The following is a 144,179-nucleotide window of genomic DNA, read 5'->3' as shown; positions in this document are numbered from 1 at the left end:
TTTATTTAGCTAGTAAGCAAAGTGAGTACATATTAAAAATATACAATAAAAATGTTTCTAACCACTACAGTGAGAGTCAGGCTCGTGTACGGTGTGATCTTACTAAATAATATAACATAAAATTTACAAAAATAGTTTACTAAATTCAGTAATTAACTTAATTCAAACTGACAACTAACACAATAAGTAGTTATGAAAAAGAAAAGAATAGAAAAAGCGAGAGCACCAAATTTCAGCACTTAAGGTAGGGCCTACATAATTTTTACTCGATTTTGTTGAGAAATACTGTAAAGGAAAAACTTAATAGAAAATAAAAAATGATGGCCTGACAATGAAAGAAAAAGTGTATTGCTGGAAGAATGTGTCGCTTAAATTTTACTGTATGCCAGGTAAGTTAATTTCAAATAACTTAAGTACAATTTTCTCTTATATTTTTTACATGATATAGCAACATTTTTATACTATTGCTTTTGTCTGACTATTCCTCGGGCGTTTACAGAAAGAACCCACAAAAATAAAAAAAAAGGGCATAAAACTGCTGTCTTGAATAAAATCTGTACTGTCTGAAGTCCACTCCTCGGTGACACAAGTTTATTTCTGTTCCTAGGACACTCCAGTCTATCACCAAAATATTTATAAACGTATGTTAGGAGCCTATTGCTTTTTTTTTTAGCCGAAACGTTCTTTGAAAAAGATTTTCGTTGAGATCTTGAAACGGATTGTTTTATAATATTAAACTTTCCTTAGTCCGCTCAGATCTTTTAAGATATCGCAGATAAAGTATGTAATTAGTGAGATTTCGCCCAGCGTGCTAGTATTTACGCTAAACGCTGTCAGCTGAATGATGTTCTACGCATGTGTCACTTTCTCATAACGACAAACTAATAAGTTGGTGCGCTAATCCGATTCATTTAAGGTGAAGCTGTACGGTAGACGAAATGATACTACAGGCAGCGTTTCCAACTGAAGTGTAACTTACGGAAAGTCGCCAAACCGTAGTTAAAATGTCCCTAGTTTCCTTGCCATCAATGGGTAACATTTTATCTTTGTCGTTACAGAGTCCTGTAAAAACGCTAAATCCCTATTGGAGCAATAGAAAACGTCGCCAAAATATAGTTAATAGTTGCTAAATTTTGCAACGCTAACTATAGATCTAAGCATGGGCGTACTAAATGTTTGAGTTAGTGTGAACATAACATCAAATGCTAGGCCTGTATTATGTCGACAGTCTTCATCATTTAATTGCTTTAAATCAAATTTAAACTTCGCCAAACCTCGTTCCTGGATGTTTCTTCATCTGTGTGTGCGCTTCCACATAAAGGAAAAGGTATTATTTTATTTCAAGAATATACGCCCGAAAATAAATGGATTTTTTTCTGAGGGTCTGTCTTCCTCTGAATGGCGGGACGCAATTAAGATGAATGCTAACGTAGCACCAGTGAGAAATCTTCATGGGAGATCCTTGGACGGTTTCCGTTGCAGATACTGCAACGAGATTGAAACCTTAGCACACGTCCTAGGATCCTGTCAGCATGGAGAACTCCTGAGAAATTCACGCCATCATAACATCCGAAAACTAATAGCACAAGCCCTTAGAAAAAGATCCTTCGAGGTCCATTAAGAGGTGCACTGCATTGCGTCTGCAGGCGGCAGAATTAGAAGAGCGGACATCGTGGCTCTAGACAAGACTAATAGTAAAGGCTTTATACAGGACCCAACTGTTAGATTTAAGATGAGTCAGACCCAACCATCTGAGGTCAACAAAGAGAAACAACAAATTTATTAGCCCACTATTCCGTATTTTCGAGAAAAATATCAGGTGGAAGGCACCTGGGAAGTACATGGTTTAATGATCGGAGCGAGGGGCACCATCCCACGATCAACTGTAAACACTATCAAAACATTTGGAGTCCATGACATCATTCCAAAAATAATTACTTCTAGCATTAAAGGGTCTGTGGCGATTCTGAAAAATCATTTATACGGAATATCATAATCCCCCCCTTTCTATCCGTTAGTGTGTGATTGTTACAATATATGTACCAATTTATTATTTCTTAAATTTCAATTTGACTCATTTATTTTACTGTAATCGTTATTATTCTTATATGTGTGTTATTCTGTGTTTCTGGCAACCCAGGATGCCTAGGCAGACTATTTCTTGGAAATAAATTATATATAATATCATATAAGTACTCAAATAAATCATCTTCATTGCCTCGAAATTTTATGACCTATCGCCGTTGCATAGAGTGTTTGTTGTTGAAGGAAAGAGTGAGCGTAGCTAGCAATGCAGGTGCATGAGTACCTGTTAGGGAACTCTGCCGTGGTATAAGCAGGGTGAGATTTTAGCTTTATGTGATTAACCAATCAACGAATCGCAGTGCAATTTAAACAAACCAATTGCCGGAGCACAATTTTGAATCCCACACACGACAAACTTATCTCCATTCAATTGCTGCGATACATAACACATTTCAGTTGTAACCTGGCCATACCTCTGGCTTCACGTCATTCATGACGTAACGACAGTCTAATCACAGCTAACCTAATATTCTCGTGTTTTGGTATAAATTCCTACCTTTACCAATCACTCATAAATGGGTAAAAACTCTCTCGTACTGCATACCGCTATTGTAGTCACCGTATTCTGTCACGTGACATTAAAGTACACCATATCAAGAAACACATTGTTGCAAGAACTCTCCTTTATACTTCATCTGGATTCACTGCCACGGTTAACTGCTTAACCGTTCGCACACGGCCGGTTAGTAAATTCTCATAGTTAGGGTGGTTTAACGTATAACCGAACTTGGTGACACAGAAATATAACATAATGCGTGGTTAACTAATATCTATTACTTAAACGTTTCTAACCGAGATTGATGCACTCGGCCATATATCTAACAACTATTCTAGGGCCATTGACAAAATAATCAATTTCATTTTCAGAAATTACGATTGGGATGTAGGCCCTAATTTCCACCGGTATGATTTAGCACCACATTATAATTTGTGTTATGTGCACAATGACGCATCGATTCAAACTGTATGTCATCCTTCTAACTGGAATATCCTGGGTTCCGTGCCAGGTGGTGACGAAATATTTTCGTTGCCAAACTTCCAGAGTGGCTCCGAGATTCGCTCAGTCTCCTATCAAATTGAGTACCGGGTCTTTCCTGGGGGTAAAGCGATCGGAGCGTTGTGCCGACCACACCACCTCATTCTAGTACCGAGGTCAATAAGGCATGAAGCTTTATCTCCATGCACCCCAAGCGCCTTCATGTCAAGTAGTGTGATATCTTGAACTTTAAAATATATACCGAAGGAAGATTGGCGACCTTTTTCGTTTTTACAAACGCTTTACTTTATCGAAATTGATGACATATTTAAATTCGTCTTATCGTTCCATATGTTCTAAATGTCCTCTCCTAAAATCACGTTAAATAAATTGAAATTAGTTGTGTAGTTCGACGTCGTTTGTAGAAAAGCGCTTTGGGTGTTATCCCAGTCTAGTATATACAGTCACGAAGCTTGAGTTGTGAGGGTGCTAGGAGCAATAGACTGTGCCGGTACTATTTCGTATTGTCTGTAATGAGGCGATATTAACGATCCTAGTGGTTAGCAACTATCTGTGGATGCATATTTACTACGTATTGAATAATAAATAATAAATATGTTTTATTTAACGACGCTACTACGTATTGAGCTTCGTGAATGTATATACTAGACAGTGATGTTATTATGACACTGCGAAAACTGAATCTGTTCCATTAGAAACTATATTCATTCATTTCTATAATAGCCTCATGTTTCTATAAAAGCTATCCATACTCGTACATTAAGAGGTCTTGGTTTATTCAGTTTATAATCGAAATGAATTCTGTATCTTTTACGCAGAATATATTAATATTTCTCTTTATGAAAATTGCGGAATACTGAATGACTTTTTCTTCTGTTACCAGTAAAATATTAAAGGTCATAAATGTGTTGAAATACTATTTCATATATTTGCAAGCAGAAAAACAGAAATTGCGTCGCTAAAAATACATGAATCATTCCAAGCAAACTCATATCGTTCTTTCGTATTTTATTTAACAAGAAATGAGATGCGGTAATTATTTGTATGTATATTGATGGAATTACACTTCTGGATCACAAGAGGAACGAGGGTATACTGCAGGAACTCAACATGCAACCATTAGAAGAAAAAAATACAGAATACAGGAACAGATGGCTTGAACACATTTCTCATATGGAAGCTGGCCGGACACCCCTAGAAATGCTAAAATACCACCCTCAAGGACGACGACGACGACCTGGACGTCCACAGAAACGTCTATTGGATCCTGTATAGCTGGAACCGAAACAGGCCAACAATGGCCTAATTTCGTGCCTGGAATATGATGATGATGATGATGATGATGATGATGATCTAAGTAAATCTGGTTCCTTTAGAAAGTGGCATTATTAATATTAAATTATTATACTATTTACAAAATAAGATTACTATATTCTTTCGTTTTCTACGTGTTAATGAGTATACACAGGACACAGAAATGAAATATTATGTATATATATATATATATATATATATATATATATATATATAAGAAGAGTGAAGAGGTGGATATAAATGAAGAGAAAAGTATAAAATTGAATTAAGAATTAGGCCTATATAGTGAAATAAAATAAACGTCGTTAAACAAGTTGATACTCGTATTTTATTATGAAATGTATTATGAAATGTTATATCGTAACAACGATAGCCAATGTTTTAAGTAAATGAAGAAATTGTCGAAGTCCAGACCTTTCATATAGCTTTCTCCTTTCTGTTCCACCAACCTTTATAAGAGCTTATAGGGCGGGACATGGAGCATTCCTTAAGTCCTTCAAACCAGGGAAGTCTTTTGTGCACCCGTGACGGAAAGCGTTATGTGCCTATTGTGCTGCTCAGTTAGACCTACTCTACCATCCGCACACTACGTATTCCTCTCCAGCCATCAAATCTTTATGCCGTACCTCTTATGGTGGTCTGTCCCCGTCAGGTCGATACAACCTGGAGGTGTCCGGTACGTATTTTGCAGATCTATGAGAAACTACGAAGGACATCTTCCGTGAAGGACGATCAGTTCTGCGTCACACTAATAAAAATTCCTTACTTTTCATGACGGAGATGGTAATGAAAGAAGACTTCTGAAGTGTGTTGGGCAAATAACGAGGGAAAAGCAGAAGCATCTCAAGGAAAAATTCACACAAACTTGTCTTTGTCAAAAAAAAAAAAAAAAATGATAATAAAATAAACTCCGATATCTCGAGAAGGGAAATGTCCAGAAAATTCAGCTTTAGAATTTGAAGCAACCGTATTAGAAAATGAAAAAGGATTTACTATTCTTAGAGTACGTAAAAGACGAAGCCTATCTGATAGCTGTTAGCGTCACTGGTTACCTTGCTGGAAGAAATGCCTTAACGGTACACAATGGAAACGTGCAAGACGAAGATTGCTACCTTGCCTGTTAGCCCGCTGTTACCTGGTAGAATTTTCCCCCTCATTTTTCCCAGCTATTAACGTTCTAAATGCCTTTACTGCGCATGCGTCCTGAGAGTCTGTACAAATTCCCCACTTGCTAAACGCCTACTGCTTTTCATTTCGACGTCATTTCTTGACCTCTGCTCTAGAATGAGGTTTTGTGAAATGAATACCAATAATAAGTAAATTTCTGAATGAAAAATTGGTGTTTTACTGAAAGTGACGATTTTAGAATCTTGAGATAAATCTCGGTACTGACCTTTTGGCAATTAATACATACTAAATGATAAAATACACGTTCTTGGTCAATTTTATAACAGTGTTCGTTGAAATTGATAAAATACATAACAGTTGTATGAGCACTATGTCTGTGGAGCTTATTTATTTATCATATATGTTTGGAGGATTGCATCCGCATTATTAGTGATGCCAAGACTGTAACGGAAACATTCACAATTACTAACTGAAGTAGTTACTAATCACATGTTAAAATTTGAGAGATTTTGAAAGAGTTTAAAAAACAATAAATTGTATTAAATTGCAGTAATATTAAAATATGATTTGATTTAAAAATAAAAATGAGAATGTATTAAGTTCAAACAACAACAATTATATTATTTCATTGTTTGAATATGCCAAAATGTTAAAAGAATTTTTTTAAATAAAATACATTAATTATATAATTTAATTAGTTTGAACTTGAAGATACGGAAGTTTAAGATTTACATATAAAAATTGTTGACTAAAATAACAACATTGTAATGTGTATTAATTATCTTACAATTTGAAAAAGACAATTTGACAAAGAGAAGAAGAAATGAAGAGTAGACAAGAGTGCAATTTAATACATAATACATATTAGTTTATCAATTCGTGACAGCACTGAAACGACATGGCGTACAAACTTTTCTGCCTCCTCAAAGACTGAAAGAATTAGTACTGACTTTTTACTATTGCCATTTTTTATAGTCGCCAGTAAGAGAATTGGGTTATTAATTGTAATGTTAAACACACACGTTGAATCTCTCATGCTGTAATTCTCACTGCTGGGTCGCACATGACTCATTTAAAAATTAAAGAAGTTTGAACCAGTTTATTTTTATTCCTTTCGCTTTTCATTAATTAAAGTGATAATAATTATGCTTTGTGACACATCATGTATCACGGTGGTGCAGTGACTAGCAGTCTTGCTTTGTTTACTGGAGGTCCTAGACTCGATCATACAGGCCGGATATTCTTTTTCTAGTGGGTTATTTTACAACGCTGTATCAACACCTCAGGTTATTTAGCGTCTGAATGGAATGAAGGTGATAATGCCGTGAAATGAGTCCGGGGTCCAGAACCGATAGTTATCCAGCATTTGCTCATATTGGGTTGAGGGAAAATCCCCGGAAAAAAACCTCAACCAGGTAACTTGCCCCAACCGGAATTCGAACCTCGGCCATCTGGTTTCGCGGTCAGACGCCCTAACCGTTACTCTACAAGTGTAGACCCGGCTATTCTGACTTGGTATTTTTCTTAGTTTCATAAGTTTCTCTAACAAGGTACAGAGGTGTGAAAATTATTAGAATAATCTTAATTTTAAAGGTTTTTTAATAGTTCCTTCACCAATATTAATTGAATTGATGAATATTGGTATACATTACTATACTGATGTAGGATATATTTACTACTAACAATGCCGGAAAGCATTGTTGTACATTGGTATTTTTCTTATTTTACAATTGTTATGGGAATTCAGAAATTATTATATTATGTTGGCGGAATTGGAAACATAAAAAATTATATGCACAAAACAGATGTATACGTTCATTTGAACCTTCACAACAATGTAAACGCAAAGAACAATTTGTTTAAAGCATTTCTTAATTAATTTTTTATGTTTCCAATTCCGCCAACATAATATAATAATTTCTGAATTCCCATAACAATTGTAAAATAAGAAAAATACCAATGTACAACAATGCTTTCCGGCATTGTTAGTAGTAAATATATCCTACATCAGTATAGTAATATTATATACCAATATTCATCAATTGAATGAATATTTATGAAGGAACTATTAAAAAACCTTTAAAATTAAGATTATTCTAATAATTTTCACATCTCTGTACTACCAATTAGAAAAAGTCCACTGCCCACTTCCCACTCGATTCATGGTTAGGAAATGGTTGGGTAAATAGTTGGAAATTACAAGCATGTCGTTGTACAAATAAAGAGGCTTGCAGCTTATTAACAATTACATTTTGAGTGTTGCAGCTTCCTGTGTAAAAATGGTAACACAGCTATCCTTGATAACAAATTATTTCTTTAAATTTACTTAAGAACAAAAGCGTATTTACGTTAGTATTATAGTAGAACTGTTAGTACAAGGAGTTTCAAGAAGAATGGTGCAAAATAAACCTGAATTATTCGTGACTGAACGAACTTAACACAACTCTACTAACATGGAAATACGCATTAACTTCCAAGTTTTACCTGTGTATCACAAAGCTTGATCTGAGCCCTATTGATAGCACGGCAAATGTCGAGACGGTACTCCAGTTCTGTCCAGACTCATGCCCGTGCTTTTGTGGTGCGTCGTCTCCAGCCCTTCAGGTTCTGTAGCATGGGGGTGACAGACACGAAGTCTTTGATATACCAGCACAAAAAGAAAACGCAGGTTATGTCTGGCGATCTCACCATCTCTTAATAATGAACAGATACACTGAAACTAAAATACCGGAGAAAATTGCTAAAATGAAAGGAAGGAATTATTAAGTGAAAGTATAGTTTCTTAGTAAACAAGTAAATTCAATTTTGGCACGTATGCATTTTCTAGACTCTTCGATAATAACATTTTTGACTTGGTTAGAAACTAATTACTTATATTTTTTATTTCTAAATTTAATAGTTTTGAAGGTACGGCAAAAGAATACTATGAAATCAAATTAAGAAATTAAGGCTTATACGAACTATATAAGTATTTCTGTAGCGAAAGAGGAATGGAAGATACTAGAATAATGGAGGATTTATACAGGGACATCATTTTATTTTTACTTTAATTTTTATTGTACCTGCGTTTCTAACTGTACTTGACTCCCACCTCTTTCACTAATGTCCTTGCTAACGTCAGTCACACAAACTTACGGCCGCTGTTGCTAGCAGTGAAATAAACAGTACAGACTACAGTGTGTTTCAGAAATATGTTGCATTTTCTATAGAAGAAAGAGCTTATATTATTGAAGTTTATTTTCAGACAAGTATGGTGTGTAGCATAACTGAATTTATCTGTGTGGACAGAGCACAAGTGAAGATTAGAGTTACCGAAAGTACGGCACCCTATAATATGGTACGGCACTTAACAGCATTATTTAAACAAGAGCTTTGTGTTACTGTTTGTAGGTATGAAGGACGATGATGGAAACTGCAATTACAATGTAACCGAATGTGAACAACAGTTTTTTTTTTCACAATTTCCTGATTATATCATTATGGAATATTTTCGTAGAAATGTCATTAATCTGGTAGATAAATTTAGAGCAACAGAAAAGAAGAAAAGTGTAACATGGCCAACAAAGGTGACAGACGATGCTGTAGAAGATGCTAGAGAAAGGATGCAGCGAGGTCCTAATAAGTCAGTCAAGAAGTTAGCTGTAGAAATTGGGGTTTCTTACGGAAGTGCTCACAAAATTCTCAGGAATAAATTAGATTAGTAAGTAATATGCTGAATAAAGCAGACATTACATAATATATACAGTATAACCACCTGAAGACTTGAGTTTGTGAAAAAAAATTGTTACTATTCTACTGTTTTTTGATAAAATACTGTAAAGTAATGACCAAACTAAAAAACGTAATACTATATTTCCCTGTAACATAAATGGATACACTACTTTTCTCTCCTCCTATAGCTATTAAAATGATTTGTTTACATATTGCACTAGCAACTCCAAATTCCTGTAATGGAAGGGGGGTAACAGTGTTTCCGAGTATAGCCAGGTTAATGTTAAAAATGTTAGTAAAAATAAAGTGATGTCCCTGTATATACTAGCCGTACATTGCAGATTGAAACGTGAAGTATATCTTAGCCAAGTGAACAAAGACTAATTGTAACAACATACTAAAATGAGTTGAATCTTGCACAAAACTAGACGCAATTGCAAGACAAAACAAAAAAACATCTTATATTAAACATTTAAATAGTAGAAATTGTATTAAAATGGTATATCTATGTGTAAAATTATAAATGTAAGAGTCCACACCTGTGGAGTAACGGTCAGCACGTCTTGCCGCGAAACCAGGTGGCCCGGGTTCGAATCCCGGTCGGGGCAAGTTACCTGGTTGAGGTTTTTTCTGGGGTTTTCTCTCAACCCAATACGAGAAAATGCTGGGTAACTTTCGGTGCTGGACCCCGGACTCATTTCACGGGCATTATCACCTTCATTTCATTCAGACGCTAAATAACCTAGATGTTGATACAGCGTTGTAAAATAACCCAACAAAATAAATAAATAAATGTAAGGTTTCAAATGATTATATGTATGTACTATTTATCTGAACTATAATGTAATAAATAACCATAAGTCTGGGGATCGCGGAGGCCAGATTGACATTGGTGACTCCTGCATGGTCTATCCAACGTTCTGGTATTATTATGCTTCCGCCTGTGGACGGACCGAAGATTTCCTAGAACATAAACAGCCACTAGTTTCGAATTACCTCACCCAGCGCGCAGTGCAGTTTCTATGTGGTTCATTCTTATCAAATTAAATTCTAAAGTTTCATTGTACTGTCACAACACCCTCTTGTTCGTGCGAATTCCATGACGCAAAACTCCTCTTGCTTGCTTCGGTGTAGCTGTCTTGTGTGGGGAGCTGACGAGAGGTGTCGTTTAATTAGGTGCGATGCATCGCTCTCCCTAGAACCGACCAGATATAAGATAAGTTGTTATGAGTTTGACCCTTGTGACACTAAACAGATGACATCACTGTCGCCACATGGTGTTTAATTATACTGTGGCTGAAAATATCAACTAGTTTCAGACTAGCCCTGTGTCGGTGTGTTGTATAAGTTGAAACAGTTTATATTTGGTTAGTTACTGTAATGTAGTTAGTAGTGTGCCATTATGTCCTTTTCTGCGAGCAAGAGTGGCGATACACTGGATGTAGCCTGCGTGCAGGATTGACATTACTCCACATTCCTATCAGGGCTAATCTCGTGAGCCTCCCATAGTACATTTAGTCTCCGGTGGTGATGACATGAACTAGCAAAAATAAACGTACAATAACTTGAGACTTGTCGCTTTCACTCTTTTGAATAATTCATCTTTTACCATTTTGTCACCCTTGCTAGAGGTCTTTACTTTTGCAAAATCCTTTTTGAATCACAGTGTATGGCTGCTACTTTATGTTCGGATTTCAAAAGCCATTGAAATTGTAAAGTTAATTTGAATCGCCGTATATCTATTAGACACGTTATGGAAAGTTCTTCTCAGGCCAACATCTATGAAAAAATAAAATAAATCTCTTGGTAATGGATCAAACATATTGCATTCCCTTTCCTTTTCTCCTTTGAAGACGAACCTGATATGTAGATCCGAAGCTTTTGATGTGTCTGCATCTATGACACTGTATAAAACCCAAAATGATAATACCATATTTAAGTATTGTTTATATTACTTTCTGAACACACCGTACTAACTAATATACAGTATAATGAAGAAACCTTAAATAATATAAATATGGCAACAAGAGAACAGTGACAATTCTTACTAGAATGATTACGATTGGCGTTTTCGTAGAAATAGGAGATATGTGTATTAATTTAGGTAGTTAATTGTTTCTCCGTAGTTCATAAATTTTGCACTGAACAGAAAATTAAATGAACAACTTTATTCAATTTATTCAATTTCCTCTCCATTTGCTTTGATCTTTCAGGCAGACTTGAACGGCTTCTTACCAATCTCTTAGCTATTTCCTGTTCATTGATAAGAAACCATTTCTGCACTTACATTAACTGCCTTCTGAGATATTGCATATTCAATTCAATATTTAACTACATTAATTTAATCATAACAAAGAACGTAGTTGGTAGAAAAGTGAATGTTTGACTTTCTGCTCCATTGATTTGAATCAAGGCGAGTCGATGTGCAGTTTTAAACTTTCTAATGTTCGATGAAGGTACATTTTGCTTTAAAGGAGCTGTGTGACCGATTTATAATTTTTTTTGTTTAATTCAGTTTATTAAACATTTATACTTAATTATTTTCTAATTTACCCGAATGGCTATGGAGGATAGCGTGTATATTTCGAAACGAATGTTCCTAAGTTCGATTCCCGGCGTGGTAGATGAAATTTATCTTCCGACCACGGGACTGAGTGTTCTTGTGATTGCTTTAAGATGTCTCTGCCATGGCCTGCATCATGTTGGTCCCATTACCACTCAGATGTAGTAGTAGTATATACAGGAATATCATTTTATTTTTACTTCAATTTTTATTGTACTTGAATTTTTTAATGTACTTCACTCCCATCCCCTCTGCTAGTAAACTTCCAACCGTTCTCCACACAGAACTAAGGCCGCGTATGCGGTCATAGTAAGCAGTACTGAGTTAGTGAGTATAGTACGTTCCAGAAATATGTTTGCGTTTTCCAGTGACGAGCTTTCAATATTAAATCATATTTTCGCAAAGGTACTGTCGCCCATTTGCTTACGCAGCATCCTGGTTTCCCCCACTCGCTTCTACTCGCCCCTCTGTAAAGGCTAGTGGCTGAGCTCTCTTAGCTCTTTTCTGAAAACATTAATTTCTGTAAGGAATTGGACATCTACGTAATATTATACAAGTGTTTAAAACAACTTAAATAAAAGGACCTCGTTAAGTAATTAACTGTCACGTGATTTTCCCCCCTTTCTACGACCATGCTACATAACCACTTGGACGGACAGTAGATAGCATGTCTGAGTAATTTTACCTTTCGGATCGGGCAGAAGTGAAGATTGAATTTACAGTACGTAAGGTACTCTTTTATAGAGTAGGTACAGAATTATTTCAACATGAGTTACTAAGTATGAAGGACGAAACTGGTAATTGGAATTAGATGCAATAGTCTATAGTGCGATAACATGCACAAAAGAACTGAAGCTTGTATCGGAATGAACGGCCACCATTTAAAAAAATGTGTTTAAATATCCATATTATGATTATTTTTTATTTTAACTTCATTCTCTATATTGCACGCTAATGTGCTGTAGACAGTATAATATACACTTCATAATGAATACTTTCGCATGGATAACTTAGTTCTTGAGTAAAAACACTTATTTTTAACATTGTACTATAACTATTTTGATTAAATAAAATCTAATGAAAATTATCAAACTCAAAATCGCGATATTTCCTAGTTTAAGTAAATGGATGAACTACCTTTCTTCCCTCCTATAACTAGTAAAGTGACTTGTTTGCATTTTACGCCAGTATCATCGAGCTCCAGTCGTGGAAGGGGGTAGCAAACGGTGTTTCCGTTTCTCAACCGTTAGTCCAAAGATATAGCCAGGTGAATATTAGAAATGTTAGTAAAAATAAAATGATGTCCCTATATATTTATTTAACCTGATAGAGATAAGGCCATTAAGCCTTCTCTTCCCTTCTACCAGGAGATTATAACTATAATATTAAGAATACAATTACAATTATAATTACAATTAATATTAAATTTACAAATACAATAAAAATGAAACTACTAAAAGATTAACTGATTACTAAAGGCTAGACAGTTTATTGTGGAAGTTAAGAACAAAGAAAGATTTTTTTTTTTTACTTAAGTAAAAATTAAACCTAGAATAAAATTATATAGTGATGAAATTACCGGATATTGAAATATTTTGTGCTAGAATAAGAGAACTATTCACAAGAAGCCATGTCTGAATGAGTCTCAATTACTGACCAAGTGCCTGGTAAGTTTGTGTTTGAATTAAATTTTATTTCGACAGTCCCTGATGCTATTTCAGAGTCTTGGCAGGGCTATTGCGAAAGAGATTAGTATAAGAAAGTGCGATGGGATGGTATTGTTACTATTGTTGCATGGCGTGTGTTCAGATTATGGTGGGAAGAAAGGTAAGTGAAGCGAGACGACAGGTACGAAGAAATAGAAGGGTTCAATATTTCGAAGAGAAGGAGAAGTGAATGTAAATTTCTTTTCTTACCTAGTTTAAGCCAACCTGTTGCTTCCAGGGATGAGGTAATATGATCATATTTGCGAGCATTTGCTTACAAAACAGACACACAAATTACGAGCACGATGAGGTTTAGTTTTGTTGTTGCTGGAGAAGTCAGTGAGTAAAATTTCGACATAGTCCAAATAGAGCAATACAAGAGTCTGCACAAAGGACTTTTCTAAGCAAGAGGTAAGATGAACATTTATCCTTTTTAGCACATGGATAACAGAATATACTTTTCTGCAGGTTTCCGTGATTTCCATTTCCCAGTTTAGATTATTATCCATGTGAATGCCAAGATTTTTTACTGAAGAGCTGGAAGGAATATGCCCTGTAGTTACTTTAACATCTAATCAGATGTGTAATGTAAGATGAAATGAATTTTCATCTTCTACCTGAAGTGGTTTATAAATCTGATAAACCAATGGTTAAGCAGAGTAAGAAAGAAAGGAGTACGAATTTTCATGAAAAAATAATTTCGTGATTCTTGAAGTGGATTTCCATTGTGCCTTTGATTTCAGAAAAGTATTCATTCAATTTTTTTTTAATAAATTGTTATATTTCATGTTTATAATTCCTTAAGGGGAAAGGATAGTTAAGTGTAGTGCAAAACCAGTAAAATTTCATTTTTTTTCTTTTAAAATACTCTTTGATAATTGACATATACATCCAATTAAAATTATGTGTGCATTTTTGGTTTGTCAACTGCTTTGATGCTATTTTTAAAACTGTGGTACCTCTTGACTTGTTGCACATCTTAAAGCTCCAATTTTGATGTAATATATATGAATGGTGAATTTGCAAAACGACTTAAGTCCCTAGTAGTAGTTTTGAGAAAATTAAAGGAAACTGTTTTTAGCCTCGCTGAACCATATATTGTTACAATATATTTTTTATATGTAAGAGATATGCAAGAGAAATAGTTTTATTATAAAAATTCATACTTTTGTATTCTTCTTAGAGTCGTAAAAAATTTAATTATCTTCAGGATTTAAGTTGTTCTGCAAATTAACTTCAATCCTGCATCATAATTATTAGGTTACTGACACATAAACATGTTTAACTAAATATATTTATACCAAAATCACAAAATAACCTTATTGAAATTGTTGAACTACATTATTTCGAACAATTTGTTAATCACAAGAGCACAGACAAGTCTTAGGAGTGTTTTAACGAGACCACAGCTTAGTTTCATCTTTCAATTCTTTGTTGTCTCCCATGCTATATTGTTTTCGTAAAATGTATGCACATCTTCTTCATCACGAATGTACTTAATCATTTTACGAATATCTTGAATTTTGGTTTCATTGATCGGAGATAAACCACTGTGGTGGAAAGTGTGGAGAAAGAATGATGCTGAAAATGATCAAGAAGTAGAAAGGGAATTGGTTGTGTCACTGGCTGAATAGAACTGCCTACTTAAGGGTGCACTGGAAGAAATGGTAAACGTGAGATAAGTTCGGAAAGGATTACCAATGACAACAGACAAAAAACAATTTGTCATTGAGTGTATGATTAAAATTACATAATATATACGTTTCTTCAGTACTTGATACGAAAAACAACTTTAGTCCAGGACTAAAATCATTTTATCCCTTAACCAAATATTCTGATGCTAATTAAAACTATACAAAAGTCGTGGATTAAAGTCATTCTGCTACTAAACGATATCCCTTGCACACAGTAACATAATCATGCTCTCAACTCAAAACCCCCAGAATTTAGACTTAAGTCGTATTGCAAATTCACCATTCATATGTAGAATAATTACAGTAAATAAAATTAAAATTAAATATAATGATATGAAGTGACGTTGAAAGTATCAAAAGACGTCTTTTAATATAGTTTTACGTACCAAAGCAGTAATCTGTATTATGTCTGTACACAACATCTACTGTACCATTCTTGTGTATGTAAAGTTCGTAACCGTGAAATTTATGCATTGTACTTGCCAGCGTGACAGCCCATAACAGCACGTGCGTCCCTTTAACATGTGAGTTGTGAGGTTTTAAAATAAAGCGGTCCTGGCTCGCATCCAGCCTTGTTCTAGTTTCGGCGTGGTCTCCATATATTCTGTTTACAAGCCTCCTCATTCATCTATTTTACTTGACAGATTCTCTACTTTTCCATCGAAAACCGAGATAACGCTATGTCAAATTGCTTCTCTAGCAATTCATTCCAATCCAAGTACAGAAAGAATGTGTCTAAGGTTCGGATAAAGAGAGAAACTGCAGTAGAAAGCCGTTTCACATCTTAAGATATAGGAGCAGATTTACGAACAGTGCAATGTAAACTGTACATATATTTTCTCATTACATTTTACTTTCAGTAAATAGCCTCTATAGGATTAGCGTTTCGCTATGGCAGTGAATATAGGTCAGGGACTTGGCTGAATTATTAAAATGACTTTCACACATTAACACTTAAAAGTTTTGCACGTGGGCTCGTGGAGATCAAGTTACGCTGTAAATTTTCTTTCACTAGAGTTGAAATCTTATTGTCTAGCAGAGCAAAATATGAATTTCACTTATCTATAAAACTGCCATTTTCATCAACAGAGGTTCAAACTTAACCCAACCGAGCGAGATGGCTCATGCTTTAAGCACGGGACTCTCATTCGACAGGTCCGCGGTTCAAATCTCCGGACCGCCCAAACTGACTGTGGTTTTTCCGAGGTTTTCCACAGTTATTTAGGCAAATACCGGTTTCGAAATTTAATTGCCACGGTCCATTTTCCTTTCTCTTCCCTGTAGAAAATGAATTTACATTTCATGTCATATCATTTATCTTCAGCGTCTCATTCCATAGGCGTATTCAGGTCATGACGAATATCTTCGTCTCCTTTCAGGAGGGGCGTCCTTTTCCAAACCGTCTCTGGGTTCTGAGTATTTCGCAATATCTCTGCCAGAATTCATTCCTTAAGAGCACTTCCGAGGGCGCTTCGACACCTTAGAAGGACTGTTGGAATGGATCCTGTGCTGCTTGGTTACCTTGGCGATATGAACTTAAGGCGGGAGAGTGTAAGGGATCCATTGGGCGAGGGAGTGAGAGGTCTCATGCGGCCAGTGGACTGGTATACCTCATTCTCAATCATCCCATAATCCGGGATCTACAATAGGTCACTGTCGAGCCGACGCACAGTGTGCAAAAACGCAAATCTATATGGACAAAATTCATAAATTCTCTGGATTTTAACGGATTATTATGAAACTTTGTACAGATCTTATAGGTAGCACATATTTTTTGTGTACAAACTCTGATTACGTTAGAGTAAGAGGAACCACTCCTTTATAGGAGGTGATTTTAGACAAAATTAATAACTTCTCTCCTAACAGATTTTTATGAAACATGGTACGGATTTTACAGATAGTTTAGGCTATATTTTTTGTGTACAAACTATATTTACGGTTCCCCTTTATAGGGCGTGCATTTACACAAAATTAACTTCTCTCCTACTTAACAGATTTTTATGAAACTTTGTACACGAGTTACAGGTAGCATGTATTTTTTGTGTACAAACTCTGATTGCATCTGTATGTTATTTGTAGGCCTAATTGTTGTAGAAAGTTTCATAAAAATATATTGTATAGGAGAGAAGTTATTAATATTGTCTAAATTCAACACTATATACGATTGACCTGGTTGGCGGGGTTGGCCTTCTATGCCCGAGGTTGCGGGTTCGATCCCGGACCAGGTCGATGGCATTAAGGTGTGCTTAAATGCGACAGGCTCATGTCAGTAGATTTACTGTCATGTAAATGAACCCCGCGCTACAAAATTCCGGCACACTGGCGACGCTGATATAACCTCTGCAATTGCGAGCGTCGTTAAATAAAATATAACATTTTGATCATCATTATATAGGGGCAGTTCCTCATATAGAAACATAATCAGACTTCGTAGACAAAATATGTATGCTACGTCTAACTTCTGTATAGAGGTTCATAACATTCTGTTAGATAGGAGAGAAGTTATTAATTTTGTTCAACTACTAGATTTGCATTCTGATTCACGGTGAGTTTGTTAAGGGTAGATAAAAATGTGTCGAATGTGTTTTAACCTGATGTTCGATGCCATGTGAATAATGTTGCAGGTTTAAACACTCACAAGTGATTAAAAACTTCCTTATTCCGTTATTCTTTTCTGCTGTTAAGCAAAACGTGAAACGGGTGCCGCCGCGTTACCGTATGCCCCATCACTGGGAAAAATTAATTACTGAAAAATGCGCAAAAACGCGGAAACATTGAAACAAGGATTCAACACTCCAAATGATGCTGTATTAAATGGTAAAAGAATTGTTGCAACTTGGCGTGACCGACTATATTAAAACTCACATTATATTTGGTGAACTTTAAGAAAAATATATTTTTCAATTGTAATATTTAAACCTTATTGTAAGAGAAAAATACTTTGCAAAACTGAAATTGAAGTTACATTAGCAAAAACGCACCTATCTGAACACACTACATGTCTAACAACATAATATCACTAACAATTGGTACTTATTCACCCACACAGTAAGGCTCTCTGTCTACGACTAATCTAACTTCATACCAAATTTCACAAAAATAATAAAAATAAAATAAATGTAAGATATAGAAGGAAAAAAACACACACACAGACACAGTGAAACATACATATATATATATATATATATATATATATATATATATATATATATATATATATATATACAATTCAATTCCTTATTGAAACTGTAAGAAATAATCCAAATAATAAATATAAAGATAATACACAAAAAACATACCCACGCAAAACAAGAAATAAAAAAGACAATAAATACAAAAAGAATATTATCTTCTAATTACCTCATTCGCTCAGTGTTCATACTACTCATCACAAAACTAATAAATAACTCTTTCCCTCGTTTCTTCGGCTCCCTCCCTCTCGGCCAGTTCCATCCTCAACTGTCGAACTTTTGCCATAAATTTTCCCACACTGTCACAGAATTTAGCGTTATTTAACACAATAAAATAGGAAAAATGTGCTTAAAGAATATGCGCCGCGGGTTGCTTACGCCAGGGGTTACCTCTTGGACATCTACGTATGATATACTCGGTAACACATTCCTAGCCACCGTTGTAGCTCAGCGTTAGCGCGTTTGACTGCGATCCAGAGTTGGGTTCGATTTCTACAAATTTGCAGCTTAAGAGGTTTCCAGGTTTCCGCGCATAGAGGCTACAGACTCATTTTATGTCAATCCCTCATTCCCAGTCATTGAGTTGAAGGAACTTAGAGCTTCCCTTTTTTATACTTGTCTTCATCGTACACTCAGATTTGCAGATTTATCAATTTATTGTAATGCGTTCAATAAAACTTGTTTCAATAGTTTCCTTTAGTCTGGAGAAAGTGCCACGGCATTTTTTTTTTTTTTTTTTGTACATCGTATCAAATCAAATATCATCTCATGACAGTTCGATTTAACTATTGCTACGCAATTCTCAGATCCCAAGTCTAATTCAGAATTCCATCTCTCCATTTTAATACTGTACCCGGATTCCCAGGACATAGCTTTCTATCTTTTTCTTCACATGGCCGCACTTTTGACTTATTTCTTCTTAGTCGATAGAGTAACAGCCTAGGACCTGGGAACCTACAAATTGCAACCCAAGGGCTTCACCGTTCGTTCAGTGACTTCTTTTGCGTTTTCTTACCAAATGACATAAGGTTTGAAGACCAGGAGATTCTATATGATTCTTTATAAAGAAAATAAATTTCTGACTGTCAGTTTGTGAATACTATTTGGGAACTCGCGATCGCGTAGTCGTTAAGGCGTTGCGCTGCAAGCTGAAGGTCGTGGATTCAGTTCCCGATAGGATCATGGATTTTCTTCATTTATCTAATCTTTCTAACTGCACTATATCCCTGGAGTTCATTCAACCTCTAACAGAAATGAATGCCAGAGTTATTTATTGGAGGTTAAGGGAGTAAGTACATAGAACTGGCAACCCTGCTACTACTAATGCAGATTGTCTGCAAAGATGGAAGCTTTCACCTTCCGCTACTCTGTGGCATGTAATATGAATAACTTTACCTTACCGATAGTAAATATTTCGTTCACATTCTGATTCTATGTTCACTTATTTCTATGTACTCTTATTATTACTTATCATTAGGGCTAAGAATTGTATGCCGTTACATTGCACTTCATGCGCCTCTGACTTTAGGTACCAGTAGACCTACGTAATTGCGTTGGGGTGGGGGATTTCAGTGTGTTTCGTTCAGCAGTGAACTTCAGTTGATCGGTTACATTACGACCGAATACTGCTATTCGTAACAGGCAACATTCAACGTCCTGTAAAGAAGAATAATAGCAAGATGCCGAGGACGAAATTTGTGACTTACTTTCAAATCAGGTAATCTATAATAATGATACTGATTTTGAGATAAATAATGCTTGTGTAAAATATTTCAAATATGCCCCCATTGTTTCTGCATAAGTGGAACGAAGTTTCCCTAGATATAAGGCTGTGTTTTCTAGCAACAGGCAATCATTCTCCTTTGAAAATTTGAAAATGTGGTTTGTTATTCAATGCAACTTTATATGAAAAATTCTGTAAAACAGAAACGTAATACACTATCATATTAACATATTGAAATAATAAGGCTGATATTTGTCAGTGTTATATTCGGTGTATTTTCTATACACAGAAAATAACATGTAGTCAGTGATATTGTGACGAAACTGAATAGTTTGAACACGAAATAGGAAAAAAATGTAACAAACAAGATGAAAAAAATACTGAATAAACATGATGTATATTTAGCTCTGTGTAAAATTTGCGACTTAATTTCAAATGAGGAAATATATTAATAATGATAGAGATTTTGAGATAGATAATACTTATGTAAATTATTTCAAATATGTCTTTATTATTTCTGCAGAAGTGGAACGAAGTTTTTCTAGATGTAAGGCTGTGTTTTCTAGCAGCAGGTAATCATTCTCCTTTGAAAATTTTAAAATGTTCTTTATTATTCACTGCAACAATATATGAACTGAAAAATTATATGAAACGGAAACGTATTATACCATCATATTAACATAGTGAAATAAAAGGGCTGATACTTGTCAATGTGATATTAGGTGTATTTTCTACAGACAGTAGACAAAATGTCTTTAAAATAGTGTAATTTTTTTAAACAAAGAAAATGATGTCTTTAAATTTTTCTTTAGCAGCTAGTTGTGTTTCGAAGTCAAAGGAGTGGCTTTCAACCACCCAAATGCTGAGGACTAACTTACCGTGACGATAAGCATGAGTTCAAACGAACGAAAGACACTGCGTTAACTCACCCCAACTCTGAGACGTACTCAAAGTCAGAGGCGCACGAAGCGCACTGGTAGTATAACGGAATATATTTCTCAGACCTACTTATCATATTTCAATAAAACCGGCCGTCGATAACGTGCGTCAAATTATCCCATCATCATAATTATAAAAACAAGAATATGATAGTACACATCTTGCTGTATACCTTGAACGAAACCACTGTTAGATTGGGAAGTGTGGTACCTACCGCGTATGCATTACACTGATTTCTACACTGTGCTACAACATATCAGTCATATCAGATGAGGTATGTGGTCAATTATAAATGAATGATTTTATTTCTTTTGTTTGAATTACAATTTTGTTTTAAGGAATACACATTCTGAATTATCATATTTGAGGTTCGATATGACCGCCATGGTTGTTAAAGCATCTTTGAGCTCTGTCTATAAGAAGTTTATCACTCTCATTACAAAACCGCCATCATTTCTCAAGTCTCCACCGCACTCCATTATTTCCACGAGAAGTTCGATCCTTGTGTTCGATCGAACAGTCCCCAAAGAAAGTAATGTAATGAAAACCGATCTGGTGATCTTGGTGGCAAGGATGAATAAACAAGTGAGCTCGAATGGATGTATTTATTTATTTTATTGGGTTATTTTACGACGCTGTATCAACATCTAGGTTATTTAGCGTCTGAATGATATGAAGGTGATAATGCCGGTGAAATGAGTCTGGGGTCCAGCACCGAAAGTTACCCAGCTTTTGCTCGTATTGGGTTGAGGGAAAACCCCGGAAAAAACCTCAACCAGGTAACTTGCTCCGACCGGGATTCGAACCTGGGCCACCTGGTTTCGCAGCCAGACGCGCTGACCGTTACTCCACAGGTGTGGACGAATGGATGTATGTACTAGCCCAGATCACATATAGATTACTCATTCCAACGTTGAAGTCGGTTACACTTTGAAGAGAAAAACCGCCAAGATCGCCACCCGTCCGCCGTAAACGAGCACGAGATTGCAGTACAGTCGCTAATGCAACTCAAATGGGAGTTATGACGTGACTCCATATGTAACAACTAGATGGCAGCATAGTAAACCTGACAAAAGTTGTTACCGTCAAAACCTATAACGCCGAGCAATCTGGGTATATAATATGATCTAGGATAGTAGTGACATCGATGTACATAGCTAATCGATGTGCGCGCATTTTGTTGAGTTAACTGAACTACACCCTTACGACGAGTTGTATACTGTTGTAAGTACAATTATTAATTTAGAATTGTGTTTTCTGTAGATACCGTTGCAATTCGGACCCATGTTGATTAGAATGTTTTCACTCAAAATAATCCCAGGAACACGCAGGTAAGCTATGGACATCCCGCTGCGGGACACCCATATAAAATGTAGCATTCGTTCTTGGTTTTATGAAACCTTCTATGTGACAATACAGAGCATAATTTTTTTCAGGGGGAAGGAAAAAGTAATTAAGCCTAAATATCAATAGGCCTACATAAGAATATTAAATGTAGTAGTAGGCCTATATCATCCTTGGTTTTATGAACCCTCATATGTGACAATACAGAGCATAATTTTTTCAGGGGGAAGGAAAAAGTAATTAAGCCTAAATATCAATAGGCCTACATAAGAATATAAAATGTAATAGTACGCCTATATCGTTCCTGGTTTTATGAAACCTCCTATGTGACAATACAGAGCATAATTTTTTCAGGGGGAAGGAAAAAGTAATTAAGCCTAAATATCAATAGGCCTACATAAGAATATTAAATGTAGTAGTAGGCCTATATCATCCTTGGTTGTATGAAACCTCATATGTGACAATACAGAGCATAATTTTTTCAGGGGGAAGGAAAAAGTAATTAAGCCTAAATATCAATAGGCCTACATAAGAATATAAAATGTAATAGTACGCCTATATCGTTCCTGGTTTTATGAAACCTCCTATGTGACAATACAGAGCATAATTTTTTCAAGGGGAAGGAAAAAGTAATTAAGCCTAAATATCAATAGGCCTACATAAGAATATAAAATGTAGTAGTAGGCCTATATCGTTCTTGGGTTTTTAATGAAACCTCCTATGTGACAATACAGAGCATATTTCTTTTTTTCAGGAGGAAGGAAAAAGTAATTAAATATCAGTAGACCTACACAAGAATATAAAATGTAGTAGTATATCGTTCCTGGTAAGTAGTTTAGAACTAAATTGATTATGGCAAGAAATTGGGGAAATTAATATAAATTTGATAGGTATAATTATAATGAGGAGGTGTAACGAGATAGTGAGACAGGAAATGTTTAGCAATTTAAATAGTTTAAAATCATTAATAAATTATAAAGAAATGAAAATCACATGGGGACAGGAAGAACATATAGAAGTTAACAAGAGGGAAGAAAGGATGGGACTAGCGTGGTGGAGATTGGGAATTTGAAATCTAAAAATAGAAGAGGAGACGTAGAAAAGACATATGTCCTTTATGTAATAGAAAAGAAGACGCATTACACATTCTGATAGCTTGTCCAGGAAATGAAGGAACAAGAAAAATTGTTATTCAGGAAGCATTACTAAAACTAAATGTAGAAATAGCATATTTATTTATTTATTTATTTATTTATTTATTTATTTATTTATGTATTTATTTATTTATTTACTCATTAATTCATTCATTTATTATTTTTATTTATTTATTTATTTATTTATTTATTCTGGTGTAGTTAAGGCCATCAGGCCTTCTCTTCCACAACACCAGGAATACAAATACAATAATAGGAAATTGTTTAGAACAGTAAACAGGAGAAAATTAAGGGAACTCAGAAAATTTTTGTATATAGTAAAGAAAAAAATGGGAAGGGAAAACTAAAATATAAACATATGTGTATAAGAAATATCAACCAAACGGAAAGAGTTTTTGTTAATAAATAACTATAATAATTACATGTAGTATAGAATATGTAGTAACAATAGGGTGGTTTTCTGGAAAACAGAAATGTAACAGGATCACCATTAACAAATGAAGAGTCCACTGCAAGTATGATGGATGTCATTTGGAATACATTTTGCAGGAGAAGCAATCGAAAGTTTGAAATGCTTAGCGCTCAAACCTTAAGTGTGATTTTCCGATCATTACTGGACAATGACTATCAGTGTTAATGCCATATAACTCTCTATGTATTATCTATATGTCTTAAGCTATGCATTGAGAGTCTTGATTCATTTTCGACAAGAAAGTGACATCTATCATTCTTGCAGTGGACTCTTCAAATGATACATTGTACATGATTTTGATGACTATATATATATATATATATATATATATATATCGTTCCTGGTTTTGTGAAACCTCTAATGTGAAAATACAGAAGAAAGTAATTAAATATCAATAGGCCTACATAAGAATATAAGAACATTTTGTTGGTGAATATGTTGGGCATCAGTGACATCATCGAGGATCAGTGTAGGCATATTGGCATTAATACATTTTTTCTTTCTCTTGAAAATTATGTTCTGTACTGTCACATTGGAGATTTCATAAAATCAACAATGATAATGAAAGTTACTGTACTTCAAAGTTTTGCATCCTTTTGTAGAGACCTTGAATTTATTAATATAAAACATAACACAATATTTAAAAATATGGGAATAACGAAACTTCATTTACACAGCACGACATTGAATAACCGTATAATTCAGACCAAAAATAGTGATAAAATCTTAAGTTGTTTTCTTATATGATCGCTGCCAGCAATTTCACAGGCTGTTCGGAGACCTCGTTAGTATAACGATGAACTCTACGTCCGCTCGTCTGAAATTAATCAATAGATTATGCGAGACTGCCACAACGCTCCTAGTTAGTTGGTCGCCCTCCGGTATGTTTCAACAATTGCATAGCAAATGGCGCCCCAGTTGCACTGACCCACAAGGCATTGTGATAATCACATACAAACGCAATGTGGCACATTGTTGACAATAAACTAACACTAATGTTCCCGACAAGATGCCTCAAATTACCCACAATTCATTCAGTTTCTCTTTTTAGGAGTTTATAATATTGACTTGATAATTTGGGATGTGTCAAATTTAAGAGGGATTGTTTGCAAAAATGTTGAATCGTATTCAAATTCTTAACCCAGATATGCCTACTGTCCTATTAAAAGGACAGTTGTCAATGTTTCAGATTACCCTCTCTACATTCAACGCATTTACTTTTTCACAGGTGTCACTATTACTGGTCTTAATTAGAGGATTTCTAAGTGTGTTAAGACTGGTAATTAGAGTTCTGGTCATCGTTGAGTTTGAGATGTGGACGTGAGAATTGTTCGTTTATTTCAGCCATGGCATTCGAGACGCAAATCATGTTAAATATTTTTACAGTTCGGAATTATTTTACAAATTGTTGCAGATCAAATGATTCCTAATAAACATAAATATAACGTGAAACCACAATGCGTTAGAAATATCTATTCACTGCGACATGACATTAACGAAAACTTATGTGTCCTTTTAAAAGGACAGTAGGCATATCCCAATATATTTTGAAATTTTTCGCTTTTTCAATTTTAGTGGATTTTTCCTGCATGAAATGCTATCTACGTTTTAAAATTATGCTACAGGCGAAATTTCATCTCAAATACAGACATATCACTATAATGCAGCCTACAGTTAATGCCACACAGAGTTCGTGTGCACTCAAAATTGGGTTTCTGTCGTCTTGTCAGCCCACTGAGGTGTGTGGATATGAAGGGAAAAGTTGAGACAGTGTCGGGTGTAGTTGCTGGGTAGCTAGTCGGCAGAGCGTTGGTGCGCAAAGCCAAAGATCCCGGGATCGATACCCGGCTCCGGAACAATTTTTCCTTTGAAATTATTCAAGTCTGCTTCACAGGGAGATATACCTGAAAGCCAGATTGCACAGCAAGATCTGTTTCAAGTGGAGGACTGGTGACGTTCTGGAGGGAGGTATTGAACGGACATAAGTTTCTATTGTTTTCCATTTAGTATTTTTGGAAGAGGTCTTATTTTCTATCTAAATTGTCATTGTCATAACAATGTAGATTTTAGAAAATGAACTGAAACCTGTCTTTCGACATTGCACAGCAATTGCTTAATTTTATGTATCGTCACTTCTCTCCCAATATTACCTCCTCCTCGAAACTTCAACACTTTTTTCGCCTATTATTTATTTTTACGTACCAATAGCAATACCGTACTATTCAATGACGAAAGCATTCCAGAGTTAAAAAGAACTTAGCCACAATGCATCATTCTTCAGAATAATATTAGTAGTAGTAATAAAGAAACTATAATAAAATAACAACGTAATAATAATAATAATAATAATAATAATAATAATTGTAAATTACAAAAATTACATTGTTTCCTTTCATGTAAGCATATTATACAATTATTCCTCAAAATGTATGGTCATATGCCTACTGTCCTTTTAAAAGGTCACCTGTTTCTAGCTCAACCAGTTACAACTAGAATATTTCGACATCATACAAATACTTCAGTTATATACTGCATTAAATGAAATATGAAAAATACACAAAAATTGCAAAAAAATATTTCAGGCATATCTGGGTTAATACTTCCTAAGTTATAGTGGTAGTTACTTGAAACTTGGGATTATCATTAAAAACTGCTTATTTTATATCCCTTAATTTTTTCATAAATTTCAAGGAAGGAAATTTCATTATTAACAGAGTTTAATAACTAATGTAAAATGTAAGATTCATTTCCACTCAGTTTTCGGAAAACTATAGTTTATATGAAACTGGTAATTTTACAGCTGTTTTTAAACACCTTAACAATGATTTTGTTGTTTCTGGTTGTTTGGTTTTGGTTATACTTGATCGTATAAAAGTAAATAAATATGTCATTTTGGAATGAAAAATTTACAATTATTTTACAACACTAAAACCATACTATTATTAAATTTTGAAAGCAACATTATCTTCATTGCTGTCTAGAATAGGTGTTTATAAAATTTCATTACCGTACAATATGTAGTTTCTGAGTCAAATGGGTTCAAGGAATTGAAAATATAAGTTACGGAGACGGTCGACTAAAGGTAGAAACTTCTTGCTAATAGGGATCAGTGGCTGCTGGCATTTAAGTTTTTAAGATAACTTAGAGACATAATACAATCAAAATATTTTGGGATGTGATGAATAACAATATATATATATATATATATATATATATATATATATATATATATATATATATATATATATATATATATTATTTTTAAGAGCATAAAACATGTTCATTCTTTCTTGTCGGTTTTGGGAATGTCCGTCCTAGAGTTTGAAATGTACTATTATATATTATAAATTAGTTGATAAATTTATCAAAAGTATTATAATGGATGATAAATATATATCAAATAAATAAGTAAAATGGTAATTAAATTAATAAAGGTCTACTTACAATGCGGCATCACAAAATTTTAACACATCTTTAAGTTTTCATTTATTTTATTTTAAGTACTTTCATTATTTTTATGAAATATAATTTGATGAGTTCATGAAAAAATACAAAGATTTATGTTCAGCTTATGGGCTATTCCACCTCAAATCGACCGAAATATACAGAAAATTGACCTTTCAATTTTTAAATACAATGGAACTTTTTCTGTCCGTAGACAACTATGATACAGTGCATTGTGCAAAGTTTGAGGCATCAGAACTTCATAGTGTTTAAATTAAAAATATTTTAATTTATCGTATTTTTATAAAATTAGCAAATTTAAACTGTTGTGGCTCCGAAACCCTTTCACCCAATGATCAAAATCATGGTTTATTTTGATGCTGAAAAGTTAGAGTTTATATTGACATGTAAACAGTTTTTCTTACTTTTTATGGAAATGGAGAAATTTAGATTTTTCTTAATTAAGACACCTTCGCCCACGAAAAAAAATATTTTTAAAATATATGGTTAGGTTCCGCATATAAAGTACAAATAAACACGTATTTTTTACTGGTGCAACGTTAATAAGAAAGTATTGAAAAATCAAATAAAGAAAATAAATAGTACGCGCGTGAGCTAATCAGCTGACTGTGAGGCGGGAGCTAGCCTAGGGAAGCAAGGCCAGGAGACATAAACACGTGATGTTTCGTCTAGTAGCGCATAGCTAGGCTAGCTTTATCACAGGTTTTCATAAACACAGGAGTAAAATGACGCCCAAAGCTCGCTTATCTTCGTCTCTCGGCCAGTGCTTGCTGTGTTGCGCCTTTCAAGTCTAGGTGTGTGAATATAATTTATTTAATACCCCCGAAACTTATTGCCGTGACACTAAGCAAACAATGCCGAATCTCTCTTAATAATGCAAGGTTTATTCTCAATATTTTTTTACATTTTTACAAATGGGCAAAAAGCCTAAAAGTTTGTAAAATCAGATTATCTGTCTCTCTGTATACAATAAAAATAAGGATTACTTCTTATCATAACCTACCAAATGTCAGCTTCAAAATGAGCTCTCGTTCAATGTTCTGCAATAAATGGTTCCAGAGTTCTGAGCGCTGAAAGAGGCTTGTTTTTCTAATATACGCTAAATTTGTCGCTCAACAATACGAAAACCGTTTGACTTTCGATAGTATATTTTTTGCAAATGCACTCTCCTCAGCACCTTGTATAAATAGGGAAAAAATTAGAGTATAAAAAATGCGAGGTTTTTTACTGATCGATTTCATATGGTATAGCCCTTATGTATAGCTGTAAGCCGCACATGCTTACATAATTAACGCGAGTGAGATCGCCATTTAATCAATTAAAGATTTATGGTACAACAAAAGAGGATCCAATTTTAATGCAATCATCACGCTCTGATTTACTATTATTTTATTTAGAAATGGCGTGATATCCACTTCTATCATTTAGAAGATATATATATATATATATATATATATATATATACAGGGTGTTTAAAAAATATGGGGTATAATTTCAGATATGTATTTCCCACATGAAGACAATCAAAATAGTTCATTACAACATGTGTCCGGAAATGCTTTATTTCCGAGTGATGGCCTTCACAACATTGAAATTCACCGGAACGTTTTTCTTTCCGCAGGTCGTTGCCGTCAAAGGAGACATTAAGAGGGCACTCTGACAGTTCATTCCGAGGCGAAGGTTACATTCAGTGTTGTGTAAGCGTTAGACTGTGCGACATGTATTCAAATCAAGAGCTGGCAGAGATACACTTCATGTACGGTAAGGCGGACGGCAATGCTGCGCTGGCTCGTCGTTTGTACCAGGAGAGGTACCCACAGCGACAATGTCCACATCGGAAGACATTTGTACGTCTCCATTACCGTCTGTGCGAGTATGGAAAATTTAACTCTCCTGGTTTGGGAAGGGGACGACCAAGATCTACAACTTCAGAAGTACAGGAGGAGATTCTGGAGGCTGTGAACATGACTCCTTCTATCAGCACACGAAGGGTAGCGTTGCAAGTCAATGTTCCTCATACGACTGTGTGGAGACTGTTGAAAGAGTATCAATTGTATCCTTATCATTTGCAACGTGTACAGGCCCTGTCACCAGCAGATTACCCTGCACGAGTTAGGTTCTGTCAGTGGTTCTTGCAGCAGTGTGGTGTAAATCCGAACTTTCCTGCCTTAGTATTATTTACAGATGAAGCACAGTTCACACGAGATGGCATAACAAATTTCCACAATCAGCATGTATGGGCGTATGAAAACCCACGTGCAACTGTTCTATCTCATCACCAGGTGCGGTTCTCCCTCAACATGTGGGCCGATATCATTGGTGATCGATTAGTTGGACCACATGTACTTGTAAACAGACTTACGGGGCAGGCGTACACAAACTTCCTGGAAAACACCATACCTCATGTTTTAGAAGACACTCCACTGATCAATCGTCAACACATTCACTTCTTGCATGATGACGCTCCTGCACACTTCAGTCGTACGGCTCACCGGTTCTTGGATCGATGGATAGGTTTCCTGATCGATGGATAGGTAGAGGTGGCCCAATTGCTTGGCCTCCACGCTCACCTGATCTGAATCCTCTCGATTTCTACTTGTGGGGCCATTTAAAATCATTGGTTTATTCGTCTCCGGTGCCTGATTTGGAATCCCTTCGGAATCGAATTGTGGCATGTTCTGAGGACATACGCAATACTCCTGGAGTTTGGGATCGTGTTCGCAGGTCAATGAGACATCGATGTGAGGTCTGTATTCAAGCAGGAGGTGGGCATTTTGAACATCTTCTGTAATGACAACGACCTGCGGAAAGAAAAAACGTTCCGGTGAGTTTTAATGTTTTGAAGGCCATAACTCGGAATTGAAGCATTTTCGGACACATGTTGTAATGAACTATTTTGATTGTCTACATGTGGGAAATACATACCTGAAATTATGTCCCGTATTTTTTAAACTCTCTGTATATATATGTTTGCAGAGCACCGGCTTACGATGATTGTGTAAACACAGGTTAAAATCCCGACGATATAGGAGTCATGTTTAAGCTGGACAAACCAAGGTCTCTGAGGGGTTTTCTCAAAGTTCTCCCATTTCCTTCCATTACTCCACCGTCAATAGGAAAAAATAAAGAATGCTGGGTTTGTAGTGAAAGACCGCCATTCGGCAGACAACTACGAATTAATGATTTCTTAATGTCAGTATTTTATTATTCAGTAATAGAATCTATACAAAATGGTGCAACTGGAAACAGTATTGTTATTGGCGAACAGATTGTATCAGGGGGCGTAGTACGCTCTCGGGAAGGGGGAGGGATGAAAGAGCGCTTTAGAGGGACTTTACCAGACTCTGAGTCTATACGCTGATGGCTGAATCGACAGATGGTATCACATAACTACATGTTATCTGCAAACTTGCGATCATTCGGAATCAGTAGAGGAGTGGTGATGCATAACAAGCCTCTTCGAGGCTGTGATGATAGCTTTCGGCACCCTTCCCTACAGATATATATATATATATATATATATATATATATATTATGTATAGGTCTAGATATATTTAATTATATATGTTCTATTTTTATATAGTAAAACATATAATTTGAATTTCGCTAGATAAATTTATCAACAATCTCTTGTATGTATATACATTATATATATGAAAAGTGGCCAATATATAAACATATATAATATATATTATGTAGGGCTCGATTTTATTTTTTAATTTAGTTGGTTATTTTACGACGCTTTATCAACAACTTAGGTTATTTAGCGTCTGAATGAGATGAAGGCGATAATGCTGGTGAAATGAGTCCCGGGGTCCAACACCGAAAGTTACCCAGCATTTGCTCATATTAGGTTGAGGGAAAACCCCGGAAAAAACCTCAACTAGGTAAATTGCCCCGACCGGGAATCGAACTGTAGGGCTCGATACCTATATATACATATACTGCACAAGCTATCGTTAAATTTATGTAGCGAAATTCAAATTAAATAATATTTTTATGGCAATTTTAAAATTAAAAAATAGAATCATGAAGAGGCGCAAATTAAATAAACATTGGAGCAACATAGATACTCCGCCACATTTTTACCTTCTAATTCCTTATGAAGATATTTTACTGTATCGCTTCATCATAACAACTTTTCGATTCAACGTCTGTTGTTGAAAGAAGAGTTCAAATAAGGAATAATCAATTAGTATAAGTGTAAGTCCGCATAATTTGTTGTGCACAATTTTGCAGTCAACACGAATATTGCTGTACATGAACTGCATTAATGAAAATACCACAACTATCAGCCAAGGAATCAATAACTGGAAGATGCTCATGTGTGCAGGGTCAACACATGAGTGTTTGGACAAGTGGTAGGTTCCATTTTGACAGCTCGTCATCAGGTGACATGACACGACTGCCCTGCGTGTCATTTCGAAATCAACTGTCCATTGCACTGACGGGGACTAAAACATCATAATGGTTTAGAAATCATGATTGAAGACCATTTTTAAGCTTTACAGAGATGGTGAGAGGATAGGGCGATAATGGAAAAATAATGGAATCAGAAGCGCAAATACACGTAATCAACAGACACAGACAAAATCTGTCTCAGATAACATACTTAGGATTGAAGATGTTTTAATGAGAATTTATGCAACTTAGCTAACAGTGAGTACTCTAATATCAGATTTAGATTGAATATTTGATACGACAGTGTAAAATTTAGGATTTTATTGGTTCATTACTACAGCGCTGACATATTCCACTATCTCGGGGATTAGACTTCCTTTTGAACTGATGTGAGGCTTCATTATGGCGACCAAGATTGGAGATTGAGGACTTTTCCAATAACTTCCAATTTTCTTTATATTTATCTTATATTTTAATTTACAATTATAAGTAAAATATACAAGGTGTTTAAGATAAAGTATCCAATGTTTCAGAAGGTGCCAGTATGCATCAGAACAAGAAAATAATGTCTAATTAAACATAGGTCCTACAACACATACTTTCTGAGATCTGAACACTTGTTCATAGGAGGTGCTCAATGTGATGTCCATTCATGGCAATGCATTTCTCTACCCTACAATACAGCAGACTACCAGATAATCATACCGTAGTTGACACCTCTGGCATGGAATACTGATAAGTCGCAAAGAATACTGAAAACAAAAGTCTGGTTGCGGATATGGGCGGGTTTCAGCAGAGATGGTGTTGTGAATTTTCGTAATCAGCATGTGTAGGCAGATGAAAGTCCCCATGCAGTTGAAGAAACAAGGCATCAGCAACGATTCTCAATCAACTTATGGGCATGTGTTCTTGGTGATAGATTAAGGCCCTACGTACTTCCACAGAGATTAACTGGGGCTCGTTATCGGGACTTTCTAATTAATGTATTGCCTACCTTGCTGGAGTATGTGCCATGTCAGCAAAAACTACAAATGACCCTTCTCCTCACTTCTCTTCTTTTTCCTTCCCTTCTCTTCTACTACCACTACTACTACTACTACTACTACTACTACTACTACTACTACTACTACTACTACTACTACTACTACTACTACTACTACTACTACTATTATTATTATTATTATTATTATTATTATTACATTTTCAATTATAAATCTATTTACAATCTAAAAAGTTCGCGCACCAGCACCACGTGATTTTGTTAAAATCAAATCTGAAGCATTAATGTAAAAGAAATAATCCTTCAGGCATGAAAGTTGTCACGATATTTCTCTAAATTTAACCATGCAAAAATTCACGCCGGTCAAGTTCCAGCTACTGTGAGAATTCTCTGTTATGTTTACAATGCCTGGAGTGCCAATTTGAAATCAATACTTCTGTTACAAAAATAATGCAGGGTATCTGAGAAATTTTTATTGTTATCAACATCTGTAAATATTGATTAGCTTGAAATTTCAGTCCTATGTCCAAATGACAATATGAAGTTATATTAAATATTGTAACAAAGTAAAGAAATTGGTAATTAATCAGTGTTATTTTTCTTCTTTGTCGTCATCAACATCATCATCGTCGTCGTCATCATCATAACTATCACCATCACCGTTATTATTATTATTATTATTATTATTATTATTATTATTATCATCATCATCATCATCATCATCATCCAGTTTGGTCTGCTTCGATTTCAAGATTAATTAATATTGTCCTTCCAGTTAATCTTTGGGCGTTATCTTTCTTGATCCCTTTTGAGCGACATTGAAAGTTTTTTCACTGAGAAGTAAGACTCCTACCCACTCGTTCCTCAAAGGTGATATTTCGGAGTTGGATGTAACGAAAATGTGTAACGCAGAAATGTCTTTGTCACCGTGTAGGGCAAAAGGAAAATTGCGAACGCCGTGTAGGGTCCGAAAGAGAAAGGATGTGGTTAGGCGACTGTGAAAGTTTCAGTTGCGCGCTGCGCTTCTAGCAGAAGTGTTGCTTTGCACACTTTGGGCTACCAGAACTGTGTTCTCGCGGCTCCGCGGTCATAGCGAACTGACGCCTACCACGTCTTCTCGAACGATATACTTCGAGCCTGACACACGACATCTCTGTCAAATCCTGTGTAATGTGAATGAACTTCGTAAAATTAAATGAGGAAAATAAAGGTACTTTTTCAAAATCTTTATCTATTTCGAAGTTTCCTGAGCCAAAACTACTTCGTTCTCGCCGAATGAACCGACGTTATTATATGCATGAACCTTCGTGCCTCTCTCGTAGAAGAGCGCCCCAGTGATATTCCATCAGTGGCAAATTCATACTTGTATGTGGGACGAGCTGTAATCGTAGGCATGGTGCACCATGAACGATGTTCTACAATAGTTTGTATATTAAAATTATGGTAATTAAGTTAACGTAGTATGTGTTTTCAAAGTACATTCCAAACTTAACTTCAAATTTAGTATTTCTATCATTCATATTTCATTAACAGTTTTTTGCAGGTCTTTCACTGCAAACCCAGCATTCTCATATCGTTTCCATTTTCTGTCTTCCTCTTTGTCTCCGCAAAATATCCATATATCTTAATGCCATCTATTATCGGATATCTTCTTCTGTCCTGAACTTTTCTTCCGTTCACCATTCCTTCCAGCGCATCCTTCAGTAGGCAGTTTCTTCTCAGCCAGTGACCCAACCAATTCGTTTTCCTCTTCCTGATCAGCTTTAGCATTATTATTTCTTCACGCACTCCTTCCAACAGGTCTTCTTTCCTTATTCTACCTGTTCTCTTCACACGCTCCATTTTTCTACAGATCCACATTTCAAATGCTTCTAGTCATTTCTCTTCACTTCGTCGTAATTTCCATGTTTCTGCCCCATAAACATCACACTCCACACAAAGAACTTGACTAATCTCTTCCTTAGCTCTTTTTCCAGAGGTAAACAGAAGATGTTCCTTCTTCTATTATAAGCTTCCTTTGTCAATGCTATCTTCCTTTTGAGTTCCTGGCAGCAGCTTATGTTACTGCTTATCGTAGGTAACCTATACCCGAATTATTTGAAACTGTCCACTTGTTCTACTGCCTAAATTTCGAATTCTCACGTTTTCCTTCATTTTTATTACGGTAACCATGGTTTTGGTCTTGTTTGCATTAATTTTCATCCCATACTGCTTACAGCTGTCATTAACATCTCCTTTGATATCATCTTCTCTTCTTTTAACCCTTTCGCTCCCAGTGTAGCTGTAAGCTACATGCTCTTTGAAAGCCAGAAGCTCTTATGAAATCGTACAAATGTCAATCACACTCAATGTAGCTATTAAGCTACGGGTCTCTGGAAGAATGTTCCTGCCAATTTTTAAAAACAATCTAAAATCATTTAAAAGCAATCATTCAAAGCACAAAAAATAGAAAAAAAAATATTTTTCTATCAACAAAATCTTTTGGGTATGGAAGGTTTAACAAGATCTATCATTAGCAAATCTTACGCACTTTATTCTTCTTTCCCCTATTATCACCCGTCCCATGTTCTGAAAACAATTCTTCATTGAATTCTCCAAGTAAATATTGAACAGTGCAGGTGATAAAGGGCATCCTTGCAGCATTCCTCTATTTAACTTTCCTTCTCGTATCCTGACTTTGACTTGTTGTTTCATATAAAGATTACTGAACAACCTCTCTTTCCTATTCACACATATTTTCTTCAGGATTCCCGTCAGTTAATTCCAGTGCACTCTGTCAAACACCTTTTCTAAATTCACAAACACTATATACACTTCTTTATTCTTCTCTAGGTACCTTCGCCAATTGTTTGTAGCAGTCCAATTGCATCCCTCGTACCTTTTCCCTTCCTGAAGCTAAACTGCTCCTCTTCCACCTGTTTTCTTTTCGTCTTAGAATATAAACGTCGATTCAGTATTCTCAGGAGAATCTTCGCCGAGTGCGATATCAGGCTGATAGTCCTCAACTCGTTACATTTCAGGGCATTCACTATTGTCAGCAACACTGTCCGTGAAATCTACAGTTCGTTAGCCTTTCTCATATATTTCGTTGCATAATGACAGAATTCCTTTTTTGTCTTCACGCAGGCATTTCACTAATTCATTGGGGATTCCATCAATTCCTGTTGCTTTTCCATATTTCATTTAACTAAGCCTTAGTTCAATTTCTTCCCTTAAAATATAAAAGCCCTTTATCGCCTTCGTCTTCTATAGCTAACTCATCTATTCGATTCCCTGTCTCTTATAACTCTTCTACATATTCTTCCCCCATATTTAACTAGAAAGTAGCCTACGTTAAATATCAATTATAAATATGGAGGACACTATTTACGCCTACACATATGTTACTCGCAGACTTCTCGAATCATTTTTCTATTGCTTAGTTAGCCTACACTTCTCCGCTTCTAGATCGTTCTGAAGTACGAGTTGCGATCGTATGGATTGAGGCAGTCTGTTTATATTGGCAAAGGGATTAACAAGTTCTCACTGAAATTTACTAGTTAGCAACGTAGAGACTGCATCAGTTTCGTTTTTATAATCGAATTTCCCTCTCATTCGGTGTCGTATCTAGCAAGGAAATACATCAAGAAAGTTCAATTACTTAACTGCTAAGTGAGGGGATGAAGCTCTAGATATGTTGAAGTGTTGGGAATTCGGTTTGTCAAAGAAGTCCCTGCTGCGTAGACTTGCATCGTAAAATGAAAGAAAGAAACAACTTAATGTAATCGGTATTGCCAATAACGCAGGTCCGATAGTCCTAAGGGATTGGCTTGGCGTTAATTTTGAGTTAATTTCAGCCTGTCTCAGTATTGTTTCTTGGCTGAATTTTGTTTTTGTAATATTAATCTTTTGACGTAAAATACGTCTTTCACCGAGTAGTAAAGCTATGAACGAATGTAACTTGTGTCACCACGTCCAATGCCGTTATCTTCACTCGTTAGGGGCATTAGGGCACCGAAGTTGCGTATAAAATTAGCCATGCGTCACGGACTTTTTCTTTGTTAGGAGGGATGAAGAGAACATCCCACGCACTACGACCTGAGGTCTATTGTACACTCCCCTATATGGGATGAATTGCATGCCCAACGATCCTCTACGCGCACCGACCTAACCATTTGACCCCCTTAACGACCGGTCCCTACAGCCATCAGAGTCCTTGTACCCTGAGTCTGCCCGGGTTCCGTTGCAGAAGCTCTCCATCATCACATGAATACAATCCACGGAGGCCCGAGAGAGCCAGCAGCTTCGGAGGGCCGCCTGTAGAGCGATCTGAAAACCAGAAGAAGTAACGGGATGATAATTGAAATGATGACAGGGGAGGAAAGGAAGTGGCGAAGATGAGTGGGGTTCCAATCGCCTGATAGAGTTACCTGATATTAATCCATAGGAGTGAGGGAAAACCCCGAAAAACCTCATCCAGGCAACTCGTCCCGATCGGGGATCGGACCCAGGCCCGCTGGGTTCGGAGTTAGACTCGCTAAACCCTCAGCCACAACGGTGGACACAGACTCTCTTAGTAATGTCTCGGCATCGAGACCTGCCACATGCCTATGCGACCAGTCATTTGATTTGTAATTGCGAGTTCTCCAATATTGCAGTGATAATAGGCAAGAGATACACTTGAGTTAACCATAGAGAAAAATTTGTTGTGAGATGGCACATTTCGGAATGTGGTTTCGTATGAAGAGAATGTAGCCTACAGTGTAATGAAAGTTCTTCGTTAACTACTTTTCTTATAGACCCATACTCTGCATTTGTAAACTAAAAAAATAAAGCATTCAAAACAACACAACTGTAGTCTTATTCCTGAAATTGGGTGACGAATGCTACATTCCGATTAGAGATGAACAAAACTAACTGCCGCTCTCGCTCGCTGTGTTCGTTGCATTTGTCTTTCGAGTCTCGTTTCGTCATTCTCTTGCGCTTCGAGTCTCGCTCATCATTCTCGAAATAGCATTTGGTCGCCTTGGAAACATTTCGTAACTTTGAATAACATACATCATTGAAATAAATAACATTATAAATATTCAAATAAGACAAAAAGACAAAACAGAACAATATACAGTTATCAAAATGTTCTGATTATATTATATGACATTACCTATGTTATGTAAATAGAAAAAAAAAACAATTCTCAAATAAATTTGCATTTCTGAGAAATATAAAACATGACATTAATATTTTTTACTTGAGATTGCACACTTGACCTTAAACATATGAAAAGAAATTTCCTAGCCTTTCAATAAGGGCAAGTAATTAAATAAAGATTGGGGAACGGATTATTATACACTGAAAGGTAGAGATGATGTTTCAAATAGGCTACTTGATTGTTTATACATATATAACAGTTGCCAAAGTAGATAAAAGTTCAGTCAGGTATAAACAACTGTGGCTATTCAAGGCTCCTTGACTTCGGGAGTGATCAATTTGGAGTCTCGAAACACTCACAACCAGTCTTTACGTCAAGGTCGCGAAGTAATACAACATTGTCGTGCGGGTGTTCGGCTTTGCGGGCGCTGTTAGTCTCGCTCTCTCGATCGTTGTTCATCTCTAGCTCCTATGTATCCTGATGCAGTGCAGAATTCTTGGTATTCGTTTTGGATTAAATTTCATTTGGTAATAGTTTTATAATTGATAAGCTAGCTAGTTATGAATCAAGATAGAGTATTTAGACTACTTCAGGATAATATTAACTGAGAATGAAGAATTAGAAAGAATTTACAAATTTATGTATGTATTCAGGTGTAATTGCGAAAATAAAAGCAATACAATTTTAATTGATACGGTAAGTCGTACCGATATATTGAGAGATCCACCAGGAAGGAAAATTAGGGAAGAAACAGATGAAAACCTCCAAGGAGACTACTAAGAAGACCGCATATGACATATTTAGACAAAATAGGAAACATTTGCAAAAAATGAGCTTAACCGAATGGAGAAATATTTGTTTAGGTTGAGTAATCTGTCTGAATATAGTTTTTTCTGCAGCTAATAATAATAATAATAATAATAATAATAATAATAATAATAATAATAATATTTTTCTTTTGCTGCTGCTTCAAGGTATAGGCTCTTTTAAGCCTGTTGCGACTCCTATATTTGTTTATCCATCTTTTTAGTGGTCTGCCGATATTTCGTTTACCAATAGGTGTAAAATGTGAAACAATCCTAGGTATTCTGTTTTATTCCACCATCATGAGTTTCAATCCTGCCCATGACATAGACTGTAAATGTTAAGTCCTATGTCGTCTTAGGCGAAGACTTGGCGCCATGTTGACGTCACGTCATGGAATTTATGCTATTTGTGTCTAAGACTGTTAAATTTCAAGGACTTCTCCTGTAAAGACTACGGCTCACAACGGCTGTAGAACCGTTGATGAACAATATAGGCTAAAAGGGTTTTTTTTTTTTTTAAATAGATATTTTAGATTGAACGTATGTTCTATATTGACATTCAGTAGTATATATTTATTGCAAAGTTTGAGTTTGGTTTTGTAATGATTTTGGATGCAGTTTAGTTAAGTTATCTGCTATTGGATTGATTTATTTAGTAATAATTTTTCATTCTGTTTTTATTAATAATGGATCTTAATAGAATTTAATTTTGGAAATGAATTTACTCGTAGACTTGATTTGTTGCCTTGCAGGTTTAAATGTGGACTTTCTTTGATTTTCTTTTGTGTTGAATATCATTTCGTTAAACTTTTTTGTTAAATGTAATTGTATGTTAGTTTCAGTTTAATTTCTTTCAATTGAAGGTATTGAAATAATTTCAATTTGGTAAACGTTTTGGGTCCCGCGCCATAGCTCGTAGTTTAAGCCTTGAGGTAGCTTTATAAAATGAGCGCTGGTTCTAGTCCTCAAGGAAAAAGATATTTTTCATGAATTTTTTACCATTGTTTGGCACCGGTGACCATCCAGCATCGTGACAAATTTGAGAAGCTACAGTGAGTAGTGAAATTCGGTTGCGCAAGCCACCTGTAACAACTGAAGGGAAGATGGTGTTAATTACTCTCACTGGTTGGATGATCGTGCACCTCTGTTGCGGCGTGTGGAAGTGAGGCCAGCGGGTGACTGGTCGGCTTTGGTCCTTCGTGAGTTGTCATGTACAGTAGAGAAGGCAAGACCTGTTCTGTGTCTTTATGTGCTGTGGCTATATCATCAATGGGTATGGGGAGAGAAGATATGTTCTAGTCTGAGATGAACTTCCGTGTCGATTGATTCGTATAACATGAACCATCATGAAACAAATTCTTTTTCTGATTGCTCATTCCTTCTCCTCTCACAGAGCTCACATGCCAGATCTCACCTCCTCATCTATAATAAGTATCTGTTTGTTTTAATGGTTTTCGACTCAGGTCATTTTGATTACGATTAAGGGTTCATTATATACCTTTAAGTGTCAATTTTCAACTAAGTGTTTATAGGTTTTGGAGTCATTGTAATTTGGAATTAAATTTAAATGAAATTATTGGTTTGGCTTTGCTTGATTTCTGTTTAGTAAAATTTGAAAATAAGTGAGTTGATTTTTTTTTCAGTAGGCTCTACATATTTTGGATTGAATTTGTTTTGAAAATAGTTTCATTGCTTCATTTGTTTTGGTACTCTTTAGCATGTACGAGTAATTTGACTAGTAATATGTTGGTTTAATTTTGATTCCATAAGAGTTTTTAATGTAATTTAATTTTTTTATTTGAATATAGTTATATAATTGTACCTAATCTGCATTGTTATTGGTTTTTGAATTAAATGTATTTAAATAATTGCTTTTAATTAGATTTGATATTGTTTTTGGACTGAATGTATATACATCATCAATTATTTTTGTTTGAAATTTGTTTCGAATGAAATGTAGTTATTACTCGACCAAGGTCAGTGGAGTCCTGCAACGCGGAGCCGTGGCGCCACTGCTCCTGCGTTCGTAATACAGCATAGTTCACATTATGCCGCGGCTCCACTCGCCTCGGTCGAGAAATACGTATGGATGAATCTAAAGATGTGTACAGAATGTTAGTTGGGAGACCTGAGGGGAAAAAGAAACTTTGGGGAAGCTGAGATGTAGATTGGAGTATAATATTAAAAATAGATTTGAGAGAGTTGGAATTTGATGCTAGGGACAGGATTAATCTTGCTGTGAATAGTGGCCGATGGCAGGCTTATGTGAGGACGGCAATGAACCACCGGATTCCCTAAAAGCCATTTGTAAGTAAGTATTAATTTGTAGTTACATAATGTTTTTAGTTTGGTTTGGTATTGATTTTGGACTGAGTATGGTAGTTACATAATTGTTTTTAATTTACTTTTTGCTATTGGTTTTGAACTGAATGTAACAATTACAAAATTGTGTAATTATTACATAATTCTTTTTAATTTACAAATGTGGCTTTTTTAGACATAGCTCCCTGTATAGATGACTTGAATAATTTCAAGGGAAAAATTGTTCGAGACCTGGCATCGAACCCGTGACCTTTGGCTGAGCGCGTCAACGCTCTACCGAATAAGTTACCCAGGAATTTTACCAGACTCCGGCTCAATTATTCCTCTTTTCTCCACATACCTCAAGTGGGTTGACACGATGCCACAGATCCTACACTGAGTGCACACTTTCTGGGTGACTTAAATTTGCTGTTTTCTATTAACGAACAGTAGCTTCTATTATACACATCTGGCTTTTCAGGTATAGGTCCCTGAAAAGTGAACTTGAATAATTTCAAGAGAGCTATACTTGAAAAACTACATTTGTATAATACACGTTACTGTTCGTTAACAGAAAACCACAAATTTAAGTCACACAGAAAGTGTGCACTCAATGTTGAGTCTCTGACGTTTTGTCAACGCACTTGAGGTATGTGGATAAAAAGGGAATAATGGAGCAGGGCCCCTTTTAATTTATTTTAATATTTTGGTTTTGCAATGCATGTATTTACATCATTGTTTTTAAATAGGTTTCAGTTTATTTTGGATTGAAGGTAGTCAGTTGTTTTAAGGGAACCCGATTCTTGAAAAATAGTGAACATTTTCATTTGTAGTTCTTTACTGCACAAAAGTCTCTAAAAGTCTTCTTTCCAATAATATATGAAACATATACTGTACACTTTTCACTTCTAGAGGGTAAAAAGCTAAATAAATAACAATCCGCCATAAGCAGCTCAAATGCACTAAAAGTTGTGAAGGTCGCCTTGAAAAAGAGTGAAAATTTCATTTAACTTTTTTTCCTGTTTTATATTCGATGAAATTTCCTCTTTCCAACTACAAATTAAACGTACAAACTACTCACTTCTAAAAAGCCAAACAATTTTTCTTGTAGTAATTTTCTTTATGCAACTGGGCTGCACTAAAATTGTGTCATTTTTCGTAAGTTTATATTTCTCTACAAAATTCACATTTTGTGAGTTTCTACCCATCGGAATTACTTGAAACATTCAGAGAACATTCATTTAAGCTTAGTGCAAGGCCTTACACAGCTTTTCATTAAATTTAGATGTACAGAATGGATACCTCTTAAATGTAGAAAAAAATTCAAATGCGTATTATATGAAGAAGAGTATCAATTTGGTGATTAAATTACATTTTTCCAAAAGTCTCAATTAAATTAACGCTAAAAGTGCCAGAAATACGCTGTAAAATTCCATTACTTTACTCCCAATAGTTTCTGAGAAAGTTGTATTAAAAACGGTTTATTTAACCCAGCTCAATGTGGTTACATAAATTAACTTGGTTTGGTGTTGGTTTTCAACTGAATGTAGTTACATAATTATTTTTATAATTTGATTTGGCATTGGTTTTGAACTGAATGCAATTACACAGTTCTTTGCAATTCAGTTTGGTTTTGGACTTAAACGTAGTTATATATATGAAATTTGATTTGGTATTGGTTTCGGATTGAATGTAGTTACGTAATAAATTTTGTTTTGTGTTGATATTGGATTGAACTAACTAATTTCTTTTGGTATTGTTTTCTTGCACTGAATTTTATTTCATAACGTCTTTGGTTCTAAAATATAATTTGGTTTGATATTGATTCTGAATGTCATTTGCTTTGGACCTTGTTTCGGATTTAATTTTCTTTCATATTAGTTCCTTCCACACCATTATTTCTTCAACTATGTCAGTTAGTGAGGCATTGACCTCTTTATACAATAGATCAGTATTCAAACATCATAAAACTTAATCTTTTCGTCCCTGTTTCTAATTCCCCTCTTCTCAACTCAGTTCCAAAGAAAGACGGAAAGGTGAAGTCATTATAAGAAAAACATCGCTACCTCTATAAATATTTCTCACGTTAATAACCGAAAGAGAGAATATCAGAGTGCAAAATTCAACGTAGAAGTTGAACATCATGAATTCATGTAAAAATACGGGAAGTTTCTCAGTTAATAAGTCATTTAACATCTGAAATTACTCGATACAGCTGAGTTAGTTTCATTTGTAATTGTACATGAAAAAAATTTCTCCTTTTCATTGTAGATCGACTGTAAGAGAACTCTTAATAGTGTTATCTACTTTTCATTTAATTAAATCTTTCTTGATCATCAGGCAGGAAAGGAAAGCTGCTGAAGCGAGGAATGTGAAGGATTAATTCTGCGCCTTATTTTTAAGAAATTGATCAACTTTACAAAAATCTTCTAGGAATCGACTACACTAGCAACATACTTTCAGATATTGATGATGATTAGTTTTTATCCCCCATAGTTTATTATACAACAACTTTCTTAGTGTTCAAGAAATTATAAATTGGGTTAAGTGACGATAGATGTGAACAATTTACCAAATTTACAAATTGTATTCCATTTTCTTTTTCTCCCCTCCTTCTCTTTAGTCATATCTACAGTCTTCTCTTCTTTTTCATCCTTTAAAAATGTTTCTCTTATTGTATGCAATGTTCTGTTCCTCTACCCCTTGCTTTATTTTCTTTCCTCCCCTTTACTATCTTCATTTTTCTCTTACCCCTACTCTTACCTATGTTTCTCTCTATTTCTACATATACTTTAGTTAACACTGAAAATTTCTACAAAACAAATAATTTATATTATCAGATTTATTGCTCGTTAAAATATTCCTTATTACTGTAAATTTTATACATTTTTCGATTCCATGGAACCAATCATCATTGCAACCACTTTTCTAGAGGCACTTCAGACTGCAGCTCGTTGAAGGCTTTAACCGCAGCTTCATTGATGTTAAGAGAAACTCCGAACATTTTCTTTTTACATCATATTATTTTTAATGGTTGTATGGAAGAAATCGCGTGATCCCAGATCAGGACTGTAGGGCGGGTGAATAATTTCACACCTCAAGTGACCTCGTTGCATTTTCATGGTGGAGAGTGATACAACTTCGTTCTGTAGGCTCTTTTTCATAAATAAACAACGATAACCGCACTCGGCATTAACCGCACGATGACCCCCCCCCTCCTAGTCAATCAGTGATGACAATATCAGAGCAACGAAAGAACGAAGCAACCATCTTCTTACTAGTGTTTTGGTCTCTCTTAACTTTTGTTGGTATATCTTCGTCTGGAAAAATCCATTGCGCTGATTGCCGTTTATTTTCTGTCTCGTAACCATAACAGTAAATTCATGTTTCGTTTCCTGTTGTGATATAAAAAGCAGAATTCGACCGTCCTCTATTGAATTTCTTGAGAATTTCCGGGCACCAGTCAACGCATGTTTGTTTCTCACAGCCAGCTTCTGTCAGATTACAATAGGTGGAATTCATCGAGCACACAGCTTCCTCACGGCTAGATGATTATAGAGGATCTTTTGTATTGCACCTATACCTATCTCCAAAGATGCTCGAATCTCTGCGTCGGTGATTCGATTATATCTCCCTTAACCATTTGACGCACAGCGGCGATATTTTTTTCACTGGTTCCCTGCAGCAGATATATCTTTTTTACTATCTTTATTTCTCTCTCTCTCGTCCTCCCTTTTTACTCTCTTCATTCTTCTCTCTTCTCTCCTTTTACTATTTTAATTCCCCACTCTTTCTCCTCTTTCTTTCCCTCTCTCTACCTTTCATTTTACTGTATTAATTCCCCCCCCCTCATTATCTTCTCTCTTTCCCTCTCTGTTCCTCTCGTTTTACTATCTTTGTTCCCCAATCTATCTCTTCTATCATTACCTCTCTCATTCTCTCATTATACTGTCTTATTTCCCCACTCTTCCTCTTCTTTTTACCCTCTCTCTTTTCCTCTCTTTTTACTATCTTTATTTCTCTTTTTCTCTCTTTCTACCTAACTCGTATATTATACTCTTCTTTCTTTCCCTCTCTCTTTCTCTTTTTTACTAACTTTACTCCCCTCTCTTCCTCTTCTCTTTTTCCCTGCCACTCTTCCTATCTTTTTACAGTCTTCAATTCTCTCCCTGCCTTTTCTCTTTTTCCTTCTCTCCTTCTCTTTTTCACTAACTTTACTACCCTCTCTACCTCTTTTTTCTTTGTCTTTGACTCTTCCTATCTTTTTTACAGTTTCTTTTACCCACTCATACTCTTCTCTCTCTTTCTTTCTGTTTTCCTCTCATTTTACCATTTTTATTCCCCTCTTTTCTTCTGCTTCCTTTCCCTCTATCTTCCTCCCTTTTTTCCAATTTTTCTCCACTCTCTTTCTCTTCTCTCTTTCCCTCTCTCGCTTCCTCTCTTTTTACAATTTTTACTCCCCTCTCTTCCTTTTCTTTCTTCCCCATCTTCCTCGCTTTCTCTCTTTTATTCCTCTCTCTTTTTCCCTCTGCGTTTATTGTCTTTATTCCTGAGTCTCTTCCTCTACTCACATGGTTTAGCTATGAACTGAGGGATACGGAAGAAGCTATAAATAATAGTTTACACTATGCAATAACAGAAACACTCGACAATGGGCAAGCATGACGTCAGAACTAAGCAAGGAGTACATAAGACTTGAATCGGAATCTATACCACGCAGAGAGTTCGAATTTTTCTTGTTTCATTAACTCGATACACTCTTTCATTTACACCCCCATTAAAATATATACATTGGAGAAGGCCTTTAAACACACGGTGGACCTCCCGTAGCTTTATATCGTCATGACAACAGGCCCCTACGTAAGGCAATACAAATCATGTTGAAAGCGACCTAGTATCCATGTGCTATAGGAAACTGAAACGAGAAATATACTGTGGATTTTCATCCAACGTAAAAGCTACGCTAGTCCATGCGTATATGGTGCAGAAAGATTAACATGTAAAGGTTAAACTTTGTTTGCGGTGACATTTTATACAACAGAAACGTTAGCTCTTCTGTTTTCTTTCTCGTAACCACGCAACGAAACATGTTCTGAATTTGCAATTATAATTTTATTGCTCGATGTTTCTCGTCCGTGATCAGATGTGACGTAATAGTTTGTGTAAATGTAAATTAATTGAATGAGTTCCGTAAATATAACTGACCATCCGAAAAAACACTCAATCCTACTGGAAAATTCATTTATGTTATTCATTGTTTTAATATTTGTGTAATGATGGATTGTCTACAACAATAAATTGAAATTTTTGCCTTTGATGGTCAATTTGTTGTTATATCCGCTATATATTTGAGAGCCACTACTTTAAATTCAGAATATTTTAGGGACGTTAAATAGTTGGCATGTTTTCTATCGGGAGCGAAGAGTATCCGGAGATACACTGTTATTTATTTATAGCGTATGGAAAAAACTGTGTATGTAAAAGTGAGTTTCCGTTTTTGTGGACTTCATTGTTTTAATAAACAGTGGACTATCCTAAGTTCGACTGAACAGTCCAATAAGGGTAGTGGGTGTGGCAGGTGAAATTAATACAAATTCTTATTGGTTAGCCATCAACGAATACAGTACTGTACTTGCATTTCCTGCCCGCCCCGAGACTTGTCTATGCGCTTCTAGTACCGCAGTGGGTTTCGATAGTTCCGTCTCACAAACGGCACAATTCTCAAATAGAAAAAGAAGAGTTAATTAATTTAAAATCAGTGATTAAATATGGATGTCTTAATCAATAAAATATTTTGTTTTCCTTTAACAAAAGTATCACTACAAGATACAGAACCAATTCCCATTCAAATGACAAACCCATTTCTTAGTGTCCATATAGGGGCGTGTCTAATTCTCTTACGTAAGCAGTCGAACTATAGGACGTCGAACTTGTTTTCTATCGAACTTAAGAGCTTCCACTGTACTTTGGGATTCATACCTGATAATTTTATGTAAAACTTATGTATTCATTTCCCTAGTTACGCCTGTCCATTTTTGAGTTCTCCATCATTTGGTATTCCATTGTTGGCATCTGTTTAAAATATGCTTCTAGGATCTAACTATCCAAAATCAATCACGATTGAAAAATATATATATTGGACTAAATTTTTGTGGACTAAAAATTTCTGGACGAAAATGCTATGGACTTATTCCACTAGACTTAAATGTGTTTGTCATAGAAATTTGGACGAAATGTAGTATTGGACGAAAATGTTTGCACAAAAATTCCTGAAAGTGCTGTACAGATACATGCATCGTATAGGGAAACTAAGATGAAAGCGGAAAATAGTGAATATTGGAGAATGATGGATTTGCAGTGAAAGATCTGTGCTTGGGAATGAAAGAATGAATGTCAAAGTGTACTCTTGTTACCATCGTCAAATGGAAATAAAAGTTTTTTTTTATTTATGTGTAAATGGTAGAAAAGAAAAGAATATTAAACGATAAATAACCATATTCCCAGGTGATGAAAAACAAGAATGCAGTATAAAGGAATAAATCATTAACGATTCTGTAAATACCTTGTCAATTATTCTTTATACTTCATATAATTAACAATATATATTTCCAACTTTTTGGCTGTTGTTTGTTTGACCAGTTGATAATTGTCAAGCTTTCGTTACCAAAGAACAATGTATAATAATTACAGTATTAATTAATTAATTAACTTGTCATTTTGTAATTTTGTAGTTGATGTTATGTTGGTTGGGACCGCAATTTTAGTGCGTGTGAAAGTTAACGGGTTGTATAAAGGTACTGTCTGGTGTTATAAACAACCGAACAACAAAAATCGTGTGTTGTATTATTTTGTCCCTTCTGAGTTGAACAATGTACGATGACCATACATTTTGTTCCTAATTCTAAACGCCAATTCCGCAAACACGAACCACGGCCTCTGTAGTAAATTCCAGCTTTTCACTATCGACATTCAAAGCCAATAGAGTTTACCTGCCACATAATCTCCGCTGACGCGATGACTGTCGAACATCAATACACGTCGTCACTGACATGTGATAAAACTAGAAAAGAATACCTACAGTTTTATCGATTTATCGTGGTAACTAATCTATTAAACTTTCCCATTAGTTTATACCAGTATGACAGCCACAATTCATCAAACGAATTGCCTCTGATTTCATTCGTTTTATAACCTACAATTTCATGACGCATGATTGAATATTTAGTATGTAGTGTGAACAGAGCCTTTCACAATAAAAGGTTTAGTAGGTTTTGAATGTACATTTTAATCCGGTAATGTTGTAATCAGTCTTACACTCTAAATATAACCTAAGCTTATTTAAATTTAATGATTGACTCCATTACTATGTTATTATGCTAAGCTGATTTCATAGCTTAGCTAGCACAGTACGGCTTACAGCAACAGCAGACCAGAGTTCAAAACTCGAGTTTTATTCGTAGTTGCAACATCCCAAGTTATAAACGTGTTTCTTGGTGTTATCCTTTTCTCCCTTGTTATTCCAAAACACTCTCCTATATTCCCTTACATCGACCATAGAAATTACTGTAATACACGGTATGAGAAATGAGAAAATCGTTTAAAACTTCAGCAGTGGATGCTGTCAGTGGAAAAGTTAGCGATGCAGGGGTAGGGATGAGCCGTGCATAATGAGTGCTGTAACTAGAGCCGTGACATCGGTATATTTGTATTAGATTGAAGGTGAACACACGACGCCGGACAGAATGTAGTCGACGTGTTTCAAGTACAGTTAGCGGAAGCGAATTTGACGCACGTCTAAGCAAGCACGTTCCGTGTTTTGTATACGATTATTGCGTATTATAAAATCGACTTCCAATGTTCAGTAGTGGCAAAAAAACCGGGCCGACCCTTCTAGCTGATTTCAGAGCCTTGTTCACTCAGAGCACGATAGACTGGTAACCAAGACTTTCGTGGTTCGAATCCTGCCTGGAAAGGAATCTTTTTTTGTTCCTTATTCAAATTTATTCCCAATACTTTTCCATTGCAGCGATATTTTACTACTTAATTAACTTATTATTCCCAGAACATGAATTTTACCTGCAATCGAAAAGTATTGGAAATAAATTTGAATAAGGAACAAAAAAAAGTTTACTTCCAAGGCAGGATTCGAACCACGAAAGTCTCGGTTACCAGTCAATCGTGCTCTGAGTGCACAAGGTTCTGAAATCAGCTACAAGGGTCGGTCCGGTTTTTTTTGCCACTACTGTACACTAAGCCATGCAATATTCTGCTTAATGGAAAACATCCAATAATCAAACCATGTAGGGTAAAGGTTGGTAATATTGTGATACGAGTAATATTGTGATAGTTCTTTTTGAGAATTTATTATAATATTACTATGTGAGAGATGGACCAGTTTTGTGGAGAAACTTGTCCACGAACATTCTCTTAATACTTTGACACAAAAAACTGATCTTCCTCTCGCTCATTATAATTGTAATAAATTCTCAAAAGGAACTATCACTATATTACTTATATCACAATATTACCAACCTTTACTGTATGTTTCGTAGTAAGACTTAGCTGTCCTCTTTCCACAAGAAACACAAATAAATCCGTAGGGATAATTACGGTCCTTAGGTCGCTTGCAAATCGTCACCTTACATTTCGTTCCACAAACTACGCGAAAAGCTTTCACATGCTACGATGCAATATTTCCAAAAAAATAAAATACTCTTTATACTCCTCCAATATTATGAACTTATGAGCTGTTTGGTCGATCACACGCTATATCAAAATCTGAACCAACGACCTTTCAAATGTCAAAAACCTCCTCCTCCTCCTTCTCTTCACTGATAGTTTGTAGCCAGGTTACTTCTTTAATATAAAACTATATGCAGTAGTATAACTGAATAAATAGTAGTACCGCACCCACTAGTGACTACGTTAAGAAACGTAAATGAATATTGGATGATAATTGATTATATACTTTTGATTGAGATTCTGGCTGACATGCACATCTATTATCAGGCAATACATCTGACCTGACGACATGTGTCAAAGGAAGAACAATAATTTGTATGCTTCTGAAGTCTGACTAGTGTAATATGTTACTGTATGCAATGGTGAAGGAAAGAACTAGCCACCCTACCTCATTATCTCCTGGCTTAATTGACTCATAAGTGGTGCCTTGTTGGTATCACTTGTGAGGTTCAGACCTGTCGTCGTACAGTTGACTCTAAACAATACGAGATGTTATGAACACGTCTGCACTGTACCGAAACAGACCGATGAATCGTCAAACACGTTCATTTGTCAAAACGACACGATATACCGTACGAATCTACATATCGACCTATCGATCATAATACCGCCATCTTGTCACCAATGACATCATAATTTACATCGTATCTTTAAAATCTTTATTTCTTTATGGAATATATACTTACCATATATAAGTACAAATATTTACAGTGGAATTTCTGTGTTTAATCTCAATGACTCTTTACTAAGGTTGTAATGTCACAACTTGATGTAACTTATTGCCGTTGCTAAGCAACTGACGTCAGATGTTGAAATTTTCGTAACATATTATTCACTTGACATTGAAACATAAACGTAGTAAAGTTCACACTATATTTCCTTATAAAAGACAATGACATCATTCTGATCGTTCCTGAAGTCCATCTGTCTTCAAATTCTTCATATAAATTAGCTCTTCAACAGACATGAGTCTAACCTTGTGCTTCTTAATGTGTAAATCAACTAAAACGAGTAACCACCTTCCAACACTGCATGGAATGAGAACAAACATGGGTGCATATTGATGTCGGAGCTGCAAGCTCTGTCGTAATCAAGACAGGTCTGTGTGCTGATTGTGATCTTGATTATCAATTAGTGGATGGAATTAACCGCGACTTCTTGGCAGAGACTGTGGATCCCACCCTGCAGGGAGTTGGAGAGGTGTGGCTGCAATATCTGTGGGACTTCTTAATTAACTCGTGTTCCCATTACCTGTTTCACGCAGGTAGCATCCCACGGGACGCAAGTCGGGATAATGCCACTGGCTGCACGCAACCCGCACGGCAGCGTCATGATAGCTTCGTTTCAAATGAGGCGATCCCATTTCAGCGGTATACACAACGACCAAGGAACAACATTAAAACCGACATGGTCAATGTTTCGAACCTTAAATTTAGAAGTCGTTCTCTGTCGTCTACTGGAAACTATTCTTGCCACCAAATCTGAGGTTTGCGGGTTCAGTCACCGTCCGAGAGACGAAGTTCTTGGAGTGAAGAAATACTTAGCGTGACTTGCTCCGGAACGAAGTAAAGCTGAGAGTTCCGTGTCGTAAATTTATGACATATACAAGAACCCAGTCACTGATAGAGGGATACAGGCAAAATTTTTCTACCACTTCTCGATGACAGTCTCGATACCTCAATCGGCTATGGCACTTTCCTGGCGATGCGGATTTGCGCTCTGGCGTGGATTCGATTCCCATTTGGGCTGATTACCTGGTTGCGTTTTTCCCGAGGTTTTCTCCAACCGTAAGGCGAATGTTAGGTAATCTATGGGGAACCCTCGATCTCATGTCTTCAAATACCATCTCGCTATCACCATTCTCACTGACGCTAAATAACCGAGTAGTTGATACAGCGTTGTTAAATGATCAACTAAAAATATATTTACGTGTGTTTAGATGAGTTTGTTACAAATTCTGTGCGAGTAGAAAAAGGTGAAAAATGGACAAGTTTCATAATGCAAGGTGGCGCTCCATTTCATTTCATATGCATTTAAATCGTTATCCTGAAAAATTCAATTGAAAAGAAAATCCTACTGGTACGTTTGCCAGTCCTCGAAGTTTTCCCCTGCGAAAATCGGAATCTACAAAGTACCAGAGAACATCGACGAGGATATTTCATCTTAGCCCCTTCTGATGACATCGGAATGAAATATTTTTAACAAGCTCGATATTCAATGGTAAAAAGTTATAATGTTAGCATAGAGCTGGATAGGCGCTATTTTCACAACCTCAGCTAAATCATCATCATCTTCATAGGCATAATTGATTGGACCCTTCGATCAGTCACGTGTCATATTTAAAGCTTACTTACTTACTTACTTATTTACCTTACTTACTTTTAAGGAACCCGGAGTTTCATTGCCGCCCTCACATAAGCCCGCCATTGATCCCTATCCTGAGCAAGATTAATCGAGTCTCTACCATCATATCCCACCTCCCTCAAATCCATTTTAATATTATCCTCCCATCTACATCTTGGTCTCCCCAAAGGTCTTATTCCCGCCGGCCTCCCAACTAACACTCTATATGCATTTCTAGATTCGACCATACGTGCTACATGCCTGCCCATCTCAAACGTCTGGATTTAATGTTCTTAATTATGTCAGGTGAAGAATACAATGCGTGCAGCTCTGTGTTGTGTAACTTTCTCCATTCTCCTGTAACTTCATCCCTCTTAGCCCCAAATATTTTCCTAAGAACCTTATTCTCAAACACCCTTAATCTATGTTCCTCTCTCAAAGTGAGAGTCCAAGTTTCACAACTATACACAACAACCGGTAATATAACTGTTCTATAAATTCTAACTTTCAGATTTTTTGATAGCAGACTAGATGAGAAAAGGTTCTCAACCGAATAATAACACGCATTTACCATATTTATTCTGCATTTAATTTCCTCCCGATTGTCATTTATATATTTGTTACTGTTGCTCCAAGATATTTGAATTTTTCCACCTCTTCGAAGGATAAATCTCCAATTTTTATAGTTCCATTTCGTACAATATTCTGGTCACGAGACATATCATATACGTTGTCTTTTCGGGATTTATTTCCAACCCTATCGCTTTACTTGCTTCAAGTAGAATTTCCGTGTTTTTCCTAATCGTTTGTGGATTTTCTGCTACCATATTCACGTCATCCGCATAGACAAGAAGCTGATGTAACCCGTTCAATTCCAAACCTTCTGTGTTATCCTGAACTTTCCTAATGGCATATTCTAGAGCGAAGTTAAAAAGTAGAGGTGACAATGCATCTACCTGCTTTAGCCCGCAGTGAATTGGAAAAGCATCAGATAGAAACTTACCTATACGGACTCTGCTGTAAGTTTCACTAAGACACATTTCAATTAATCGAACTAGTTACTTGGGAATACCAAATTCAATAAGAATATCATATAAAACTTATCTCTTAACGGAGTCATAAGCCTTTTTGAAATCTATGAATAACTGATGTACTGTACCCTTATTCTCCCGTATTTATATCATATAACCCGACCAGAATGTTATTACCCCTGGTCTTGACCGCGCTGCTGTTTGCATACATTGTTATCATTCATCCCCCCAAACCCTCAATGTTTGTTTATATGTTGCCTTTTTTTTTTCTCCGTTTCTGTACCTTTAATGAATGCGCAGTGTGTGACGATACAGATGTATGTATGTATTTATTTACATTACAAGTGGGCAAGCACCCGGTGGCAGTGGTATACACAATGTAAATAATACACAATAAAATGATAAGCAATACACAATAAATTTACAGTACACAATACAATTATACAATACACAATACAATTTTATACACAATACAATAAGAATACACAATATAATTTAACACAATAATAATAAAACATAAATAAAATACCTAATTTTACATTACAACCTACATATTTATGTATAGGCCCTACATAAGTTTCAATAGTCTTTCACTTTACTCTCACCTCACTCACTGTAGTGGCACTATGACGCATTACACTGACACTTTAGCACACATTTCACTGACACTATAGAACACATTTCATTGACGCTATAAATTATCACTGATCGGAACTATTCCCCGCAATGTAAAACCATAACTTCACTGACTCACCTCGCTTCACTGATACAACAGTTCAAATAAGTCAAATAATTACACCCTTATGCATACTTATAAACAGAACTACATTTAAACTTAACATTTTTAGTCTAAGGCACTCTTACACGCTATTTTTAAATAATTTACAATTCAAACCAAGGAAGTAACTCGTCAGGCTAAATAAATACATGTCACCTTAAAAAATTAAATGTTAAATGTCACCTTAATTTTAATTTGCACTTTATACACAACTTTTTAAATTATTCTCGAATCTCCTTAAGGAAGGACAGCCCTCAAAGACCGCTGCAGGTAGGTCATTCCAATCATTTATAGTTCTATTTAAAAATGAGAATTTACCTACATCCGTTTTCTGTTTCCTACATTTGATTTTAAAATCATGATCGTTCCTACCATAGTACGTTGGCTTTTCTAACCGAGCCGTTATGTCTACCCATGCTTTCTGACCTAGATGTGATCTATACAATGATGTTATTCTGGTTTTCCTACGTCTGTTTTCCAAAGTTTCCCATTTAAGTTCTTTTATCGTATCGTTTCCATCTTCTCTTTTATCTTTAACAAATTTAGCTGCCCTATACTGGATTCTTTCTAAGGAATTTATCTTATATATTCTATAGGGATCCCAACATGTAGTTCCGTATTCCATTAACGATCGCACTAACGTTAGATATGCTATTTCCCTCGATTTGTGGCTAGCCTTTCTCAAGATTCTCATAATAAAGTGAAGTGGCCTTCATGCTTTACCTGTAACATTATCAACATGCTCTCCCCAAGAAAGTTTGGAGTTTAAATACACTCCTAAGTATTTACAACATTGTACTTGCGGAATTACAACACCACTGAATTCGTAATTAAGACTAGTTTCCTCTCGGGTTTTACAAAATGTTATAGATTTACTTTAGAACCATTTATTTTCATCCTATGCATTAACGCCCCGTTATAAATTTTATTCAAGTCTGTTTGAATAGCATCTACATCTGAATTATTTCTAATCTTTCTATAGATAATGCAGTCACCTGCAAATAGCCTCACATTTGATGTAATATTCTGGCATAGGTCATTTACGTATATTATAAAGAGTAATGGACCCAGAACGCTGCCCTGTGGCACTCCTGAACTTATATTTCCAATTTCCGATATTTCATGACCTACTCTAAATCTCTTGGTTCTACCTTTTAAGAATTCTTGGATCCATAGCACCACTCTTTTATCTATTCCTAGCCTACTTAACTTATCTATTAATATGTCATGTGGCACCAAATCAAATGCTTACGAAAAATCAATGTGTTCCGATTTCTGCCACGGGTAATAACATTCTGGCCGAGTTATATATTTATAATGTTATTCATAATTGGTCATAACAAATAAAACAAATACTGAAAAAAGAGTATGACCTTAGTAAAAATTACCACTGTAAAACAAAAATCTTTCAACTCACGTAAAATATGTTTGACCACACTTTATTGTATGGAATGATACCTTAGAATGGAGAAGGTTTTAGATTATAACTGGGTTTCTCTGTATAGCCACAGAGAGTATTTTGTAATTTTTTGCAGTTTTATTTCTTTCTTCTCTAATACAATATATAACATTCACGTGATACAGTTTGAAGGGCTCTCAAATAGGAAATGAAATCATATTACTTACTTACTTACTTATTTACTTACTTACTCATTTACTTACTTACTCACTGGCGTTTAAGGAACCCGGAGGTTCATTGCCGCCCTCACATAAGCCCGTCATTGGTCCCTATACTGAGCAAGATCAATCCAGTCTCTATCATCATATCCCACCTCCCTCAAATCCATTTTAATAATATTATGAAATTAGAAGGTTAAAATATAATTACAAACATAAACACAAAAATATGGATTTTCTTAATTCTTTCACCTTTATTTCACATAATTTCCCCTTAAGTGCATAAATCCATCTCTAGTCCGACTTTCGGAAAGTCACCAACCAAGATTTGAACTCACTAGCATTGTTTTTATACAGCACTAAAGTTGCTCCCTAAGGTCCGCTTATACCTTGTCCATCATGTTAATTAACAAACTTAAATTTACTGAGTGTAAAATAAATCAAGATATTCATTTACATATTGCTAGGCAACGGTAGAGGTTGTAAGTAAACTATTAGCATAGTGATGAATATGTATTTTGTACATCACCTCATTTAAAACAGAGACGATAACGTGTTCTTGATGATAATTACATCTCTCTTACTGTGTTGTGAAGCTGCAGCAAGAAACACGTAATATCTTACTGGAGAGGTTATTCAAGCCCGCTGGATTTCTCTCTCTGCTCGTTTCTGCACACCTACGTCCAATATTAATATCAGTATAATTAGAAAGTCTAGAGACTTAATGCCACAGCGAATCCTGGATAACGATCTTCAGATTTTATGCATGAAAGAGCATTTATTTAGTGGAATTTTCCCCGTATAAAAGCTTCAGGTATTTATGGTGAACTGACTGCTTTATAAGAAACCGAGTTTGTTACATAACTCCGTGTTATATGAAACAAGTAAACTATACTGGTCTGAATTTCAAGAAGACATTCTTTATAATGTAGGCCTATTTATTTTTGTAGCGCTCGCAAAATTCGTAAAATCTTGGCTGTAGCTATGAATTTTTAAAAATCTGGCTCATTTTATACACACACTTTTCCAAGCCCCGTGATTTGTGGTCTATGTGGTCTGTACAATGATGGGCCCACGTCTAACACAAAATAGGACTTCGTATTCATAATTGATAAATATCCATGCCTCAAGTCAGTCGCTTCCAACTGGTCAACCACTGACGTCGGAGCGTTTTTCCCCTCTCGAAGCAGAGTTATAGCGCTTTCAGAATAAGAAAGCATATAAGGCGGAGCTAGTTCAGGCCGGTCTATGTCGACTAGCCAGTGATAGTGAAGCGGTGTTGCCTAGTTAAATCGTCGCGAAATCTCGCTGAAGCGTCGCGTATTAGTTTCTTTCTTGCACGCACAATACTTATGGCTAGGAATGAATTTTAAGCTGTGCCATTCGATAGAGCTACACATACTTAAATCAACAGTACAAGAATGGCAATTGTATTTTAACTGGTCCGCGTGTTATCGCTTTAAAACCAAACAGAGATATCCAACCTACAGCGTGGAACATATTTTGCTCTGAAGTCCCTCTCTGTAAACGAAGATAGATTCTGTTTATTTTCAAATTCAGATGTGGACTGTTTTCTCTTCTGTGATGTGTAACTTACCGTAACAATGTCTTTTGAAGGGATTGCAAGTAGCTTTGGTGTTTCATCTGTAATACGCAAAAGGATAGTCCTACACTCACAAACAAGGAGTATGGTATTTTCTGTATATAATTTTAGCAGAACACATGACGGGGAGTGATTTTTTTTCATTGAATTGAATTGAAAGAGGAGAAATGGGAGGAGAAATTAAAAAGTACGCAAAACGCGTCGTAGCAAAGGGTTCGGGACTGAAAGAAACTGAATATGTGAGCTCCAAGCCTGTTGGACACTTTTGTGTCTCCGCTATTTAAACATCTCTGGCCCTTCCACTGCCATTCCCCCTACTCTGCTCTTAATAGCTATGGTTCCACTCTCAAGGAGCTCGAAAGCAGCGACGTGTGACGTCACAGAGCCAGCGGTTGGAAATGCCTGCCTTAGGTGAAAGCTGTGATTAACAGTTAAGTTTACTATCTTAAAGTACCATCATGTAACTATCTGATATAGATGGGGAAAGTCACAAAACAGGACTTTGAGGTTATACGCTCCTCCGACATGGGAAACTGCCTATATACTGGATGGAGAATAAGTGATTAGGTGTATAGTGGGTAGAATTATGTGGATGTATTGAATGTTTGAAAATTTGTACTGAGAAATAAAAAAAAATGAATTATTTGTATAAGATTCAATAAGTAATAAAATATTAATAAACAAAAAACTATATAAGAAACCAGCTTATTTCATCACCTAGGATGTTTACTATATTATGAAACTAAACAGAAACGCATAATATGATTTTAATATCTTTACAAACAACAGAAATTATTAATGACATATATTTTCATTCATTCGTAGTTTTTTGCACAAGGGCACGTCTTTCAATGCAAACCCAGCATTTTCAAATCTTCCCTCCTTTCCGCCTTCCTCTTAGTCTCTGCATACGATCCGTATAATATTAATAATAATAATAATAATAATAATAATAATAATAATAATAATAATACTTTTTATTGAGAGCCCTTTTACAATCCCGAGAAAGCCAAAGCTTGTGTTCGGAAGTGTTCTTAGAAACATAAAAGTAAATTTATATACATTAAGTTCATTGAGATAATATACAAAAATATAAAACAGTTTTTGTTTAGTCAACTGTCCGAAGACAGTTCTGAAGCTCATAAGTGATACAACAATACACCACGTATGAGGCAACAAGGCCAGGAGACAATGGAGTAGAGTGGCCAGTTTCTTTCCCTCTCCATTGCATAGATACATCGCTGACTAGTAACATGTTACACTAATCAGACTTCAGATGCATACAGAAACAATTGTTCTTCCTCTGACACATCGCCAAGTGAGATGTACTGCCTGACAATAGATATACATATCAGCCAGAACCTCAATCAGAGGTATTTGAAACAGTGTAGGCCCTACATTACGAAATGAAGTACGATTAAGCATAACAACTATAATATAAATATTGCAGGAAATATTCTTAAGAGTTCCTTTTTCTCTTAGATAAAAGTTTATACAAATAATTTGTACATCTTTTTGAACTCAAAAACATTCATTAAGGATAAAAGAATGGTACAGTCTTGGGCCGAAACTAGAGCTATGCCTCAGATCAAACTTGGTATTCCACTTTAGTCCAATTAGTGGGAGAGAAAGAGTATATGGTCTTGTAGAATAGGCCCTAAGTATGGTGATTTGAAGAGTACTTCGTTTTACTTTTCTTGTAAATTAATAACATATATTCGTAATTCTTTTTGGTGTCTAAAACTTCAAAATATTTTTTTTTTATATTTTGATCTGTTGGGTAATCTAAATACTTGCTTATACACATTTTAATTACTCACTCATTAAGTTAATTCAGGGGGAACCAAACCGATTTTGTGTTCTTTATCTTAATGTTGTAAATAATCTTATATCTTCTTCGGCTCCGAAATTTTTCCCCGTTGACCACTCTTTCCAGTGCCCCTTCAGACATAAGACCTGTAATCTGCCGCACCTCATATATTTATATGAGTCGTCATGTCTCCATCGAGCAAGTAAGAACCTGTAGGGCTCCGGTGCCTCTGTTGCAGATTCATAAGTCATTTAAACTCCATCAGCACTGCCATCTACCGATATTTCGACAAACTGCGAGGAACATCTAATTTGGCGAACGATTGATTCGGCGCCGTACAAATATATGCAATGCCATATTTTTCGAAACTGAGATTGTAATGGAAAAGGGAAGTTTGAAAAGTGTTGGTGGGATAAAGAGGAGAAAACGGAAAACCCAGAGAAAAACCCTCTCAACTTTGGCTCTGTCTACTACAAATACAACTCCACTGTTGCCTACAAATTGAACTCGGATCCGCGGTCTTCGCACGTCAGCTCTCTGTCAATTGAGATACCAAGGCTGCTATGAAAATAATAATAATAATAATAATAATAATAATAATAATAATAATAATAATGGTTTATTTTAACTGACAGAGTTAAGGCCATTTGGCCTTCTCTTCCACTCAACCAGTATGATAGAAAATTACTACATTGCTATGAATATAACATAATTAATACAATACAATTCAAAGCAATACAATACTACAATACAAGACAATATAATACATAATTAATATAATACAATGACAAGTCTTTTCATCTTCACAACACGAATAAAATAATTATGTAATAATAATAATAATAATAATAATAATAATAATAACAGTAATAGTAATGATAGTCATACTTATATTAAATTAAATTATTAAACTCGATCACAATTATAACTTCAATTTGACTGCGCCCGTAAGAAATCGTTTAGCCTTGTCTTGGAAGTGGTTATTGTCTGGCAGCCCCTATCTTCTGAGGTAGAGAATTCCATTCATGGGGGACTGAGACAGTAAAAGAGGATGAATAGTGGGATCTTCTGTGGGCAGGAATTGCTAGGATTTGGCTCCTCTGTGACCTGGTGTTTAGATTGTGATTGGAGGATAAGTAGTTAAACCGGGAACGAAGATAATTTGGAGTAGAAGTGTGGAGAACTCGAAACAGAAGAGACAGCGAATGAAGTGTTCTACGGTTACTAAGTTGCAGCCAGGATAAAGATACAGACAGACAAGCACAAAGGAATTCTATCGTAAATTCTTTACACTTGACCTAGAAGTATTTTCTTTTTACCAAGGTTATTGTTCTAATCACAAACTGACTTGAGCATTGCGTCAATAAAATCTTTCAGTGTCTGCTTCAGAAAGATTGCACGAACTTTTATTGAATACATGCGGCTAGGTTAATTTGCTGTTTGTTTAATAGTAAATGTCTGGAGAATATACATCACAGAGACATAAGACAGACATCCAAGTTGTAGAACGGGTCATCTACATTGATGTATATGCAACGGAGGAGATACAAAGAAGGGTATTAACCTCGGCAGATGGATGAGGTTAAACAGGCTGTTTTCATATCGATTTGATAGAAATCAGATAACATAAATCTCTACTGATGTTTCGCATCTTATTTCTGGCTACATAAATCTTGCCATTTCCCAGAATATTTCAACCATCTCTTCTGATGTCCCACGTAAATCAATGCCAATAAAAACATCGAGGTACTATAGATCAAGGAAGGGATATTGGTCTGTTAAAGAAATCCGTTTTCATCCGCGTTTAAAATTCAGATAATCTTCCACTCTTCATTGTAAGTTCGTTTTATTTATCATCATTACCATCATCATCGTCATCATCATCATCATCAAAATACCTCCCTTACTTTTTTTAATGAACATTTTCATATGACGAGTTGGACTTATCTGAAATGAAATTTTGTATTCTACCGATTGATATAAGACGGGCAGGCTGCGAAATTTTCTTTTGTAAGATACTCTGCTTAGTTTTAGAAGCTTCGATCTTAATAAGCAATTGAGACAGACAAAATAAATATCTTTCTTGGCGCCCAAGTGTTCAACAACTCCTTTCTCGGCATTGGTCCAGGTATTCGTGTTTTTATCTCTACCACGAACTCATCGCTGGAAACCGTACCATTGTTATGAACCACCTGTTGGTAGATAACTACTTGTTGCCATGAAACCATGAAAAGTTTTATAGTATTGTTTGACAAAAATGTGTAAATTAAATTCACATGCAGTACATATGTACAGATACGGAATTAAAATTTCGAGCCAGTCTTGATGGGAGTCCATCTGTATGTAGGCAACAATTTCACACGACTGTCAATAAGTAGCATATATATATATATATATATATATATATATAGGAGCTCTTGTTTACTGCACATGTTCAGTGTCTTGTAAGCGAAACTTATACAATAAGGAAGCTCCAAATTTATTTTCGTATTTGTATACTTATTTACTTTTAATGTGGAACGATTAAGTGAGCTCCTATTAGGAGAGTGTCCGTTACCCACTTTACACGCATCTTGCTCCTTAGTGAGAACTTGCCGATTTAACCCGGAACGTATCACAGTTCCTTAGCGGCAGCTGGCCAATGCACCCTGCAACGTATTACTTTTATTGGAAAAATACATAAATAAGATTAAATTTGAATATAATCGTAATGGTGTTACTTACTTACAAATAGCTTTTAAGGAACCCGGAGGTTCATTGCCGCCCTCACATAAGCCCGCCCTCGGTCCCTATCCTGTGCAAGATTAATCCAGGCTCTATCGTCTTATCCCACTTCCCTCAAATCCATTTTAATATTATCCTCCCATCTATGTCACGGCCTCCCCAAAGGTCTTTTTCCCTTCGCCCTCCCAACTAACACTTTATATGCATTTCTGGATTTGTCCATGCGTGCTACATGTCCTGCCCATCTGAAACGTCTGCATTTTATATTCCTAATTATGTCAGGTGAAGAATACAATGCGTGCAGTTCTGCGTTGTATAACTTTCTCTATTCTTTCTCCTGTAACTTCATCGTTACCGGTGCAAGAAAATAAATGCTGTATTCACTGCTCAAGCCATGAGTAATATCTTAAATATAACACAAAAACGAATAAGGTTCTTAGGAATATTTGGAGCTAAGTGGGATGAACACACAACCATCAACCTCTTAAACGTTGCACGCTATTATACTGTATGCACTCCAGCCATCCTTTTAATGTAAAACTGACTGTCTTTCTGCCTGCCTGTCTCTATATCTGCCTTTCTTCCGTCCGTCCATCCAACATACACCCATCCACTCATATGTTTGGGTATGAATAGTCCTATAACTATCTGTCCATTATCTGCATATATTTACTCTTGTGATTATTATTGCAATTTTTCTTTTATCGCTCGACGAAATTTAAAATATTAGGCCACGAAAGTCTTTACATGGTATTGCTAATACTCTGTTGTTGATAATCCGGACTCTAGTCATAGTTCAGTAGACCTCCTCACCTTAGAGCCAATTGGCTAGTCTCTCAAATTGAGACAACTCATCCTGCCTAAGATATTTCCGTGGTTTTTCTGAGGCGCTAAGACAAATGTCGGGATGAGCCCTAAAAGAAATAGACCACGGATCTCCATGTCCTTCCTTATAAAGTTTCCGAAATTTCGCAACATAAATTCCCGACATGTATGCCCTGGCTCAGCTTCCATACATTACCCCGTTACATGAGCGAGGTTACTCGACTCTACTCGCATTTCGAAAGGACAGAGATTCTTTCAGTTTGTAGACTTAGAACTCGCGGCGTCTCCCGTCGGCCTTGCCTTGCCTTATCGAACATCACACCTATTACACAAGCGAGTTTGCACTGCGAAAGGACAAAGTTTCTTTCAATGCGCAGACTTACACCTTACGCTATTTCTTTCTCCATCCTGCAGTCAGATTTTTGAGCGCACTCCCCCCTCCCTCGTATGTGGTACCTAAGACATTACGTCCATTTTAGGCTTTTCCCCTTCAAAATTTTCTAGATCTCGTTCAATGGAGCAGCGAAACCCGGAGTGAGATGAGTGGTCAACAGCCTTGGAGCTCACATATTTAGTTTCTTTCAGCCTCAAACTTCCTTTGGGAAGGCGCGTTTTCGCGTACCTTTTAAATTTCTCCTTTCATTTCCCCTCTCTTTCAATTCAATTCTGTTATTGATTACCAATATACGGTTGTTCAGTGCTAGCGCATTGGTCTTATAAGCCAGGAGGCCAGGGTTGAAATCCCGCTTCACTGTACATCGAGAACTTGTACTGGGTAAGCCCATGGACCAGGCATTACAGGGATTTTCTCGAGTAGTCTTGTTTCTCAACAATTCCCCATCATCATTCATTAATTCATTAATTACGAGTGTAATGTATATCCATCCCCTATCGTACACATTAGTGTCGTGTATTTCAGCTCACTGTTCGGTTCAAGTTTGTCGAGCGTATAAGAACCGAAGTCTGCTTTGAAGAAGCGGATCTGTCTCGCTCGCTCGGTCTTGCCCCTTGTATGATCTCTGCCCTTTAAGTTCGCTGTCCTACGCTTCTCTCCCAACCCTTTATGCTTTAAGCTGAGTAAGAATTTAGAGCAAATCTTGTGAAGTTTTATTTAAACGTAAGGACCGGTAATTTTTATTACAAAAATATGATTAAACTTCAACCGAAATATACGTACATCGCATTATGATTTTAAAATGCATGACAGTTGTCACTATACCGATTACCGAAAGAAAATAGCTATAGTTACATTTTTCACATATTATTTAAATAAATCACAGTTGCTCGGTAACAGTATTTGTGTGACTATACGGGTGATGGAAATATTACAGGCACTATGTTCGATTCGAGTCAGTCGAGTATGAAGAAGTTCGACATTCGTCGATGTTTGCTCTGCAGAAGAAGGCCTGTCCTGTTTGTTCCAGTTTGTTATAAAAATATTCGTCGTCGTCCACTCCCACCCCTTCATATTTTAGCATAGACCTTGCGATTAGTTTTTCATATAAAATATGACGAAGTTTGTAATGTCTTTATTGCCCCTCTCATATTCGAACATTGCAGGACACTGTTCAATTTCCACTTTAATTATCAGTACTATATATTAAACTCTCTCTTATACGTGACTATCCATAATATGATACAGCAGGAACTATAATATAACTTAAATAATATAAACAAGATAAATGATAGAACATTTTAAATTAAGAATGATGAAATAAACATGAATCATTTTAAAAGGTACAATTATTGAAAGCACAATATTGGTAAACAAAGAAACAAATGCTAGGGAGGTGATAAAAACGAAATGCTGGGGAGGTGATAAAAATTGTGGGATAAACAGACTTGATTGGTTTAAACACGTCGTTCCGTACCGTTTTATTGGTCAAAAGTAGTATAACGTAGTAAAAGTGTAATAGTCTAGGAAAACTCCTAGGTTAGGCAGTTGAGTTACGACTTGTATACCACTGTTTTCCACTGTAGGATGTAAGCGATAAAATTGAAGTTTTCGGCAGAACATTGACATTATCGCTGACTTTTGTTTGGCTAGTTCTCCTGTGTTGCCTTTGCTCCATTCTTCAACCCTCGTGACAGCTAGGTCGAAAGTGACAAGTACTTGTTCATGTGAATCATCTTTAGTTAGTAACATTATTCTTCTTCATACATGACTACCTCCAGTATGAAACTGGACTAGGTTTCGCAAATATATCAGGTTACACGTTGGACCGAAAGCAGAATTCTGTGGGCAATCTTTGAAGACTTTTATTGTTGTCGAAGGCTAGGATGATAGAACTGTGATGGTATTGGTGACAATGAAATGTGAACTGATGTGTTGAAAAGTTGAGTAGTCTGCATCTATACCAGTAAAGAAAGATAAATATTTATATACTATTGACAGTGATGAATAACGGTCTTTTCACCAATGTTTGTAAATTTGAGTTCCAATGTGTTTTATTACAAAGGTTCAATGGTTCAATTTGTCTTCACTACGATGTTTACGTAGGCAGGTAATGGAATATGGAAACAGGGGCTGAGAGGATTTTTAACTCTACTGAAATAGTTATACAAGAGTTCAGGCGCTTACATATTTATAATGCCTTTAATCTCTCGAAGTAACGTCCCCACGTCATGCGGGTGTAATGAATTGTCTACAGTGCAAGATTAATACATTCAAGTATTGGAAATACGTATTTCCAAATGGAGAGAAATGCATTTTTAAGCAAGATGGGGCCCTTGCCACATTGTTAGAGAGTAAAATAAAAATCTTTACGTTTCAGCCCAGATCACATATTTATAATAGATTGCTCATCCTTGTTAAAATCGGTTGCACTTTGAAGAGAATAACCGCCAGAATCACCACCCAACCGCCGTAAACGAACACAAGATGGCAGTACAGTCGCTAATGCAATTCAAAAGGGAGTTAGTGACTCCTTATGTAACAACTAGATGGCAGCATAGTAAACCTGACAAAAGTTGTTATCATCAACGCCTTTAAGGGCGAGCAATCTGGGTATATATGATCTAGGGTTTCAGAAACATTCCGCTTTTGCCGGTGCGAGAAAATTCTCCAGAACTAAATTCAGTGTAAAATATTTTGGTGCTCATAATAAGAGCGATGACAAAAAGAATTAATTATTACGAAGATACAGCTTACTGAAATGCTGACACAGCTCTAGAATCACAACAATAGGATCCAGGAAGTATTACAGTTCTGTATTGCAAGCATGCCGAGGTCCACTGCTATGGGTTCAAATCCTGATTAGGGCAAGTTCCCTGGTTGAGTTTTTTCCCCGAGGTTTTCCCTCCACCAATTGAAGCAGAATTGTTGGGTAACTTTCGACGATAGACTGACATCATAATTACACTTCCTCTTTTTCATCATCATCATCATCATCCTAGGTTTCTGGCTTATGCGATGTAGAGTCGCTGCGGGCCGCTGCCGAACTTGAACCCGAGATGACTCATTGACAACTCACTGCATTCGAAAGGTTCCAGGTTCGGTTCTCGGTGTTACTCAAATCTGGTAAAGTTTTTTTTTTCTGTGGTTTTTCTCGACTGAACATAGCGGTAACTAATTTTCAGTTAAATAAAGATTAATGCTTGATTGAACCCAGATTACCACGTAATAATATACAGCACAACAGTTACAAGCATTCTCAACAGTAAACTACTATCAGTGGTGACATGACGTAGGAGTCAAAGCAACTCTAACGAAACAAGGCCAAAAATATAAAAAATTCGAGTAAAATGTAAAATTTGGCTTTTTAAATTAAATTTTATAAGCTTTGCTGTATTGCTGAATATTGTTTGAAATGATATGTTTTTATTTCATCCCAAAAATTTTTCTCAATATGTTGAATTGAGCGAAAATGTGGAAAAGTAAGAAAAGGTTATCTACAATAATATGACCTGGTACTGCACTATTACGTTATTAAGTCACCATGGTCGGTGAAAAGTAGGCCTATGTGAAGCTCTCAGAAACGAATGACATCATGGACAGATGAGTAGGTAGGTTGATGGCTGAAGAATGATAATTTATGGTTGAATGGATGGATGGATGAATGAATGGATTATGGATGATGGATGGATGGATGGATGGATGGATAGTTGGATGAATGAACGGACTGATGGATGGATGGATGGATGGATGGATGAATAAATGGTTGGATGGATGACGACTGATGAGTGGATGGATGTATGGATTGGTATGTTAAGTGAGTGAGTATGTGTTGATGTGATGATAAATGAATGAATATTTGTATGAATGTGTTAAAAGTTATAAGAATAGAGATTTGATGTTAGTATACAGAATATATGTCCAAAATGGGTTACAACCTTTGATGTTAGATATAGGTCTCGCAAACAGCGATTACCAACAGGAATGCGAACGAAACAATTCTATAAGGAAGATCGGTCGACAGGAAAGGACACGAGATAACTTGAATAATATTCAAGAGTACAGTCGGAAGAGGAAACGACATCGATAGAATCAGTCTTGCGTTGTGATAGTTACATTACGGTTTTAATTTCAGTTCCACTGCATGTGGATATGTGTCTTGTTCCAAGTGCGTTTATTTTATTATGTAGTGATGGAGCGTTCCCCTCGCAGAGTATCATTATTTTATTTGCGTTTAATTCGCTTCGAATTTTTCTCTTGCTACGCTCTTGATTTCCACAGGCGATATCCCATCTGCTCATCTTCTTGGAAGAGGAAGTACTTCCATCGGTCCACACCTCTCGCTTCTTCGGCGTGCCTACATACAGACGTCAAGACAGACACTAACGCCACCACTGTTTTTCTGCAATCGTTCCTTGCGCGAGCTATATTATTCACCTAAGTCCAAAAACTAGTACCCTCGAAATTTCAGACCATATTATTTTTTACACTTGAGGCAGCAGATTAATGCTACACTAAACTACATCGAATGTACAGGGTAGAACATCTTATTAGCACGCATTTACATCTGACTATAAGTTCAGTGGATACCATTTGATTCTCTAAATTCTCATCTTTTTCCAAAGACCCCTATAGGTCGAATGTTTACACTCTTTGGAATGCTACATGTTCGCGCCACGTCTACGGCTTATTGCTAGCGCACTAGTCTTTCATAGAGACGGCCCGCATTCGATTCCGGCCTCGTAGTAATGGAATTTGTGACGGACAAACTGGGCGATACCGAAGGCTTTTTTGCAGGAAACCATTACTTTCATTCCTTTTATTACAACGACATTTCACTTCCACCTTATCTTTAAGGGCTTGGTATTCCGGATCCTGTGGTTGTAGATACTCGTCTCAGAGAAAGAAATAACCAATCGTGGAAGAGCAAAGCTAATTCACAAATAACTGCCGAAAGATGTTCTAGAAAAATTGACAAAGCGTCAAAAAAGTAATTACCACTGGAAGACAAACATAAATAATGTCCACAATTGGCCAGTAAGAATGGCAGTTGCAAAGTTCAGAATGGAAACTGGGCATGACTGCTTTCATCTAGTCAAACGTCTTCGCTGTATATCTACACCTCTTCTTTACCTCATACTACAGGCTCTATACCCAGGTTCTTATTGTGCATTCAGAACAGCTCACCAACTGCCCTACACTAACCAAATCAGCAATTTAGGAACGACATTGGCAAGCAACAAATCTACTCAGTCTTCACAACCAACCTTCGCTATTCAGCCACTGAATACTTAATGCCTATATGCCCACCCTTGGGTCTGAGGGGTTAGCGAGTCTAACTTCGAACCGAGCGGTCCCGGGTTTTATTCCCGGTCAGGATGAGTCGCCTGGGTGAGGTTTTTTTCGGGGTTTTTCCCTCACTCCTATGGATGAATATCAGGTAAATTTATCAGGTGATTGGAACCGTACTCATTTTCGCCACTTCCTTTCGTTCCTTATCATCCCGTTTATGGTTTTTCAGATCACTCTACCGGCGGCCTCCCGGCCTCCGTGGAATGTAGTTCAGCGATTCCTCGGGGGAGGAGTTTCGCCTCGGACCGACAGGGGGGCCCTGGGGGGATTTGCTGAAGCAGGAATGGTATATGGATTCTGTCGGCTGTAGGGACCGGTCGTTAAGGGAGTCATGTTGTTAGGGCGGTGCGCGTAGGGGATCTGTGGCATGCAACTCATTCCATATCGAGGGTTAGCGCAATAGATCTCAATAGGTCGCAGTGCTGGGCCATCCGTGCCCCCTCAGTTAAATTCCATTCCATTGCCTGTAATTATTCTCTTGTAGTGGCGTGTCAAGGAGGGGGTCATTATTAAAATTGTTTACAATTTAAATTATCAGTATTTAAAATATAATAATAAAATAATAATAATAATAATAATAATAATAATAATAATAATAATAATAATAATAAAATTGATTGCCAGAACAAAGATACATTGTTTTTTTATATACCGGTATATAAAAACACTCTAGCACCCCCACAAAGAGTCAGTTACATACTCGAGCTTCACAGGGAGCTTCTACCTGAAAGCCAGATTTGCATAATATATTCGTTACTGTAGGTACGTTAACAGAAAGCCACAATTTAAGTCACACACAATTGTGTGCACTAAAAGTTGGGTTCTGGCGTCTTGTCAGCCCATTTGAGTTGTGTGACGGTGTCGTGTATGGTTTCTGGGGTAGCTCAGTCGGTAGAGCATTCGTGCTCTAAGTGAAAGATCCCGGGATAGATACCCGACCCTGGAACATTTTTTCCCTCGAAATTATTCAAGCCTGCTTCACAGGGAGCTTCTACCTGAAAGCCAGATTTGCATAATGTGTATTATTATTATTATTATTATTATTATTATTATTATTATTAAAAATATGAATTATCAAATGCACAAAACCTTAAACGAATGTTTTACAATAAAATCATAACTCAAAATAACGAACTGGTGAATACCGCTCTTATAATGAGTTTAAAATCTACATTGCACTGCAGAACTGTCAAAACAATCTTTTCAATATATTTTGCAACAAGTTAAATTCCATATTGTGTCTGCTTTATTTTATTAGAAGGTCGGTAATAGGCGGTAGGTCTGTCTGTAATAAAGATAGCATTGCTATAATTGAAACCTACTGCAGCACCAAGCACAAGGATTATATTGAAGGAGGGTAGGAGGGCTACTGTGCTCCAACCACGAGAAAGTCTCCGCCGTATGAGACGAAGGAAGGTAATGTTGTGAATGAATGATGAGGTCATAAGATGTCATAAGATCACACATGTGGGTACTCTTATCTCTATTGGCTAGCTCTCACAGCACAAACCATAACATTGATACAGACATATTGATAATAATAATAATAATAATAATAATAATAATAATATTTATTAATACTATACACTTGAGCTACATTAGGCATTGCAGCCCGAAAGAGCAGAAGCTCGTGCTCGGGCGCAGTTCAGATCAGTTATACAAAATATATCACAAAATTACGAGAGTTCATTGAGCACAATCACATTAATAAATGGTAAAATACATACAGCATGTAATAACAGGGTCTATATACAAATAGAAAATACAGAAGTACATGAATATTAGAGTAACAATTTTAACTCAATTAGCTTAAACAATTAAATAATTAATCTGATTTGTTTCTTAAATCTATGTGTGTTAAGTGTACTTAGCTCAGGGTAAGCTCTAATTATTGTATTATATATTTTGGGTCCAAAATTTCTGCTGTGTTTTAATCCAGCAGTTGTGTGGCATTTGGGAGTATTTAGAAAGAAGCTGTAGTTTTGTCTCGTCTGGTATTCATGAGGATCATATTTAAATTTATTGTGGTTTTTATGGAAGTAAATCAGCAATTTTTGTTTATAAATTTGTTCTAGATTTGATACGCCAAATTCCTGAAAAATTAATTTTGTTGGGTAATCAAAAGGTTTATATAGACAAATTTTGATAATTCTTTTTTGATACTACCCTAGTTACAAAATTAGATCACAGTTAATCTCCTGGTCTTTTAATCTCTTCATACAGGAAATAACATATGCAGGAGTGCATGGTTTTTAAACTAGCGTTATAACGGTAATATTATTTATCTACTTCGTTCCAATAGATGAGGCAATAGTAAGCACATTCCTTTCACGGTTGATCTCCTGGTTGGAGAACAGTATACCTTATGTCGAATGTAGATTTTGTTACTCTGGCATTGAAAAATTAGAGAAGGAAAAAACGATTATGGATCAAAATATTCAAAACTAAATATGTATATATTTTTTTTTTAGTTAAAGGGAGGGTTCAAACTCGGTAATCCCCCCCTTGCGTACGCCCCTATTTATTCTCTTGTGAAACTACAAAGAAACTGCAGAACAGCTAGGAAGTGACATTTTTCCTTGTCCTGTATTCTCGTATTCCTTCCAGTCTACTCTTTATAACGTCACAACACTACAAAGAAAATGCATTGCTAGGACATATATATACTCTAATTTATGCACTAATTTGTTTAAATTAGTGGAAAATATCAAACATAAACAACCTCATTTACGCGATAACATAGCAACGTACACAATCCCTTAGCAACAACAAGCAAAGCCTCTTAAAACGTCCGGCACAGAATGTTATTTTACAGCGTTCGACTCCTACACAAATGCACGACCTGCGTGACATTTAACATGAATAAGTCTATAACAGCGGTGACAAATTGGGTATCGTGATTACATCGTGTAATCAAAGACATTCATACTGGTAAGGGGAGTTTCCTGTACATTGCTCTCTGTCTCGCTCACGTACTGAAGGTAAGCAGTGTCGATACCATGTCGCTCTACAAGCCCTCTGTCTCTGTGAGCAGAAACAGAAGATTTCGTACAGAATGAGAAGGCGAATTTATTCGCTGTTCTGTTGCTTTGCTCAAAGGTTGAATTAATAACAGTATATAGAAGCGACATTACAGGCATTACGCTGAATACACAGGCATAACAGGTATTATTATTATTATTATTATTATTATTATTATTATTATTATTATTATTATTATTATTATTATTATTTGCTATTTGTCAGCAAGTGTTAGCATAACCTTATATAAGTTATGTGCCTGAATATATAGGCTTACGTCTTCCCTTGAATGTTAAAGTATTACTAGACTACGCTATATCTCCATTTTAATTTATTTTTTTTAATATTAAGCATACAGTCTTTTGATGACTATCATACGTTATTTACTAGTTACTGATTTAATAATAATAATAATAATAATAATAATAATAATAATAATCATCATCATTATTATTATTATTATTATTATTATTATTATTATTATTATTATTATTATTATTATTATTATTACGTGCTAGTGTAGTAATGGAACGAGTTATTAAACTCCAAGAACTGAAATCAGCCTTAAATCATCGTCATGAAGGGAAAGATGACATAAATAAATGCAAGGAAGCCAGCTATCTAGTGGCGAACGAAATAGCTCGTTCTCTTGAGCCTTCCAACGAAGGAGAGTTTTATAAAAGCGTAATGATCAACGTCCAATGAAAGTTGTTAATTAATTTTGAAAAACTACGCTTTCTGGACTAAATATCTTCTTCTTCTTCTTCTTCTTCCCCTTAGTTTAACCTCTCCCTTTTAGGTTTTATTACACGACCCACGCCACCCGGGCCTTACAAGGCCGCGACTTGTCGTGAGAGGAATTAATCTATGGATCACATACGAGTACATACTTTTTTTTTACCACACAAGGACATGGAGGGCCTCCCCGGATGAGGTGTCAGCTCAATGCCAGGGCCACCCCCGATACAACACAAACATTTAAGACATTACACACAATTCACTCACACATATGAAAGGATTAAGGGAAGAATCGCCGTCCATGGCCGGACTTTCAAGAGGTAAAATCCAGGCATTTGCCTAGAAATAATTGAGGAAACTATGAAAAACCTCACTTAGGATTGCAGACCCCTGGGATCGAACCTCGGACCTCCTGAATGCAAGGCCAGCCCTCCGCCACGCCGCTAGCCCGCTCGGTCTCGACTAAATATCCAGAAAATAATTCAGGAAATTTTTGATTGGTTCTTGATGGCAGTAGTGACAATACTGATGCAGCAAATCTTGCGATTTTCATTCGCGGTGTTGATGAAGAACACAGTGTTAGTGCACGAGCCACCACTGCTTGTAGTTTTCATGCCAAGTACGTCTCCCCCGTCTCCTTACTTCTTAGACTCTCTCTCGCGTGTAATCACTCCCGTTCGAGTTTTGGTCACCGCTGAGCTTTCGGTCCGGTACTAGATGATCATCCCAGAAAATCGACCGATACATTTTAAAGCTAATTTTGTCGCGCCTCTGTAGTTTCTAACCTACAGGGCATATTATTCGAATGAAGTAAACGGCGATCGACAAACAAAGGATCAGTGTATTCAACGCGACAGTAAGTTGGAGCGGGTGACGTCGTCTAGTAATACGCGAGAGTGATGAAATTGAGGCAAGAATTGAAGGGTCGCGAGGCAGCCGAGGCACTCTAACTCGAAAATGCGAAGCGATAGAACGTTCGCAGTGGTATCATACGATTCGTAACAAACAAGGCTATAATTTCAATTCAGCAATCAGCCGTCGACAAGTTAAATTGAAAATTCGCGAGTGAAGTTGAATGAAGAGAAAAAATTCACAATGTCGAGGCTTATGCAGCGCAAATGGGAACGGGCGTAAAGCGAATGATACAGCCTTAAATTCAACATCCTATCCTGTGGGACGTATTCACGCATAAGTCCTACTCCGATTTGTTTAAATTCCTGTGACATAAATGTGTCGATCAGAAAAATTATTTCTTAGTGAAGAAGGAAGTTTATTTACTCGTTTTAAGCCCCGTACCATATTATCTTTTCATGATCATGTAATTAATATGTTCCCAACGTTTAATACATCCATTGTAAGGAAATTAATAACGTTATGTACTAACTTTTGATGTAAACTCTATCCATATCACATTAATCTTATTGACTTATTCATTTAAGTTGCTTGTTATTACAAATAGTGACTCGACATCACTGAAATGGAATCTAATTTCAATTCTCCGGTATTAGCAATTGCTTTATATGGATCATTTGATAAATCTTAGGCGAAATTGCATTACTCTTGCTAGAACAAGTTTTGCTTGGAATGTGATTACTAAGCCATTTAGTGAGCACTCACGTCCTCGGCATCCATGCGGAATTGTTACACCAAATCAATCACATATTAGAGAGACGCTAGTTTGTTGCCGTGGATACGCAGAGTTGTATGTGAAGTTATGATCCATCCATTGAGAACGTATTTTGTAGTACACTGCTCCGTCGATATAGAAGAAAGTCAGTATTTACCTACTTAGATATAACACGTGGAGCAGTCCCCTGCAATCGGCAAGCATCATGTTAGGTAGAGCATGAAAGTCAGGGAATATTATGGACAGTACAAAATCTGTCATTAAAAAAATTTAATCTCATAAAACGTTAAAACTATTTAATTTAATTTCATACAATATATCTATCTATAAAATACAATAGTAGATAAATAAATATCACCTTAAACTTTTCAGAAACACTTAATATTTGCGCCGTTTTCAACGCGATGAATAATACTTACTTTATGAGAAATACTCACACTTGAACATGTTTGTGACATGTGAGGGCTTTGATTCTCGTCACAACAACAGTAAATCAATAAGTACAGAGAGAGACAGCGAAAAGTTACCGCACTATGCAGGAGACGTCGGGGAACAGATTGTCCGCAATCCATTGCTCGACTCACCGGTAAGCTGTAGCATCGCGGGCGTTCAGTTTCATTACATTAGGTCTAAAATTCCCGAGTGGTGGGGATGGAGTGCGAGGACAGCGGCTCATTCAGACGCTAAATAACCTAAGATGTTAATAAAGCGTCGTAAAATAACCTACTAAAATAAAGACCTTAAACTCTACAGCAATATTTAATAATTGGGCCGTTTTCAAGAGATTGAATAATATATATATATATATATATATATATATATATATATATATATATATATATATATATATATATAGTGAGAAATACTCAGACGTGAACGTGTTTATGACATGATGCCTTACTGGTATTGGATTATCGTCACAACATACCACGTTGTTGTGTTTTGCTGCTTTCTTTAGATTCAAACGCATTCTACTAAATCGGCGTAGCAATGTTATAATCACATAGACAGCTAGACGGAAAGCTGAAGATTGTCATGGATGCTGCAAACGTGAATCTCCGTTGAAATCTTGAAATATATATTTTTTTCATACCCCGTATATCAAGGCTCTTTACTTACTATCCTCTTTAATGTAACAATGAAGTGTAGTCGGTGACTCAGGAGAAGACGAGCACGGAGTGAGGAAAAAGGGTGGTTAATAAATAATGTTATGACAACATGTGCAATACTTGTACTATTGTCGTGAAATTCTCTACTAGCCACCCGTTTTCCTCATTCCGTGCTCGTCTTCTCCTGAGTCACCGACAGTAGTTACATTTAATTAATGACAGATCAGGGAAGTCTCCCTTGCGTCTTCATCGAAAGAAAGACAAAAATATCTAGACGATGTCAAGCCTCAAGAAGACTAGGAAGTCAAATATCATAGTTTTTAAATTTTGTATTCAATTCAGAAAACGACTTTTTATTCTATTTTTAGGCATATACAAAATTATTTCATTTATCTTTATATTTTGAATAATATTTAAAAATATTACTTCATACTATAATAATAATAATAATAATAATAATAATAATAATCCGTAGCGCTACAGCCCGTGAAGGGCCTAGACCGACCAGCCAGCTGCTGGCCTCACGCCCACATGCCGAAGCAGAGGTGGACGATCATCCAACCAGAATGGAGGTATCGTGTGGTTAGCACGATGATCCCCCCAGCCGTTATAGCTGGTATTCGCAACCGGATTTCGCTACCTATCGTAGCTCCCCAAGTGCATCACGATGCTGGGTGGGCACCGGTCCCATGCACTGGCCGAAATTTCATGAGAAAATTTCTTCCCCCAGAAGGACTCGAACCAGCGCGCATTCCGTAACGCGAGTCCTAGGCCTTAGACCGCGACGCCACGGCGCGGGACTCATACTATTATAAGACATAATAATTATTACATCTGGAGACGGAACATACGGATGATGATGATGATGATGATGATGATGATGATGTTAGTCAAAACATGATGAAATTGAAGATGAAAGTGAAGAACAGGAACACGAAGACATCGAATGTGAGGAAAAAAAATATCAGAGTATTTGATTTTCCTCTATCAATGCATTTCCAATCCATTATCGCTAACTCAACATCTCATCTTTTAAGATTTCTGTAGATGAAAAGAAATGCTAAGTAAAGAATTAAATTTGATTAAACTTTCAGTGGGTTACCGTACCTTATGTACGTTGTACACCATTTGAAGAGATCCCGCCAGGAGCAGACTGACAAGGATCACAAGCAACTGTTTCATCTCCTGAGCTGGAGCTAATTGATTCTTCTCTTTCGAAAATGAAACCTCACATATTACCCCTCTGTGCTTTGTGTGCGGCACGTATTGTGTATAACGGAAACCAACAGCTGTTACGTTCGCTTTGTGCACGTAACTGCCTCATGAACGTTGGCACGACCGCATCTTTTACTCAACTATCTGCAACTAAAAATTATTAATAACTTAATCTAGAGTCTGACTAGACCTACAACAATCCTAAATGAATAAGGAATTGATAGTAGTATTAAATTATTTTACATAATATGAATATAAGAGAATTAGGTACATCCTACGAATAGTGACAATAATGCTTAAAATTATCCCTTAACTATATATTGGCAATACTGACAGCGGAAATGTGTGTTTATCTAATGCCTACTCACTTCACTTATGTGATTCGGGTTCCGCATATTACAGGTAGTCCACACCTGTGGAGTAACGGTCAGCGCGTCTGGTCGCGAAACCAGGTGGCCCGGGTTCGAATCCCGGTCGGGGCAAGTTATCTGGTTGAGGTTTTTTCCGGGGTTTTCCCTTAACCCAATACGAGCAAATGCTGGATAACTTTCGGTGCTGGACCCCGGACTCATTTCACCGGCATTATCACCTTCATTTCATTCAGAAGCTAAATAATCTAGATGTTGATACAGCGTCGTAAAATAACACCCCAAAAAATATTGCAGGTAGATAGCAGGACTGCGACACATTTTCAGTGTATGTGTAAATAAAAAGTCCTTTCTTATTTGACAAACAAAATATTTAATTTCGTTAACCGTTGATAATGCAAAAAATTATTAACGTTTTCACCAAAGTAAAGGAAGTGAACTGACACGGGCCACACAAAACATGCAATGGAAAAACATTTTAAATTTTATATGGATTAATTTTACAACACCTAGAGTATATATTGAGAAATGACAAAATATTTATCGGATTACCTAAAATAGCGTATTATTGTTAATTGCATTTCAAACAAATTAAGGAACGAAAATAATTGTGAAAACAGAGGAAAAAATGACTTCGTAAAGAGAAAGACGAAAATTATGATGATTGCGATGGTAGTCAAAAAATGATGACATTGAAGATGAAAGTGAAGAACAGGAAGAAGAAGACATCGAATGTGAAGAAAAAAATATCCGAGAATTTGATTTTCCTCTATCATTGCATTTAATTTATCTTTATATTGTGAATAATACTCCAAAAAAATTGCTTTGTACTATTATAAGATATAATAATTACTTATTACGTCTGGATACGGAACAGACGGATGATGATGATGATGATGATGATGATGATGATGAAAAACATTATTAAATTAATTTTTTAGTTTGTTATTTTACGAGCTTTACCGACTGTTATGGTTATCTAGCGTCTGAGTGGGATGAAAGTCATAATACTAGCGAGATCTCGAGACCTCATAAGAATCGAACTCTTCGAAAATTTGCACTCAAATCACTAATCTTGACAGTCGGCAACATTTGACGCACCCTAGTTAGGATACAACTATAGTGGCAATGTCATGATGTTACAGTAGTATGAATAGGTGTTAGTGAGCAAAGATAGCCACTGTTGGCTGACTGACTTTACGAAGACTGGACATGGGACGGGTTCGTACATATAGGCACGTTTTGGCCCATTCTGCGTCATTATATAGACTACTATGATTGTCCACGTCCGACAGGTGACTCGGGTTGCAATCGTGAATTCGACGCTGACAGAAGGGCCATCCAGCCTCAGCCCTTGATAGAGCCGGGTCCCGTTTCGCGGACAAGTAGCCTGATAAGCCCTCGGGCCCCGAATCCCAAGCCCTTCCTGATCAGCCGACGCTGAAAAGTGAGGCATCCTGCCTCAGCCCCTGATAGAGACAGGTCCCGTCTACATGCGAGTAGCCTGATGAGCCCCAGAGGCCAAGAGTTTCAAGCCCTGCCTATGTGTGCATCGGAAACCCCCAGACTTCAACTCAATTTATTTTTTCTATTGTAGATTATAGGTGAAATGAGGAGAGAAAGAGAGTGCTGGTAGAATGATAGAAGGATACGGAGGGACCCCTATAAAAAAAAAACATCTGAAACGTCTGCTTTGTCAACCACGAATTCCATCACGACCTGGCAGGGGATAATAGCCGCTGTTACAATCAAGGTTACGGAACTAGTGTACGGAAGAAATGTGTGTTTGTTCATTTCTTGTGGATCCCAGTGGTGGCGAAGTGGTCAGACCTCCAGCCTGTCACGCAGGGGCCCGGGTTCGAGTACCGGTCAAGCCTGGGATTTTTAATTGAAATATCCATAGTGACATTTTTGGCAAGGTCGTAGTTGGGATTTCTCTCCAGCTTATCCGGGTTTTCCCCATATTAGGCATCTACATCATTCCTCCACCATTTCTCCATTTCGTCATCATTCCATAATATTCTCAGATTGCCGTCTGGCGACTCACCGAAGGGGATGGCCTAGGGACGAGTGGGGATGGCTTGCTCGAAACCTGGGGGATAAGCTCTTCAGTATACTTTTATAATCTTTGCAATTTTTGATTAGTGTTGGTTTTATAATAACTATCTGTTTAAGTTTCTTAAAAGTTTATTTTATTAATGTTTGATTTATTAATATTTAATTATTTTATTGAAAATTTTTATTGAACTATTGCTCAGCCATTCTACTAACTTTGCAACGCTGAATATTTTCAACAAATCGTAAGGATATTGGAACTTTATACTTCATTTTTGGTGCTTGATCGGGTTACGCAGCGAACCTTAGTGTAGTCAGCCGGTATGGGTTTGGAAATGCGACTAGCTTTAGGGTTAGCGCAGTAGATAGTAACAGGTGCAGTACTGGGCCATAGTGCCCCTTCCCATAGATTCCATTCCATTCCTTTCCTTTCTTGTGTTCCTTTTAATGATTGATGATAACATCTTTCTGGCAGTATAGGAAAGGTCTGCGCATTCAGTGCTGGTGTTGGTAACAATATTGTGATGGTGTTTTTTTTCTTTGCAGGCGTGGTGAGTGATGACCTGACAGTGACAGCGCCCGTGTCGCCATGAGCACCACAGGAGGAAGCACCACGTCGGGTGCTCCCGCTACGGCCCAGGCGGAGGCCGTGGCGAATTCGGGCTACGGCAGCGGGGACGAGACCACGAGCCTGCTGGCCCGCGAGCCGCCCGTCACCATCACGCCGACCATGACGCCGGCCAGCAGCAAGCCCGTGCTGATGCGCCAGGAGTGCACCACCCTGCTCCTGTCGTCGCCGGGCCACCTGGGGGGCAGCCAGGAGAGCAGCGCGAGCGTGTGCCTGGCCGAGGAGGGGTCGGGGGCGGCGCGCTCAGTGCCGGACATCGAGCTGCACTGTCGTCTGCAGGGCGAGTCGGTGACGTCGCCCGCCGGCAGCCACCACGGCCTGACGTCCACGGCCACCATGGCCGGCACCTGCAGACTGCGCACGGCGTCGGCCGGCTACCACCTGCTGCCCCACGCGCACTCCCGCTGCCGCTGCGGAGACCGACGAGACTCTCACTCCACGCTGATGCTGCAGCCGCTGGCGAGGTCCGTGTCCAGGGAGAGCGTGCGGTCCGTGGGGCTGCACCACCACCACCAGTGCCCCTGCAACGCCGCCCCCTGCACCGGGGGCTCCTGCCCCGCTCCGCCCCCGCCTGTCCTTCTCACGACCTCACCTTACAGGTAAGATCCACCAAACAAAGAAATCTTACTTATGGAGATACCAAAACACGCAGTCAAATAAAACATTGCAAAGGTAATACAGAGTTAAAGCAATACAACTGTGCAGATTTTAACAGCTTATTCCTTGAATAGAGTGCAACAAATATAGGCCCAAATGAATACTTTGCTTTAAAAAATAATTTCCTCCTAAGTATTAACACAATTTTACTCGATTAGTACTATCCGTACGACTCTGATTCTTATTATTATCAGTAGGGTTGGAATTATTATGCTCTAAAAGTTAAAAGTGACGTGGATATATATCAGGCATGTCAATTGATGCCCACAGAAGCAAGCGCGCGCTTTAGAGCCCAGGAGAGCCTGAGCGCTTTAGAGCGGAAAGGAAAGAGAGACGAAAGAGGTGGTATATGCCGCTTGGTCGAGATATATACAGGGATGGCCAGCACTGATTCAATAGATAAAGGGAAGAGAACTTATTGAAACTGTATCCATATTAATTTTTAGATTTGCCTGAGAAGTATAAGTGCATTATAAGAATGTAAGTTTTAATTCTAATGCTCATTTTTCACCAAGTTTGATTTTTTTATTCAAAAGAAATATTTTCTCAACTTTTCGTATAGAAAAGTGAAATTTTCAGGTATAGGCCTATTTATTTAGTAGCCTTACAGAATGTTTTCGTAAATCTAATATACCGTAAATACGTATACTGAAGATAGTGTATTGAACATTTTGAAAATATTCGCATGGAAATTGTTTGTAAGGAAATGAATTAACAAAGCAACTACTGTTACATCATAAGCAAAAGATGCCTGCCCATATGTTGTAAAAATGTCAGCTCTATAGCTTCAGCAGATTTCGAGAAAATAATTTAATATTCTGATGATAGGAAGTTGCTCACAAATATCACCTTAAAAACATAATGCGATAAGAGTTTTATTATGTAATATTAGTTACACTTAAAACAGATACAGTACCTAGATAACTTTGCTTTGTACTGTAATATAGTTTTGATTAGTTTATTGATTACTTTATTGATTACTTTAGTAAGGCTGAGGATACCATCAATATAAATTCCAACTTATCATGTCATACTCAATTTCTTTCTTTGGAATATCACTTTCTTTATGAATGATGTGTTTCATCCACTTAATACAGTATAATATTACACTAATATGGAATTTTAGTGAATATTCCTTCTTAACTCTCTATTATGTTATTAAGATTTAAAACACAAGCGCAATATTAAGAAATCAGTGTTAGCACTTTTGTTTTACAAACAATATAGATAATATTAAACAGAAAGCAGCCATATAAAAATAAGGACATAAAATTTCACGTTCCGTTTGAAGTTTGTGCACCACTGTTTTCTTAATCCAACAGGTTGCTTATTCATATACACAACCCTTCCTCTTTCCATACTTAGCGCTTGCTACCCGCGCACGATGTCAAGGTCAGAAAAATGCGCTTGCTTTCCCATCATTGATATAAATCATTAGTTGTGTCTAAGAATATTTAAGTAAGCGCCTGGTTTACACTGCTTTTGAATTCAAAATGTCTTTGGTAGACACGTGATATTTCCAGCGAAAAGCATAGTATTCTGTATAGACCGCGCCCACAAATTTTCTTACTGCGGACAGGATACTATAATCTTCCTTTTCCTTATGTTCATTGTCAAGTAATGAGTGAATAAATTTCGGAGTCATGTTCATCCGACCGTAACGAAGTACTCAATGGCAATGAGGTTTCTTTCTGAGATAGAATAAGTGTTAACTGGTCTTGAACTATACTGTGTTTTAATACTAACTTTTAGATAATCAAAATCCGAGCCCTACTTATTCTTAGAGATAATGATATAGAACGTATTATCCTTTTGCAGTTATTAAAATAAAACGGATTGTTTTCTTGTAAATTGAATAAAAGGAATAACATATAAGTCTGTAGTTATTTCTTTCCATTAGGAAGTCTAGCAGCTGTATTGTAGGGACTAAGCGACGGAATGCTACTATTAGATTTGAGTTCGTGTGCATTCCTAGGTGATCTGGCCCTGCGCTGTTGCCAAACTACACAGATTTTCAGTTAAATTTTTAAATTAACCATGTACTTAATTACAAACCGCATAATAGTTTTTTTTATTGATTTTAATGTATTCTGTTGCTCCCTCCAACCTGCACAGTTGTTTCACTTTCACTCTGTATTAAATAACTAAGTTCCGCCAAACACAGAATTTTTATCAATAAAGTTCTTAAATTTAAACTTGTCATTCATAAAACTGGGTTTCATACTTCAAACGTAAGACTTTATCATACAAGGAACTTAATTATTAATGAAATACTGTACAGTCTTAGAAAAAAAAATTGTCGCACAGACACTGTGTCCCAGAAGGGAGGCAGTGCGCATGATTAGAGGACGAGAGACGTGGTTCACAAGAAAACGACTAGTTGAGGTAATAAACTTAGTTTTTTATATTTTTTTATTTAACGACGCTCGCAACTGCCGAGATTATAGTAGCGTCGTCGGTGTGCCGGAATTTTGTCCCGCAGGAGTTCATTTACATGCCAGTAAATCTACTGCCATGAACCTGTTGCATTTAAGCACACTTAAATGCCATCGACCTGGGCCAGGATCGAATCCGCAAAATTTAGTTTTGTTTCGTTGAATGTTTGAACATGCGCAATGCCAGATACGCCGAACATCGGAATTTCACAAAAACTTTTCTCAATTTAAAAATAATAGCAAGTAAAACTGCAAAGCTTAGGCCTATACAGATTTTATAAAAGAATTTTATAACTGTGATTCGATAAATACAAAATTTCGCAAAAAAAAATTGTATTGCTTAAAACTCTGACCTTTCAGATGTAAAATTTAATAATTGAATTCCGAAAAGAAAAACGAATAACTCATTCCAGTCATTCGTAGCTATAAAGACATCAAATTCAAACAAACAGATGAGGTTAATTTTAAAACTCCCTGCGTTCCAAAATATGGAATAGCATTACTCGACCGAGGGGAAAGGACCCGCGGGCGTAATGTGAACTATAGTGATAGCGCTATACGACCACTGGAACAGTGCAAGTGGCGCTGCGGGCTGCAGGACTCCACTGGCCTCGGTCGAGTTATAAGAAACAAAAGAAGTTTGATTATTGCGCATACGCGCACGAAATGTTTCGCGGTGTGGCATTCTGTTCAGCAGTAAAGGGACTATCAGACAGTGCAGTTGTGAATGTTTCTAATCTTCTATATCAAACTATAATATTTAAATAGTTCATTATGAACAGAAATCAAATAGGCACCTGATGTGGCGTTCCTGTTGCTAAAAATGTAACACCAACCCAGTCAATTTTGAATAGAACATCTAAGGCTCAACAGTCGTACAAAAACGGGATATAATTTATTGCAGTTTTTATGTTAATTTGCCTCTCTCAAAACAATGTTTTTTTCTTTTATTAATTTGACATCGCACAGAATGAAATGTACTTAATTTTTATGATTTTCTTATGTTAATTTATCAAACAAGTATCTAGAAGATGTATTAGAGTTACATGATATTACTGAGAACTTTAACAAATGTACACCTTATTTTGAAACAGAATTAATGACATCTTTCTATACCATATTTTGGAACAGAGGGAATACCGTAAAATGGGGTGAATAGGATCAGTGGGGGTGAATAGGATCAAAACTTTTATTCTTGGTTATAAAGTTTGTTATAAACTGCAATTGAGCAGGAAGACAGTCATTGCTTACTAGAACAATAATAGTAACCAATGACTGTAATCCCGCTCAAGTACAGTTTATAACAAACTTTATAACCAAGAATAAAGTTTTGATCCTATTCACCCCCACTGATCCTATTCACCCCATTTTACGGTAGCTAAAGTTCGCTGGCGGATATATTAAATTTCTTTAATCAAGTTCTGTAGTTTAAAATAAAAAACAAAATATTCGCTTTGAAAATAAAAATTTCGAAGTAAGACGTACGTAGACTTATTTATTTAAATGATATATATATACTGTGTATATATATATATATATGTATATATATATATATAATCAGTTTATTATCAATTGCACATCTGGTTTCGGAAATATTCTCGGTGGTAGTTTTATTTGACTCATCCGGTATTTACATCTACTGACTTAAATATGTAGCCCAGTAATAAACAGAATGACCACCACAATCACCACCACCACCACCACCACCATCATCATCATATAATCATCCTCATCATCATCATCATCATCATCACCATCACAGAAATCATTCGTAAATATTAATTTACATATTGTGTCTGATACAAATTAAGAAAATCGTGTTCCAAAAAATTTGTTATAAACTTTGATCCTTCATATTTACGGAGTATTAGTTTATAAGTGAAGTCAGCTCAGGTTCTTTTATTTCATGACATGGCGTTACAGAGCGGAACAGAATCATTCCTTAAGCAAAATAACATAGGTAGGTTTATTACACAACCCTGTGGAATGACTTTCATACCAATTATGCGAATTTTGCAGACTGGTTCCGTCATTTCCAGCAGTACGTGTTTTTCTCCAACCTACTTTTCACGTAAAATCATTCCCTGGTGATGGGCTGCCGTTCCTCAGATGTGTGAATTTTTTACAAACGCAAACACTGTTATCTATCAACTTTGGATATACCTCGAGGAAACACGTGTCATAAAAGCCGTATGAGCCAGTACATAGAACACGCGAAGAAAGATACCGGTATCGTATTTTCTGACCGAAGATTATAATAAAACTTGGGATTTTGGAGAGTATTTGTAGCAAGGAAACGGGAGAACCCCGAGGAAATAAAATAATTCGCCATAACCAGCTTTCACCCATCATAAATATCGTTTTTACGCGACCCTGGGTTCGAATGCTAACTCATTTGCATAACACTTTCACGTACTGTTTGTCAGCCACTGAAGTTACTTCTTTTTTTACTGTCTAGCTATTTTCTGTAGTAACTAACTGCTTTTAGCAAAAATATTTTTCATGCTATTCAAATATGATACTTAACTCTTGTTTATATTTAATGAGGCGTTTTTACATTAAATCACGGCCACCTTGATAGCTCAGTTGGCAGAATGCTGGTTTATTACGATCGCGGTCCTGAGTTCAAAACTCGGCGATGGTAGTGTTATACAGGTGTTTCCGGGCTAGTGTTACAAACTTTCAGGGATGATGGGGAAGGGCACATGTATCAATTTGAGATAAGGAACCATGGTCCGGAAATGACCGAGTCGGAATGTTGCAAGCAAAAATATTTGTGTGGAAATGAAATAATTTTATTCCTCTGTACACCTTATTTATGTATATTTATCTGTACATCTTACACATCCTGTATTCATCTGACGTTATTTACGTTGTCTACTTACAGTATTCCATTCAGTGCGCTATCTGAGGGGTGGGGATAGGAAACTACACTAAAGCACTGCAGATAGCGTAATGTGTAACGGACATGGTGGTCCAGATATGCACGTCTGTAGACAGCAGTGTATGTGTACAAGTTGCAGTGTCCAGTCGATGAGGCCTAGTGAAATGGAGGAGTACACGAGAGCGGAATATGCAGACCTGATTTTCGAATATGGATGAGCCAATGGGAACAGCAGACAAGCTCACAGATTGTATTTTTTTATTTTATTCTGTTATTTTACGACGCTGTATCAACATTTAGGTTATTTAGCGTCTGAATGAAATGAAGGTGATAATGCCGGTGAAACGAAACTGGGGTCCAGCACCGAAAGTTACCCAGCATCACAGATTGTATCGGCCAAGTACCCACGTAGGAGATATCCGGCCCATACATCTTTCCGCGACTATTCCAAAGGTTAAGGGAAGAAGGGCACGTGGTGCCAAATTACAATTCCATTTCCACACAACTATTTTTGCTTATAACTTTCGACTCAGTCATTTCCGGACCAGGGTTCCTGATCTCAAATTGATACATGTGCCTTTCCCCATCATCCCTGAAAGTTTGTAACACCAGCCCGGAAACACCCTGTATATTTGATGCACAAAGTCAAGGTTTTGAGGGTTTTTCTCGGAGTTCTCCTCTTTCCATGAGGCTATTTCACCTTCAGTCTCTACAATTCCCCTTTTATTATCATCTCCGTCTCAAAAATAGCACTATTTTTGTTTGAGTAACGTCGAATCGATCGTCCGGCATAATGATTGTTCCTAGCGGTTTGTCCAGAGATACTGGATGATATTAGTGGTGAGTTGTAGACAACTTACATATCTATAGTTTATCAAAGCTACTACGGTCTCCCAGGATCTCACCTGTGGCGGGGATATGACGACCAGTCCATCACTAGATGTATAGTATACAGATCTGATGACTGGATATAAATGTGAAGTGTGGCGGATGTTGGAGTCGGCCTAGCGGGACACATAATTGGCATGCAACTCATTCCAGCATGGGTTCACGAAAAGTCTATTTAAGCTGAATTTTTTAGGGACGCACCATGCCCCAACAGATAATCACCTCTTTAGATCTATACATCTATATATCAGCTCATGTAAATATTCCGCCCAGTAGCAGCAGTGAAAGTGATGCATAGGTTAATGAGATGGAATAAGCGATTCTATTACCGAACAGGAGCGCGACATCAAAACTTTTGCATAACAGGGGGTATAATTAGAACAGCCTACGCATAGTCACAAAACACTATCAGTTTGACATGAATTACTACTCCAACTACCTACTTACTTATTCACCCCATTTAATCGTACAAAATGATTACTCCATTTATCTAGAATGTAAATGAGCAATTAATAAGCAAGGGATAATGTACAGGATTTGTGTGGTGTTTTGTACAACATCGAAGATCAACTCCATACTTTACAAATGAGTTTGTTTGTAACTTGTAAATTATTATTCTTACTTACTTAGTTACTTACAAATGGCTTTTAAGGAGCCCGCAGGTTCATTGCCGCCCTCACATAAGCTCGCCATCGGTCCCTGTCCTGTGCAAGATTAATCCCGTCTTTATAATCATATCCCACCTCTCTCAAATCCATTTTAATATTATCCTCCCATCTGCATCTCGGCCTCCCCGAAGGTCTTTTTCCCTCCGATCTCCCAACTAACACTCTATATCCATTTCTGGATTCGCCCATACATGCTACATGCCCTGCCCATCTTAAACGTCTGGATTTAATGTTCCTAATTATGTCAGGTGAAGAAAACAATTCGTGCACTTCTGGTGTGTGTAACTTTCTCCATTGTCCTGTAACTTTATCCCTCTTAGCCCCAAATATTTTCCTAAGCACATTATTCTCAAATACTCTTAATCTCTGTTCCTCTCTCAAAGTGAGAGTCCAAGTTTCACAACCATACAGAACAACCGGTAATATAGCTGCTTTATAAATTCTAACTTTCAGATTTTTTGACAGCAGACTAGTGATAAAGGCTTCTCAACCGAATAATAGCACGCATTTCTCATATTTATTCTGCGTTTAATTTCCTCCCAAGTGTCATTCATATTTCTTGCTCCAAAATGTTTGAATTTTTCCACTTCTTCGAAGGATAAATCTCCAATTTTTATATTTCCATTTCGTACAATATTCTGGCCACGAGACATAAACATATATTTCGTCTTTTCGGGGTTCACTTCCAAACCTATCGATTTACTTACTTCAAGTAAAATTTTCGTGTTTTCCCTAATCGTTCGTGGATTTTCTCCTAACTCATCGATCGTCTAGTTCAAAAGTGCGACAACTAAAAAAAAAAACAAGTTTTGAGATATCTACAGTTGAAAGTTTCAAATAAATCACTTAGAAAGGAACAGAGTTCTGGTTCATAACCACGAGAATTAGAAATGAGTGAGTATTCAGGACGAGTATATCACAATCTTCCAGTTCATTATTAATACATTTCGAAATGTACTGATAATGAATTAGTAAAGTTCATAGTTATAATTATTTCTAAAGTAGTTTATTTAGTTTTTTTTCTTTTTGGTTTTAAATATGACATATCAATACTGAGTCGGAAAGAGCTCCGAAAGGGGCTTTCAGTAGTATAAATAACTAAAAAATGGCAATTTTTGAGTTGTCGCACTTTTGAACTGGACGATCGATATTCACGTCATCCGCATAGACAAGAAGCTGATGTAACCCGTTCAACTCCAAACCCTCTCTGATATCCTGAACTTTTCTAATGGCATATTCTAGAGCGAAGTTAAAAAGTAAAGGTGATAGTGCATCTCCTTACTTTAGCCCACAGTGAATTGGAAAAGCATCAGATAGAAACTGGCCTATACGGACTCTGTTGTAAGTTTCACTAAGACACATTTTAATTAATCTACACTTCTTAATTTTGTTTATGACTTGCAAATCACTATAAGTTATTCTTCTTAGATCAGAATTCCATTTCTTTCCTGTTTTAATAATTATTTGCTGCTCCCTCGTGTTCCATAAATCTCTCTGGTCCTTGAAACAAACAACTGTTTAAGTTTGTGTCACCAATTCAATTCCTGACCTTGATAGCCTTAGAGCAGCGGTCGGCATTTCAGGCGGTAGGTGGCACCTTACGTCATAATTATGCAGGAGCAGTTCACTAATGCATCCCTCCACATGCACTCACTACACATAGGACAGGCAGAGTACACGTAACTGGCGATCAGCATGTCTGTTTCCAAACAATTAGACATAAAGAGTGCATCAAAACTAATATTTGTAGAAGAATGGGAGGAGAAATTTTTTTTTGTGCGCAGCAAGAAAATGTAATATGTTTGTTATGTTCTAAACTGCTTGAAGGGTTTCATGTTACCACCATGAAGAGACATTATACAAAACTCCATTGTCACGTGTACTTTGTCATTATATTCATACTAATTAAGGAAAACGCGTTGCCGAATAACATTTTTTTTATATTATAAAATTTTGACACTTTGCAAAGAAGCCTAAATGAGGGAAAATTTCTCAGATTTAAAAATTTACCGAAAATTCACTACAATTCAAAATATCCACTCCTTAGGTCATTTCATGCTAGGTTAATTTCGATATTCGGCTCGACATATACAGAGTGTTTCCGGGCTAGTATTACTAACTTTCAGGGATGATGGCGAAGGGCACTTGTATCAATTTGAGATAAGGAACCCTTGTCCAGAAATGACTGAGTCGAACGTTATAAGCAAAAATAGTTGTGTGGAAATGAAATAATTTTAATCCTCTGTACATCTTATTTATGTGCATTTATCTGTACATATTACACATGCCGTATTCATCTGACGTTGTTTACGTTGCCTATCTACAGTATTCCATTCAGTGCGCTGTCTGAGGGATGGGGACAGGAAACTACACTAAAGCAATGGCGTAATGTGTAACGGACATGGTCGGTCCTGATATGCACGTCTGTAGACAGCAGTGTATGTGTACAAGTTGCAGTGTCCAGTCGATCAGTCCTAGTGAAATGAAGGAGTACACGAGAGCGGAATATGCAGACCTGATTTTCGAATACCGATGAACCAATGGAAACAGTAGACAAGCTCACAGATTATATCGGTTCATGTACCCACGTAGGAGACATCCGGCCCATACTATCTTTCCACGACTGTTCCAAAGGTTAAGGAAAGGAGGGCACGTGGTGCCAAAATTACAATTTCATTTCCACACAAATATTTTTATAACTTTCGACTCAGTCATTTACGGACCAGGGTTCCTTATCTCAAATTGATATATGTGCCCTTCCCCATCATCCCTGAAAGTTAGTAACACCAGTCCGGGAACACTCTGTATATATGAGCAATTTCTTTAAAAAATGAAACACGTTTGACGGATCAACATTCATTTGAGGAATTACAAATTGCAACTTATGATGGAGAACCAGATTTCACTTCACTAATTAAAACATCGGGACAGGCTGATGAGTAATTTCAAAGCCATAGGATGCTAAGACATCATACAGTTCGGTTACTTATTTCCAGAGTATACGGGCGAGGTTCAGTCCTCTCCTCTCCAGCCTACTGCTTTCTACCAAACATCGTCTTACAAGGCGAACTACGTTTCATATGACGTCACCTACGTTGAAATAAAGTCGCTAATGTTTCTCTAGTTCCTATTGCATACAGATGCTACAGTCGTAACCAGTTTGCTATTGCAAGCAGTTTGATGTGAATCGTGGTCCTGTGAACACGTGGATAATGGCAATCTCAAGTGTACGTTTTATCTTATGTTTAACTGTAGTGTCTTATTTAATTGGTGGAAGAGGAAACCATATTCGTTTAGAAAGTAAAGGCTTATATGCTGGGTTCATGAGTATTTTCAGAAAGAATATGACGATGCAAGGTGCGGTAAACCTATGATATCCGTCACTTAGTGTATGAAAGAACTACTAAAACAATTGAAATTAGTGAAAAGTAGAATTCTTAAGGACAAACATACAGGCGAATTGAAAAGTCTAACGAAAAAACGGTCACTGGATTGTTCTGAAAATAATACTGGGTGTTCATTTCAAAGTATGTCATGACGTTGTGAATCAACGATTTGAAGCGAGTTTCAGCTTTTATGTCAAAGAAGTTGTCTATTAATCAAGGCTTTCAATCTGAACTTGAGAACGTGTACGGTATAACTTGAACGTCGTAGCAACAGATGGCGGTCTGTAAAGTCTGTGTGCTACCATAACCTCTTTCGAACTGTGTTTTGCTCGGCCAAGTCGTACTCAGGGTATTTGTTATCATCGATTGCATACGGGAACATTCCACAATACAAATCAAATGCTCCGTGTCCATGTTGACCGTCGAAGTTAATGTCAACAAATACGTAAGATATCGTCTTAAACCTCTCCCCATATCCCGACAGTAAGAGAAAAACCCACCTCAGTACATGTTTCCAAACAGTTCACATTCCTGCCACTACCGGCATTACCGTACATAGGCTATCAGTAAGTACTCTTCAGAATGAACGCAGTACTTGCGATGCAACGTCTCTAACACATAGGTAATACACCTCTGCGGAAGTGAAGGAAGATTGAATTCTCTAGGCTCATCGACTAGCCATATGACGGCATACAGCGAGCCATGACACACTTTGAACTGAACACCCAGTATACTGTAGCTAATTTCGATAGTGATTCATTATACAAGTGCGATAACTTATATATCAACTAGGCCTATATAGCAATTTAATGTAGTGTTTTTGTAGTTTTAATATTTGAAATAATTCACATGTTGTTATTGAAAGTAGTACTGGCGGAATTTAAAGGTTGAATATTTTGGATGTTTAATATAATGATGCTAATTTGTTAGATTTTAAGAAGCACTCCTTCATGAATGCATGTAGTACACAAGTTTAATATAATGTACAATTCTAATGCATAACTTGAATGTCCTAGGTGCGACGCGTGGTGGTGCGAATCTTGGTGAGTCAATTTTAGGATCTGAATGTCTCAATACACGCATCCATTTTACGCATGTCGCTTCTCAAGACATGTATCGTACCCCACAAGACCACCTAACAATTATGTAATGTAATTCACATAAAAGCTGAATCTAATATGAGTTGAGTATTGCCTTTATTGAAGTACCTGCGGCCAATGTGTTTCACCTACTGTATGAATGTCACTTCAAGAATAATTAACCACATTTTAATTCACCTTTCATGTTATAATTTCGCTTACCACAAAATGTAATTAATCCACCTAGTACCGTCCTGTTGGAGGAGCTTTGTGGCATTTGGAAGCAAAGGCATGTCAAATGTAAATCGTAACCTGCTTTTAACCAGTTTTATTCACAGCTGCCGCAAGAAATTAAAGATACTTAAATTTTGTTCCCTTTAAGCTTATAACTAAAGTCGTCTCACTTTAATATGAAGGGTTGAGAGCCACAGTGGGCCAAGTGCTATTTATTAAAAACGGAGAAATCAAGGGTTAAAATTAAGTGAATACCTTAGTTTAATGAATATTGACATATCATTTAGTTTTAATGCGTGTACTTTATATGACTTGCTATATTTTTCCATTGAATTATGGTAATAACTTTATTTTAACCCTTGTTTTTCTACGATTTTAGTAAATGGCGCTTGGCCCACTATGGTTGTAAACCCTTCATATACCAGAGCTATCAAGCTATCTTCGTGTGATTGTTTGTTACTCGGAAAATTTTTCATTTTTGAGATTATTTAGAAGGAAACATAAGTAGGCTAATTCTAAAATTTAGACTATGTAGGGGCACTGCAAATCATTAAGGATTTATTTTAGATTAGTTAAAAAATGTAGGAACGCTGCAACAAATAAAGATAACGCTTTTGAAACTATGTAGTTTGATAATCAGTTTTGATGCGAATAAATGGCTTATAAATAAGTTAAATAAAATGAAATCACAGGACGTTCAAAGGTTTTCGAGTTAGTTACAGTTCATAAACCTAACCACAGAATATCATTGGCGAAAAGATGGACAACTAAAGAAGCCTCGAACTCAAAGCCTCTTCTTTACTGTCTAAATTCAGAGCATTAAGTTAATGCTGCATATTATTTGAAATAGGTCTAGGGAAAGGCAAAGATTTGGAAACAATTTGGGAGTTGTAAAATTTGTCTCACGTGTACTTCTATCTTCAGCAACTAATTGTCGTCGAAAACAGTAACATCGAAATGTGTTATTCAAGAACAGCATCTCATTACAAGCCAGTTAGCAAGGAGTAGTCAAAACTTCCTGCTCTGTATCAGGAATAAATCGGCACGTAGAATACGTCACCCAGTTTCTGGAATGAAACTAGAATTGTATTGGTTTGATTGTTATTTATTTTTTTGCTGTTTACAAATGGATAGTATGAGTCCATGATATCAGAAATAATTAACGAAGGGAATGCAGTATTATTTTTTCTTCACACGAAACAATATTCCGATATTTGTACCAGCTCAGAAGTAACTTTTCACTGTAGTTCACTCAAAGTGTATCATACACGACTATTTATCGCATTAATATAGCAGAACTCGCAATTACAAATCAAACGAGAGGTCGCAAAGATTTTTGGCTGCTCTCGATGCCGAGATATTACTGAGCGAGGCCGCGCGGAATGGCTAATTTTATATACAATTTCGGCGCCTTAATGCCTGTAGCAGAGGATGTGGTGCATTAGCCGTTGTCATGCAAGTTACTTTGACTTTTGGTCTAATTACTAATATTATTATCATTCAACTATGACTCATAATGCTGTTACATTAAGAATTTGAAATTGTACCATGGTTTGTTTCACCACGGATACCGAAACGGGTGTCCAAACTCGGTAAAGAGAAAGATGCATTCTACGTAAATATCCACCCTTCAAGGTTTCTTAGGCACACTAGTGTAGAAAGTAACGAAAATGCTAGTAATTTGGTCGAAACGAAGAGACTACTAGTTTAGTCAAACGTAATTCCAAATTCTCATGTTAGACCATAAATTTTTACCGACTTAGGCGTACTATAAAACTTGGATTTACATCTGTGAAAAGAGATCTTGATAAGAAATTCCTGACAATTTTAAATAAAGTACGATCTGTGGGATTATGATAAATTCTTTATTAAAGGAACACAGTCTACTGCAAGTCAAATCCTTCTACCATTACATAATATCTTAAGTGTATTGACAAAAAAAATTAAATGTCACCCCAGTTTAAAAGTACACCCACGAATCACTGCTTTTACTATCGAATTCAAATGCAACTGATACACATACCCGAAAATGCTTCGTTGTTCTAGTCATCGTCGAATTATAATGGACTGTAGAAATCAGAATATTTCAATGGAAATCATCTGCAACACTTTCATAAAAATGAATGGCGAAATAATGCTCAGCAATGAAAATCCGTTGCTCCTTCGCAAACAACATTTTTTCTTTTTTCCGAACACTGCTATACTGCAAACTTCGTATGAACATGACACGAGAGATGGAGATTTTAATAATGTAATTATTGCTGTTTCTGTAGTACCTTCTTATGGTAGCAGATGTAATTAAAATAACTTTGATATGAAGTATATGATGTTATTTTGATGTGCGCGATGTTCTTATCTCTCTGTAATAGAAGCCTGAAGGAGATTGAACATCCTGAAAATTACCATATTCAACTGAGAAACTTCGTTATTTTCCCAATATGTGTAAAAGTTTGTCGCACTCTAAACTTAAGTGAGAAATTGTAAGATTTAATTCTGTTAATTTTACTCTTCCCATCTGTGAAGAGTAATCGAAAACAAAGTTCCCTAATAATGAAATTTAGAGCTATTGAAACTAAGATTATTATTGTGTCTACTGATTTAATAGAGTGTAGCTTAAGCATAATGTACACACGCTTGCAAACTGAAACTGCCTCTAAAATATTCACAGGCACGCATGTTATGAATATTCACTGAATGTGTTACTTTACACTTACTATGCACTTATGTTATCGGATGTCGGAATTGCTCTGAAAATTTATGTATCCAATAGACCATATGCGTCACAGATACTTTAGTCCGACTTAAACATACACAGACAAAACTTAATACAAAGAGGGGTGTAGTTAGTTGCGATCAAAGACAAAATAAATAATTTTAATGCAAGTCTTATCAGTATTTAAGTCCACACCTGTGGAGTAACGGTTAGCGCGTCTGGCCGCGAAACCAGGCGGCTCGGGTTCGAATCCCGGTCGGATCAAGTTACCTGGATGAGGTTTTTCCAGGGTTTTCCCTCAACGCAATATGAGCAAAAGCTGGGTAATTATCGCTACTGAACCCCGGACTCATTTCACCGCCATTATCACCCTCATCTCATTCAGACACTAAATAACCTAAGATGTTGATACAGCGTCGTAAAATAAGCTACTAAAAACAGTATTTAATACTTAAATGATGAAATGGAACTAATTATGTAAGTTATACATAAGCTTAAATGTGAAATTCGAATTTTGACTTATCTATTGCGTACAATGTTCAATTGTGTTTTTTATAAGATGGAAATCACTTTTTAAACATTTTGCATTAGTTACAATATCACTCTGCACCAAATATACAGCACAGGCTTCCATAAAATGTTTTAAATCCACTCTGTGGTAAGAAATAAAACGCATGATAGGAGATAATTCAAATTAGAGATCTTACCAATATTTTTCAGAAAATTGTTCCACGTAAGTTTGCTGTACATCCAGTACCTGTTATCTGAAAAACGACTGGAATCAAACCGGGCTCAGGCCAAAAACTCAAATATGAATTTAGTATAAAAAAGAATATAGATATAAATTAAAGGTAAAATTAACTCCATGAGAGACGAAATCAGTCCAGAGGATGGCGAGAGGTTAAGACTCCCACCTTTACAGACAGTACTAAGTGCCCGTCGCCTTTACCCCCAAGGAAATGTCCCTGGTGCTCATATTTCTGTAACAGGCTGGGTAAACCCGAGGGCCATAGTGAGGCTGCAAAGGATTAGATCAGGCCTGCACCAGGTTTGCTCCCTCCGAATCGACTTACAGCTCGAGAGCGGAATGCAGATATTGGTTGCACTCTGTATAAGGGTGGACTGGAAGAAGGGGTGATCTCGTACAAAATGTACACAATAGTACTAGTACGAGTGTTCATGAAATGAATTCCCGTTCATTGTTTACAAAACTATCTTGGGCTATTATTAATTAATAAAGAAATATTTATTTTACAGAAATAATAGAAACTCTATAGCTACTTAGATATACAATATCATTTTGTTATATTTTTATTTATAAGTACATCAAAAAGGGATTTATGCTGTTGGCAGCTGAAAGGAACAGTACTGATCGTAATGAAATATCAATTACAGATGTTCGATGTCTGCTTTTGTTAAAATTGATTATAGAAAACAGTTTCTCACAAATATAAATATTGAGCCAAACACAGGAATCATTTTCACAGCCAGCTTGTGTACTCGTGGATATTATTGCTGAGGTTTAGTCTTGTAAAACTCAACCAGACTAGTAGTATTATCCAAACGGTTTTTAGCCCTTAGACCACATAGAAGATCAAAACGTTGAAGCTCTAAATCGTATAACATTGTTTCAACTGGTGTTGAAGGAATTTATTATGATAACCGTAAACTTCTTTCCAATTAAGACAAGATCTTGGAACCTAGAATTAAATTCATTTTGAATTTCAATCACATAATCGTTTAACATGGCTTCATCACGAGCAGTTTCTATCGTTCAGAAGTGAGCCATATTACATTCTCGAACCTGACTTACGAAAAGTGTAAGTTTACGACTGAAATCCCGTAATTTGTTCAACATATCAACGATGAGCTGGCCTTTTCCCTGAAGAAAGATATTTAAATTGTTGAAGATTAATAAATTCTAACGTACCCTAGCTCATGTAATAATGCAAATTTCAACTCCTGCACCTTTTTACTGCGATCTTCACCAACAAAACCATCGCGTCTGTATGTGTGGACTAGTAATGACGCATTATATTATGTTTTCCTCTTTCTTTCAAACTTTTGTGACAGATAAGTATTGACTGCAGCTGCTGTGAAAAAATAAGCATTTTCCCATGCAATATTGGAAGAAATCACTTTTCCGTGTTTTAGATTCCTCCATTATGTAGCCGTAGATAGGCAAAGTGAAATAGCTGCTGATAATACACACTATACCAGATAGCTGCGTGGACTATCCTCTACCTATAGAAGGCCTACGTCAGTCCGACGTATCTTTCCGGCGAGCTGTTAGACGGCTCTCCCGCTACGAAGGAACGGCCGCGCTCAGTGAGCGCCGTATTTTGCAGGCCTGGATTAGATCAATGAAAAAATTCATGACCCCATCGGGAAACGAACCCGTGACCTTCCGGCTTGCAGCGTTACGCCTTAACCGCGACGCTGTCGCGCGCCCTTCATGGATATAGCAACATACAATTATTATAATATGCGCTTATTAAATTATTCCTACTCAAATTATGTCCTATTTCTTTACACTCGATATTAAATAACTGATTAATCAATCCTTATTCTCTTACCCGTCCTAGACATTTATTCCAGATACGTTCACTAATATTATAATAGTGTTAGAAGTAATGATGATGATAATAATAATAATAATAATAATAATAATAATAATAATAATAATAATAATAATAATAATAATGTTTGTTTGCTTATCTGTCTTGCTGTCCACCTATCTGCTTCTCTGTCTGTCTATTCTAATCTAATCTAATTGAATGTAACCTAGTCTAATCTATCTGTCCATATATCTATATTTTATATCTTGAAAACCGTGTTCACATCCTGTTAGACGAAGTGGAGTTTGTACTATACTATACTATATAATTCCTATACCACTGTCATGTGCGAAATTCCGTTTACCTTAAAGAATTCCACTAAATTTCTATCGAGACCTAACTATTACCCACCACATCTTAAAAAAAATGGTTTGCCATCTTACACAGAAAACATCTTCCAACATACAACTGTAAGCTTCATGTGTAGCAAACAAGCAGTAGGGGTGAACAATTACGAGTAAACAAGGAAAACGTTAACCCTCAGTAATAATTGAATTCATATTATTAAATTAGTGTGATCCATTGCGAATGATGTTAACAATCTTCTATTTTAACTCTTATTCCTCCATTTTCCAATGTGTCTCTGTTTTTTTCATCTTATTGTTATGAATTTAATCTTTCCTTTTCTTGAAGTCTGTGCATGTCCTATTTCTCTTCTTCTTGTAGCATGTTATATTTTTTTTTAATTTCTTATGAAATGTTATATAAATTCTGTATGTATCAGCTGTTTACTATTTAATGTCTATTTGTCTATTTCCAATGATAGAAGCAATTCAGAATCAATATGATTTTATGCACGAAATTCTGCAATAATTTATGTCCCTTACTAACTGCGAAGTAGCCTATGTTGAATACAATAGACGAGGTAATGATAAATTGTAATTGAAATTATATATTTATTGTTTTTGTAAATACAAATATTATACAGAGGTCTTAAAATGTCAGTTTTTAATTTTCTGTAACCGTTCTTTTACAAGTGCATAGTCTATTAAGAGGTAAATGAAATGAAGATGTTCCTAAAATATAGCTCCTTTTCAACTTGGAGATTATACAGGGTGTAAGGGGTATAAGTGCCGTCCTTTTCACAGTCGTCGGGGACGGTGTACAGAATCGAAAATATCCATACAACATAGAGTCAAAACTTGATAGTTTTCCCAGAAAAAAAGATTTCTTCTCTTATTTTATTCGTGTTATATGCCTACTGTTTATATCGTTACTAAAATTACGAAAACAATTACATCAGTAGGTATTTCTAGCAAAAATTTAATATTAGTTTAAATAAATATTTGTGTGTTCTATTGCCTTTTTGTGAAATTAAATAAAGTTGCATGCTAAAATGTGTTAATATTCTGGCGTGGCAACGTGTTCAGCAGGCAGTACTCTGCACAGACGTAAGTACGAGTCAGCTGAGTTCAAGCTCCCTGTCCATAGCTCTACCGCCAAGCGGATGACAGTTCAGTACAGGTATTCGATAAACAATTTACAATGTCATTCACAGTTTAGGAATATCATATATTATTAATTTATGGAGAAAGTCATCGTAATTCAAGTGAGGCAAGAAGATATACAGTCAATGTTTTCCGCAATGATGGTTACCTAATCGGCGAAATTTTGTAGCAGTTTCTCAACGATTATTAGAAACTAGAAGCCTCTTACCTCGTTTGGAAAATCACACAAACAGAAATTTCTTTAAAAATGGTATTGCTTTATGGAAGTGGGAGAGATTAAAATGTTGCATTTAAAAAAATTCGTATGATTTTGTGCAGTAAACCATTATTTTTTATTTTTTAGACGTGCAATAAAAATGGATCAATATTGCCAATATTGATAAATGAAATAGAAATCTACCACAAAGTTCTATTAACGAGATTGAAAGTTTGTATTTCCTGTTCGTTTTATGTAAAAAACGGTCCGCCCCTGCATTAGAACAGAGCATCTGTTCTATACCGGTATGTCTGTATCCGCTTGAGCTTTACTGTGTATTTGTAAACTCCCTCTTCCCCATCCACCAACGTTGCCAAACGCCTAATATTGTAAACTTTAATAATCAGTTAAATATTGCATTTAGAAAAAAAAGTGTGAGGACATTTTTTTCTTCCTTACGACATGAACAGTCATAAGTTAAAATAATGGCACTTATACCCCTTACACCCTTTATATTAATGAAATGATCGTTATTAATAGGTTCATTCATACATATTTTATGTCCAACAGTCTTCCTAAGTATATTATGTTCTTCATTTATACTGTATGATATATTAAATGATAAGAATTAAACTTGCAGTATGTATCAATTTTCCCAGTGGCTGATAATAAAACCAATGAATAGCTACAAGTTCAAAGGCTTGGACAACCCTTACACTCTACGTCCAGTGTTCAGTAGCTGAAATAGGAGTGGAGGTCGAGGGTTTGTTTCGCTTGAGTGGAGGTACTGCTGCTCGAGTCTGCTCAAAGTGCAGTGTCGCTTACAATACTGAATCAACTATACAAAGCGCTTCAATATCTTATTAAAATATTTTAAAAATGCAAACCATATATAGGGAGTGAAATTTTGTACATATGAATCGGAGATTACAGAAACAGCACATGTCAGGAAAACTAAATTTTTCAGTAGACACAAAAAACGATATTACTGGTGGTAGACCACATCATTGGTTATAGCACTGGCTTCTTGAGACAGAAGCCTAATAGATGTGTCGTTTTATACCAAATTGGTTGGAATCTAATGAATTGTTAATGAAATAAATCAATATATTATATTAGCTTGACATGTGTTGTTTCTGCAAGGAAATCGAAATTGTAGTATAATAATTTCAGTTCAACTAAAGTTTATTTGTCAAATTAGGGATATAATATGTGCATAGGCCTACTGCGTACTTAATGCATAAGCTCAGCATATAAATGAACTTATTTCTCCACTATAGGCCACTGGAGAACATTATTGTAAAATTCTTGATATTCATGTGGTATGTAACGCTTTAGTTTGCGTATATCGTCAAGCTTCTCTCTTTGAAATGGCACGATTTTGTCTGGATATGCCAATGAAGAAGGTAAATATGGTATTCTACTCTGTACTTACAAGAAAACATTCTCATGAGGGCAGATAAAAAATTAATTTTTTTTCTGCCATCATTTTAATAATGTCAAAAGAAGTGCTTACACAAATTTTGGCCACGCGAGCGCAATCACGAAGGCCGTAAAAAAATAAGTTTCCCTGGGACCGTTTACAAAAAGAGAAAAAAATTCATGGAAAGTTTCATTGGAACAGATATAGCTATTGTTGAGTTATTTTTCAACGTATTCAGCACCAGAATCGAGACATTTTTAATTCACTGGGATCAGTTTTTGTATCCTTCTGTCGTAGATGTCTGCCGTCTGGAATCGGAACCAATGTGTCGTCACATGTCTTTGACATGAGTTGTTTCTGCGCGCTTCCAGGATTTCACAGATCTCCAAATGTGAGACGGCTATACTGACATGTGGTTTCTGCATGGAATGATAGCCCTATATCAACAGTCCATGAAACTCGAATAAAGTCATTTCGCCACAAATAGTGACATGTACTGTTTCTGCAATCCCTGATTCTTATGTAATTTGAACCAGATATTATTCCAGTGATAAAGTTTGGTAGATCTAGCTTTAAAATTACGGAAGTTACTAATTTCACTAAAGTGATTATTCACTTCCAAACCAAGAAAACGTTGTCCTTCTTTTGATAGCGATTATTTCATTTAATGTATAATTAATGTAAAACTGAGCACTTTTATAGTGTACTAAATTTCATTACACTGAAGTTATCAATTTTAAGTGTCAGTTAATTTGCATGAAACCAGTTATTGAGAATATAATAATAGTATGAGTAATAATAATAATAATAATAATAATAATAATAATAATAATAATAATAATAATAATAATAATAATAATAATAATAATAAAGTGTCAGGGTTGGTTTCGTTTGTATTGCACTTCTATACATATTATGTACTGTTTATCTAACAACATTGCAAAAGTTTAGCTTAGCCCAAGGTCATTGAAAGACACGACCCAGTAAAAATAGACAGGACACACCCACTCCCTGGGGCACAGAGATAAAATTCCATTCTTTTTCCGTGACTCTTTTAATACGCAATACGTACCGTTTCATCACCATTATTTGCTCTCATCTATTTCCAAGGACTCGACCCTTTGACAAGCTTCTTCTGTCGTTTTGCAGACTACTCTCGTCGACTACCAAAAATGTCTGTGTGCGAGGTTAGAGGTGCGAATCCATTAATTGCACCCCGTCACCTCAACTCTGGGTATTAGGCTATACAGCCAAGTATACTCGCATTGCGCATGCGTCAGACATTCCTCTCTGGCGTGAAATTCCATTACCTCACATTCCTCTAGCCAAGCTTATTCAGTTAGCTAAAATATCAGATGTCTCCAGGCATTCGTCGTGTATAACGATCATAATGTACCAAACAATCTCATACACAAAAGTTCTCTTTTGAATATAACTGGGTCAGCAAACGTCTTCTCACAAAATAAGAGAGGAGTTCAGTCAAAGATGTACTCTCTGAGGATTGTGGACCCAGTAATAATTCCATTAGCTTATAATGGAAAGTAAAATAAGCAGTGTAATTAAATGACACAATTTTCTTATTACACAGGGAGTATCGTAACATGTAGGACCAACGATACTAGCAGATAGGAGACACCGAAACAAAGAGAAAACTCTATGAACATGCGTGCCTTGTACCGGGTTTCCGAGTTATCTTTCCAGTTCTGTTTCAGTAATGGTAGAGAAGTTTATCTTTATAGGAGATACTTAAAATGACCATGTTTGTCGGGTTAGCTGGCAGTTATATTGTATCTGCTGACGAAGTATGTTAATGGTGTTTTTTTTGGTGGGTTATTCTACGGCGCTGTATCAACTTCTCAGGTTATTTAGCGTCTGAATGAAGTGAAAGTGATAATGCCGGTGAAATGGGTCTGGAATCCAGCACCGACAGTTACCCAGCATTTGCTCATAATGAGTTGAGGGAAAACCCCGAAAAGAACCTCAACCAGGTAACTTGTCCCGACCGGGATTCGAACCCGGGTCACCTGGTTTCGCGGCCAGACGCGCTAGCCGCTATTCCACAGATTTGGACTTAATGGTGGTAATGGGTTCTGAAGAGACAAGTTCTTTCAAATGACCCTGTTGAGTTTAAGTCTGGGGAACGCGTAGGCCATTTGTTAGGAAATATATTCTGCGAGTGCAACATCGAATGCATATATTCCATTTTCTGTGTCATTTTATGGTTTGAATAATCCATCTTGTCATGTCTGGTGCACAACATCATAACAACTGCTCTTGTTCAGTGTACGATCTGGAATAGTCCACACACTGTACCTAGTGTACAGCTCAAGTCACACGGAGTATGGTGTGGTTGGATGTGTAAAGACGGCAGTCAAACTGTAAACAGTATCCTCTTGCGTGCCACCGCCTTCCAGCAAACCTCGACTCCTCACCACTTGCCAACATCCAACACCCTGACTATAACTCGGAAACTAGGTACATTGAGATCCATGATCATATGTTGCAGTAGCGTATATCGTATCCTCTAGTTACGTGGGTCTCACATATTACGACATATTCTGTATATATTTTGTGCATTCCGGAACAATTTAATTTGTCGTGTTATAAATTACATTCCTGTATTCGTTACAGAAGCATATTCTTCTACATATAATTATATACTTTACGTTCTATCTCCGCTATCTCGGTCGACGGACACATACATGGATGTGTCCCAGATGCATTCGCATCGACAGCGCACAAGGTCGAATTCGTCGGATGGGGACGTTAAGCCTGACGGTCCCCTTGGTGTTATTCGACAGGAGTAGGCTGCGTGCCGGCACCAGGCTTCCCCTTCTCCCTTCCACACCTTAATCATCATTCTCACACATTCTCTACACTACGTTTACACGAATACGTAACATACACTCACCCTAGTACACGACATAACTCTTCACAGATATACATCATGCATAACGTGGCCCACCGATGTGATGTGCAATTTGAAAATGGGTCACAGCCCTGCCATCTATCCGCAAGTATGCGAAACCCGAATCACGCAAAGTGAAGTGGGTAGGCATTAGACACACAGACATTTGTTCGGATCAAATTTCTTCACATTTGAAGGACAAAACTAAAATTCTTTCAATCATTTATTATCATAATATTCTGCTCTCTTTTAAATTGACCTGGCATATCGGGAATTAAATCAATGGCTTTCCCAAAAAACATGCAATGGAATATTTCGTATAAAACAATAACTCGAAAAGGAACCAAAAACTATTAAAATTTTAATAAACTCTTTTTGTTTGGAATATTTCAAAGTAGACTATAACGCCTTGAAATTAATGACATAAATGACATTATTTACGGTTCACCTATATATATATATATATATATATATATATATATATATATATATATATAAAGAGTGCGTCAGAAAGAACGGACGGATTTCAAACTATCGATACACAACGAGGAGAGAGATATAGTTAGTGGGACCACGACTATTGGGTCAGCCAGAGAATGCAGTTTCAGTTGAGAACTTGGTGTTGGTCTGGTGTACAACGTACTTTCAGCGTAAAGACATTTTTGAAAAATTAAGAGTATGTGATCGCCACTCAGGACTCATTTAGACATCGGACGTCACGCTAGGATTCCAACTCGGAATACAATTTTGCGGTGGGTGGCTTCATTTCTTACCACAGGTTTAACATTAAAGAAAAAATCACCTGGACGAACACGGAGCGCGTGTACACCTGCAAATGTGGAGACAGACAGTAGGTTGTCCGGCCACCTCAACGATCAGCCCGCAAACATGCTATTGCACTGAGATTGTCCGAGGCTACTTCTTTCTTTGGGACCATTTGAAGGCGTAAGTTTGTAAACATTGATCACATACACTGGACGAACTGAAGACAGCGATTCGTGAAGAAATCGTGGCAATTGCACCAGCTATGACTGTGAAAGTGATGCCTGTATTGAAAGCCAAGGACATCATATGGATGATGTTGTTTTCCATAAATAAACTGCATGTATTGGTGAATATGTTGATAACAATAAATTTTTGATTTGATGAATCCTTACAATTTTCTTGCCATGTGAAATCCATCCGTTCTTTCTGACGCACCCTGTATATGTATATATATATATATATATATATATATATATATATATATATATATATATATATATATATATATATATATAATAGAGAGAGAGACAATTTTTCAAATTCATATAAAATAGTCGTATAGATAATGTAATAATTTCGTTTCATGAAAACGGATACCAATCATACTACATGAAGTAATTTCCCTTGCACCAAGGGTACTGTATTATTTCGTTTAACCTAGAGGTTGTTTGGGCTGTAATTTTCGCAAACAAAATAGAAATAAGTTCTCATATAATAGCTCAATTTTGCCAAAAGGTACTGATCTGTAAAAATGCTGGGTTGGGTATTTATTTCCTCTCTTTATCTTGTTTAAGAAATTAAATTTGTAGAAAAATAATTTGTATAGACTTCTAGGTAACGACTCAATGGCCACTTCGCGTTTTTTACTTTTGAATAAAGATATCTTAATGTGTTGCTACAATTAAATTTCGAGTATATCATTCCTAGAGAAATTCACTAATAAGTAATTCATATGACCCAGGTAAGTCTAACAGTTTATAATAAATAATAGTACAGACAAATGGAATCTCCGAAACCAAATTTTCGGTATCTGATGATGAAAAGGTTGTAGGAAATTTTTCCCGAAAATATTCGTCCGTTTTTATTTTTGTCCTTCATTACATTTTTTTTTCTCCCATCCATTTTCAGATGTGTTGGCATATATGATTTTGGCCACTTTTTATTTTCGTCTGTTATATCCTTGGTCTTCCGGTACTTTGGTTCTATCTGATTATGAGCAATTAGTAAAATATTTCTTCTTGCACTCGATTTTAATGCCGCACTACAGTAGTTTACACACATAACTTCTCCCAGTCACTAATTAAGTACAGAGCCCCCCCCCTCACTATGATGTCACAGGACGTATAGAAACGTTGCTCCCCCCGCCCAATGTTCGCCTGTCTCACGTGGGGAATCGGAGTTCAGTAGCATTTGTCTGGCGTTGCGTGCGTGCATTTCACCTCAGTCTGTTGTGAGTCACTAAAGGAATTATCCATTCGTGCATAATATAGAACAGACTATTGTGTTTTTTCTACCCGTCTGTGAATAGCGAAGCGAGTAATCATTCGTGCGTAATGTAGTGCAAACTAGTGTCCTGCAATGTTGGGACATAAGAGAGACAACCAAGACATTAAAAACTTCGTCTTATTTCATAGTCGCAAGATATATACTAAAATTCTTAAGCGAATAGAACATGAGTGAAAAACAGCGAATATTTTTGTAACAAGGTGAACAAAACACGACAGGTCTCCTTCTCCAGAACGAACGTAGACGAATATCGAACTTCGCCGTACTCGACAAACTTGATCCGAACATAGCGCCTGTATTGCACGCCGCTAGTGTAAACTATAGTGTCTTTTAATATTTCTTTTAAAATGGTGTACAGCATACTGCAGTGAGTATTTTTAATTTTAAGGTGAAAGAAAATATCAGACTTATCATTACAATCTTCGGAGATGTAAAAACAAATATACCGAAGGAGAAGGACATTTTGAACATTTCTATAATATTTTCCCCTACAATGATTATGTTAGTCCTTTAATATTGTTAACTGCAATAATCATGTTAGTACTAAAATATCCATTTAATACTGTTCATTATATTTGTTATGTTAGTACCATGTATTACTTTAATATCGTGTACTACCTTAGTTACATTAGTATCAAATATTCTTTTACTAGTCTTCATTAGTATTGCTAGGTTAGTACTAAATATCTCCTTCATATTGTACTTTACCATGGGTACGTTAGTACCAAACTATTCCTTTAACATTACTCATTATGTTTACCGTGGTTACCTTGATACACAATTATTAATTTAATATTGTTCAATACCATGATTATATTAGTACTAAAATATCCCCTCCATATTTTCACAACAATGGTTGCGTGAGTGCAAAATATTTCTATAACATTGTTCACTACTAAAAATATTATTTTAATATTGTTCACAACCATACTTACTGGCTTTTAAGGAACCCGGAGGTTCATTGCCGCCCTCACATAAGCCCGCCATTGGACCCTATCCTGAGAAAGATTAATCCAGTCTCTACCATCATATCAGTCTCTACCATGCAACCATAGTTACATTACTGTTGATTACCATTATATTAATACTAAAACGTCCCCCATCCCGTATTTTCCATTACCATGCTTACGTTAATGCAAAATATTACTTCAACATTGTTCACTACCAAGGTTATAATAGTATAAACACGTTCATCTAATATTGTTCGTTACAATAGTTACGTTCGAACCGAAATATTATTTTATTTCCGTTGACTACCATGGTTACGTTAGTGTAAAAATCTCTTAATATTGTTCATTAGAACGGTTATTTAGTACTAACATATTTATTTTTTGGCCGATCGTGTTTTTTAACAATCTTACCGATGTTGTTGGTAGCCTTGTAAGTTAAACGTGCGGTAAGTAAATTGAATCAACTTTTATTTATTTACTTAAAAATAACGAACTATCAGTATCGTGCACCATGTGCTATGAATAGACAGTGGATGCGGGATGACATCGTTGAATGTAGGTGCATATTTACTATATGTTACATTTTTTTCATTCAGACCATTGGCTGAACAGGTTTTAAACGTAAACAGACGACGTCAACATGCTACTGTATCTCCGCACAGTCAGAAGGAAAAGAAAAATAACGTACTGTAGTACATACCTTGCAAGGTTCAGTCCTCGTCATCATTGATGCAATTACCAGCGTTGCAGTAAATGACGATATATTCTCCTAAGTTGTCGAAGCTGAATCGTTTTCGGCTATCGCTTAAACAGTTTTTGCATCGAGAGAATTTCTGAATAAAACCTCTAAAATGGGGATCACTCCATTTCTTTAGAGGAATATTTATACTGAGCATCATGTTGCACGTGTCGTTAGACCCGCACAACTAAATGATGATGATGATGATGATGCTGGTGGTGGTGGTGGTGGTGGTGGTGGTGGTGGTGGTGGTGGTTTCTCAGATTTCATTTCAACGCATTTCCTGTGCGATGTACTGTTGCAATTTTTCTCTATAGCCTGAGTTGTTCTGGTTTTTATTTCAATTTTACATACAATACACACGATATTGTCTTCGTTAATACATAAAATGTCACTCTCACACTTCTTAATTGCATTTCGTATCTATAAGCGAATTTAACGTTTTGACTTCGACATTATGAATGGATCAGCACTTCACTATTCAACTCGTACTAAATACTTGAGCAGGATAACACAACTGCACATATTGCGTTGCAATGTGGACCGGGGTTCCTTCGTTAAGTACGCTGCTGTACTCGCCAGGTACACAAAAGACGGACGACGCGGCACGTGCCATATACTCCGATACGAAACAACTTCACTTTTCCTTAAGTCATCCCGCATCCACTGTCTAGCTATGAGGATATAACTAATGTCTTATGATACCTGTACTCTTTCTGAATTAATTTATTGGAGTAGAGATGTATAAGAAACTGAAATTAATGTAGATAAGACGTAAGCGTGAAAATCATTTCTGACTACTTCCGGTTGTTGCTCTGAGCGCCACTCGTGGGTTCGTGGCTGAACGCGAAAACATCCCTGGAGTAAAATACGTATTCAAGCATTAATCTATACCGGTAAGCAATTTATTTACACTGATGTATAATTAATGTCTTACCTACAAACATTTTCTATATGCTATTTATTTATACTGATGTATGTGTCGCATGCATATTTTTTTAAGACAAAACTAAACTTTCTATAATTTATTTTATTACAACATTTTCACAATCGCCGCCGAATAATAACAAATGAATAACACCTATCGACAAATACGAATAATAACAAATGAATGACACCTATCGACAAATAACAGACGGCGATCAAACATGAAAATTTTAGCGTCCAAAAACAAACTATTTATTTAAAATAAAAATGATTAATAATAGCCAAAAAATAGTATGCAATACTTGTGTTAAGTGCATAACAGAATCTCTCTAACTTTTCCTCGATTCTGTTACAATGCACTTACCACGCTTGTATCGCAATATACTATAATATTGTTCACTACCATACTTACATTAGCACAAAGATATTTATTTAATATTTTTCACTACCACGATTACCTTTATTACTAAAATATTTCTTCAATATTGTTCTCTACCATGGTTACATTAATACTAAATATTCCTTTCATATTGTCAATTAGCATGGCTGCGCCAATATCAGAATATTCCCTTAGTATTGTTCACTACCTTGGATACGTTAGGACAAGGACTTTTATTTAATACTAGCCGTACCCGTGCGCCCCGCTGCACCCGTTAGAAATAAATATAAAGTAATTACTTAATTAAAATAGGACATATGATCCAGGGAACATTTGTATTTGATAGAAGGATAAATCGTTTAATATGTTACTTAATTTAAATTGCATCCAAATAATTAAAATGCGATCATTTTGGTCCAGAGACCACTCATTGGTGCAATGACAATTCCTTTAACATGTTTCTAATTTTTATTACATGCAACCATAGTTTAATGAACATTGACATAATTTAGATTTAATGTGTATATTTTATTTTACTTGTTGTAGGTTTCCATTGAATTGTGGTAATAATTTAATTTTAACCCATGTTTGCTACGTATTCAGTAAATGGCCAATGGCCCACTATGGTTCTGAACCCTTCAAATAACTTAAATTATATTATATAATATTACATTACATATATTATATTATATTATATTATATTATATTATATTATATTATATTATATTATATTATATTATATTATTTCAGAAGTTACTGTATTAACATTATAGCATTATGTCCATCTAGAGAAACTACACTTTCCAATGGTGAAATAATAATTATACAAATCGGTTAATTTAGCTTCCGATATTACTTCATACAAACACAGAAACATTCTCTGTAGGCTATCTTTCATAGCTTTCGATTGTTGCTGTCCAAGGCCCCTTATAGACGAAGTCATTTGTTTTTTTATTTCATTATACAGCCTTAGATGGCATTTATTTTAATTTTAAAACTCATTTATCTCATTAAATATCAGTCCTGTCAAAATTTTTCAAGGAATAAAACTTATCGCAAATTATTGTTAAAGAAACTTTTGTTATGTAATATTTTTCACCAAAATAAGCGAGATATTTCGATTTATTTAATTCAGGCCCCCTTATAACCCCCCTTTTAAATAATGTATTTTAAATGCCATAAAGCCTAAAATCTAAGTTACAACGAACATAATTTATATTCCAATTTTCATCGAAATCGGTTCAGCCATTATCGCATTAAAAGGTAACAAACATAAGACAGACAGACAGTCATACAAACAAAAATTTCAAAAAAGCGATTTTCGGTTTGAGGGTGGTTAATTATATATGTTAGGACCAATTATTTTTGGAAAATCGAAAATTACCAGGAAAATTTCGGCTACAGATTTATTATTAGTATAGATTGTTCACTACCATGCTTGCGTTGGTATTAAAATATCACGTTCATATTACCATGATTACGTTACATCAATATATTTCTTTAACTTCGTTCAATAAATTGATTATATTTTTACAAATATTCCTTTAATATTTTTCAATACCATGGTTACATTAGAATTAAAACATAAACTTAATATTGTTCGTTACCATGGTTACGTTTGTATGAAAATAATTATTTCGTGTTACTCACTTCCATGTCGGTACCGAAATATTAGTTTAATATCACTCACCACTGTGGTTATGTTAGTAAAAAAAATATTTCATTAAATTGTTCATTGCTATAGTTATGTTAGTACTAAAATATTCTTCTAATATTGTTCACCAGCATGGTTACATTGGAATTAAATTTTTTATGTAATATTGTTCATTACCCGGTTACGCTTGTATAAAGGCAATGTTTTATATTATTCACAGCCATGGTTATACTTTTGACCAATAAAACGGTACGAAAGGACGTCTTTCAACCAATCATGGCTATTTATCGCACAATTTTATCGCTTTCCTAGCATTTGTTTAATTTTATCGCTTCCCTAGCATTTGTTTTTATCACTACCCTAGCATTTGTTTCTTTGTTTGCCAACATTTCAAACTGCAAATTCTGTAAGGTACTATAAAACATGATTTGCGATCGTCATTTGTCTACAGCATGGACAGTCAACTGAAAATGGCGCCTCCGTTCAAACGTTTTGATGAAGCTAACAGCAAGTCAATTAATATTTTATTGTATTAGAGTGCTTTATTTCTCCTAATCTTTATATACTTTCTTCTGTTTTTATCACCTCCATACCATTTGTTTCTTTGTTTTCCAACATTTCAAACTACAAATTCTTTACGGTACTATAAAACATGATTTACGATCGTCATTTGTCTACAGCATAGACAGTCAACTGAAAATGGCGGCCAAATGTTCATACGTTTTGGTGAAGCCAACATTAGTGAAATAGAATTTCAGCAAGTCAATTAATATTTTATACTCGACCATGTCGAAATGTAGTAATTATCCACCTGGTAGCAGTACTTTAATGCATGTCATTAAAGTACACCTATTCATTAAAGTTCAGGTTTTCGATTATTCTCGGATATGCAATCGAAAGATAACGAGGGAAACGTCACGGAGGCTGGAATCCAATACTGTCGCAGAAGGTTATGTTCTCTTACTATAATAATTAGCGTTAATTGTAAATAATGTTCAAATAAATGCAATTTGTCATCTTGTTTTTCAGTTCTAAATCAATTTCCAGGTTATACCAAAATTAGTTCATGTTATTCTCTACATCAAGGTCAATGACATTATTGTTCCTCGGAAAAAATCAACACTTTCGCGTCTGCGCACATCTCACACGAGCTATACACAAGGTCACTTCCGATCTTGAGTCAGATACAAATAAAATGAAACTTCTGAATAATTTCAAGTTAGAAATATGGTCCAGCATAAAAAGTCGTATGAAACTTGCCTATAATGGTAATTAAGACGCTGCGCTGGTATGAAAATTATGAAACTCGCTTGCGCTTGTTTCATAAACAAACATACTTGCGTCTTAATTACTATCATTATAGGCTCGTTGCATAATGTACTATTATTGTGTTAGAGTACTTTATTTCTTCTAATCTTTATATACTTTCTTCTAATCGTGTAATAGTCGAATAAATCCCATTCGAGTTTTATGATTTTCTCTAGATAAATCAAAACCCCTAGTGAGATTACTGTTGATAATGACAATAATGATAGTGAAATGCAGTAAATTAAAATAATCAAGCAGTCGAATAGAAGAGTGAAGGTGATTGAAAGAATAGCCAAGTACAAATAAATGGCAGATTAGTTGATAAATTATCTAAACACAAACACATTGATAAAATAGATTAAAGTTTAAGGTAAATAAACAAAATAATAAATGATTCCTTCGCGTTATTTCATGAATCTCGGAAGTGAACTTTCATGGGGTAGAAATCGATGGGAGGCGGAACGTACTGTCAAACACAGTTACCAAGTCTCCTCAAAAATTGTCAGTAAAATTGGATTCAACACGCCGTATAAATCCATATAAAGCAGGAAGCAGGGCTCGAATATCTAACCGCAGATCTTCGTATTGCTCCACATCCGTGGCAGAAAGAAGTGGGATGGATGTTGAAAGGATAACCCACGATTCCGGAGGTGCGCTTTCTGAATGCATCTCAAGCAACAATACGTAGATTGCTTCAAATGTTTGTAGGCGATCCTCCTTTGTGTTTGATATTAAACATTTGCATTATATTTGGAGTACAATTAGGGTTCCCAATTTTTTTTTGGAGGAAATGCGGAAGACTAAGGGATCGACAAAATTACACATATAAAATTGGCAAATTATAATGCTCAGTTACTAAAAAACGACTTTATTCTGCACTTCGACAGCTAGGCTTAAATTTAGTGTATTTTCAGACATTTTGTCTAGCGTAATAGTTCAAGTCGACTACAGTTTGCACCTCTGATTTCAATAAGAAGTGTCGTGCTCCTCTTTTGACCATCTGTCCAATATTGTTCATTTGTATGAGTATTAAGCTGCTACTTGGTTTGTTTAAAACAAACTAGCCAGTATTTCTAAATTTATAATATTGGTGTTATTTGATTTTAAACAGGTGAGTACTAAAACCCATTTGTGGCAAGTATCACCTCCTACAAAGATTTACTTACTTACTTACTCACTCACTCACTCACTTACTTACTTACTTACTTACTTACTTACTTACTTACTTACTTACTTACTTATAGCTTTTAAAGAACTCGGAGGTTCATTGCCGCTCTCTCATAAGCCCGCCATCGGTCCCTATCTTGAGCAAGATTAATCCAGTCCCTACCATCATATCCCACCTCCATCAAATCCATTTTAATATTGTCCTTCCATTTACGTCTCGGCCTCCCCAAAGGTCTTATTCCCTCCGGCCTCCCAACTAACCTCCTACAAAGATTGCATATTTAAAGCGTTTCTTGAACAAAAAAATTTATCGTATAAACAGTTATCATTCACGGCAAAATCAAATGTTTAGGATGATGATTTTCACCTGATACAAAAATAAAGAGAAAAATACTCGATTAGAAGAAAAATACGAGAGCCCAGAGAACGTAAAAAATTAGGGAAAATACGGGAGATCCCAGGAAATACAGAAGGTTGGTAACCCTGAGTGCAATATAGTATTATATCTTGCATTCATGCAGGCTTTAGTTTTGTCCTTTATATACGCAGAAATTTGATCCGAAAATTTATGTAACTCTTCGTTCTGCAAAGGAATTTGTTAATGTTACATTTGTTCAGATCAAATTTCAGCACATTTAAAGAAAAAAAAACTAAAATTATTTCAGTCATTTGTTACCATAATACATTGCTCTCTTAAGGGGCTAGATACAGCTTACAGCAGTAAAATTTTTGGAAGTATTCAACTTTTTTTTTTCCTACATTACTGTATCTGGTACAATAATGAAAATTGGTGTGCGTAAAACACCATGTTTCTGCTATAAGAAAAAAATATATATTTTTACGATTTAAATTTTTTTTTCAAAGTTCAAAATGGCGGCAGTTTACTGTGCAGTGATGAACCATTTCTCTCGTAACTCATAAAGTTGGTAACTTTTCATTTTCTCTCTCTTTTATTTTATTGCTGAAACTCATGTTTACAATATCATCCATTTCAACTACATTCCTTAATAAATAATATTTTCTTTTAATTTGTCTTGGAAAAAAATACTGATATTTTACCATTTTTTAAATGAATTTATTTTTTAACAGACAATCTATCAAAGGTAGAGGAGTGATTTATTTATTTTATTGGGTTATTTTACGACGCAGTATCAACATCTCTGGTTATTTAGCGTCTGAATGAAATGAAGGTGATAATGCCGGTGAAATGAGTCTGGGGTCCAGCACCGAAAGTTACCCAGCATTTGCTCGTATTGGGTTGAGGGAAAACCACGGAAAAAACCTCAACCAGGTAACTTGCCCCAACCGGGAATCGAACCCGGGCCACCTGGTTTCGCAGCCAGATGCGCTCACCGTTACTCCAAGTGATCTTCCATCACATTGTAGATATAACGTGTATAAATACACACAAAGAATTTCATCACAGAATGTTGGATAATTTTTAAGTTATGTGGAAAACGCTTCATCACTGCACAGTTAACTGAATTTTGAAAAGTAAATAATTTTTTGAATCGTAAAAATATTTATTTTTCATATAGCAAAATGACAGTGTTTTACATATACTAATTTACATTATTGCACAAGATACAGTAATGGAGGAAAGAATGTACAATATTTCCAAAATGTTACTGCTGTAAGTTGTACCTAACCCCTTCAACTGATTGAGTATATGATGACTTTCCTAAAACACGTTATGAAAAGTTTCATATAAAACTATTTCTATTTCGAAAAGGGAGTAAAAGCAAGCAAAATTGTATTAAACTTTTTTTATTTTAAATAACTCAAAGAATAACCCGCTGAAAGTAATGATATTGCTTGCGATTGTCTCTGTATATCATTATGACTTATCACTTGACTGTCTGTAAAGAGATTTTGCGACGTAAAAATATTGTTTATTAATTGGGCACTTCTTTCAAGTGCAGTGGTTACTTGACATTAATTTAATGGTGTGGCTCCGTCATTAGTGGTAGTGTAGTGCAACTTTATAGCCTCGATAAACAGCATGTACTACAAGTTGCATTACGCAGATGGCCGCGTAAGAGTAGCAGATAAACAGTTTTATGTTTCCATGACAACAATTACAGCTCCATTTTACACGTTTATTACCCGGTTTATCCTCGCATCTTCACTTTGGTTTTACAGTAACTCTTGTGTGTATTAACAATAAAGTCTTATCAGAAACAGTTGACGATAAAATTGTTGGTTGATGGCCAGAATTCAAACTACATCCTGTCTAAAATGGCTCTGAAATATCGTAAATTTCGAAATTATAAAAGTAATGGTTTGTGAAGTGTTTCAAAATATGAGTATATCGGAGAAGATAGAGTGCGAGTAACGCAGAAAAACCATCAGATTGTGAATAAGCTAAACAATTCAGTAAAATTAAATAGTAGGCTATTAATTTCAACCATTTTTGATAATAGTAATTTATATTACATGAGAACAAAATTAGATTTTATGCACGGGTAGGAAGTTTAGAGTCCGTGTGCTATACTGGTATATACATTTAATTTTAAATTGTAGCATTTTACGTTGTAATGTGTTGTTTGTGAAGAAGTCGTGAATGAATGTATGACTCTTATTGTTTGTATATTATTGTTGATACATTGTAACGATATGAGAATTGTATCAAATATGGCTACAACTTTTGTCCAAGTGCACTTTAAATATGTTTATGTACCGGTACTATAATCTAGACCAGATATCTTTGGAGCAGATATAAACAACGGAACGAAATGCAAGAGAGCGCGGTTCACACGATAATAAATGTCTGTGTATGACTTAAGTGACCGACTACGTTCATATAACGAAAAGTGAAAATTAAAGTAATTTGTCTTTGAACATAATTTCTTGCACTAGTTGTACTGCTGTCATCTGCTCATACACCGCACAGATGCTAGACGCAATAGAACTGTAGTAGTGGACGCGTCTCTGAATACCGTCTCGTAACCAGGATATGCACGCGCTAGTGTCTACAACGCTCTCAGTTAAGTAATGACTCGCCAACCAATGGGAGCGCAACGATAACATGAGATGCATCGAGACCCTTGTTATGGTCTGTATCAAAGACATCTGGTATAGAGTGTAGTCCAGGCTTGGAGAACTGGGCGACAATTGTGGCGTTGCGTCACTTATCGAATAAGTCACTCATCCCTTCCTTCCATCTCCGCGTCATTGACTTTGTAGGGGAAGGGATTTGTATTCAGTGTCTGTCTTATGTGATTGCGTACCGGCCACAGATACGTCATTCAACGCCGGTGGACTGTGGACGGGGAACCAACGCTTTTCCCATGCTTTCCATCCCTCTCTCGCCATTTCTGCAACCCTGTACTAGTCTCTTCGCTATAACATTTTCAGCTGATCATAATGTTAGGATTATCTTTTAAAAAAATCAGAAACGGTCAATAAAATTCCAATCGGCTTACCTTAAGATGTTTAGAGAATTTCTTCACCACACAAAAATTATACAGTATAGATGAAACTTTTCTTCCTCCAAAAGTCGCAACACATTTCGCCTAGGAACATGAAATGCCTATAATCACCATCTCCTGAGACGTAACTGTTTGATATTTCTCGTGATTATATTGTGTTGTGACGGCACGGTGCGCTGTGGGGAACAAGATGTTCTGTACGAGCAGGTAGCTCTTCACTTTTTTACCCAACATACTCGTATTATAGATTTGAAATTGATTTCTCGAGTTTCGCTAAGTTTCATTACCAAATTTGACTTTACAAATAGCTCTATTGTCGCTGCATAATTTTGCACTTCATTGCTACTAGAAAAACTACAGAGTGTCCGACAAGTCCCACATCTTAAACTAAAACATAAAATATTATTTTCAACATGACGGTTTTCGGGCCTTTCGTCCACTACCTTTTGTCCACAATTTGTTTCTTCCATTACCTTTCGTCCACTCACTTTCGTCCACGTTCTCTTGTCCACAATCGAATCGGTCCATACAATTTATGTCCATCCATACATTTTGTCCACACGTTTTATGTCCATAACCTTTTCTCCATCTTAGAATACATATTTGTGTTTCCCACCTACAATTACAACACCGGAAATATGGTTATGGAAAGTGTAAGAAGCATCTTGAGTGAGGAACAGAGGATTAACAATGCCGTCGAAGTTTGGTATAGTAAATTAAAAAAACTCATGGTTGTTCATCATTTGCAAGTTTTTAGAAGTCTTGCTGCATGAACATAAATCAAATGAGCAGGTGATTACTCAACTGTTGGAAGAACACACGCGTCCGTGCACCATTAAGTCAGACATAGCCTATGTCAATAATCATGAACGCATCAGGGAAATGGTTACACGGTTCGAAGACTACAAGACCGACGGCCGGCTGGAAACTTATCTGTGAGGAATTTAATGTAGCTTCTTCAGTCCTGTTGTAGATTATACTATACATAATTTCCTTTTAAATTTTTTGAAATGTTTTGAATAATTTTGAAAATTTTGAAAAATTAAAATTGAGAGAAATGAAGAGTATCACTTTTGCAACATTTATATACCAGAATTATAAATTAGGGTTTAAAATTTGGGGGCGCCAAGAGTCAAAATTGCCTCAAAATTTGATTTTCTGTGAAGACTTGATTTGGAACTGTTGGAACTCCAGAATGATTGTGACCGATTCTTTTTTTCAATTTAAAAAATATATATATATAAATTTGGGACTGAAGAGGGTAGTTTAAAAATAACCCTGCTGAAGTTATTCAGGAAGAAGAAAGTTATGATTAATCGTGTTTATACTACAAATAGTGTGAACAGTCAACAACACATTTAAATTTAAATAAATTACTTTTCCACCAAATAAATTATGTTTCATGTCATCTATTTTTTTTCCATAGAGAACGAAATAGTCAGTGGACGAAAACATAATGGACGAAGCATGAAAATGGATTAAATGGTCAGTGGACAAAACTTAATGGACGAATCATGAAATGGACAAATGTGTCAGTGGACAAAAAGAAATTGGACGAAGACCAAAGGCTCTATAATAAATATGACCCCTTCTGATTTCCAAACATGCCTGGAGGCAAAACTTCACTATAATTACAACGCGGTGCAGTATGTCGACCGTGATTTCACTACACTTTTCCTCGATCCGCGCTCGTGAATGGTGCAGGTCACGAATCTTCACTTCGTGTACCGTTTTCTTAAGAAAACCCCAGAAAACAATGTCAAGTGAATTTAAGTCAGGCGACCTGGGAGTCCACTCTGGGTTTCTTTGCGGCCAATGTACGTACGATGATGACGGAGTGGACCTGCTAGGCGAAAGACCAGAATGGTTTATACAGGATCGTGTTCCACCACATTGTGCCACATCTGAGTGGATTTGGCTCGACGACAACTTCCCTGATCGGTGTATCTGACGCAGAAGAATCCCGAGAGTAGGCTCTCGGGTCGCTTGACATTAGTCCATTTGACTTTGGTTTCTCGATTTGTCGCAAGGAAAAGGTATAGGGAAAGTAAAGATTCGTGACTTGCAATACCTACGAACGCGGACATGCTACATCGCGCTGAAGTTCGCTTCCATCATATTTGGAAAACGTAGGGGGTCATATCGAACATATTTTATGATTTAGACTATGATGCCAGGCTTGTCGGATATTCTGTACAATGAAATGGCCACAAGCCATTGTCTTTGACAGCACAATTTTATTCTGTCGCTCGTACAGCCAATTTCAAAAAGTGTCAATGCATTCTTCCTCACATATTATATTATATTTTATGCTCGACCATGCCGAAATGTACTAATTATACACCTGGTAGCAGTCCTTTAATGCATGTCATTAAAGTACACCTACTCATTAAAGTACAGGTCTTCAGCCAATGATAACTCAGCTTACATGTGTTTAGCCAATGAGAAGTCAGCTTTGTACCGTTATAAAACCGCAAGTATCGATTATTCTCGGATATGCAATCGAAAGAGAATTAGCGAAAAGTCACGGAGACTGAAATCCAATACTGTCGCAGAAGGTTATGTTCTGTTACTATAATAATTAGCGTTAATTGTAAATAATATTCAAATAAATTCAATTTGTCATCTCGTTTTTCAATGTCGAATTCAATAATCAAAGTTATACCACGTTTAACGGGAATACACAAGGTCAATGACATTATTGTTCCGCGGAAAAAATCAATACTTTCGCGTCTGCGCACATCTCACAATTCACGACCTAGAACAAGGTCACTTCCGATCTTGTCAGATACAAATAAAATGTATACATCTGAATACCGGTAATTTCAAGTTAGAAATATGGTCGAGCATAAAAAGTCGTATGAAACTCGCCTATAATGGTAATTAAGAAGCTCGTATGAAAATTATGAAACTCGCTTGCGCTCGTTTCATAAACATCCATACTCGCTTTCTTAATTACTATCATTATAGGCTCGTTGCATAATGTACTAATATTATATTATATTACATTATATTATATTATATTATATTATGTTAAAGGCAAAGTATATGATTATGTCTCGTGACCAGAATATTGTACGAAATGGAAACATAAACATTGGAGATTTATCCTTCGAAGAGGTGGAAAAATTTAAATATCTTGGAGCAACAGTAACATATATAAATGACACTCGGGAGGAAATTAAACGCAGAATAAATATGGAAAATGCCTGTTATTATTCGGTTGAGAAGCTTTTCTCATCTAATCTTCTGTCAAAAAATATGAAAGTTAGAATTTATAAAACAGTTATATTACCGGTTGTTCTGTATGGTTGTGAAACTTGGACTCTCACTTTGAGAGAGGAACAGAGATTGAGGGTTTTTGAGAATAAGGTTCTTAGGAAAATATTTGGGGCTAAGAGGGATGAAGTTACAGGAGAATGGAGAAAGTTACAAAACACAGAACTGCACACATTGTATTCTTCACCTGACATAATTAGGAACATTAAACCCAGGCGTTGTAGCACGTATGGGCGAATCCAGAAATGAATATAGAGTGTTAGTTGGGAGACCGAAGGGAAGAAGACCTTTAGGTAGGCCGAGACGTAGATGGGAGGATAATATTAAAATGGATTTGAGGGAGGTGACTTATGATGACAGAGACTGGATTAATCTTGCACAGGATAGGGACCAATGGCGGGCTTATGTGAGGACGGCAATGAACCTGCGTGTTCCATAAAAGCTATTTGTAAGTAAGTATTATATTATATTATATTATATTATATTATATTATATTATATTATATTATATTATATTATATTATATTATATTATATTACCGTACCGTATCATATCGTATTATAGAAGGAGTTATCAGATGATACAGTCGACCTGGTTGGCGAGTTGGTATAGCGCTGGCCTATGTCCAAGGTTGTGGGTTCGATCCCGGGCTAGATCGATGGCATTTAATTGTGCTTAAATGCGACAGGCTCATGCCAGTACATTTAGTGGCATGTAAAAGAACTCCTGCGGGACAAAATACCGGCACATCCGGCGACGCTGATATAACCTCTGCAGTTGCGAAAGTCGTTAAATAAAACATAACATTTTATAACATCAGATGATACACATCATTAAAATACATAATATGGATAGTATGCTGAGACTAAGAGGATTGCGGAAAATAGGGAAGGCTGGAGAATGCTGGGTTTGCAGTGAAAGACCTGTAATTGGTCAGTAAACTGTGAATTAAAAAATATCAAACATATTTTACCAACATTTTAATCTACTAATACTGTAATTTTTTATATGAAATGAATGATCGTGGTCTGAAATTTGATAATATTCTTAAATGCAACCGTATTATTATTGACTAACTACCACCCACTAAATCTACATTTTTAATATCACTTTTCGAGATATTATAAGGAAGGAACATCTTCAAATGTCGTTCAACATAAGCTTAGGAAGCCTTTCGGATTGCTGTAGGCATCAACTACGCAAAAATAAACGAACGAAATGTATTTGTTTTTCCAAACAAAATGAACATTGACAAGCCTAAGTCAACTTGATGGAAGGGTTCCTTCTCAAGGCCGACATTTCTTAACGTCTCCCACAAACTTTAATAAGTCCTCGAGCTACCGACTAATTGATTATTGAAAACTTGTCTGGAAGCTTCCAATAAGACCAAAATTTGAAAATATAATATTGACAGTTGGCTCTGAACTCTGACAAGTTAGTGGCTACGAAACATGCCTATTGTTTGTTAAAGTAATGGAAAACAGACCTCGAGTAAGAATATGGACAAGAGATACTCTCAGTGTTCATTCTCCTGCTGATGGTAATAGTAATCTGGATCTATATCTAAACATTGTGAGACCATCAAACTGTAACGAGAACGACAGTGAATATTTTATAGTTCTGTTCATGTATTGAGGAATTGTTACCTTATATATAGGCCTACTTTACGAGTTACAAATCAGTAAGTACATTTCTTTGGTGATATTAGGTCGTCTCGTAACTTCATAAGTACAGTACGATTATTTAGTCCTGACATTCGCCGACAATGTAGGCCTGGGTAAGGCGAGTACATTAAGTTACGCCAAGGGATGTTCAGGTTAGTCAGTCGCTTGCTTTCATAGCGAATGAATGTCACGCATGCGGTAGAGCGGTGTGTTTCCAGTACAGTTAAGCTGTACTGCATTTCTTTACTGACTACTCGCCCTTATCTCTACTCCGGAATTCTCCCCACTACTCCTATTACTTCCCCTTTTCCGCTTCGCTGAACTGTCTGGACTAAATAATTGTTCTGTAGCCTAATTTCGGTATTTTAAGTTTGGAGTACCGTAAAATTTTAATGATTTTTCCTCCATTGGGCAATGCAATTTACAGGATCCTATGGTTATTATTGCATATTATGAATACGTGACAGTTGTCAATATTGTTAATACAGGGAATACAGGTGATGAAATTTGAGATCCCTACTTCATGAATTGACACTTGGACAGACTGAATGCACAGTGGATATCTGTCGTCAAATTATCGCCAATCCCATGGATGATAAATTTATCAGGAGAATTGTCATATGTGTGATGAAAAATGTGGCAAGGAGATTGAAATATGTATAAAAATAATGAGTTTCACAATTAATTTCCAAAAATCAGAATATTTGGTAATTGATAGCATTGGAAAGTCAAATTAATTGTTGGATGAAGGATCAGGATTAAAGCAGACTAACAATCTAAGTATTTAGGACCAACTATAAATATAACTGAATGTTTTGAAAAATGAGCATAGAAAAGCGGTAGCTTGCTCTATACTTCGATATATATATATATATATATATATATATATATATATATACATATACATATATTTGATGTCAACGTTTACATCCATATAACGTGGACCTCACAATTTTGTATCCGGTGCCACAATTACATTCATTACAGATATACTTTTGTAGGCGCTCTTATAATTTAACTTTCGACCCCATTCAAATTTATCAGTATTCCCACCTCTACAACCTAACAACTTAATTTAAATCATTCAAAATTGACATTTTTACAACTCTGTTCTTGATTTTCGGTTCACTTATATCGAACACACACTGTTTATAATAACACTTGTTATTAAAACATACTACACCATTGTCCAATATGTTCGTTATTATGTCTGTTTCTTGTGTACATTTCCTTTTCAGATCTCACTAATTTTCTACATATTATACTTCGCTATCCTAGCTAGCCTCCCCCACTGATAATTCGAATAAATGTATTTATAGGTAATACTGCTCGATTATCAACGTCTAGTAGTCGAAATATGTTAAGATACTCCTCATCTATTTTCACTATCTCTATCTTTTACTTAACTTCCTATTACACTCCTCTAATTCATTCAAAATTGACACTTTTATCACTCCGTTCTTGATGTTCAGTTCACTACTCTATATCGAACACACATTGTTTCTAATAATGCTTGTTACTAAACCACACTAAACCATTGTCCAATATTTTCGTTATTATATCTGTTTCTTGTGTACATTTCATTTTCAGATCTCACTAATTTTCTACATATATATGTATACACATAATAAGAATGTGAAGTTAATATTGTCCTAAAGCCGCGTATCCACGAAGGGAAGCAGACTCATGATGTTTGCTTCGCTCATTGGATATTATGCCTCGCGTCGGCCTCACCCATGAGCCAGTATCAATCAATTGTTAGGTGCGATAAAGGTGCCTCGTAGCGTTTCACTCGCTCTGTGTGGACTGTTCGTTGGTAAAGATGCAATCACGCAACCTGATGTTAACTGCCTCGATTGGCGCGCACTAACTGATGAATCACGCTGCTTAGCGTTCTTGCCTCTCTACCAAATCGCGAGGCAAATATCAAGCGAGGCTTCCGCGAGAGGTGGTCGCGCGTGGTAGCCTCGCTTCATGGATACGAGGATTATAAATCTCGTTACTCGAAGATCAGGTTTGCACACTCGTGCATTGATATGTGTCCCTGGCCATGAGTCCATAGATGCCGTCAGTGCCAGAAACAAACTTTACTCCTTTCCACATTACTGACCGTCGATCATCATAATCGTCATCATAAACCGTGTAGTAGGCATCTTTGACCTTTTCCTCTTCATATTAAAGCTTGTCCCTGCGTTGCTTCTTCAGCCGTTCTCTTCTTTATGGTTTCAGTAATGTCTGGGATGTTTAAATTTATTCGGATGTCTTTATTCTTTTTGTGATCTCAATAATCTCATCTCAGCAGCTTTGAAACTGACTTTTTATGTTCCATATTATTGAAGCCATATAAGAGAGTTAGAATTGCAATTTTTATGACGTTTCAACATTGTCCCTAATAGATAGAATTACTTTGAGTAGTGTTTCCCTAATTGTACCTAAAATAATAATAATAATAATAATAATAATAATAATAATAATAATAATAATAACAATAATAATAATGACTTAAATTAACCTGGCTGAGATAAGGCCGTAAGGTCTTCTCTTACACTCAACCAGGATTAAAATTTGCTTACATAGTTGAACATACAACTGGGTCAGATTTAAGTAATTACATACAGATGCGATTTAGGTACATAATGAGATCAAAAGAAGTAGTTACATAAAAATTTACCTCATAATAATAATAATAATAATAATAATAATAATAATAATAATAATAATAATAATAATAATAATAATAATCACCAATATGATCTAAATATTATTTCATGAGGACTTCTAACATTACCGACAACCAGTGGGATAAAATACAACTTAAATTATTTAAATTGGCATACTACTTTCTTTTTTTTTTTGTCAGTAGTAACGTAAAAAGTGATTTTTACCTGTAGCGCCCAAACCATTTTTTTTTTTTTTTTTTTTTTTACAATTTTGTGGCCATAATTGCTCGGTTTGAAATAAAAAAAAAAATTAAAAATACATTCAAAATGTACATATGTATCTATGCATTAGTCTACCAAAACAATAAAACTCAAGCTAGTGGTTTAACTATGTTTCTCGTTCAGAAGGCTTGCTCAAAACATGACGGAAAATTATCTAGTAAGATAGAGTAAAGGTTGGTAATATTGTGATACGAGTAATATTCTGATAGTTCTTTTTGAGAATTTATTACAATTTTACTTAGCGAGAGAAGGACTGGTTTTATGCATAAACTAAACCACTAACATTCCTTTAATACGTCGACGCAAAAAATCTATCTTTCTCTCGCTCAGTAAAATTGTAATAAATTCTCAGAAAGAACTATCACAATATTACTCGTATCACAATATTACCAACCTTTACCCTATATTGTTATAATGCTCATGATATAAAAATATATTGGAAGAAGACTGGAAATGGCACAGCCTCATTTTCGTTGAAATGTTGTGCTATAATTTCCTCTCTCATTGGAATAGTCAACTTTCTAAAGTGACCCTCACTTTCAAGAAGTTTGAAATATGTTAGTGGTGTTGAATTTGAAACAGGTTCCGATACGTCGAAGTCGCCATTAACACCGTTAGAATTTCATACTCTCGTCCACGAAGGGTACATTAAGAAGTATGCACGTAACACTTTTTAGTCTTCCACTTGAGAAAGTGGAGTTTTCTGAAGGGTAAACGTATATTTATTTGAAGGTTGCCAGAGAAGATGGTTCGTTTTATGGGGCGTAAAGCTTCAACACTTTAGTTCAAATGGTTATAGACTTCCAAGGTCCAGACCTGTCATTTCCCACAAGAAAAGAAAGAAGACATTTAGCATTTAACATGTACGTCCACCATGTTCTCTAACAAGAATTAGGACGTGAGCGAATCACACGCATCTCTGCATAAACTTACTAATTACGTTAATATGTTAATGAACATTAACTCTAAATGGCACACGAGCTGCACTATATTGATTTCATTTCGTGAGAAGTTATTCAAGACTTTTTCTTCTATAAAATTATATCCAAGCTAAGTCACAACAATACCTACAAAGTTTGTTTCCATGTAACCAGCCTGTGTAAATCTGTTCTAGAATATTCAACTGTTCCTTTTTGTCATTTTAAACACGAAAGTCTGCGGGGGACCTATCGCATAAAATATAGCCTACTATTATCTGTGCATTTCGACTAGTGGCTCAAGGTCACGTACAAACATACAAAAATAGAAACCACGTACGAGTCACTGAACTGAAAACTGTTAACTGAAGCACTCGTAATTCCGACTGTCCCAGCGACTTTAGTTGAGGAGAATGATCCAGGATTGGGGTAAACACACGTGTCAAATGCAGTCCATTGCTTGACCTTGAGCCGCCAGTTCGGAATGCACAGATAACAGTGACAAGTGACCATCTATGAATACAATGAATGAAATGCGATTACTTAGACCTCTGACATGATACACTTTCCTTGGCCATATAACAAACGAGTCTATACGTCAGGAATTAAACATTTAAACATTTCAAGTACTGCATGTTAGAAAAAATACACGAATACAGAACAAACTGGTATTTACATTTACAGCGAATACTAACAAGCCGAATCCCACTGCAATTATACAGGTACAAACCACAGGGAAAAAGAAGAATTGCAAGACCTATGAAACGTTGGCAAGAACAACTATAAATCTTGGAGACGGAACGGATCCATGAAGCTTATGATGATAGATGAGGAATTATAGTCTCAGTCATTTCTGTTGCATAATACAAGTCTATAAATTTGTTTCGATATGCATATTTTATATTAATTGAAGTCAGTCAATGATAAATTCTGTTTTGAAATATTGCAAAAAAAGGTAGTCTTGTAAGCTAAAATCAGTTTTAAGTATTGCTTATTTTTACATTAACTTTATCATTACGAAAGAAGAGAGATTATCATGGTCTATGTCGCATCTTGTATGTATGTATGTATGAATGTTCTCGATAAAAATCTATATGATTTAACCGATATTTTCCAAAGTTTCCACATTTAAACTTCATAACCAGAAGAAGGACATAGGCTGCATTAAAATCGGACAAATTGACGGTAAATTAATAAACAAAATATAATTTTTGTATTTGGCTATTTAACGACGTTGTATCAGCTACTAGTTATTTAGCGTCGATGAATTGGTTAGGCCTATAGCGAGATAGTATTTGGCGAGGTGAGGCCGAGGATTCGCCATAGATTACCTGGCATTCACTTTACGATTGGAGAAAACCTCAGAAAAAACTCAACCAGGTAATCAGCCCAAGCGAGGATCGAACCCGCGCCCGAGCGCAACTTCAGACCGGTAGGCAAGCGCCTTAACCGAACAAAATATAAATAAATACGATAAAATATTCATGTGTAATATTAAAATGTAATCATTTAGAGTCAATTTGTTCTTTATTTTTGTCTGTTGTATTCAAAGTCGACTTTTAGAAGACCTTGGAAAAAATAACACGAAATTAGTACAATACTGTTGATCCATCATAAAGGTCGAAATCTAGACAATTCATGCAATAAAATCTTTACTCACTTCAAGACCGTATTGTGAGTTTCTCGATACAGTTGTAGATAGTGAGCAGGGTGTGTTTTATAACTGAATTTTTTAATTCTTTGAAACCACAAGGATTGCCACGACATAATTTTAATTTTTAATATAGAATCACTAATAGTACTATTGGGAAATATGAACCCACTTCATTATGCAATTTAAGAAGAATTGGTGTGAAAAAAACTCATGCAAAACGTAATAGAAGTTACAATATTACCTGGCTAAACGCAAGGAGAACATGTTTTTATCCCACATATTCCTATGATAGCCACTAAAATATCTTTCGATTTTAAACAATAGGAATTGCAGTGCGACTAGCATTTGTAATGGCTGTATTAAAATATAGCGCAAGGAAAATCGCTCTCAAAGTTGCAGACATTCACTTAGAAACTTCGTGTTTTCGCATTTCCATTTATATAACTTCCTTGCGAGATAGAGTGGAAAATAAAGAATTGTAATATATATATATATATATATATATATATATATATATATATATATATATATATATATCAAAAAGCAATTCAGTGATATTTTTGTCATGTTTCTAATGTAGTATGTGAATATACGTAAGCCCACTGAAAATAACAGTGTATTAATTCTAAATTATATATCTCTCAAAATATTGTTGTTTATGTCCAAAAATGTGTTACTGCGAAATTCTGTCGGTATAATTATGTTAACAATGTAGTATGTTAAGCTTTGCGCAAAGAATATTCTCTAAATTTCTAAAATATATGTTTCTCAGAATATTATTCTGTATGTTAAACCATGCCTTCTTGCGAAACTATACTGTATCTGTATCCTGCATATAAAATAAAAAACTATATAATTAATATGTTCTGAATTTGTGATATATAATTTACCAAGTCTTAATACGCTGATACGACTAAAATAAGACACTTAGGGCCGTATTCATAGACATTCTTAGCGCGGGCTTTCGGTGGATGATCAGCGAACTAACGTTTTTCGTATTCATAAACCATTGTCAGCGATATGATATGATATGAATCCTGTTTAGCACGCTCGTAGCCCGGGCTAGCGAAATGTCTATGAATAGCACCCTTGGAATTTAACGGTCACTGACCGACAGAGATAAAATATACGATCTGTAAAAAATTGAGTCAACGCTAAGTGTGCGTATATGGAACGAGGAGTGTATTTTGCTGAACTTCAAGACAATGTTATCTCATTTAAAGCTTGTGTGACTGTAACCTGTATACACATATTTTTGTTTGGTAGTTTTACCTTGTTTATATTTTGATTTTTTCTGTTGTTTTATTTGTATTTCTGGCGGTGTGGAAGAGAATATGAACAAAGAGAATGCAAGGAGGAAAAGGGGAAGTTAAGGAGAAAAGGGGGAAGACATTTAGAAATGGAATTCAAAGATAAAAATGGCAAGTCAATTACAAGGAAAATAAGGGGAAGACAAGGAGAACAAATGTAAGACAACGAGGACAGGGAGGTAACAAGGAGAATAGTATAAATAAAGGAGAACAAAGGAACTGGAAGAAAAACAATTGCAGTACAAGGAGAACAAGGTAAATATGAAGTAAGGAGAACGCAGGGAATAAAAAGAGACCAAGGGGAATACAAGGACGGAAAAGAAAATACATTGAGAGCAAGGGAAATACTAGGAGAACAAGTGGACGAGGGCAGTTGGAATATAAGGATAAAAAGGGGAATACGAATAGTATCGGAAAAGAGTTGCACTTGTACGTGACTGTCAGTTCCCAAGTTACCCCCACATTCCTAATGAGGAGAAAGATGCAGTTATTTCATGCATAAGCAATATTGTAGAGCAAATGGAAGGAATGACGGACAACTGCATCTGAAATTCAGTCCTCTCTATATAAATCTTTCACTGGTAGGCTATCATCAAATAAAATAAATCTCTTTCAGCAGTAATTTGAGTTCTGAGAACGAAAAGGAATCACATGGTGTTAATTCCGGTAAATACTGTGGTTGAAACAGCTTGCAGAGTTTTGTTCTGACCAAAAATCCTCTTAACAATGAAATTTATATGCATCGGTGCTTCACCATGCAACAGAAACTAATTAACCACTTCTCAATACTTGAGGTCGTCTATGTCGGATTCTCTGAAACAAGCGTTTTAAAAATGGTCAGATAATATGTATAAGTAACTGCTTAGTGGTAACGAGCTCTTTGTGCACAATTACCTTGTTACAGTAGAAAATCATTAGCATTGTTCTGGTTTTATACCTTTCTTGGCACGAGGAGTGTTTGCTGATTTTCATTCTGCAGTCCATCGTTTTGTTTCACGTTCGTACTTGAAACACCATGTCTCGTCATCCGCAACAATCGAACTCAGGAAGTTAGGTTTGTTTCAGTGGCCTCAATGAATTCCCTGCGGTGTTCAACTCGGAGTTGTTATTGATCGTCTTTTAATGGACGCGAAACAAGCAGCACATAGAATTCAGTTTCATTCAAATCCCGAGTTATTATTTTGTCAAATGTTTGTTTTTGTCAACTTACAAATCCTCTGGGAGGAAAGTAAAGTTGTGAATCCCATGTCGTAGATTTATTGGACGTAAAAGAGTCATGTCCGTTTTAAATAGTTGCAGGAAAAGTTTGTTATTCAATGATAAGTTCGAGTACACCATTAGTAGATCTCGGACTTTCAGGCTCGGTAAACATACGTTCATTAATGCACCTAGTTTTACGGAAAACCATCGCTTGAGAGTTTGTCGTGTAGCATACATTTTGGGATTTTTACGAAAAATTGTTGCAGCCTATCCTATTAGAGACTAAAAATCCGAGATCTTAGATACCGTAAAAGTTCTATAGTACAATCACCGAATTTCAGTATCTTCCACTAGGGTTCGTTGTAATATGAGTATACTTATATAAAAATTAATTGTACTCATATTACAATGAACCCTAGTGGAAGATACGGAAACTCGGTGATTGTAATATAGAATAGTAACAATAATTATCAGAGGAGAAAAATTCGCTCCGGCGCTGGAGATCGAACCCGCGTCCTTGGTTCTAAGTACCAAGCGCTCTAACCATTGAGCTACACCGAAGTTTAATCCACAGAACCGGATCAAATCCCCCTCCTCTAGTGTTTTTCCCATTGTGACCTTACTCCATGTTCGACATATGTTGACATACTGTATATATTAAATCAACTGCCATATACAAGGAGCGCACTCAACTGAGTGATTTGGTTGGCCAGGATTCCATAGTAGGCCTATATGCACTGTTGGGCAAAGAATCTGCGTAAAATTTCATTTTTTGGTCCTATAGAACTTATCTGTTATGGTAACAATAGTTATTAGAGGAGAAAAATTCGCTCCGGCGTCGGGGCTCGAACTCGGGTCCTTGGTTCTACATACCAAGCGCTCTAACCATTTAGCTACGCCGAAGTATTTCTCCTCTAATAACTATTGTTACCATATCAGATCAGTTCTGTAGGAACAAAAAATTAAACTTTACGTAGATTCTTGGCCCAACAGTGCATATTATAGTGTGGAATCCCGGCCAACCAAGTCACTCAGTTGAGTGCGCTCCTTGTATAATGGCAGTTGACTTATTATGTCTGTGTATGCGTGCGTGTGTGCGTGTGTCGAACATGGAGTAAGACCACAAATGGAAAACCATTAGAGGAGGGGGATTCGATCCGGTGATGTGCATTGAACTTCGGCGTAGCTCAATGGTTAAAGCGCTTGGTACATAAAACCAAAGACCTGGGTTCGATCTACGGCGCCGGAGCGATTTTTTCTCCTCTAATAACTATTGTTACCGTAACAGATAAGTTCTGTACGACAAAAAAATTTTACTTTACGTAGCTATGAGTAATGGTAGTCTAGATGTAATATATGAAAGACGAAAAGAACCTATCAGAAACTAGTATAATAGAAAAAGAGCTTTATTGGGTATGGGAAAGCGATTGGCTGACGTTTGTGACAAGGTTAAGTCAGTGATACCAAGTTGGCTACTTTTTCTCCATATCTAGTGATTTTGGGTTGGTGTTGACAAGAATTTAATTTTGGAGTCTAGTGAAAATATAACGACTTCCATGGCATAAATATTAAACATTTTTATTAATGTTTTTGTGTTCTTCTGCGGTGGCTAAGTGGTGAGACCTTCAGTCTAACAGCAGGAAGTCCGGGTTCGAGTTTCAGTCAGACATGAGATTTTTCATTGAAATATTTGTAGTGATACCACAGTCTAGTATATACAGTCACGAAGCTTAATACTTAGGGGATATGCATCCATAGATAGTTGCTAACCACGAGGATCGCTAGTATCGCCTCATCACAGCTAATGCGAAATAGAATGGCACAGTCTGTTGTTCCTAGTACCCGCAACAACTCAAGCTTCGTGACTGTATATACTAGACTGTGGTGATACTTTGGACGACAAGGTCGCATTTGGGTTTTTGTTAATGTTCTCTGAATTTCCCATATTATCTATATTATTCAGTTAAAATTTCTCCATTCCGTCATCATTCCATAGCATTTCTGGAACTCTGGCTGGCGACGCAAGAAGGGAGCTGACCTAGGGACGAGTGGGGTTGCGTGCTCGAAACCTGGGTACACAGCGAACCTTAGTGTAGTCAGCCGGTATGGGTTTGGGAATGAGCCTAGATTGAGTGTTAGTGAAGCACTGTAAATATTGAAAGGTCGCAGTGCTGGGTCATAATGCCCACCTCAAATACGTTCATTTCAATTCAATACCAGTCACCGGAGTAGCTCAGTCGACTGAGGCGCTTGCCTTCTGATCCGGAGTTGCGCTCGGGCGTGGATTCAATTCCCCCGTGGACTGACTACCTGATTGAGTTTTTCCGAGGTTTTCCCCCAACCGTAAGGCGAATGTCAAGTAATCTATGGCGAATCCTCGTCCCCATCTCGCCAAATGCCATCTCGCTATCACCAACCCTATAGACGTTAAATAACCTCGTAGTTGATACAGCGTCGTTAAATAACAGCAAAAAAAGTAATAAATTCAATACCGCTGGTACTCAATTCGTAAGAGATCACTTTAAAGTATAGGATAAAGTCTTTGGAAGAAAGTTTTTTCTTCAGATTTGAACGCAGGATTCTCTGAATTGTTTAGAGAAAATATTATAATCTGCTGGATTGCTTCCTGATAATTTTTCGTAATCATCCTGCGCTTTCCAAATATCCTATTGATATTTTTCACCATTAATAAATACAGTTCTATTTACTTTTCACAAGTATTAAAATGCTTTTAGATATAGGGTCAGTTTTATGAAATACTTTTAAAATACATATAATTACATATTTTGTCCCGCATATCTCTACATAAACATATTAATGAACATCCGTCACGAATAATAATAATGTAAACAGTATATTGTAACATTTGAACAGTCGAGAAATTTGGATCGTATTATAACTATAGACGAAACATGGATCACTCTTTACAATCCTGAAACTAAAGGTAAGGGCAAGGATATCCTCTTTATATCCCATGAATGAAACTAAAGAAGAACTAAAATAATAGAAACACTCTGGTTCTCCCCGTCCAAATAAAGTTTCTTTTCAAAAATCAGCGGCAAGAAAGGTCATATTATTATTATTATTATTATTATTATTATTATTATTATTATTATTATTATCATTATTATTTTACATCTTGATACACAACTTTTAACACTATAGCCTATCACTTCGGAAAACGTATTATGTGTCCTTCTCGTGTTAAATTTTACATTACCTCGTTAACATGTTTCAGCCTGTTATCGGCCATCTTCAGAACTGGTTGGTGCTGATCTACCCACACCTACAGAGACACGGAAATTCTACACATTCAATCAAAAAGCCAGAAAATAAATACACTAGAACAATACGAAATATATAGATACACAGAAACATATCCAAATGAAATTCTCAACACACAACTCAATTTCAGAACACACTCTTTGACTCCACATTACACTACACAAACACACCCCCACAGGAAACAAAACAAAAGGCGCCAAGACAAGCAACAATCAGTTCTGAAGATGGCCGGTAACAGGCTGAAACAAATGTAACGAGGTAATGTAAAATTTAACACGAGAAAGACATATAATACGTTTTACGAAGAAATAGGCTATTATTATTTTTTGTGGGATAGAGGCGGAATATGGCAAGATAAAGCTCTAATTGGGGGGGGGGAGGTTTATTCTACAATACCTACTAAGCTTCGGGAAAAGTTGCGAAAAAAACGTCGTGGTGTCAATTCCAAAAGTGTAAGACTACTGTTCTTCCAATAAAATGAACCCAATTACAAATACCTGATTGCGTTGCAGAAAATTGATGACGCTGGCTTTGAATTGATATCCTTTCCCAGATTTACCCCCTTAGACTATTAAGCTTACCTATTTTCAAGACTAAAGTATAAATTGAAATTAAAGAAGTTTCCATCGAATTAAACGGAAATAACTACTGTGAAATAGTGGTTTACAGACCAAGTCAATATTTTTAAAAGCTTAATTCGTTTATGACTGTTGCGCTAAGTGTACAAAGTTAAAAGAAATTTGTTTTGAATTAATACAAATTTATTTTGAGGCACAATATATTTTTCGTGTTAGGCAAACAAAAATTCCGCCTCATGTGTTTATATTACCGTGATATAGTAGCGAATCATTTTATGGAAATGCATACCATACTCTGTGTTGTTGCCGTCTGAGATTTCATTGTTTCAATTTCCCCGGAATCACATTTTTCAATTGAATACCACTATAGTTTGCCATGGCTACAGGTCTGAATTGAATTCTTCCAATTTGCATTGACGTATCCTTCAATATTCAATAGCACTTTGTATATAGATGACCTTAGAATCTGCAGCTCCCGTGATGCTCGGCGAATTGACTTTGTAGGGCTGCCTTGGAATGCTTCCCGTATGAGTTCACCCTCAACTATGAGGCACAGAGAGCCTTACTTGGTGCAACGCGTTTTCTATACTTCCTGTTTCTATAAACCGTTCATACTGGAGTTTAATATCGCGTCTGGAAAGTTTAATTAAACTTAGTGTTTTGGTCTCTCAGAATTTCGCATAACACTCTACTTACTGAATTGAATTTAGTGTGTCTTGCCAGTGAGGGATTACTTGCTGAGCAACTTTTATTTATAAAATATTCAGCGGTCTACTGCATAATAGCGAAATATTGTCACAAATCCAGCTTAACGCTTGGGCACCAATTTTAAGTCACTATTATTACACTGCGAAAAGACCGAACACCTTATTTTATAAAAAATCAAATTAAGTGAATTAATGTAAATTAAGGGATATATATTTCAGTAGCTATATTAAATATAATCCTTATTTTATTAAAATAATGAAGACAGTCGATTTAAAATAATATTACTATTAGTTACTCTTAAATTTTCATTTTTAAATACCGGTGTAGCTCAGTCGGCTGAGGCGTTTGCTTGCCGATCTGGAGTTGCGCTTGGGCTTGGGTTCGAATTCCCTCTTGGACTGAGTAGGCTACCTGGTTGGGTTTTTCCGATCTTTCCCCCAACCCTAAGGTGAATGTCAGATAATCTATGGCAACTCGTCCTCATCTCGCCAAATACCATCTCGCTATCACCAATCCCGTGGACGCTAAATAATCTAGTAGTTGATACAGCGTCATTAAATAACCACGTAAAAATTCATTTTTATATTTTACATCTTGTATGCATAGTTGTATTTATATTTTTCTTCATTTTTATTTGTATTTATACTGTAACCCTATCTTGTATTTATAGCTGTATTTATCTTTCTCTTCATTTTTATTTGTATTTATACCATATCTCTATCTTGTATTTATCTTTTTCTTCATTTTTATTTGTATTTGTACTGTAATCTCTATTTTGTATTCATATTTTTCTTCATTTTTATTTGTATTTGTACCGTATCTCTATCTTGTATTCATTTTTTTCTTCATTTTTATTTGTATTTGTACCGAATCTCTATCTTGTATTCATCTTTTTCTTCATTTGTATATGTATTTGTACCGTATCTCTATCTTGTATTCATCTTTTTCTTCATTTTTATTTGTATTTGTACCGTATCTCTATGTTGTATTCATCTTTTTCTTCATTTTTATTTGTATTTGTACCGTATCTCTATCTTGTATTAAACTTTTTCCTTCATTTTTATTTGTATTTGTACCATCTCTCTATCATGTACAGTATTTATATAGTTGTATTTATCTTTTTCTTAATTTTTATTTGTATTTGTACCGTATCTCTATATTGTATTTATAGCTGTATTTATCTTTTTCATCGTTTTTCATTTGTATTTATACCCTTCCTTTATCTTGTATTTATAGCTGCATTTATCTTTCTCTTCATGTTTATTTGTACTTATACCGTATCTCTATCTTGCATTTATATCTACATTTATCTTTTTTCGTGCTTTTCTTATTTTCCATTTAATGGGAAAAGTGACTATAATTTTTATGTCCCTTGTAATTGAGTCTTTGCTATGTTATAGGTACACACATATAAATAAAATACTTTAAATTGGAAAGAGACAGAAAAAAGAAAAACTTTAGGATTTCTTTAAAAAATGGAATGCAACGAACGAATAAATAAATAAACAAGTAAACAAATGATAAATAAATAAATAAATAAATAAATAAATAAATAAATAAATAAATAATTTTAACTGAATGAAACAAACACCCCTACTATTATGTACGTGTTCAATAACTGATTATGAGAGGTCATAAACCGTAGGTATGGTGTTTTGGGTGGCTTAATCAACAGCCCCAGCAATTTTTAGTGACGTATTGGCAACAAGTGAGAAGTAGGCCTATATGTTAAATTTCTTACTTGGATCTCCTGTACTCTGTTGCAAAACATGACTATATAAAATATCTTTTCTTCAGAAAATTGCAGGAGATAAACAGTGACAGAGGATTTGAGAAAATCTCTATGATTGTCTATGTCTAGACAGAAATTAGGCCTTAGGGTAGTGGAATTAGGATAAATACAATTTTCCCGTAAGATTTAACTGTGCCTATTAAGCGGAAAGAAAAAAGCTAAGCTAGTGAATCCTACAGTAATAGAAATAATAATAATAATAATAATAATAATAATAATAATAATAATAATAATAATAATAATAATAAAATATTAAAACAATATACTATTAAGTGGACAAATACGGAACTGTTGTTGAGCTACATACAAATTGACAATAATTCACTTTTACACTACACAATACAAGCTACATGAGAATTTCACGCAAACATTGTTATTGTTATTTATCCATCTGTACAGATATACATATTATGAGTAATACCGTCCATGTCAAAGCATTCATTAGCATTAAGTTACTTTTTTAATTATTGCAAGTGCCCCATGTATTATAACCTATACCAAACAGGTTTCTATATATGGGGAGTTCAATATGTCTAGGAATTTATTTGTTCACATTCTTTATTTTATCGGGTAATACCATGGCGACCAGTGTCATTTGCGTTCCACCAAAATCACTTTATTTTTTTTTTATTGAAACATCGAATATTCCTTAAACGTTAAATATTTCTTAAGGATTATTGTCTCTTTCCAATAAATCCATTAGTAATTTAAAGATAGACATTATTTTCATTTTCTCCATTTTTTTACTTCACGTATTTGTTCGCTATATGTTTACGAACATTTTGAAATAAAAATAACACAAATAATAATCCTCTTTAAGAATTAATTCGCATTATTCATAAAGGTAGTTTGTGTCATGAAAATTCCAGGACATGAAATTCTATTTGCTGCTTAATTTTCTTCTTTTTGAGTGATTTGATTCCAAATTATTTGATTTATCTCATTTATATCATTACTCATAATATAGTTATTTTTATTATCATAAATTATGGTTACCAAAATTTTCTTTATTTTATTGCGTGTTATGTTTATTCTAAAAGTGGTTATTTTGTTAGAAATTATAAGTCGAAACATTTTTGGAGATATTTACTGTTGTATAGTGTTTTTAGAATATTTGAATCTCAACACTGAACTAAAATTATTTCCAATTCTTTGGAAATGTTCATGATTGTATCAGGCTGACGATGTTTTCAAAGTAAAAACCCGGGACAATTCTTAGGTCCGAGATAGCAAACACAAACTTTACAAACTAAAATTCAGGCAGTTGCAAATGCTGAATTATGCTACTATGAAAGAAGATAAAAGTATAAATATTAAATTTGCTTATAATTTTAATACTAATGCAACACCAGCAATACATATAACTTACCATACCTTAAAAACAATAGAGTGATAACCCTTAAATCGAGTATGTTGCATGTAGGCCTACTCCTCACAATAATAGATTTGTGATAATATTTCCTGTTGAGTTTGTATCCAAATAAACAATGTTGTCCATAGTAACATAGTTTTTCTTTACACTTTGGTACAACACAATTCCACCTAACCGGAGCTACCAAGACACTTTTATTGCAATATTGAATCTCATTACATTTCGCGGGAAAATAAAACCTCGAAACGTTTTTACTAGTGAAAGTAAATGGGTCATATTTCAATCATTGCAAGGAAAGAGAGATATTTCGCGTCTTGAGAAAACGTTACGGAATATCGGGACAAAGTAACAAATTCCGGAACAGTTCCGGTAAAATCGGAACTTCTAATGGCCTTGGGTTACATAGATGATATTCGAATATTTAAATTTCAACATTGAACTGAAATTATTATAAATTTGCATTATGACATTCATATCTTGTAGCTGTGTGGAAACTCTGCCAAAACTGTATAGCGTTGAGGAGTTTGACCTGAAATGGGAGACCAGTTTCACTGCACTGCGTATATGTTATCTCATAGTATCACCAAAGACATAATTTATGTACAGGGCGTCTCTAAATTAGACCAACAAAATTAGAGAGCAGATAGATAACTTTCGTGGAAGGAACCCATGGGCTGCGGCGCTTCATTCCAGTGCAAGAAGGAATTACAGGTCGGAATAAAGTAAGTAGGTATGTGCAAATAACAAGCGATTCTGTGTCACATGAATCTGTTTGTTAATCCAAACAAAGGAAAAATGCGTACACAAAAACGAAACCAACGACGCATTAAACTGTACTGAAAATTACAACAGAATGAGTGCAGTACAAGTACTAAACTACGTGGACGAATAACACGGATAACAAGAGATCGTACCAATGGAAGTAAAAAAACGTGCTGTAATCGATACCAAATGATACTGGGCTCCGGATGTAAACAAACCGAGTGATAGTAGTAATGACACACCCCTCTGGACTGAAAAAAGTGATTATCCGTTCCCGCCTTCTTGTAATGAAACGAAGCGTCGCAGCCCATGAGTTCCTTAACAAAATATGCTTCCACGAAGGTTATCTATCTGCTCCCTAATTTTGTCGGTCTAATTTAGGGATACCCTGTACAATTCATTAATTTCAGTACAACTCTTCAATAAAATGGATCGGAACTTTTGAATCATCGTGTATTTTTAGAAATACAAAGTTATTTATGCCTTTCAACATGATCGCTAAGTGTAATATATTTTTTTTAAATATGCATTTATTATTGCAATTATAATAAGGAAACAACAAAAATACATATTAAATGGGAAGATTATTTTACATTTTTATATTTGCTGTTGGTCCACAGAGAATAATACTTAAATTGTTAAAATTTCAAATGCTTAACAAATATTGGTACATTATTTTCATATGGATAATTGTTTCGCCCCCTTGGTATTAATTACATTTAAGAAAACATTGATAGCAGGAGACTTGAGTGACTGCAATAGTAACGTTACTATTACAAATTTGCTTTTCTATTGTTGTAGTTCACGCATCATTCGCCAGAGCTCGCAACCGGAAGCGTCCGCACCGGCGTCGTGTAGCGGCCAATGTGTGCACCATCTGCACGGCAGTGCGCCCTCACAACCGAGCGTCTCGTTGCGACAGCTTCGAGAACCCGGAGACGGCATAGCTGGCATTGCGGCGGACTCTCTGCGGATCAATGGCGCCATCAGGCAGTTCAAACAGGTACTAACCATTGTGTAGCTCTGTGCTCCACCGTGTGAGGCGCTTTCATAGAGTACATAGACATGCGAACAGCGTGACTAAAGCGAGAATATCTTACCTGTCACTTCAAAATATTCATTTTGAACATAGTAGTTTAGTGAAATGGAAAACTCTTACACGAAATCATAAGAAATATTTTAATAATTGTATTAATACTTAGATAAGCTATACCGAAAAAATAATTAAAAAGTTACAAGTATGTAATCTTATTTCTGAAACAAACAAAATAGTAATATTTATTCATATTTACTGGCGACTTCGTTTTCAATGCCGTACGTTTATTCGATATTCACACCTATATTCATATTACAATATATCCATTTCGGAAAGATAGTGGAATAAAAATGACAAATAAAATTCAATCTTTTTCACAACTACTTTTCCATTTTGAGTGTTAAAGAATAAGAAATAACGCGAATTTGGCCAAGTATTCCTCAACTGCAACAATTGGGCCATAAAATGGATTATCATTTACAAAATATAGTAAAGAATTCCATTCCCATACTCTATCAACTTACTTAATTACAAATAGCTTGTAAGGAACCCGCAGGTTCATTGCCGCCCTCACATAAGCCCGCCATCGGTCTCTATCCTGTGCAAGATTAATCCACTCTCTGTCGTCACATCCCACCTCCCTCAAATCCATTTTAATATTATCCTCCCATCTACGTCTCAGTCTCCCCAAAGGTCTTTTTCCTTCTGGTCTCCCAACTAACACTCTATATGCATTTCTGGATTCGCCCATACGTGCCACATGCCCTGCCCATCTCAAACGTCTGGATTTAATGTCCCTAATAATATCAGGTGAAGAATACAATGCGTGCAGTTCTGCATTGTGTAACTTTCTCCATTCTCCTGTAACTTCATCCCTCTTAGCCCCAAATATTTTCCTAAGAATTGTATTCTTAAAGATCCTTAATCTCTGTTCCTCTCTCAAAGTCAGAGTCTAAGTTTCACAACCATACAGAACAACCGGTAATATAACTGTTTTATAAATTCTAACTTTCAGAATTTTTGACAGGAGACTAGATGACAAAAGCTTCTCAACCGAATAATAACAGGCATTTTCCATTCAAGACCGGGACAAAAAAATAAGACTACCAAATATAGAAAGTTAAACTACAGAACACATATATAACAGATTGCTTATCCCTATGTTAAAATCGGTAGCACTTTGAAGAGAACAACCGCCAGGATCGCCACCCGTCCGCCGTAAACGAACACGAGATGGCAGTACAGTCGCTAATGCAATTCAAATGGGAGTTATGACGTGACTCCTTATGTAATAACTAGATAGCAGCGTAGTAAACCTGACAAAAGGTGTTACCGTCAAAGCTTATAAGGCCAAGCGATCTGGGTTTATAATTATGATCTAGGTTTTAACTGAACAGAAGAAAGTCTACACAGTGATGATCTTCGTTCAGATCCCTTCATTGTAGGTGACAAAATCTGCAAGTCAGACCAAAAGTGCAATAGACTAAAAATAAATATGCCGTGAGAATTTAATTTACCTCATGCAGTTAATATGTTAGCATTTTAACAGACATAAAATGAATTCATTCCATCTAGATACTAACAGAAAAAATATTTCTTGACAGAAAATGTACGTAACTATAAAATTACTTATTAGTAGGTATCACAAGTAGAAATGCATAAACGCAACAAAATAATTATTTCTATATTAAGGGAGGTAAGTAGTATTTACTATGGAGAACGAGTTTGCGGCCTAGCGATAGCGTGGGTTGCGATTAAGTAGTTCGAGACTAGTAGGACTAAATTCTACTTAACTCACGAATTGCATATAGGTAATGATTTTTTCACTCCTACACTTTACGTAATAAAAATGTATATTTCATTAATTTTACATTATTTAATACCAGAACTGTTGGGAGGATCTTTGAATTTTTAGTATTCTTTTGTTTTTTGCTATGCGACTGTTGAACAAAACATAGGCTATTCTCATTTACTTCCCTAGGGTAGTAATGTAACTTACGTTCCGTCGTCAATAGCAACCAACATTATCACGGTAAAATTCATTTACTTCCCTAAAAATGCTAATAACACAGACTAGTATATACAGTCACGAAGCTTGAGTTATGAGGGTGCTAGGAACAATTGACTGTGCCAGTACTATTTCGCATTGTCTGTAATGAGACGATATTAGCGATCCTAGTGGTTAGCAACTATCTATGGATGCATATTTACTACGTATTGAGCTTCGTGACTGTATATACTAGACTGTGCTAATAACAGGATACTTACGGCAGTGACAATGGAAAAACCTATTTTTCTTAGAAAGTTGTCGAAATTTAGCTTCTAACGGTACGTAACCATGCTTAAAACCAAGAAGAATTTGAAATTTCTTTAACACTAATATATAAGCTTTTTACTACATTATTTTCTCCGAAATATATTCAAATTTCACTGACGATAGCATGTAATCAGCCCTCCACATGTCTCTGCAGAGGTGAACGATCATACAACCAGAATGCAGGTATCATGTGGTCAGCAATACGATCCCTCCCGACGTTAAAGGCCTACCTGGTTTTCGAAACCAGATTTCACTATCTATCGCAGCTTCTCAAATTCATCATGATGCTGGGTGGTCACTGATCCCATACACTGGCCGAAATTTCATTAAAAAAATTATGAGAATTCGAAGCAGCTCACATTCCGTAACGTGAGTAAGACATGATATTTTGCACCACGATGCTACGGCGAGGTACTTGTAACCATTGACTGTCATTTAATTTGCAATAGAACATTATAATTTCCATCACAGCTATTATGTAGTTTTTTACTAAAAATGTTTCGGCCTAAACGACAACAATGTATCAGTGCAACTATAACATTGTAAAAGGTAAAGGTATATGCCTACATATACATTTATACGACATGAAGTAGCATGGACCATTTAAGTAGATCTCCATGCTTTTATTACCTCGATACTGCATCCCCCGACATTCTGCCGACAACTATGTGTAACCAGCCGCCACGGGTTCGATCCCCTGCGTGCACACGATTTATAACTTCTGTTGTGCAAGTCCGTGATCCAGGTAACACAAGGTTTCTCAGGTGCTTCGGTTGCCTTGTGGCATCCCAACAAAATTCCATCATCTCATCTCATCGCGGATGTAGCGTAGACCAACCTCGTACGGCGCATCGATTCTGTCAGTAAATTGGTCTATTTAACTGGCTTCATATGGATGAATGACGAACAGTCAAGTACCCGCCAGTACTAAAAAAAATATGTGTAATCATAACTAATATATAGTTTTTCTAGAAAAACGTCGAAATTTTTTTGGAAAAATTATACTACCGTAACCTTCATATTTACACTCCCTCCCTCACAAATATTGACATTTAGCTCAAAATTTGTGACTGTAAAAATCAAATTTTACCGCAATAAAGTTTAAAGTTTAAATTTCCTGCGAAACAATGTTCTGCTATATTTTTTCTCCCTCAAAGAACTTTAAATTCCTTTAACTACAGTAGGCTATACAGAATATTATCACAGTGGTTTCGACAACAGAAAATCTTATTCTACTGACAACACGCAACTGTTACTACCACTTTTTTTTTTCATCCTTTAGATGTTGAATTACTTCTCCCCAGTCAGCCATTCGCATACGAACTCTGTAGTATTTTTGACATTCAGTAATTCAGATCTTGAAAAAGCGCATCTCACCTCTAGAGTTCTGTTTAATTCAAGGCAACAGTGAAGTGGACGGTCGTGTACTGGAATTAATTTTCTGGAGTACCTGGGATTATTTCCACGAGCCATGTAATTATATGAATTATTCAGTAACTCCAGCTTGGTCACGGAATTATAACAGTCTGTATTTCGGCTGTAAATAATGATCATAGCCTTGGTCACTTTCCGGCCGAAAATGGAACTCATTTTTAATTATTGCATTAAAATTGATGACGTAAGACAATTCACTTTACATAATGTTACCCGACAAAGAGCGATGGGTTTTGAATAACCATACATGTCATAGCATCTTATCCTGTAGGAGCCTGTAAAACTATAGATATAGTGTCTTAGATTTATGGCATGGATGGGCATTTAGTGGTTCGCGGACCGGAAGTGCTACGGAACTTCCTTCAAACGCCGAGAGATGGGGCTGTGATTTACAGTGACGGTCTCTTCGTATCACTTGTTTTGTACCGTACAAATAAAAAATTGGAGGAAGGGAGTCAGAAGTAAAGGGATATAAGTGCACTTTAGTTAGTTTTGAGAAAATGTGATTGAAAATATTTAAGCTTTTGTAAATTCCGTGAAGTTTGAATTTCAACTGTAGTTGTATCTTTGGAACTGTGAAATGTGATTACAATTATTTCAAATTTTAAATGTTCTTTCACGAAAGCTTGTAGGAAATGAAACATCTTACTTTGTCTTGGAGAAACAGAATTCTGAATTATTTTAGTGTTATTTGAACTCAGCGCGGATTTTTAAAAATCAGTTGGAAGAAACAACGTCTACAGAATATGACAAAAAAAATACCGATACCATAGTCCTTACAAATTACCGTTACATTTTATCTTTTCGGATCGCTCAGGCTCTCTTAAGACTAAGATGGCCATGCCTAAAACAATTCATTTACGGGGGAATTCATTGAAACTTCTGTGGTGAAAGTAGATGGAAAAATGTTCGAAATACTTACATAATTTAAAAATAATTATACAGTCCAGGCGTAGTACTGTCAGACATTTTAGTGTTTCAGACTAAGTCTATTTCAAAATCTTGAAAAATTTTTTGGTTCCCAATTTTCAGTTCGAATTAATATCAGTGCAAAATAATACTTCTATTTAATTAAAATTAAAACTTGACGGAATTTATGAAAGCTTAAACATTTTCAATCACATTCTCTCAAAAGTAACACATAAATTTGGTTTCGAAAGCCAGCTATAAGGACTGAAGGCGGAAATCATCGTGCTATCCGTACTGGTTGGATGATAATTTATTTCTACTGAGGCATACAATGGATGTTAGACCAACAGTACCCAGATTGATAGGTTGATAGACTTTGGCCCTCCATGAGCTGTAGAGCAGTGGATTTTATTACTCTTCTATTAATGCTAGTATAACTACTACCACCACCACCACCACCACCACCACCACCACCACCACCACCACCACCACCACCACCACCGCCACCACCACCACCACCACCACCACCACCACCCACTTTCGTACTTTCCCAATATACATAAACCCAAAATTCGTCATTTCTTCCTTCTTGTTGCTTTCATTTCATAGAAGTATGCTTGAATTTACTACAGAAATGACTAGAGATTACTGGCCATTGGCGCAGCTTGGTCGGCTAAGGCGCTTGTTTGCCGATTCGGAGTTGCGCTTGGGCGTGGGTTCGATTCTCACATGGGCTGATTTTACGTAGTTGGGTATTTCCGAGGTTTTCTCGAACCGTAAGGCAAATGTCAAGTAATCTATGGCGAATCCTCGTTCTCATCTCGCTATCACCAGTTTTATCGACGCTAAATAAGCAAGTAGTTTATATAGCGTCATTAAATAACCAACTAAAAAAACTAGAGATTACTTGCCCCAATCACATATATAATTAAAGAAAGATTAAGTACTTTCCTGCTGGTTTTGTATGTCACTATTTTTCTAATGTGGTTTAGTGACCTGATAGCATTAACTTCACCCTAATAAAATAATTGTTGTCAGTGGTCTGTAAAAACTACGATTATATTTCTGTACGAATAACAATTTCCTACCAAATGTTTAATGTTTCGTTTCTGTAATAAGAGATACTTATCAATTATTAAATTTTCTCTTGATATTTAAATAACTATAAATTATTTTGTTTTCCATTTCATACAGCTACGCAAATAGAATTAAGTACTTCATATAATGCTTATTGTAAAATGTGTTGAAATACAAGAGATATTCTCGCTTTACGTTTCATATACGTCAACGTAAATAGGAAACAATGTATCCAGCACACAACCTCATTGAACTGCATATATGGAAGACAATGGAATTTACTCTGTTTATTCAGGTCTTAATTGATTTTAAGTTGTTACATCAATGACGCATTTATCAGTTTCATGGTTTGTTAATCGTAATCTGTAATAATCACAATTGAAATGTGAATTATTCCACACAACAAACACATGCACACACATCTATTAAATAAATCAATGTAATGAATTATAAAATAAAACAACACGTTAAATAAAGTA

The 144,179-nt window shown here is 36.0% G+C and overlaps 1 protein-coding gene across 1 annotated transcript; it reads left to right on the top strand.

Moving 5' to 3' along the window:
- Positions 1 to 79,024: 79,024 nt before the first annotated feature.
- Positions 79,025 to 137,959, top strand: LOC138710688 (small conductance calcium-activated potassium channel protein-like). Its single transcript, XM_069841751.1, has 2 exons — positions 79,025 to 79,701; positions 137,729 to 137,959. The coding sequence occupies exons 1-2, from the start codon at positions 79,064 to 79,066 to the stop codon at positions 137,946 to 137,948; spliced, it is 858 nt and encodes a 285-aa protein (XP_069697852.1). The 5' UTR covers positions 79,025 to 79,063; the 3' UTR covers positions 137,949 to 137,959.
- Positions 137,960 to 144,179: the final 6,220 nt, after the last annotated feature.

This window comes from Periplaneta americana, chromosome 12, assembly GCF_040183065.1.
Source record: "Periplaneta americana isolate PAMFEO1 chromosome 12, P.americana_PAMFEO1_priV1, whole genome shotgun sequence".
NCBI lineage: Eukaryota > Metazoa > Arthropoda > Insecta > Blattodea > Blattidae > Periplaneta > Periplaneta americana.
This window is presented reverse-complemented; position numbering and strand designations above follow the sequence as displayed.

What these genes read in the sequence shown, in the direction of transcription:
- LOC138710688 (XM_069841751.1), top strand. Translation starts at nt 79,064, where the DNA reads ATGAGCACCACAGGAGGAAGCACCACGTCGGGTGCTCCCGCTACGGCC. An exon ending in CTCACGACCTCACCTTACAG is followed by an intron (nt 79,702 to 137,728) that starts GTAAGATCCACC and finishes CTATTGTTGTAG; the next exon opens with TTCACGCATCATTCGCCAGA.